The sequence below is a fragment of the Theropithecus gelada genome, chromosome X, assembly GCF_003255815.1.
Source record: "Theropithecus gelada isolate Dixy chromosome X, Tgel_1.0, whole genome shotgun sequence".
Taxonomy (NCBI): domain Eukaryota; kingdom Metazoa; phylum Chordata; class Mammalia; order Primates; family Cercopithecidae; genus Theropithecus; species Theropithecus gelada.
This window is the reverse complement of record NC_037689.1, coordinates 15,491,320-15,635,498: the sequence shown is the minus strand read 5'-3', so window position 1 is coordinate 15,635,498 and position 144,179 is coordinate 15,491,320. Positions and strand designations below refer to the sequence as shown.

At 40.9% G+C, this 144,179-nt stretch overlaps 2 protein-coding genes across 4 annotated transcripts in view; one reads left to right on the top strand and one right to left on the bottom strand.

The window, feature by feature from the left end:
- Positions 1-26,145: 26,145 nt before the first annotated feature.
- MAOA (monoamine oxidase A) lies at positions 26,146-111,339 on the top strand. 2 transcript variants are annotated; one of them, XM_025372114.1, is made up of 16 exons: positions 26,175-27,675; positions 28,978-29,085; positions 48,117-48,211; positions 56,853-56,990; positions 75,789-75,893; positions 76,631-76,722; positions 92,349-92,490; positions 95,476-95,625; positions 95,929-96,088; positions 96,937-97,033; positions 100,769-100,822; positions 105,211-105,268; positions 106,469-106,566; positions 108,332-108,443; positions 108,647-108,709; positions 108,908-111,339. In XM_025372114.1, exons 5-16 carry the CDS (start codon positions 75,882-75,884, stop codon positions 109,052-109,054), a joined length of 1,185 nt encoding a protein of 394 aa, XP_025227899.1. In that variant the 5' UTR covers positions 26,175-27,675; positions 28,978-29,085; positions 48,117-48,211; positions 56,853-56,990; positions 75,789-75,881; the 3' UTR covers positions 109,055-111,339. The 2 variants fall into 2 exon arrangements, with proteins under 2 accessions (XP_025227898.1, XP_025227899.1); XM_025372113.1 differs by lacking the exon at positions 28,978-29,085 and having other exon boundaries at positions 26,146-27,675.
- A 16,452-nt stretch (positions 111,340-127,791) lies between these two features.
- MAOB (monoamine oxidase B) overlaps positions 127,792-144,179 on the bottom strand; it is a 119,181-nt gene continuing 102,793 nt past the window's right edge. For both annotated transcript variants that reach the window (XM_025373048.1, XM_025373049.1), the window contains 7 exons: positions 143,543-143,639; positions 142,426-142,479; positions 140,768-140,825; positions 136,383-136,480; positions 130,501-130,612; positions 129,844-129,906; positions 127,792-128,795 (listed from right to left, as the gene is read on the bottom strand). In XM_025373048.1, the coding sequence (XP_025228833.1) occupies positions 128,643-128,795; positions 129,844-129,906; positions 130,501-130,612; positions 136,383-136,480; positions 140,768-140,825; positions 142,426-142,479; positions 143,543-143,639 (635 nt within the window). In that variant the 3' untranslated portion in view covers positions 127,792-128,642. The remainder of the gene's footprint in view (positions 128,796-129,843; positions 129,907-130,500; positions 130,613-136,382; positions 136,481-140,767; positions 140,826-142,425; positions 142,480-143,542; positions 143,640-144,179) is intronic.

The following is a 144,179-nucleotide window of genomic DNA, read 5'->3' as shown; positions in this document are numbered from 1 at the left end:
TAATGGTTTTCTTATTTTTCATACTTGAATGTTACTGCCTTATTCCTTCTCATTGGGATATAATTTCCCATAACATGTTAATAGAAAACTGGATTTTAGGGCAGTTAATGTTTGTTAGAACCATATTAGTTGTCCCAAACACAGATTATTCATATGCACTCCTTTACCAAAAAAATTAAAAATAAAAATAACAAAAAAGAGGGAAAGAAAAACTTTCCTCTTTAGGTTCAATTATAACAAATCCATTTCACCAAAGTGACACTCTTAATAACAGAATATGCAAGGATGTAGAAGAACTGGAATTCTCATAGATTGCTGGTGGGAATGTAAAATACTGCAATCGCTTTAAAAAACAGTGTGGCCATCTCTTAAAAAGTTAAAGTTAAACATATTTTTACAGTGTGATCTAGCCATTCTATTTCTAGGTATTTATTTAAGAGAAATGAAAGAGTAAGTCCATACAAAGACTTGTACATGAATGTTCATAGCAGCCTTTTTTTTTTTTTTTTTTTTTTTGAGACAGAGTCTTGCTCTGTCGTCCAGGCTGGAGTGCAATGGTGCGATCTCAGCTCACTGCAATCTCCACCTCCCAGGTTCAAGCGATTCTCCCGTCTCAGCTTCCCGAGTAGCTGGGATTACAAGCACTCGCCATCATGCCTGGCTAACTTTTGTATTTTTGTAGAGACCGGGTTTCACCTTATTGGCCAGACTGGTCTTGAACTCCTGACCTCAGGTAATCCACCCTCCTCGGCCTCCCGAAGTGCTAGGATTACAGGCGTGAGCCACTGCACCAGGCCAGGCAGCCCTATTTGTAATAACCAAAACGCAGAGTCGTTGAAACATCCATCAGGAAGTGAATGGATAAACACATTGTGGCATATCCACAATTGTCTAATATCCACAAATACCCAATATCAGCAATAAAAACAGAATGAACTGTTGATACACACAATGTGGATGCATTTCAAAATAATTATGCTCAGTGAAAGAAAACAGACAAAAAAGAAGATGCTGTGTTTGACCTCGTGTATACAAAATTCTAGAAAATGCAAACTAGAGTGACAGAAAGCAGATCAGTGGCTGCCTAGGAGATAGGTGTAAGGGAAAGGCAGGAAAGAGAGATGACAAAGGAGCTCGAAGAAATTTGTGGGGCTGGTGAATATGTTCATTTTCTTAAATATGGTGGTGGTTTCAGCCATGTATACAAATGCCAAAATGTGTCAAATTATACTCTTTAAATAGGTGCAGTTCATTATATATAAATTATACTTTATTAAAACCCTTAAAAAAAAAAATAGGCCAGGCAGGGTGGCTCACGCCTGTAATCCCAGCACTTTGGGAGGCCGAGGTGGGCAGATCACAAGGTCAGGAGTTCGAGACCAGGCTGACCAACATGGTGAAACCCAATCTCTACTAAAAACACAAAAATTAGCTGGGTGTGGTGGCGGGCACCTGTAATCCCAGCTACTCAGGAGGCTGAAGCGGAAGAATCGCTTGAACCCGGGAGGCGGAGGTTGCAGTGAGCCAAGATCCGACCATTGCACTCCAGCCTGGGTGACAGAGTAAGACTCCATCTCAAAAAAAAGAAGGAATAACATTCAGTAGAACCAAGGTTGTAAAAAATGTGGTATCTAAGTTTCTTTGAAAAGGGATATAAAATTTAAACATCCTATTTTTTTTTAAAGAATGGCTTGGGGGTTACATAAGGAGTAGGAGTAGAACTGGAAAAATCTTGTGGAAGGAACAATCACCAAGTGACTTTCTGTTCACTAAGACATCAACTATGTGATGTAGGGGCCAAGGCCTTTGGTTTCCTGGAGGCTTGAAAGTGATATGAGGCAGACTAATAGGAGAAAAGGCATACAAATTTAGTTAATGTGCATACACAGGAGCCTTCAGAATGAAGACACAAAGGTACAGGGGAAATGGTCCATTGTTATGCCTAGGTTCAACAAAGTATGGACAGCCGTGTAGAAATATAATTGGAAAAGAAGGGCGTTGTTCATGTTAATATACTGTATGGGGAGACACAGCAAGGTCTATCTTCTTGGCCTGTCTGAGCAACACTCCTTGTCTAGATTTTTCGTGGCCTCTCTGAGCAGCATTCCTTCGTTCTGAGTGTGGGGCAGGGCCGTCTCTGCAATGGGGGTCTTATGACTGACAGTCAAACAAGGTAGGTCAGATAATTTCTTTATGGCCGGTTTTTATACAGAAAGGCAGAGGGAGCGTTAGAGTAATAATTTTAGGTTTTTATGACAAGCTTTGTAGGGAAGGGGTTCTGGTTTCTATGATCCAGCTTGGGGAAGAGGGATTATAATTTCTATGGCTGCCCTTGAGGAGAATGGGACTGAGACAGGAGGGCAGGAGGTCAGAGAGAAACTTTTGCCCTCTTTCTGACGCCTTCATTTTAGGCATTGTTTTCTAGCCCGAACAGTAAAAATACCCCCAGAATAGATAGAAATATCTAGATTATTATATCAATAATTATGTAGATTAAAATACCAATGGCCAGACACGGTGGCTCATGTCTGTAATCCCAGCACTTTGGGAGGCCGAGGTGGGTGGATCACCTGAGGTCAGGAGTTCAAGACCAACCTGACCAACATGGTGAAACTCTGTCTCTACTAAAAATACAAAAATTAGCCAGGCATGGTGGTGCACGCCTGTAATCCCAGCTACTCGGGAGGCTGAGGCACAAGAATTGCTTGAACCCAGGAGGCAGAGGTTGCAGTGAGCCAAGACCACGCCATTGCACTCCAGCCTGGGCAACAAGAGCAAAACTCCATTTCAATAAATAAATAAATAAATACCAATGACAACGCTCAGAGATTAGGGGAGAGCAAAGTAAGATACTGAGCATATAAAATCCTGGTCCAAATATGATCCAAAGTTTTTCCACCCAAGAGAAAGGGATATAAAAATTTAAAAGCCCTTAGAATCCACAGAAGGTATTCTCCTGACAAATTGCAGCTTATTGCATAGGCCAGAAAAGGTGTTAGGAATGCATGTGAAAACACATATTATCCTGCAAATCTCTTTTTTAAATAAAACTCTACCCATGGACCATTTTTCCAAGCATCCATTAGTATTTAAAACATAAATCCAATTGAAAAATTTTACATTTCACTTAGGGACACACCGAGGGGGTTGGAGGGAGGGGGAGAACATAAAGGTTAGAGACCTGAGGATCTGCCATTCCTGATTTAATGTGCCAAGAAACAGATACCCTAAATGAGTTAGGATTGCTGGATCTGCCTTTCCTCAAAGCAACGGAATAATCCTATTGAATATATCTTCCCTCTGAGGCTGCTTTGGAACTGCTGTTTCATCCTAAATCTTCTCTGGATCCTCTTGACAAATGGCTTTGAGATGACATAATGAAAATGGACTTTGGGTCTTGTTTTTAATGACATTCATGCAAACAGAAAGATGGGTCCCATCTAAAATTCTGATGTGGATGCTGGCAAGTGTTGGAAGTAACAGAAGCACAAAACAGGCAAGAAGATGAGGAGAAATACGGAGAATACAAGAAGAGATGAAAGGAGGGAAGAAAGACCCAATATATGATTATTTGGAGTTAGGAAAGGAAATTGGATTGCATAGAATGGCAGACACTTGGAATAACTGGGAACCCACAACATTTACTGATGGATATAGCTTCATTAGGAGATAATGGTTAATTTAGTCTTAAAGAATGAATAGGGAACATCCAGGTAAAAATTTATATATAGAGAGAATGAAGCCCAAGATGCAGTACAAATAAAGGTGTGACATTATGTGCTGCTATTACTAGTGCATAGAATGTGTGTGTATTGAGGGTGGAGGGTGGGGCAGGTGAAGAAACGAGTAGAGGGTCAAAACCAGGAAACTGACATTGGCACAATACAATTAACTTGACTACAGATCTTACTCAGATTTACCAAGTAACAGTGTTTTAAAAATTGAAGTGTTGACATTTCAACAGTGACATGTATATTAGTCAGGTATCATTACTAATGGCTTACGTGGACCATCATTCAGAAATAACTTCAGTGATGCTGGTGAACATGTACTAACCTATATAAGTATATTTCCTGGTATGAGGCACAGATGGCCCCTGTCTTAGAGAAGTGTGCAGTCCAGCTGGGTAGCTGATGTAGGGGAGGAAAAACAATTTTCTCTTTATCCTTCATAGTTCTTAGTTGAGATGGATCCTTGTAACAAAAGATAAATTAATAAGAGAAAAACAAAGTTTAATAACATGTATGCCTCATGTATACATGAGATATATTCAGGGAGAATAAGTAAATCTCAAAAAGGTGGCTTTGAATTCAGGTTTAAAAACCATCATTCTCTAAAGCAAAGAAAAAAGAAGAAGACCAGTTATGGGGAGATAGCTAGGAAAAGGAAAAGCACGGTAAAGAAGGATAAGGTTTGTTACACAGATTTAATTTGATTCCTTCTCCATTGATAAGAGCCTTTATTGATTTAGAATCATTCCTCTCCTCCTGATACAAAGACGGAGACACCCTTATAAATGAATTATTTCCTTTATAGATGTAAATTTCCCTTACAAAAGGATAACCTCTACTGTATTTTCAGAGTTTCCCCTGTGTCTGCCATTTCTCAAAATAATCTTTATGCCAAAGAGCTATATTTTGGGGTGGCATATTCTGGTCTCCTACAGTCACATTTTGGGGTGATGTTGGGGTGGAGAGAACAATACCACAAAGTATAGTGCTTGGACATGCTGAACACTTTTAAATTAAAGGAAATTGGAAGGCCTCTGAAGCTGCCTCAAAACCAAGGACTTTCTAACCTTCTGTTGTTTTTTCCCAACAAGCAAAGGGAGAGAATCTTTCTGGAATTTCCTTATCTGACTAAGAAATCTTCTTTCCAAATAAAATGCAGTTGTCTTAAGACTCCCTCCCTAGGAATCTCATCAAATAACCAAGAAAAATTAACCAGCAGGGAAGAAAAAACACAAAAAGTTGTCACTATGCCCAGACAGATTTTCCATCTATTCTTCTAAGGACAACTCCAAGAGATTGCCTGGGGAATTTTATCTGCATAATAAAACAACCATTGTTCACAATGAAGTTCAGCCCCTCATCTTCCTGCTACCTCACCCAGAGCTCAGAGGAACTCTGTCATAGGTCATTGTTATTTGGGTTCATTCATTTCCCCTGAAAATCATTTATTACCCCTCACTGCTAGGTGGGGTGTCAGAGCCCTGGCATCAGAAAGTGGTCAATTCATAGGTTGGTAGGAAGAATTTACCAATGACAGTATAGGTTTGAAAAAGGGAAGTTTTACTAGAAAGAAAGAATGCTATACATGAGTGCAACGGGGCACCTCAGAAAGACAGGACTGAGTGTGCCATGGTGGATTTTTTTCCTCAGGGGTATTTATGGACCTTAAAGCAGGAGCTTAAGGGTAATTTGGAGTATATTAGCCACAAAGGTCGTGATGAACGATTACATTTGTAGACATTTTGGTGCCTTAATGTCAGCAATGGCTGCACAATGAGTTTCGGTGTGCATGCATTCCAGAGATGTATAGAAATTCTAGTTACTTAAAAATTTGGGGGAAAGAAACCTGGAACCAGCTGCCTGCTTTAGATAATAGGGAAGTCTAATTATTTCTGAATTCCTCAGATAAGCAGTTTTGTCTCTAGATGGTCTACTTGATGGTCACCAGGTGATCTTTGCTGTCCTCATTTTCTGCCTGAAAAATATCTTGGTCAAATCTTTGACCCTTTATATTCCCCCAAGCTCATGTCTAACTGCTGCCTATTAGGGTCTCAAGAAGAAAGGGAAAATGGCACAGTGAAGAGCAATGTCAAGTCTGGTTACCTCCTGCTGAAAGGGAGCATTGAGGGGATACATTGTTTTCCCCTTTCTTGCTCTCTGTCATGAAGGGAATGAAAGGTCATGAAAACTTGTTCGCAGGGAAGACTGGATTCCATCAAGAGTCCCCATGTAAATGGAAGGTGCTGTTGCAGGCCAGTATTGGGATTGCATAGTCATCTGTAGATGGAATCGTTGTAATCTGTAAGATATAAACTTAATGAGAATGTTTAAGAGGCAGGGACTAAATATTAAAACAAGAATGATAAGGATTAAAGGTCCAAAGAATGGGGGAAGCCAAGTGATTTATGGAAACCAATGAAAGGTTTTGGCCCAGTCTTGGTTACCTTGTGAAAGTGTGTGTAGCCATTTGGCTTGTTTGAAAATTTCTTGGACATTAATTTTCACTTCTCCAGACACATTAATGTAGATGCAACATATTTTGTTGATGACAGCACAGACTTCTCCTTGCTCGGCTTGGAAGTAATCTAGAACTCATCTATTCAAAAACCATTTCTGCTAGTGAGTTTAAAGACTTTTCTAGCACCGATAGACTTGCACTAGCTTTTGCCAAGGCTATTTCAAGGGAGGCAGTAAGTTCTCATAGTGTGATTTGATGGTAAGTAAAACCTCCCCAAGGGGCAAGAATTGCAATGGTTCCCACAACTCCAGTCACAATAAATCCTAGGGCCCTTTTTGTTCTTGAGTGGAATCATAGATTGGAAGTTATGTTCAAGACAGTAATTTGGGTGGGAGCTATTGTTCCCAGAGTGCAATCACCATAATGAAGAGAGAATTATCAAGATGGTATAGGGCCAAAGCCCTGAAAAGGGTTTAAATAATTCTTAGCAGTGCTGCAAAGCCATAAGAGCCCAGGACAGGCAGGAAATATAGTTTGAGGCTTTTTGGACTAAGAGGTCCTCCACTGCTGAGGCTTTTAAGTGGGTGCTGAGGGGCCATCCCTAGGATACTAGGTCTAATGTTTTTGAAAAATATGCCATAGGGTGCTTAGAGAGCCCCAGATTTTGGGCTAAGAATCTTAAACTTATTCCCCTTTGTTCATGTACATACAAAAAGAAAGGCTTAGTCAAATCTGGTAGGGCCAAGGTCGGGGCTGAGATTAAAGCTTGCTTTAAAGTGTTTAGAGCATGCTTCATATCATTAGTCCAGAATAGAGGTTGTTCCTCAATTCCCTTGAGGGCTCATATAAAGGTTTTGCTATTAATCCAAAGGAAGGAATCCATATTCTGGCAAAGCTATTGTTTAGTTTCTGGAGTTGTCACATTTAAAACGAGATCTTTTCAAGCACTAGAAAGGCTCTTTGTACCAGGGGTTAAAATAAGATCCCAAAATTGAACCCTTTGTGTGGATATTTGTACCTTAGAAGGAGACACTTTGTATCCACAGTTAGCAAGTTGCTTTAGTACTACTAGTGTATTTTGGTCTGAAACAGTATTGTTAGGAGTACAGATTAGTAGGTCATCCACATACTGGAGTAGACTGCTATCTGGGAAAAGCTGCAGAGTGTCCAGGTCTTTAGCGAGGCCCTGTCCAAAAAGGTGGGGGCTATCTCTGAATCCCTGGCACAGAATTGTCCAAGTTAACTGTTGAGTTATTTGAATATTTGGGTCTTGCCATTCAAAAATTGGCTATTTGAGTGTATAGGAAATGCAGAAAAAGACATCTTTAAGATCAAGTACAGTAAACCATGCTGTGGTGGAGGGAATCTGTCCAAAAAAGATAAAAGGGTTTGGGACAATAGGATGAATAGGAATAACAGCTTCATTAATAATTCTAAGACCCTCTACTAGTCGGTAGGAGCCATCTGGCTTCTTTACTGCTAGAATGGGAGTGTTGCAAGGCACATTTCATGGATGCAATAATCCATGGGTTAAAAATGTTGTTATTAGGTGCTTAACCGTTTTCGTGCTTCTGGTTTCAAGAAGTATTGGGGGTTTCTAGGGAACTTATTTAGGATTTTTAGGCTGAATGATGATGGGAGCAGCTGATATTGAATGGCCAGGAATGGAAGCATTCCAAACCTCAAATGGCACTTGTTTTAGCATGTGAAATTCTACAGACTCCAGTGGCTCTTTTAGTGACATGTGAGTTAATACAGGTAGAAGGTGGGGAGTCTTAGCTGTAAATTAGCTTATAATTTTGTGAATATGTCATGACCTGATAATGGAACAGGGCAGCTTGGCAGGACTAAACATGAGTCAGTAAAGGAATAACCTTCTGTTTTACAAGGAAGTGGCAATGTGAAACAGCCTCATTAGGGTTTTCCATCAATACCTGTGAGGAAAATGGAGGACTGGCACATTGGGCCATAATAAACGTTTAAAGCTGAATAAGTGGCCCGTGTATCTACAAGGAGCATTCTCTCTTGCTCAGCTATGATCAGATTTACTTGAGGCTTGTCCATAGAGATGGAAAACATAGGGGCCTGGATGGCCTCAAGGCCCCATCAGTCATCTAGAGGATGACTTTCAGAGGTTTGATCATAATCCAGGAATAGAGTGAGAGGTGCTTGTCCTTGCCCTTGCCCTTGCCCTAGTCCTCATACTGTAGGATCCCTTTGTTGGGTAGGTTGGCAAGGTTTTGGCTGTGACAGCCCAGAAGGAAGAGATGCCCCCTTTCTCATGAGGGAGAGAGGGGTACTCACTCTTCCAATGACCCTCTTGTTTGCAATAAGGACAGGGTCTAGGGGACAGCTTGTAACCCAGAGGTTTGGGACATTCTTTACTCCAGTGTCCCGGATTTCTACAGCAATGCCAGGCCTCCATTCTGTTAGTATTATAGGGACAAGTCTTGGGGTTATTAGCTAACGAAAAAGAATGTGCCAATGCTGTTGCCATGTATTTAGCTTGGCGACAGCATTTTTTTCTCCTCTAATGGAGCCTTTTTTATTTTTGGTGTTTCCTCCTGGTTATTAAAAGCCTTAAAGTCTGTATTTAATAAAGTAGAAAAGGGAGTTTGTGGGCCTTGCTCTAACTTTTGGAGTTTTAGTCTGATGTCTAGGGAAGCCTGACAAAATGGATTGGCACTCAGGGCTTTTGGAGTCTAAATTTGTATATTTACGCATGGCCTCCACCAGTCTAGCTTGGAAAAGGACAGGATTGTCAGATGGCTCCTGAGTGATTTCTTGTAATTTAGAAAAATTAACAGGTTGCATTACAGCCTTTCTCATTCCTTCCAACAAACAAGTTATCGTATAATCTCATCTGCCCCTATCTCTGTTTGGGCTGGTATCAGCAGCCTGATATTGCAAAGTGGGTTGTGTGCTGGGGACAGCTTCTGCACTAGCTCTATCATCGTTAGGATTACAAGCATGAGCCTCATTTGCCCAAGCTGGAGCTAAAGATCATATGTGTGATTTTTCTTCATGGAGACAGCAAGTAGTTAACATCACGAATATGTCTTGCCAGGTTAAATCAAAGACAATAGTTAAAGCCCCCAATTCTTGAATGCACTTAGAGGGATCCTGGCTAAATGAACCCAACTTGGATTGAATTTGCAAAAGATCAACATTGGAAAAGGAACGTAAACTTGAATTGTTCCCAAATCTTCATTTGCCACCTTGTGAGAGACAAAACTGTACTAGTGGTATATGTGACTGCTGTGTGAGTATGTGAGAGGGATAAAGTGTCTAGATATGGGAGGGCGTTGATTAGCAGATGGAGCAGATGCAGAGGATGTAGGTGAAGTGGGAGCAGGCTGAGGAGAGTGTGATAGGCAAAAGGAAGGATCATTTAAGACACAGAATCAGGGAGGGAGGAAGTTCCTTGGAAGCATATGCGACAATTTTTTTTGGGTTTTGGGATAAAGCCAAAAAGACCTGAACATTTGAGACCTCTGAATCCTTTCCAAGGTTCTGGCAAAATGAATCTGGTTGTAAAATAATAGTCCCATCCAGGGCTGGTTCAATTAAGAGGCCAATTTAAATTATTGGGATGCTTATATTGAACCCAAGCTGTATTACAAAAGAAAATGATACACTTCTTTTTGAGAGTGTGTGGGTCACAATGGGACCAATTTTTAAGTATGCAACCGAAGGGCAAGTGGAGTGGAATTGAAGAATGAATTGAACCCATGTTGGATTTTGATAAAGGACTACAAGATCCCTGGGGCATCCCTGAGGGATTTGGACCTCCCTTTATCTGTTGGCTTGCTCTATTCAAGGATGTTCCACCATGGATAGAGGGCCTGCCCTTGCCTGGATGACCAGTCCAAGAGTACCCTTGTTTGAGTGGTCATCTCAAACCCAATGTGAAGGAGAACTCACTCATAACTTGGGATGAGGTACTTGTGATGAAGGTGAATCCAAACTTGGGTCCACAACCGGTAGAGTGTGTCTGCGCAGAGTTGAGATTGCTGCTGCTCGTTTCCAAGTCACGGTTTACAGGGTGTTAAGTGAAAGTGGACTTGCCATCCTGACGGGCAGTACGGAATTCACTTTTTTGTCTTGGCCTTCCTGTAACACCAGGGAGTGCCCTCGGCCAGAAACCCTCAATTACCAAAGAATATTTAAGCTGATTCACTGGCAGTCAGAAAATGGAAAAAAATCCTTGGCCAGTCCCTCACCCCTAAAGGCAATAAAGACAGGTGTCCCTTCTCTAAGGCTTCAGAATCTCACCGAAGAGTGACCTCAGCCAAGGATCTTCAGTTCCCAAGAGTAAAGAACCAGACCATCAAAGGAAGCAGGGAGGAAAAAAAGAAAGGAGAAATCCCCAGTAAAGTCTCACTATGGGCGACCAAGATGCCGAACAAGGTATCAGAGCCCCAGCATCGGAAAGTGGTCAGCTCATGGGTTGGTAAGAAGAATTTACCAATGACAGCATAGGTTTGAAAAAGGAAAAGTTTGTTTGTTTGTTTGTTTGTTTTGAGACAGAGTCTCACTCTTTCTCCCAGGCTGGAGTGCAATAGCACAATCTTAGCTCATTGCAACCTCCACCTCCCGGGTTCAAGCAATTCTCCTGCCTCAGCCTCCCAAGCAGCTGGGATTACAGGCCCCTGCCATTATGTCCGGCTAACTTTTATATTTTTAGTAGAGATGGGGTTTCACCTTGTTCGTCAGGCTGGTCTTGAACTCCTGACCTCAGGTGATCCGACCACCTAGGCCTCCCAAAGTGCTGGGATTACAGGCGTGAGCCACCATGCCCACCTAGGAAAGTTTTATTAGAAAGAAAGAACACTGTAGAAGAGTGCAGTGGGGTGCCTCAGCAAGACAGGACTGAGAGCGCCATGGTGGACTTTTTCCTCAGGGATATTTATGGACCTTAAAGCAGGAGCTTAAGGGTACTTGGGAGCATATTAGCCACATAGGTCATGATAAATGATTACATTTGTAGATATTTTGGTGCCTTAATGTCAGCAATGCCTGTGATTTTTGTCGTTGACAGGTACTGCTAATATGACAGTTGTTTGTTACCTACATTCATAGTAAAAAATATATTAATTTCAGTTACGAGTTAGCGAAAATGAGTATGTAAGTTTTTTTTCCTTTTCAAGATCACAGATCCTCCTGAATTCTATTAGTTGACTTCAAGTTGAGAACTTCTGGTCTAAAAATCTGTGGTTTTATTGTATACCTCCAATACTGGATCTGCTAGTGTGTCCTGAGAAAACTCCCATTAAATAGCAAATTACATGCTCAGAGACAATTGCCAATCTTTACATATCCCTCACCTCTTCAAGTCATAGAGAACTGGTCAGGAGCAAATGCAGGGCCTGGCAACTCTGCCACTTGCATAGTATCTGTTTGTATCCTTTTATCCTTAAATCTGTCTTTTGTCCTGTCCCTGACGACCTTAGGGCATATTCTTTTTTTTTTTTTTTTGCAGTAATTATGATTTCAGCTTTTATTTCCCTCTAGGGAAAACCTTCTTAAAAAGTTTTATTTTAATGTATCACAGATGTAAACTGGAGGGATTTCCATAAACATAAGTGCTCTACACTTGTAGCAAGAGTTGTTAGCTCCGAATTTTTATTCCAAACAAACATGAAAACAATTGAAAATAATGAGATGCTAACTCATGCTCATATTTATCAATCTAAGTAGTGCTAAAGAACTTTCATCTCCATGCAAAGGACTTTGGTGACTGATGACAGCTGACTGATAACAGATGTCCCACTTTCTCTTTTTAAACATTCTTTCCCAGCTCAGCAAATTTAGAATGGTATATTCACCATGCATATACACTGTAATTACAGCTTCATTTTTGAATTTTTTTTTGAGATGTAGTCCTGTTCTGTCACCCAGGCTGGAGTGCAGTGGCATGATCTCGGCTCACTGCTACCTCCGCCTCCCAGGTTCAAGCAGTTCTCCTGCCTTAGCCTCCTGAGTAGCTGGGATTGCAGGTGTGTGACACCACACCCGACTAATTTTTTTTTTTTTTTGTATTTTTAGTAGACATGGGGTTTCACCATGTTGGCCAGGCTGATCTCGAACTCCTGACCTCAGGTGATCCACCCACCTGAACCTCCCAAAGTGCTGGGATTACAGGTATGAGCCACTGCGCCCAGCCCGTTTTTGAATTTTTTAAGGAACTCATTGAAAGCACAACATAGAAAGTGGACATAGATCCAGAGCCTTGCTTATCAGCTGCTGTAGTAGGTCATATTGACATGGTCGACCATCAGTCAGGATCCTAATAAGAAACACATGACAAACTCAGCTGAGATTTTTGTATAGAGTTTTAAAGATGGGAATATTCACAAAAGTATGAGCTGGGTTATGGAAACTGACAAGGGATATTGAAGCATCCAGGGACTAGTCATGATGGGAAGCCACTACTTGGCCTGACAGGATATGGGGAGGAAAAGGTGTTAGGGGATCCCAGCTGAGAGCTGGAGCTGTGGACAACAACAGGACAGAAGCTGTAGTTAGAAGGGGGCAACCATGGCCATGTCTCAGCTGTGGAAGATGGGGTGAGGAAAGATGGTGACAGTGATGAAATAAATACCATGACCTTTCTCTCCTGCCCTTTAGTCTCTTGTCAATCCCCACTCCAATGCCCCAACCCAACCAAAAGCTAAAAGGCAGGGGTGCCCAGGTGATGCATTCCATGGGGGTCAGAGCAGGACAGAGAAAGGTGGAAAATCAATGTGGAGGAGAGAGAAACAGAGAACAACCAGTACCTTCCCTCAGCACTTTTGAACAGTATTTTTACAAAAATAGGTTGAGGAAATTGAAGGCGGTAATCTTGTTTAAAATTCAAGTCCCTCTTAAGATGATGCTTTTAAGGAAGGTCTTGTCTGCCTAGCATTCCATATTGATCAAATTGTGTAGATAATTGTCTGTTTACCTTACCATTTTACTTTGCCTTCCTGGTCCCAGTCAGTGGGAATGCCTAGAGCTGCATCTCTTAAGTGAGTCTGATTTGAACTTAATTGATTATCTGCTGAAAGAAGGGCACTGCCTGTTTTTTTTTTAAATCATTCTTGTTCAAATTGTGTCTTGAAATATTGAAAGTTAAAAGAATGATTTAAAGAAGAGCCTGGACTTAAAATTGCCCTGAGCTGCATGATTCAGAGAATTCTCTGACTCTTGTCTATTTAGATGGAAGGAAGAGTAAACACGTTTATAAATGTCAGACATGGGCCCTGTAGGGGCTATTGATGCAGACAGCCAGAGCCAGCATTAAAAAAATTATCCAGAGGGCTTGATTCAATATCATTGCTGACCAGAAGTCTGGGAAAGAACTGAGGTTTATGTGCTTGAAAGCCCTGACTTACCCTTATCCTCTGTCCCTGCACATAAGAACTTCTTTAAAGGAGCAGCAGTTCTTGTGGTATGAGCATAGAAGCTTCATCTTCAACTATTGAGTAGCTGGAATGCTGTAACTTCCACCTCACCGCTATACATCCAATACCTTGCTCTGAGCTTAAATCACCTGTCACTTATTAAGGAATTGAACAACATACATTTATACTTCTTGAATCGGGGAGAGTCCTCTGAGGATTTAATTAGGTCCACATATATCATATCTCAGTGATACCATCACTAGTTATCACCATGATAATTGGTGAAGTCCCTTTCCATAATGGAATAGGTTATACTTCAAAGTATTATTCTGCTTGTTTTCAGTGTTCTCCCCTGCTCCCTCTTCTCTCTCACTGATATATTGTGGATCAATTTCACTCTTCCAGTCTACACTGAAGTTGAAATAAAGTTACATAGAAAATATAAAAGAAACTTTTAAATTTATGTGTCAAATGGAAATTCAAATGGCAGAGGAAGGACAGAAGGATGGGCGGAATGAACTTTCTGTCATGATAACCAAAGAGCCAAATAAAAGGGATTCCAGTAGGGACTGTTGTTGAGTGCAAATTCCCCTTCCTCCACCCATGCCAATTCACAGAATGTAGACAGCCCACCTTTCAATAATATTGGATATTTGTAAGTCTCCTCCACTCACACCCACCTCTGACCAAAAGGTGGAGATGGGAGGCACGAAAGGAGAACCTCAGCCCCTGGCAAGGTAGAACTGAATGGGGCCAATTGGGAGTATCCTCCTTGAGCAGGGCAACAGTAGACACACATTTACTGTTCTACATTCATTTACAGAACTATATCAGAAGGATTAAGTTCAGCTGCTTTTAACAGAAAACCCTAAATAATAGTGACTTAAACAAAAAAAGGTGTATCTGTCATATAAAAAATGTCTAGCAATGTACATGCTCCTTCTAATTATTCTGCCAGCCTGCTTCTATCTCTTTGTCTCAGGTGGCAATGCCTACATTCCAGATGGCAGAAAAGAGGAAGGAAAGAAGAGAGAACGATCCTTCCCTTTAAGAAAACTTTCTGGGAGTGTCACATGACATTTCCAATTATATCTGTTGACCAGAACTTAGTCACACTTAACTGGAAGGGAGGCCAGGAAATTGTGGTCTTTATTCTGAGCAGCAAAACTGTGGTTCTATTTCTAAGGAAGAAAGAGAAAACAGATACTGGAGGATAACTGTCTTTTCCACAAAGATAATCACAGTGATCTTTCATTTACAATGAAGTAGAAGATTGTGGGGAGAAAAACAGATGAAAGAACAGAAATAATGCACGCATTCTTGGTAGTTATGCTTTTTAAGAGTAGAAGTATACAAAGAAAATTGGTACCTCATAATGTGGCAACAGACAAATGAAAGGTAATTTTAACATATCTGTACTACATGCAATAGAAGATATAATAGAAGATATAATAGAAGGAGGACCAGAGGCTGGACATTTATTCAGGACTGGAGACTGGACAAAAATTCAGAATTCCTTGCTCAAAAAAGGCATGCTGGCAAGGTGTGGTGGCACACACCTATACTCCCAGCTACTCAGCAGGCTGAGGCAGGGGGATTGCTTGAGCACAGGAATTTGACGCCAGCCTGAGAAACACAGTGAGCCCCTTATCTCTTAAAAAAAAAAAAAAAAAAAATCCTAATGCTATACAAATAGGGCAACAATGGGATGACAAGGAACAGAGGACATGCATATTACATGTATCTCCTCAGCTCATATGCATACTCCACTGCCCAGTGAAGTCTCTTTGGGCTTCATTTAAAAAATGAAAGTTCAAAGGTAAAATCATTAAGAATTTCAAGAGAGAAACAGCAGGGCATTCAACCTAGGGCAAGACCCTTCTAAGAGAGGGTCCCTATATGCCCATGAAGCCAGCCCTGGGTGCTATAACAGGCATGGACATTCATTCATCACTCATATCCTTCAAGAAGGCTCCTGCACAGATGTGAGAAGTGTAGCTAGCTGACAGCCCCTAGCTGTGATTTTCTTCAGTATCTGCCTCAGCTTTAGTGTTAACTTCACAATATTCTTGGGGAAACACAAGGCAATGACTAAACGAAACAGTCTTCATAGGAAAACCTGCAGTGAATGACTAAGCAAGGCAGTGGTATGGGGCTAGACATTTACTCTAGTTGAGTAACTCCGGGCTTCTCTGAGAAGTATCTTTCACTGGGAACTCCCACTTGGCTGGCGGACACTTTCCAGATCTGCATCTGGATAGCCCTCTTCTGAAGTTTCCTTTCAGAAAGAGAGATAAAGTTTCTTTTTCGTTTGTATGAAGATGAATTTCTTTTGCCTTCACAATTGAATAACAACTTACCTTGGTGAAGGATTTTTGGCTCAAAATAACTTTTCCTCTGAACCGTTTCTCCCTAATGCTTAATATTGAGCAAATGTCAAGCCTGGAGAACAGTTAAAAGAATATTTTGACCAACACCAACATAGTCTTGACCTGGACTCACCAATGGTCATAGATATTACCACATTTTCATTATTTGTCTTTTTTTGTTTTTTTGAGTCGGAGCTTTGCTCAGGCTAGAGTGCAATGGCATGATCTCAGCTCACCGCAGCCTCCGCCTCCTGGGTTCAAGCAATTCTCCTACCTCAACCTCCTGAGCAGCTGGGATTACAGGCATGCACCACCATGCCCAGCTAATTTTTTGTATTTTTAGTAGAGATGGGTTTTCTCCATGTTGGTGAGGCTGGTCTCGAACTCCTGACGTCAGGTGATCCACCCACCTCGGACTCCCAAAGTGCTGGGATGATAAGTGTGAGCCACCGCGCCCGGCCTTGTGCTTTTTAATAAAGTATTTAAAAAATAAGTTAAAGCACTCATGACATTTCACCTCAAAGAACTTCAGCCTGCATCTTCTAGGAATAAGAACATTCTTGGCCGGATGCGGTGGCTCACACTTGTAATCCCAGTACTTTGGGAGGCCGAGGTGGGCAAATCATGAAGTCAGGAGTTTGAGACCAGCATGGCCAACATGGTGAAATCCCGTCTCTACTAAAAATACAAAAAATTAGCTGGGTGTGGTGGCGGGCGCCTGTAATTCCAGCTACTTGGGAGGCTGAGGCAGAAGAATCGCTTGAACCTGGGAGGTGAAGGTTGCAGTGAGCCAAGATCGCACCACTGCACTCCAGCCTGGGCGACAGTGGGAGACTGTCTCAAAAAAAAAAAAAAAAAAGAATGTTCTCTCCATAACTATAGTACTATTATCACATCTAGTAAAATTAACACTAATTAATAATATCATCTAATATGCAGTCCATATTTACATTTCCTCCATTGTCACAATGTCTATAGCTTTCTAGTTTTCCAAACCAGAATCCAGCCAAGTTTTACAAATAGTCTTTGGTCATGTCTCTTTATTCTCTTAATCTTGCACAGTCCCACTGCTTTTTAGTTTTTTTTCACAACATTAACTTTTATTGAAGGATCCAGGCCAGTTGTCTTATAAAACAGCCTGTATCTGAATTTGTCTGATTGGTCTCTCCTGATTGGATTCAAGTTAAGCATTTTTTGGTAAGAATACTGCATAAGTAAGGTTGTGAACATTTTTTCTTTTTTTTTTGAGATGGAGTTTCACTCTTGTTGCCCAGACTGGAGTGCAATTACATGATCTCAGCTCACTGCAACCTCTGTCTCCCGGGTTCAAGTGATTCTCCTGCCTCAACCTCCTGAGTAGCTGGGATTACAGGCAAGCGCCACTATGCCCAGCTAATGTTGTATTTTTAGTAGAGACGGGGTTTCTCCATGTTGGTCAGGCTGGTCTTGAACTCCTGACCTCAGGTGATCCACCCACCTCGGCCTCCCAAAGTGTTGGGATTACAGGAGTGAGCCACGATGCCCGGCTGGTTGTGAACTTAATACATCACATCAAAGGACATATTATATTAGATTATTGGTGATTGATGATCTTAAGTTTGATCATTTGACTTAGGTGGTAACTGCCAGATCTCTTACCTGTAAAGGATTTTTTTTCCTTTATAATTAGTAAAATAATCTGTGGGATGATACTTGGAGACCTTGTGAATGAACAATTTCCTAATGATCTTTCACTCCTGGGTTTTAGCATCTGCTGAGATGCTTGAATTGATTATTACAAGAGTTCAAAGTGGTCGTTTTTAATAATGCCTTCTACATTTACTACCTGATATTTTTCTGTAAAGAAAAACTTTCCTTTTTAACATCTTTCTCCTTATGTTTTATTAACTTATTTATTTTGGTATAACACAATGGGCTGATGGATTTTCTATTAATGTTTTATTATTGTCTTTTTTTTTTTTTTTTTTTGTGAGACAGAGATTTACTCTTGTTGCCCAGGCTGGAGTGCAATGGCACGATCTCGGCTCACTGCATCCTCCGCCTCCCAGGTTCAAGCGATTCTCCTGCCTCAGCCTTCTGAGTAGCTAGGATTACAGGCATGTGCCACCATGCCCGGCTAATTTTGTATTTTTAGTAGAGATGGGGTTTCACTGTGTTGCCCAGGCTGATCTTGAACTCCTGACCTCAAGTGATCCGCCCGCCTCGGCCTCCCAAAGTGCTCGGATTACAGGCATGAGCCACTGTGCCTGGCCTATTGTAATACTTTTTTCATGCTCAAATTGTTCCAACTTCAGGCAACATTACTTATAGCAAAAAAGTGCCTTCTGACTGGTAAATAGCATCTGGACTGATAGACTTCATAAATGAAATCTAAATACTTGATGCAAATACCATAATTTTGGCCTTCCTTTAGTGTGGTAACTGTTATAATTGGCTATGTCCCATGTGAGGGATCCTGGAAACTATGCCTGTGTAATTATTACAAAAGTTATTGGCTCCTATGGGGCATGAGGCTGCTAAATCAGGCTAAGTTCCACCATCGTCTGAAGTGAAACTTGTTCCTTTGTACCTAAACTACCACTTGGGAGACTAATGAGAATAGCCCCAGTATAGGTAGTCTGACTGCTCTTTGATTTGCTGTAAGAACACCCATGGAAGGCAAACACTCCATGCTGTCCTGCTGGCAAGCTGTGGTTTGTCGTGTATCCCTTTGAGCGGACTGATGCCAAATATAGTCCATGGTAGTTTTGTGAGTCTGAAGGTTTAGTTAAACCCATGAAGAATCCCTAATGGGAGTTGCACTATTTAAAAAAGAATACTCAGAGAAACTTCACTTCAATCCCTACCCCTTCCATCCCATTCTCATTCATTTCTCTGTATATGATTTATCCTTCTTAAGTATTTTTGAAAATATAAGTACTATATCCTTACACAAAGATACAAATATATATACACATAGACATATACAAAGGTATGCCATATATAAATTCTCTCATACCTTCATTTTACTACTTTTTTTTTTTTTTTTTGAGACAGAGTTTCGCTCTTGTTGCCCAGGCTGGAGTGCAATGGCGCGATCTCAGCTCACTGCAACCTCTGCCTCCTGGGTTTAAGTGATTCTCCTGCCTCAGCCTCCCTAGTAGCTGGGATTACAGGCATGCACCACCATGTCCGGCTAATTTTGTATTTTTAGTAGAGATGGGGTTTCTCCATGTTGGTCAGGCTGCTCTTGAACTCTCAACCTCAGGTGATCCACCCTCCTCGGCCTCCAATAGTGCTGGGATTACAGGCTGAGCCACCGCACCCGGCCTTCATTTTACTACTTGAAAATATATCCTGAAAATCACTCCATATTCCATAGCAGTTCATAAAGATCTTCTTTCTTTTCTTTTTTGTAATGACTGCATAGTGTTTCATTGTGTAGACTTATCAATGTTTATGCAAACAGTCCTCTATGGATGGGCATGTAAATTGTTTTGAATATTTTGCTAATCAAAATAATTCCACAATAGATAACCTTGAGCATGTTTTTTCACTGTTTGTGGAAGTGTATTATTAAGGTAAATTCCTAGGAGGATTGCTGGGTCAATGGGTAAATGCATAGGTAATTCTGTTAGATATTACCAAATTCCTTACTATCAGAGATTGTACCATTTGCACTTGAACCAGCAATGTATGAGAATGCCATATGTGTCTATAGACAGAGAATAGCATTTTTGGCCCGGGGCAGTGGTTCATGCCTGTAATCCCAGCACATGGAGAGGCCGAAGTAGAAGGGTCGCTCAAGACCAGGAGTTTGAGAACAGTCTGGGCAACAAAGTGAGACCCTTGTCTCCACAATAAATTTTTAAAATAGCCAGATGGGGGACGGGCGCGGTGGTTCATGCCTGTAATCCCAGCACTTTGGGAGGCTGAGACAGCAGATCATGAGGTCAGGACATCAAGACAATCCTGGTTAACATGGTGAAACCCCGTCTCTACTAAAAATACAAAAAATTAGCTGGCCTGGTGGTGGGTGCCTGTAGTCCCAGCTACTCGGGAGGCTGAGGCAGGAGAATGGCGTGAACCCAGGAGGTGGAGCTTGCGATGAGCCCAGATTATGCCACTGCACTCCAGCCTGGGCGACAGAGCGAGACTTCGTCTCAAAAAAAAAAAAAAAAAAAATTGCCTCATGGGGTGGTGTGTACCTTAGTCCCAGCTACTTGGGAGGCTGATACGAGAGGATCCCTTGAACCCAGGGGTTCGAGGTTACAGCGAGCTATGATCTGGCCATCGCACTCCAGCCTGGGTAACAGAGCAAGACACCATCTCAAAACAAAACAAAACAAAACAAAACAAAACAAAGAGCATTATCAAAAACAGTTAATGTTGTCCCCAGAAAATACATGCATTAGGTTTCTGCGAAACAGTGAGGAAAACATAAGGAGAAAATGCATTGAGATATACTTGGCATAAATGAAAATTGAGTTGGCTGAAATAAGAACTTAAAGTAAAAAGCAAAACAAAACAAAACCTAAAATGAAATGACAGTTAAAATCTGCATTAGAAGCAGTACAAATAGAATTAGAACTTCAGAAAATTAAATCAGTAATATGAAGGATAAATTTGATTAGCTCTCAGAATTCAGAGGAAAAGGACAAAGATGACAGCAATGATAAAGGACACAGAAAGGTGATCCAACAAGGTAACTATAGGTGTTTCTCAGGAAGAAACCAAATATTTAAAACAGATACAATAATCCAACTTGTAGTAGAGAAAAACTCCTTGCCTAGGAATGAACAAAAACCCCAAATTAAAAACCCACAGATTGAAAGGATTTATGATACTACACACACGCAAATAAACACACACAGACACACACACAGACTTTTATTATCCTCACAAAATTGTTTAATTTCGGGGACAAATGAAACAATTTCTCAAGAGTATTCTGTAAATGAAGACTTATTTTAAAAGATGTGAGGGCTGCCAAATAGAAATTTTTCAAACTGATGTCTAGGAAATATCATCACAATTAAATTAACCAGTCATTTCATTGATGGAATGATTTTGAAATTTATTTAAATATATAATAATATATTAATAAAAAGACTATGTAAGACTACTGCCAAGAATTTGTTAAAAAAAAAAAAAACTATTGGGAAGGGACGAATCTTTCTATCTGATAAAATCTAATAAGGCAACAATAAGTAAATCAATGTGGCATTGATGGTAATGTGGCAAGAATAAGCAGGTCAGTATAACATAAGAGACAGTTCAAAAGCATATCACTATTTATGTTACATGAGGTAAAACAAATCAGTGGAGAATGGAAGGATTTTTCGAAGACAATTCTCTTATGATTGGTTAGCTATTTGGGCGGGGGAGCAGATAATCCATTTAGGTCCTCACCTTATAGCACATAGCAAAATACCTACCAGTACATTAGGATTAAATAATTAAATTTTAAAATATCAGGCTGGGCACGGTGGCTCACGCCTGTATTCCTAGCACTTTGGGAAGCTGAGGTGGGCAGATCACTTGAGGTCAGGAGTTCGAGACCAGCCTGGCCAACATGGTAAAACCCCTTCTCTACTAAAAATACAAAAGTTATCTGCGTACGGTGGTGCTGGTCTGTAATCCCAGCTACTCAGGAGGCTGAGGCAGGAGAATCTCTTGAACCTGGGAGGCAGAAGTTGCAGTGAGCCGTGATCACACCACTGCACACCAGCCTGGGCAACAGAGCAAGACTCCATTTCAAAAAAAGAAAAAAAGAATTTAAAATATCAAACCATCAAAAAACTATTATAAAAGAAAACAGATTTTGTCTTTCAGATCTTTGAAAGACAAAGCCCTTCCAAGTTGAAAAGCAATGGAAGGCATCACTAAAGAATGGATATAACCACATAAATTTAAATGTTATACATATCTAAAATGTCATAAACAGCACTAAAATACAAATTGGAATAAACTATCTTTAGTGAAAATAGCAAGCAAGGGGTTACTATCTTTTATAAAGCACTTTCAGAAATCAACTACAGAAAGGCATGAAGTGATCATTCACAACAGAAGAGATGAAAATGGCTGTAATACATTTTTGAAAGATGTATTTCACCAGTAAGCAAATAAATGCTAATTTACATAGCAAAGCCATGCTGATTTTTCACCTTTCAAGTTAAGAAAGGTTCAAAGTTAACTTGTTTATTGTTGGAGTGGGTATAGTAAGAAGACAGCCATTCTTAGGCATTACTGATGAAGTATAAATTTGTATAATCTTTTGGGGAAGTAATTTGGTAACTTCAATCAAAGAACTTAAAAATGCTCCTACTTTCTTACCTCGTAATCCTGTTTTGGGATTCTATCTCAAGGAAATTGTAAAAACTACATACAAGGCCGGGCGCGGTGGCTCAAGCCTGTAATCCCAGCACTTTGGGAGGCCGAGACGGGCGGATCACGAGGTCAGGAGATCGAGACCATCCTGGCTAACACGGTGAAACCCCGTCTCTACTAAAAAATACAAAAAACTAGCCGGGCGCGGTGGCGGGCGCCTGCAGTCCCAGCTACTCGGGAGGCTGAGGCAGGAGAATGGCGTGAACCCGGGAGGCGGAGCTTGCAGTGAGCTGAGATCCGGCCACTGCACTCCAGCCTGGGCGACAAAGAGAGACCCCGCCTCAAAAAAAAAAAAAAAAAAAAAAAAAAAACTACATACAATATTTTATGCACAAAATGTTCATCTCCATATTAAGTATTATATTAAAAATTGTAAAGTACTAAACGCTTAATGCCAGAGGGTAATGATTAAGTAGACTACAGTAGCCAATTGAACATAAAGAGTGAATATATATATGGCATGAATATATAATGTAGTTTTTAAAAAATTAAAGTGTGAATATGTATTGAGTAATTCTTACATGTCTGGTACCACCCTAAATGTTTTAATGCATTTGCTCGTTTAACCCTCACTTCAGCCCTGCTAGATATCTTCATTTTGCTTCTCCAGGTGCCACTACCACACTTCACTTCTCTACTCTGTTCTGGCCCCTGAAGGCTGACCTGTGTCAACAAAGGGAAAAAAATCAAGTTTTTAAAGAATTACAGTTAATTTTATTCAGAAGTCTTACTGGAGGCTATAGACCAAGGCTTACAGCCTGGGAGCAGTTCTGTCAGACTGCTTGGGCACAGTATTTCAGCCCATTGCTTATAGACAAGCGTGGGAGTTCAGTACATGCAAAATTGCATCAAAGCTGCTTAGAAGTTACAATGAAGCAGAATCACATCTAGATTTGGGTGTAAGCGTACATCTGGCAACAGATTACGGAAGCATAATCACCAAACCCATCAGACGTTACGTTATGTGTAGGAAAAGGCAGGGACTAGGGGCATTTATCTTTTAAGGAATATAGTGACTCAGGCAAAAAACATGGGCCGTGTGCTCTAGCCTGTTGTGTCTTCAAAGCATCCTTCTGGTGAGCTGTACATCTTCACAGAGTCAGGAGCTTTGTGAAATTATGCTGGCAAGCAGAAATGAGCAAACTTGGCTTCTTGGCACTTGCTATTTTGTCTCACACCTGTATGGACTGCCTCAACAGTCTCTCTTGTTTTCCAGCTTCTGGTTGGGTTAGGTCTGTGCAGAGGACCAGCAGGAGACTGGAGGGAGGGAGATTAGGTATTTATTCTCCCAGCTTCCTCCCTGTAGGTTTCCTGTGGGCTGGCTGTCTCCCTGAACTAAAGGTCACACCTTGTGTCAAGCAGCCCTTTCCAAACAGCATTGTCACTAAATTTCTGATGACTTCTCTCTCCCCCTACCTGTTCAGAGTGATACCTTCTTGCTGTTGCCAAGCCAGGGTACTGCGTGATTCCTTGCGGCTTCTTTCCATCTTGCCCACATCTTTGAAAATAGTTAGTTGATGATATGCTCTTGAAATTACTTAATTTGAGTTTGCTGTTTCCTGCTGGAACCCTGACTGATTCAACAACTTATAGGATTCTACGATTCTTCGGTTGGGACAACAGGCAGAAAGAAGTCCAGTAATTTCCTAAGGTCACACAAGGGAGGAAATAATACTTATGGAATGTTTCACAGTTATTCCTTTATTTATTTAAAATGAACTTTTATTGTTTTCGTACAACACAAATAAAATGAAGAGAGAAAATACTCATATTTCTACTCATTGATTTCCATCCTTTATTTAATAAAACTTCCACATTTTCATCTCCAGCCAAACTCTTACTTTGAGTCTCAGGCTTTATGTTCAGTTGCCTACTCTAACATTCATCTGGATGTCTCAAAGGCACTTGAAACTCATCATGTCCAAAAACATGCTCATAGTCTTCCAAATCCTAGCTACAACCAAGTCCTGTTGATCTTATATGTAAATGTCTCTAAGATATCCACATGTCTCCAGCTCCACTGCCACCACTTACCTCAGTCTAAGACACTTTCACCTCATTCTTTAAAGAATTCCTAACTTTGGTCTACCTGTACCTATCTACTCTTGCCCGATTTTGCACATGGCAGGCAGAGAGACCTCTCCAAGTTGCAATCTAGGTATATTGCCACTTGCTTAAAGTCTTGCAGTGGCTTTTGTTGCTCTTAGGATAAAGGCCAAGATTGCTACCTTGGCCTCGGCGGCCTCAGCAGCCTTGTCTCCTATACTTCTCCCCTTGCCCACAGCTCCACAGAGTAACTTTTAGTTCCCTTAATGAACTATGCTTTTTTTTCTACTACAGGGCCTTTGCACACATTGTTTCTTCTTTCTAAAACATTTTTACACTCCCTCTCCCAAAGTTAATGTCCTGAGGGGTCAGGACTCAGGACACCCTAACACTTTCTTATTATCCCTGTGGATCTTTCTAATATAACGTTTGTCAGAGTCTGTATTTACACATCAGATAGACAGTTGTCTATGTCCTCTATTGGCTCATCCACTAGACTGTGTGTTCAATGATAATGGTCTCTGTCTTGTGTTGCCTGTGTATCCCAGTACTGTGCCCTGTGCCTAGCACATAGCGTGAAATCAAGTATTTGAATGAAAATAAATGAAAACAATGAGAATAAGGAGAAAGGTGGACAGAATCACATTAGAAAGAGCTGATTTCTTTATATCTAGTTTTTCTTCTCTCTATGCTCAAAGTCTACCAAGATAAAAATGATTTCAATTTAGTCATGTCTCAAGTCCTTTTCTAGGAAGTAAAAGTTATTAAAACAGGATGAAGAAAAGACTAAATCCATATTTCTTTACAGTTTATTCAACAAGATACAGAATGTTTGATACAGTTTGATACAGAATGGGGTGAGGGGCAACAGGAGAAATGTTTATAGGTGGGAGCAGACATCGTCTGCTTCCTCAAGTTCTCATCACTTTCTCTAAATTTATGTCACGATTTCACCTATTTGTGAGGGTTCCAGTAATGACAAATTCAGCTTTTGATGACAAATTCAGGATAAGAAAAAGTGGAAAATTAAGAAAGGGATAAAACTAGCAAACAGAAGGCTGGCTGAACAGTAAAATACATGCACTAAATAGCACTCTTTTCAGTAGGATGGGGAAACACATGTTTTTTATTTCATTTGTTTCTGCACCTTAGCCATCCCTTTGACCTTCGCTTTTAAAATGCAGTCCCACTTAATACATGATAGGTGAGTTATTTTTCTTGCGTACTTGCTTCGATTTGGGTTAAGCGCCTCAGCTTGAAAAACCCCATAGAGAACCAATAATTGCCTGGTCTCCCACAAGTGACGGTTCTCGCCCCGCCCCGCCCCGCCTCGCCTCGCCCCGCCCCGTCCCACCCTGCCCATCCCTGCCCATCCCTGCCCTGCCCCTCCCCGCTCCTTCCCGCTCCTCCCCTCCCCACTCCTCCCCGCCCCTCCCCTCCCCGCTCCTCCCTACCCCTCCCCTCCCCGCTCCTCCCCGCCCCGCCCTCAACCTAGTGCGGGCTGGAGGCTGCGCAGACCTCGACGGGCTATACATGACGTCACAAAGGGGCCAGACCAAGTGGGGCAGCACCCTGTGATCCTGCGATCCTGCCCGGCTCAGCCTCCTTCACATATCTGCTTCCTTAAGTTCACTCTTGCCCAGATAGCTTTCAGTTAAAACTAAAGAATGAAAGCACTAGGTTGAGACACTACGCGGCTACACCCACATCCACTCCTCCACTCTCGCCAAGCAACCGCGCCCCCCGCCTGCAGTGGCATCGCCCGGCCACGCCCAGTGGCCGGGCTTCCAGCGCGAGCAGGCAGGTAGGCCGGGAAGGCGGGGCCAGGCCGGCGTACAGCCACATCTCCCCGCCCCTGAGTGGGCCCGGCGCCCGGGGCTGGCCTCCAAGAGTGGGTACCGGGAACAGCCCGACTGGAGAAGGGCTGCGGGAAGCAGAACACCGCCCCCAGCGCCCAGCGCGCTCCAGAAACATGAGCACAAACGCCTCAGCCTCCTCCCCCGGCGGCACCGGCACCGGCACTGGCACCACTACCGGCACTGGCACCACTACCGGCACTGGCACAACTACCGGCACTGGCACCACTACCGGCACTGGCACCGGCACCGGGCGCGAGGCGGAGGGCCCGCCCGAAGCCGGGGGCACAACTTCCCAGGTCCCGAACCCGGCCTCCAACTTGGACGACACCTCGTACAACGCGTCCGAATGGAGCATCCGTTCTGAGTGGCGGTCGGTCTCGGATCCGCTAGCCAGTTCCCAGTGGAGCACGTCCTCAACGGCCGAGGCCGCCTCCTGGACCTCCAGCATACCCTCCCGAATCAGCACCCCCGGTCTTAGCGAAAGTATGGACTCCGACTCCAAGAGTGGCCTCCGGGATTTCAGCGCTTACAACCCGAGCAATCGGATCCCCGAGTCTACCACCCGCTCGAACTCCTCCGATGTGGCCTCCACAGCCTCCAACCAGGACACCGGCATTCCCTGGGTGTTAGTAACAGGACCTACCCCTCCCGTAAACTCCCCCTACGAGTCATTGCAAGGGTCTGTCTTCTCCTCAGGGTTCAGCCCCCTACAGGGTTCGGTAAAAGTACCCAACCTGCCCCCGGATTCCGTCCTGAGCTCAGTGCCCGGCTACACTTGGATGTTTGTACGGGGACCTCCTATACCCAATGACCTTTCGCAAGTGTCAATACAAGCACCTCCTACACCCAGTAACACCCCCCGAGTGTCAGTACAAGGGTCTGCCACATCCTCAGTGCCCAACTTCCCCTGGGGTTTGGTACCAGGACCACCTCTGCCGGATAACATCTCCCCAGTGTCGCCAGAAGCACCTCCTGCACCCCATGACATCCCCCAAGTGTCAAGGCAGGAGTCTACCCCCACCTCAGTGCCTCACACTCCGCAGGGTTCAATACAAGAACCTCCTGCACCCAGTAATCCTTTCCAACTGCCGACACAAGGACATTCTAAACCTAGTAACTCTCGCAGAGTGTCAGTACAAGAGTCCGCCCCGCTCTCAGTGCCCAGCTTCCCCCGGGTATCAGCTGAAAGATCAGCTCCGCCCCTGGGCGCTCCCGGAGTATCAGCAAAAGGGTTCGCCCCGCCCACAGTGGCCGGCTCCCCCCGGGTATCAAAAGAAGGATCGGCTCCGCCCCCGGGCTCCCCGGGGGAGTTGGTAGAAGGGTCCTTCCCACCCTTTGCCGTCCGCACTCCTGTGCCTCCGACCCAGGAGAGTGTCAGCCCAAGCATGGAGAATCAAGAGAAGGCGAGTATCGCGGGCCACATGTTCGACGTGGTCGTGATCGGAGGTGGCATTTCAGGTCAGTGTGGACCGTAGCGGTGGCCTGGGGGGTCATGGCCAGTCAGGGGTAGGGAACTTGCAGTAGCGCTTGTGGCGTTTGGGGGTCTCTCATGCATGCGAGAGTGTAGTGTAGCCATGGCTCGGCCCCATATCCTGCGAGGTGGGAGTGGGGGTTGTGCCAGTTTTGCTGGTGGTGTGACTGGGGGAGTCAGACACAATAATTTTACTACTACTACTATTAAATACTAATATTTAATTAGCTCTTGCTGTGCAGTTATATTTAGCACTTTACGTGGATTTTCTCAGTCCTCAACAGTCCTGTGTGGTGGGAACTAAATTCATCCCCGTTTTGCAAAACCAAGAAACTGAGGTCTGGGGAGTTTCAATAACTCTCTTGAGGTCGAATCACCTAGCTTGGAAGTGGCTGAACGATTTTCTCCCATTTAAGACCTGCAGTACTAATTCCTGAGGTGGCTGCTTTGCCTCACTGATTTCATATCCTTTGCCCTAAACAGAACATCAGGATACAGATTTCTGTAGTATTGAGGGAGCAGTAGTGTTATTCCAGCCCTGCTCTTCTCTGTTTTCCCTAGAAAATTTAGTGGGTGAAGAGGAAGGAGGTAGACTCCTTTAAGAAAAGGTAGGAAAAAAAAAAAAAGGGGGGAAGAGGGAGTGAGCTCTTAAACTATTCCTGTGTGTGTGTGTGTGTGTGTTTGTGTGTGTATATATATGAACTTTGTGTGTGTATATATATATATGAACTTGCAGGAAGGTGTAGGGCATTTATTATCCAAAGAGAATCCCTTTATGAAGCAGGGGCTGAGTGCCCTGTTGTATCCTCCTTCCTTCTTTCGCTAAGAGGTACCACCACCTGAATCTTGTCTTCATGAGCCAGTTGGTGGGCCAGGGTTCCCCTGGTCCAGGCTTGGATTTGTGGCTAACCAAGTGAGTGGTGCATGAGGCTTTTCAATATCTTCCTGGAAGCCTCATCATGATTGATATATTAATTGTCACCTATGTTGCCATCATTGGTAAAATGTTCGAAATTTAGGAATTTTGTTACCTTTCAGCCCTGGCTAGAATACCACACTGACCTATCCTGCCCCCACTAGGTGTTAATAATTTCTGAGTTATCCCTGCAGGGTCTGATTCAGAAAGAGAAAGATGATGGGAGTGAGTAAGTAGAGTGGCCCCACAGTAGCCATTTTTATATAAAAATCTTTCGAGGAGACGCTGAACATGCTTACAAATTAATGTTGGGTAGAGATAGCTTTTGACTTGGCCTGTTCAGGATAAACAGTCACCTCTTTATCCTGAACAGGCCAAGAGAAGAGATTGGCATGAACTGTTGCTTTGACAGTTCCAGCCAGTACCAGCAAAAACATACATGTATGTTGGAGCATCAGAGGAAAGCAGCTCCTGGTGGAGAGTAAGAAAAAGGAGTATTTCACCTTGTTTCTCTTTATGTATTTATATATTTGTTTATTCATTCAAAAAGCACTTGTTGAGTACCTGCAATGAAGTGGGCTGCTGTTTCCCAAAATCTGGTCCCACTAGGCAAGCCTCCTAGAAGCAATATGGTTGCAGATCACTGGAAAATAAATGTGATGGCAATGTGTTATATACATTGAGGAGGGGTTCTGGGTCCTCTCCCATCTCCATACCATGTGTATTCTGCAATTCAGAGTTCTTTCTGGGATTTTATTCTTAGTCTTTTTCTTGTTCAGTCTCCAGAATTCCTTAAGGAGCGTTGTTTTTGTATTTTTCCTCTGCCTGATTACCTGCTCTTCCTCCCTTTCTATACTTTATGCTCAATACTTGGTCATTAGCAGAGGTGAAATCACCATGTAGCTGATAAACTTTATGCTTTATGGCCTTATAACTGTAGGTCTCTTCGGTTCTCATTCTAAATAAATAACCAGTTTCATACTCAGTCCTGTATTTGCAATTTTGCTTTCTTATTTCTTAGAGAGGTTACCCAAGTTATATAAGTTGTAGGTCCCACAAAACCTGAATCTGTCCATGGTCACTCTTAATTATTAATTTATTTCCATTTAGGGCGTTTCTTACACAGTAGTTCACACCCCTATTCCAGAGGCCAGCTTCAGTGACACTGGAAAAAGCACTTGGCTTCCTCTAATGTCATCTCCATCAGTCAGATCTGAGTGATTTTAATACTCAGACTGACCAGAAACATTGCTTTCTATCTGTGGTACCTTCGCAGATGGTTCACAACTGAAATGAAAGTAGTTGCCAAATGTGGCTCATGTTAGATCCTGGACATCAACTGAGTGTTTCATGAGCCGGTGAGAAGCATCACTTCCCAAGCATTCTTGTGAATTCAGAAACATACCATTTTTATGTGTGCTTGGCAGTATCCCATGAATTACTTAATAGTCCCTGTGGCAGTTTTATATGCTTTTGGATGTTCTTTACAACTTTTGTTAGGACTTGCATGCTTTGATAGGTTACCCACACATTCATAATACATCACCAATCCATAGCATCAGCAGCAATAGTTATTTCTATTATATAACTCCTAGAAGAGTACATATTCTAAGTGACATTACTCAGAATTGATCCATATTAGCAACATTATTTTTTAATCTCTCTACACAGAGAATAACAGCATCTTGATGTATCTCCTTTTTTTGTCATTATAAAACATAAAATAGACTATGTTTTACAACCACAAACTCTTTTTATCTGCCTAACCACCAATTAAATAATTATATATAGTATGTTAATAGTTGAGAGGGGAAATAACCCTGCCAATTTGTTGGTCTAGTGATATCTTTAAAATGCTCTGGTCCTTAACCATTCGTCATCTATCACCATTTCCTTTTTGAAACTCCTTTCATGTTTTCTGCGATGCTATTGGATCCTGAATTTTTATCCCATATCGATTGCTGCTTTTCCATCGCTTTCATTGTGCTCATATTCTTGCAAGCATCTGGTTTTGAAAGGTTCCACTGTTCATCACTTTGGGGTTCTTAGGTACTCTCTCCCTCTCTTTCTCATTCTAGAACTTCAGCTGTCCCTTATCTGTAGAAAACTCTCAAATCTCTCATTTGAATCCTCTTCTTTCCCTGAACTGTCCCATAGTTTATCTGCTCCTGGGTATTTCACGATTGAACACTTCAGGTTCAACATGTACCATAGCTACTGTGCTAGCCAGTCCAACTTCTTTTCCTCAGTTCCTTGACTCTGTTCTTAGCACTACCATCCCTTCTATAATTTTTGACATAATCTTTTGTTTTATCGTCTGCACCCCTTTAGCAGATCCTTCTCACTCTTCTTTGGGGCTATCTCTCTTCTCCTTTCTCTATGATGACCTCCCTCCCCCCATCACCAGGACAGACTCTTTTTGAAAAAAATTTTTGTATAAATGTAAGGGATACACCTGCAATTTTGTTACATGGATAGATTGCGTAGTGGTGAAGTCTGGGCTTTTAGTATATTCATAATGTGAATAATGTACATTGTACCCATTAGGTAATTTCTCATCATCCACCTTCCTCCTGCCCCCACACCCTTCCAGTCACCAATGTCTGTTATTCCATACCTCTATGTCTGTGTGTGCACATTATATAGCTCCCACTTGTAAGTGAGAACATATGGTATTTGACTTTCTGAGTTGTTTCACTTAAGATAATGGCCTCCAGGTTCCATCAATGTTATTGAAAAAGCTCTTGACCCCTGAAGCTACCTGGTTATGACCCCATTCCCAGTGGCCACCCTTTACAATAATGTCTCTCCCTTTATGTCCATCCTGCATGCAGTGTTCTCCCAGACTTGATTTTTCTTAAACACTTCTTTCATCACCTTGCGCCTCTGCTCAGGGCCTTTAGTGCTGTCCTATCAGCAGTCTCTCAAACACCTCCCTACCCCGCCCCGCATCGTGACAAGTAGCATTTCCTACTATTTTCCAACATGGGTTTGAGCTTTAGTCTCACTGCCTCGTGTCCTCAGGCTACACTACCTTTATTTTGTCCCTTCATGCCTTTTCTGTTTTGATCTTAACATGGAAGTGCTTTTCTCTTACATTTATATTCTATCTATCCTTCAACACTTGGCTGAAGATCCTTTCCTTGATCACTCTGGCTCCCACTGATTTTTCTCTCCTCTTGTAGAGCTTGTAATCTGTACTTAACAAACAATTTACACTTGTTTTCTATCTCTTATTTCATGATTTGATTTTAAGGATAATGGCTCAGTCACTGAATTCAGGTGCTAGTTCTTACTCATGAGCTGCCACAGATATAATAAATGACAGAAAACTAGCGGTGGAAGATTTTAAAATGTGCCCTCAACTGAGAATTTCTGAAATGGCTCTCTTTAGTAGAGAAAAAAAGGAAACAAGAAAAAAGCCCACCTCCAGGGGACAATGTATACTTCCTTCATGAGTCCGTTTGGAATTTGAGTCTTTGGGTCAAAGGGGTTTTAAAAGGCAATCTAGTCTAATCACCTAAGATTTTAATCTTCTTGACAGCACCTCTCTGGTGATTAGGGCCAGATGGCTGTAGCTTTGAACGCATTTAAGGATAGGAAATGCTCGATCTCTCAAAGCAACTCATTACAGGTAGAGGTAGCTCTGGCTCCTGGTCTTGTTTAAGCATTTCAGGAGCCTCTACCCATATACTAAGCAGGGACCAGATCATGGGGAAAGAAAGAGGTATATAAAGATGAGTAAGTAGCATCCCTGTATATAAGGTACTTCTATCTTCTGGAAGAAGTAATCAACTGGGTGAATAATTGACATGAATACAGTGAGATAATAATTGATAGGAATATAGTGAGATAAATATCAATGCAGTGAGATAAATATTAATGTTATGAATATGAACAAAGTGCAGGAATCTTGAGAGATAAGTAGAATTTTAACAGGTAGAAATAAGAGGATGGAAAAAAAGACATACCATACAGGAGATACTAGAGGAATACAGATACAGTCATGAGAGTAAGCCAGACATGAGCAGTGCTTAATTTCCCAATGGCGAGAGTTCCAGGGAATGACAGTAGTTGTTTCCTATGCCTCTAGGGATGTGATCCTGGTAGCTATTGAGATGACCCCAGTGTGCCACGTCTGCCCATGATTTTTGTTCCTGTGTGAGCTGTGAATGGTTAGCGAGTGCACAGTGAAAATGCCTTAGTCATAACGCTGGATTGTCCTGGGTGAACACAGTGTTTCTTCATTTTTTTTTTTTTTTTTGTATGCAATTAAATTCCAAGTGTCATGTAGAAAGACCTCTTCATGTCCAAATAGTGTTTAAGCAATAGAATTCCTCTCTATTTTTGTCCATCAGCTGAGCTCTGCTAAAAGAATTGAGAACACTAGCTGCCCAGAATTCAGTGCTGTATAAAATCAGCAGGAATGAATTTTTCTTATCATCTGAGAGACAGAAAAGCCATTTCGCAAGAAAAATGACTAATGTTCAGCATTCCGATGACTGAGTCCACAACATACCACAATTTCCCTTTTTTCCCGTAAAAATTATTCTGCTGGGACCATTTTAGGCATTTTAACCCAGAACTTGGCAGCATGTACCGTGTGGTTTTGCAGTGATTAAGAAAAGCTTCCATATAAGAAATGCCACTTATTTTGGGTGCCTTAGTTATTTGAATACTCTGAGGTTCAATGTGGGCTGAGCATTAATTTTGTGCTGTTTAGGACACTTCTCTGCCCCTATTTTATATTTTATTTTTAGGATGTTTTTACTTCATAAACTTTTAAAATACTGAACAAAGAACACAAGAATTACATTTATTTGTGCTCTGATTTTTTTTTTTTTTTTTTGAAATCTTCATGGTTGAGGGAGCTTTTGGATTTATCTGGCATTTAATGGGAAATTTTAGCATTTAGTCAATACTAATTGATTTGAATTGTTACATAATCCTCAGCTATTGTGAAACATGTATTTAACAGTAGATCTAGGTATAGCATAATTGCATACATTACAGAGACCAGTAATGGAGAAAAAGAAACATGGAACACCATTATTGGTGAATATTGGGTCACAATCTTTGTGTAGTTGTGGCATAGAAATATTTTAACCTATGAAAAATCTTGCAGTATTTGCATTCAAGTGTACTCAGAAAGACTAAGGTTGTATTCTAGTTTTATATTACATATAGGGTGCCCAGCCCTGTGATTTAGAAAGTATAGACACCTGATAAATAGTTGTTAAGGAATATACTTGTATGTATGAGATGTATAGATTTCATAATGATAGGTGTTTTTTTTTATTTTAATTTTGTGTAATTAGAACTTCAAAAATTGAATCAAAACATTTTCTAAATGTTGTGAGCATTTGAGACAAATTGATTGTTGGGACTGTTTCTCCTCCTTTATCATGACAAATATTTTATATTTTTATCAGCAATTTGTATTTTCCTTCAAACAATCTATTTCTCGTTGTGTTGCCATCTATCATTGTGTATTAGGGAAATTGAAAGTCTTTGAACTGTGGTTTTGTCATCCAAGAAGTTGGATTAAGTTATATGTGATATATCTTCTGGTATGGATTTTTAGTAATTAGTCAATTTCATGAAGATCCGTCTCTTTAGTTTTCTTTCTTGGACCCTCCTCAACGTTTTTTTCTTCTATGCTTTATTCTGGGAAGAGTTTGCATTATCTCTCATACTGACATTCTTCACAAACTTAAATCAGGGCCTGGGGCTCTCCACAGGTGCTCATTCACACTTGCCCCATGGCTTCTCTGAGTCTTCTTGAAAAACCCTTTTCTAGTTGTTGCTAGGCCAAAGTAAACAAAGCACACTCATTCACAATATTTAATTGATTGATCAGATAAAAGTGTTAAGAGCATAAAAAACAGATGATAAACTTTAAGAGTCGAAGTAATTATATATTAACCATGTCCAAGGGTTATAGAATAGTGGCCTGTAAGAGCCCAAAGGGACTGAAACAGAGGCTCAGAGGGGTCAAGGGAATTACCAAATGCCACAAAATTCTTAGCTTTATAACTTGTCCTTGGATGCATAAAATACTGACTTCTAGGACAGTGCTCTTTCTGTACCTCACCTCACTGGACTTGCTTTGTCAGCTTATCCATAGATCTGCAGTAAACCTTACTATTGCTTTACTTTGAAGGTTGATGCTCTAAAGCATAGTGACTACTGCTTGACAGAAATTTATATACGATATCACAGGGAATGTTATTGCTTTCTGAACATTTAAATTTAAAAATATGGGGCACCCTATTAGGTAAAATTACTTTCATATGACAAATCTATTTCCTTTTCGGAAAGTCCATTCCTAGTGCATTTAGGATATGTAGAGATTGTTGGGATAGTTTAGATCAGTGATTCTTGACCTTTTGGACCAAATGTCTCTTGGAAAATCTGATGAAAGCTATTGGACCTTTTCACCAAAAAAAAAGCATATTTTTACACATAGATGTTTTTCTCCCCTGCACCAGGCCAGTGTTCTGGAAACCTCTTCTGTGTCACTGTCCTAGTAGTGTAATTATTTTTAGCTGATACTGAGGCTTCATGAAAGTGGTGAAAAATATTTCAGAGGATTCATTACATCATTAGACAGTTACTAGTAATGAAATTTTAAATAGACCATGATGAAGAGTCAAAACATTCAGGCTGGAAACGAAGGCACCTACATTTGCTATATTAGGTCCATGATAACTAGAGAAGTGAACTTGACATGTTTTGAAAAGAAAGAATTTGGGAGAAAACATTGGTGAAGGAAATGGAAGGCTGTGGTGATTAAGATGATTTCTTTTAGTAGTTTTCAAAGATTGTTTATTTAAAGTATCATTAGCCCATCGTCTATTCAGTGACTTGTGTGAGGAATAGACCCTATGTAACCTCTGTGTCACAGGGGTTACAGCAATGAGCCTGAAATGCTCTTCATACCTGAAATTGGTTCAGAGGTCCAATGTCAGCACAGAGAAGAGAGGAGTTAATTCCACCTGGAGAAAGTGACAAGGAAAGGACTCGACAGAAGTGTCATAGATTTTGGATAAATTCTGAAATGTAATGAAGATGACCTTTAAGGTGACCATTTCCAGATTAAATGAGTTAGCTTGGAGCTGTGGCCTAAGTTAAAGACCATTTTCTTGCTTGTATATGTCTGTTCATTCATTCAGTAAATATTTGTCAATTGTGCATCACTATATGCCTTGGGTAAAATTTGTGGGGTTTGCTCTCTGCTTTTCTGCTTTGGCATATTGCCTCAAAAATGAAATGCCTCTTCGAAAATCTGATGAAATCTGATTGCCTCAAAAATGAGGCAATATGAGTTGGTGTTTGACTATACTTTTTATTGTCCTTGGAGTGTTCAGTCCAAGAGTCCAAATGTGCAGTTATGTAAGAATTCTGTTGGCCAGAGACCACTTCACTGAATAATAATTAACTTAATATATCATGCAGTGTACTCTGTATAATTCCTAGGTGATGATGAATATCAAAGTTGAAGAAAGATGTCACTTTCAGGAATAAAGAGAAAGAACTAGGCAGGCATCAGAGTGTACACCATAGCTACACTAAAACCTTGCCCCAACACGCTCAGCTTGTGCTCTAGGCATTGTTCACCTAGGACCTTGCCTTTGGGAGTTTATTATGCTATTTGAATAATCAATCTTATAAGAGATTAAACAAGCTTTCCTAAAGTGTGTTTTCAGGTATACATTTTTTTAAAAAGCAGAGGGTGGATAAATGCTGAGTTAAATGGGTCTTTTTGCTGCAGGACTTCTCAGGACCATATGCCAGTGTGCACCAGGCATTTCCCAGAAGGAGAAACAGTATATGGTGTTCCAACTTCCATGAACATTGATTCTTCTCCCCAGAGCATCTTTCTTGAGGACTCATGTTCCATAAAACATTTAGGGAACTACAGCCCATCCTAGCGTGCAGAGTCCAAGGACAGCAATATGGAGTGTCCCTGGTGTATTTTAAGTTTCAATGAAAGAATGGGGCAAATAACAAATTAAGGGGTAATTGCATTCCCTAACTTGGGTGAGATCCTTTTATCTAAAGTGAAGATGAATGCTGAACAATAATCAAATAAATTAGGACTGTCTAGACAACCAGTCTTTTGAATTCAGGGCAAATTGAAGTTAATTGTTAGCTTTCATCTGTTTATTACTTGAGACAGTCCTACCTTTTTTAGTCTATCAAAGGGATTATAAGATTTGGCTTTTCCAAAAGCAGAGAATTATGTATCTGAAAGGAAGTACAAAATGCAGATGGGCGTAGGTATAGATCAGATAGATAGATAGATAGATAGATAGATAGATAGATAGATAGATAGATAGATAGATAGATAGATAGATAGGAATGGTTTTATGTATCAAGGGCAAGTTTGCGTGTACATTGATATTCTCTGTTGTCTTCTGCGAAAAAGCACAATGGTGGTTCAAAGATCAGAAAATGTGCTAGCAGTATTTAGAATCTGCTGACTTACTTAGGCATAAAGGTTAAAATGACATGGCACCCTATCCTTGTCAATGTTTCTTAATTGCTTGAAATAAATATAATCTAGGTAGCATTAGAAACTTCCCTGTTGCCCTCATCCACATAAGCATGATTTTGTTTTCTTAGTATATGGTTCTTCTATTCATTCCAACAAGCATTTGGGCACTGCAACATGCAGGCTCCATCCTAGGGATGCAAAGATTTATAACACATTTCTGGTTTTTCATAACACACGTTTAGCTCATTTATGCATCTCAAGATTAATGCATCTAAAACAAGACACTTAATATTTCCCCATAACTCTTCTTCGCCTGGCTGTTTCCAACCTAATAAATGGTACCACCATTTAACCAGTTGCTCAGGTTAAAAAGCTTGGATCCATTCTTGGTTCCTCTCTTTTTGTCATACACCACATCCATTCCAGCAGCAAATTCTATTGGCTGTAGCCTCAAAATATGTTCCTTATCTCACGGCTTCCCACAACAACTGCAACCACAGTTATCCCCACCCAAGCCATTGTGGTCTTTTGCCTTTGTCCAAGCCACCATGATCTCTTGGCCAGAGATATCTGCCTGTTTACTAGTCTCTGTACTTCCTTCCTCTTTTGCCCCACTACAGTCTGCTTTCCTCACAGAAACCAGGATGATCTTTTAATAAGTTAAAATAAGATGAATCACTCCCCTACTTATAAGCCTCCAGTAGCCCCTATCATACTTAGACCAAAACCTAGAGTCTTGCTATGGTCTACAAGACACTCTGTCACTTAGTCTCTTCTTACTTTTCCAGTCTCATCTTCTCCTCACTAATTTCCCTTTGGCTGTGCCAGCCTTATTGTTCTTTGAGCACATCAGCCTTTTTCCTATCTTCCCCAGCTACTTGCATGACTCACTTCCTTACTTCATTAAGATCTCTGCTTTAATGTCACCTCTCAGATGCATTCACTGATGACCCTGTGTAAAAGTGCACTCCCCACCTCCGTGGCTCACTCTCCCCTTACTCTGATTTGTTTATCTTCATAGCACTTAATATTTCCTTAATAGTTCATAATCACTTAATATTAATATTTATTCCTTTATTTGTTTTTTTCCCCATAAAAATGTAAGCTTCATGAGGACTTAGTTATATTCACCTGTATCACAGCACCTAGGATGATGCCCGGGACTCAGTAAGAGTGCAATATTGTTTTATGGGTGAATAGGTGAAGGAATGAATTTAGCTAGGTTTATGATACTTGTGAAAGGGTAAGTATATGTACTTGCAGAAATATTCCATTGTTATCCATGCCTTAGATGCTTCTCATGAAGACAGCCCACATTTCATATATCTGTAGGCTGTATTTGAAACATTTTAAGGGGAAAAATAATTTGAGGTAGAAAAAAATTCTTAATGTTTGTGTGTGCTAGTTTTCTCTTTGCAAACACAGTGATGCTCTGCAGGAAACATATATGTGCAGTACATTCAAGTGAGTGTATATTGAAAGATGACTCTTCATTCCACTTCAACCCCAAGCACTATACCCCAAAAGTAACTGCTATGATAGTTTATTGTGTATCCTTTCAGATATTTACTGTGCAAGTATGAAGTATATACATTTTTTGTTATTCTACAATGGGCCTATACTATATACAGGGAATCTCAACTTTGCTTATTTCACCTTATTTATTTCAAAGAACTTTCATTCATTTTAATAGCTGTATAGTATTTCAAAGAATGCCTCTACCACATCCTTGTATGTAGCTCTTGAAGCACATGGGTAAGTTTATGTAAGAGAGCTTACTAGGGTTGTAATTGCTGGATCAAAGGGAGGTCCATTCATAGGTTTTGATAGCTAATGACAACAAGGTTGAATCACTTTACCACCAACAGTGTAAGACAGAGTCTGTTTTTCTGCATCCATGTCAATACTATGTTTTAACTATTTTCATTCTTCAACCCAAGAAGCCAAAATGGTACTTTATTTTTATGTTTCTCCAGTTATGAGTGAGATTGAACACCTTTTCACTGAAAGGCATTTACATTTCTTCTGTAAAACTTTATGTTCACATTTTTTTTTCTTTTTACTTATTTTAAAAGCATGTCTGGTCATTTTGCTTATTGATTTGTGAGAACTTTTTATATTTTGAAGAAATGAATTCTTTGTTGAATGTTGCAAATATTTTCTTTTTATGGCGTCTGGGTTTTGTGTCTTGCACAGAAAGCATTCTTTATTCCAAGAATATTATTTTAGAAAAATCTGCCCTACTTTATTCTAGCTTTTTCAGGTTTTTATGTTATGCATTTAAATCTTTCTTCTGAGTTTATTCTGAGTAAAGAGTTAGAGAGAGATTCTGCTTTACTTTTTTAATTTCCCCAAATCAGATGTCTCAACACAATATATTGACTAAACCAGGATTTACCTACTGATTTGTATAATTTAGGCAATTTCTAGACCATATGCTCTTATTTCTCTGTCTCTCTGATCTTGTACCAGCACAACTCTTTTTACTGTAGCTTTGCCATACATTTTAATGAAAAGTTGAGCTAGTTATAATGCTTTTTCAGGAATTTCCTGGCAAGCTGGCCATGCTATTTTTCCATGTGATTTTTCACCTGGACAGGTCTAGAAATAAATATATAAAGAAAAAGTTACTAATATTTTAATTGAGATTTCATTACATTTGTAAATTTATTTGGAGGAATTAAGGTCTTTATAATACTGTTTCCTTTTATCCAAAAATAAAAACTATTTTTTTCTGTTGAAATCTTCTATTGTGTCTTTTGGTGATTTTGAAGGTATTTTTCAGGTAGATTTTTCAGAGCTCTTGTTGAGTTCATGTTGCTCTAAGAGGTGAGCTTATTTTTTTCCCATCATATTCTAATTCATTGTATACAGGGTAGATATTTATCTTTTAACATTAATTTTGGCTGGGCACAGTTGCTCACAGCTGTAATCCCAGCACTTTGGGAGACTGAGGCGGGCGGATCACGAGATCAGGAGTTCAAGACTAACCTGGGCAACATGGTGAAACCCCTTCTCTACTAAAAATACAAAGATTAGCTGGGCGTGGTGGTGTGCACCTGTAATCCCAGCTACTTGGGAGGCTAAGGCAGGAGAATTGCTTAAACCCAGGAGGCAGAGGTTGCAGTGAGCTGACATCGCATCACTGCACTCCAGCCTGGGTGAAAGAGCAAGAGTCCATCTTGGGGGAAAAAAAAAAAAAAAAAATTTTTAAACTAGACACCTTTTTCCTTGAATTTTCTTTTTGTTTTTCTTTCGTTCATTTATTCATTCCTTCTTATCAATTTTCCAGGCTAAGTTTCCACTATCCATCCACTATGATGATTTTCTCTCTTCTCTAACTTTTATACCTCACTTCACCTTTATCTAATGGCATTGATTAGTACTTGCCCAATAATGTTAAATAAAATTGGTAATGGTGGCATTTCTACCTTGTTTCTGATTTTAATGCTACTGTTGTTTCACCATTAAGCATAGTGTTCAAGCCAGTCATGCCAAAAGCTCTGGAAGCTCTCCTAAATCGCTCCAGGCAAGCTGGCTTAAGGACCTCCATGGCACCTTTTCTTTACCTTTATTGTAATCTGGAACACAATGAACTTGATAATGTGTTTATCTTACTGAACAATGTTGATGTGTTTATCTTACTGAACAATGTTGACAAATTCTGTGTACATCCTCAAAGAAGTAACTTTCCACAGATCGCCCTTTGGGAAGTGCTGATTTAGAGAAATACATGATCAACAATACCAACCATAGCATAAAGGAGTTTAAGGATTGAGACAAAACCATGAGGCTTAGAAAAAAGGAGGTCATCAGTGACCTTAAGGATAATGGTGATGATGATAGCTCATACCAGTGATACATTTGCCAGGCATCAGTCACTGGGCTGCGTAATTATACATGTTACTTTGTTTAATCTTCACATTACCCACCAAGGCAGAACAATTATTATCTCTGTTTTATAGCTGTGGCAACATGTTGAAGAAAGTTTCTTAAGATTGTCACACAGTAAATAACAAAATGTGATTGCAAATTTCACTCGCTCTATAGCAGGAGCTCGTCCACATAATACTAGGAGAATCAATCCAGAGCCTGCCCCAGGAGTGTTTTGTTTGGCCAATTCATTATGGGATTTTTGTTTTGTTTTGTTTTGAAACTGAATGCCTTCAGTAGGCATACATACCGTTGAATTTGTGAGTGTTTTTGAATTGCAATCTGAAGTTTTATAAACTCTATTCATTCATTAATAAATTATTTCAACAAATATTTCCTGAGTGTCCACTGCATACCAGGTACTATGCTAGGCTCTGGAGATACAACAATAAGCAAAAATGAGCAAAGACCCGATTTTCATGTGGACTTAATTAAATAATATACAAAAAATTGTGTGTGTGTGTGTGTGTGTGTATGCGTGTGTGTGTGTGTATGTATGTGGGTGGTAGCAAATGGAGACAGCTGATCATGTGTTGTAGAAAGAAATTCAGAAATCACATAGGAACTGAAAAGGGTGGCCTGAGTCAAATTGAGGAATTTCTTACTTTTCTGTGATAGAATAATGTGAATATTCTTGAAGAAATAAGGTAAAGCAAGTGACCCAGGGAGAGGTGGAGAAGGCAGGGCGAAATGTGGAAGCTAGGTTTCAAAGTGACAGTATGCCTGAGATTTATGCCCTGGGAAGCAAAGGGATTATTTCCTCAAAGGCTTCATTGCATACATGAACTCCCAAGGCATGCTATGTGGGTAAAATCATCTCCTATACCAGTTCTCTGGGGACAGCAGCCATTTTGGGTTGTTGGAAGCATTGCAGAATTGGTGGTAATACAGTTTCTATGGGCAGTTGCTTTAAGAACTTGGAGCTTGGTTTGAGGTTGCCATGGTAACACCACTGCTGGCTGCATACAACATCTCACCCAGGCTCTCTTGATCTAATAACCAGGACCCACATTGCCTTGAACTCTCTCAAACAAGGTGTGCTTTTAGCAGACTAACTTTTTTTTTTAAACCTCTCTGATAAATCCATTAACCTATTTTATTTTGGTTTCTGTAACTTGCAAATGACTGAGGAGAGAGAAATTAGGAGAGGAATTGTATTGTTTTAAACTCATCGTCCCTATTTAGAATACTTAATGCAAACTAATTAAAGATCTGCTTGTGCTATGATCTGCTATCTTCCTGTTTTCAAGTTTTTGCATTGTGAAATCTATCATATCTCCTTGTTCACACAATAAGGCCTTAACAAACTCTTTGTGAATATAGTTTCTCTGACCTCTCTACTCTCGCAGAAAACCACAGGATAGGCCGGGCGTGGTGGCTCACGCCTGTAACCCCCGCACTTTGGGAGGGCGAAGCGGGCCCATCACAAGGTCAGGAGATAGAGACCATCCTGGCTAACACGGTGAAACCCCGTCTCTACTAAAAATACAAAAAATTAGCCAGGCGTGGTGGTGGGCACCTGTAGTCCCAGCTCCTCAGGAGGCTGAGGCAGGCGAATGACGTGAACCTGGGAGGCGGAGCTTGCAGTGAGCCGAGATGGCGCCACTGCACTCCAGCCTGGGCGACCAGAGAGAGACTCCATCTCGAAAAAAGAAAAAAAGAAAACCACAGGATACTCAGGAGTCTTGGGCTCTTTTCTTCCTAATGAGCTCTGTTTGCCATGGTTTGGGAGAGGAAGAGCTCTGAGTATAGGGGATGGTAGATTTTGTTAGTGTTCACTTAGACCTCTTCTCTCAAAAACATGGGTGAGAGAATCACACATTTTTGACACTAGGATACTTGAGAGTTTGGTCCAATGGTCTTTTACCAAGGTGGCCCCACATCTCCTACATCCCAGTGAATATCATAAACACTTGCTGATTTAATGGACAATAATGTTAGTAGCCTGAAATCACACTAGTAGTTTGAAACCCATGATGAGGGTGCATATACACCATGGAAATCTAAATGCTGTGAAAATCTAAATGCTGTGAAACAGTCCCCGCTTCCCACTACTGGACTGGTTGTTAATCATTTACTGGCATACTTGTATCAAACCCTTCCCTTACGCGGGTGGAGAGTGGTGAGAAACAGGCTTCTTATCACTAGTTTCTATGTGGCCATTAAATGATGGAAAATGAAAGAAAGGGAGAGCTGTAATGCATAATGCTCTTCATTTTTGCTTAGTAATTTATATTACTTTGGAACAAGATGAAATAAAAGATTTAAGATGAGCTTTTTATCTTTTCATAATAAAATGTGAAAAAATATTTGATTACAAAAGCTATCTTTATAGTAGCCACATTTTATTTGGTGACTTGCTTTCAGACTTAAGAATCTTTTCTAACAATTTTATCCCATTTACAAAAAAATGCTCAATAAATATTTCGAAAGATTAGGTCAAAAGCCCTTAAACTAATCTGTAGGGTTGGCAATTAAGATATCATTTTTTTTTTCTGTAACTGATCATTGAATTTTGTAGTGCTGAGGGGAGAGTAGAATGCATAGTGAGTGACACACAAGTGCAAAAAAGAGTTGATTGTAATCTAAGACTTAGATTTTAAAGTAGGAATAATTTTTAGGTTTTGCCATTCAAATCAGCAGATAGCTACAGTTATTACATTACAAAAGATTTCTGAGCTCCAAGTATTTGCGTGTACTTTGACTTACTAAGCATTCAAAAATACTTTCCTAACAGCATCACACTTTTATTTTCATATTGTATATATTTTAACCTTTAAGTTATCATGGAAATTTCTTAACAAGGTCTTCTTCCCGGTAAACACGCAAACTGAAACATTAGCACTCTTTTATTCAGCATCTTAGAAGAAATATGCTTAATATAGTAGATTTTCCTAAATAACTTAAACCTTCACCCTTCAAATTCTAAGACCTTTTAGAAACCATTTCTCTGAAATCCTTTTTAAATATTTTAAACATATTTCTCATTTCTTAAACTAAAAGTTTAAACTCTCCTTGCTGTCATAGGGCTAATCGTTCTTCTGCCATGTAGAAACTACTTTCACCAGCTTTTAAATTTTATTTAGTTTTATCCTTAAATGCCAAACTGCAAAATGACCTTTGTCACTGGTGTGGTCATTGTATTCGCTCAGACAGTCCTGCTCCCCCCTCCCCTTTTAGTTTCCTGAGTAGTGTTTATTTATTATGGGCACTGAAACCCATGCATAAAACTTGTTTGGAGTTACATACTAGATTCGATTTTATTAAGACTCTAAGTGAGGGTGTGAGAAGTAAAATCCTTCGCTTTTCAGAAGACTTTGTTGTGGTCATATCAGGCACTTGGAATATGGAGATAATGAAATCTACTCCAAGGGATGGTTGTGAGAGGCAACAAGGAAAGGCATATGAAATGGATCTGTTTGGATGCCACCAAGTGGTCCCTTTATGCGCACGACTGCTACAGGCCCCACCACTGTTGTTCAACGTTCCCCACCGCTCCATCCCGTTAGGCAGTGTGGGGAGAGCCAGTTTCTCCTCCTTAGAAGAGGAGCTGCCAGAGCAATTCTAGTAGACCCTTGGGTATATTTACCTAACTGGTTTGTAGTTAGGTTGATTAAAGGGAATGGGAAGAAATAAAAATTTTGCATCTGAGTTTCTCTGTTTTTAAATATGGAGTATTACTTTGAGCCTAAAAATGTTCATCACTTTTGACTTAGTCATCTCCCTTCTGGAACTTAACCCTAAAGAAATAATCAGACATAAGGAGAAAGATTTATGCATAAACATATTTTTCATCTCACCTTCATCCTGTTTTTACATTAGTCAGCACAAGAAGCCTTTGACTGTGTTCCAGAAAACATATTGCACCAAGATTGGCAGACATTGGTTTGAGTTTATTTAACTGTCAGGGGATGGCTTTCTTTGTGAGCTGATTCCAAAAATTCATTACATACTTAAATGTTTGATGGGCATCAGCAATGTAAGAGTCGTGTACTTGAAGGGCTCAAAATTGCACACAAACATTAGTAGGTAGCAGTGCTGGATATTATGGTTTAGACTTAATATCTTTTAAGATATTTTAGATCTTGTAGACCCAAACTCATCCTTGATTTGGCTATGTGTATTCTATGCCATTCTATATATGAGTAAAATACTGGGTTCTGTGAGAGCAGGCATCAAGATAGAACTAGCTGTCTAAGAGATTTATTGTGGGAAAAGCCCGTGAAGGATAAAGGGGAAGGAGAGCGTGAGTAGGGAATAAAAAACAAATAGGGTAGTCCTGTATAATTTCCTACAATTTGGATTTTGTTCATTTCATCCCAGTAGTATTAACATATTCCTCTGTTCCCTAAGTATCAGATACAGAGGGCTGATCACATTAGAATTTAATTTGTTCCTTCCTTTTCTCCCCTCTCCTCCCCTCCCCTCCCTCCCCTCCCTCCCCTCCCTCCCCTCCTGTTCCCTCTCCTTCCCTTCATTCTTGCAAAACTACTTCATAGGTAATGGTGTGTGCTTCCATCAAGAGGCAGATAACATTTGTCTCATCTGTTTTTCTGTGTGTGTTAGCAACTTGATGATCATTATGCTAGATCCATTAATTCATTAGGGGTTGCAAAATGCTGACATTTGAATTATTTCTGTCTTCACTTACTAACTAGCATACTTTTATACAGAGAAACTTCCCCTCATTAGCTATTTGGTTGTTTTGAGGTTCAGCGCAAATAGGAAAGGTAGGATGAATGCTAGATTTTTTCTTTTGCTTATCATTTTTCAAAATGATAAGTTCGTTCCTTAGCATTTTCCAAAGGTGGAAAATGAGAGTTTTTGTGTTTGTTTAGTATTATTATGAACTCATGGATTTAAGCCATTGTAGTTGTTATCTTTATTTGACACTCAAATTATTTCATCTTTGGCCAGTAGGAGTTTATATAGGTAGGCTCCTGAGTGTTTTTGACATAATCCTAGTAGTCTCTGACAGCCTCCTTGCTTTCTGGTATGATTTAATGTTCAGGCTCATCTTGTACATTTCCTGCCTCAGATCTCACTAGGTCACAAGCCATAGTTCATTGTAGTGAGAATTGATTTTTTAGAAACAACACTCTAGATGTTGGGAGTGTTCATTGCTACTGGGTAGGTTACTTTTTCTAGACCTTTTCATTGTACAAAACTAAGGAATTTTTTTTTTAAAGATAGAGTATATCCAGAGATCATACTTATAATTTCAATTTATATCTAGGACTACAGGGTTACTGCTTTATCTCATCATTTTTACATCTGAGTTTATTTATCTCCATGCTAAAAAACCTGCTTCTCAACAACACAAGCCTGATTACTCACTTGTTTTATCACATACTACAAATGTGACAGCCTTGGGATCACAATGCTAATACTAGGACTAGCTAAATTATTATTGAAAAAAATGTGAAGTTCTTTTTATCTTTAGGATATATACCATTAGAAATGAACTATCAAATCACTGGGTTTTAAAATCAGTTAGAATAGTTTCTCTCCTCAACCACTTGTATACGTATTTAGGTATTATTTGTATCACTTTACTAATCTTGTCTCTGGTGCCATTCTTATTTCCCTTACCCTAATATAACTAGCATTTTCTCCCTGTATTATGTTTGTCTCTGTAACAATGAGAAGTTTATAAGAAGTATAATGAGAAGTATAAAGTTAACTAGGAACTAAGAATTTGAAGTACAAAAATGAATGTAGATTTAAAAATAAGTGTATGCACAATATATTTATTTACTCTGTGAGCTGAGAGGTCTTAGAAGCAATGACACCCCAGTAGCAATGAGCACACCTAGAACCCAGATCTTGGTTTCTAATACTGGTCTTCAGTAAAAGGGACCAAAGCTCATTGAAGAAATGCCTGATTCTAAGGCCATGGCAGAGAAAGATAAGATGAGTCTGGAGCATTGTGTAGTACTAGAAAGGAAGGAAATGCTCAAACACACACACACAATGATAGGGGCATGTCAAAGGGGCATAGGAGCCAAGTAAAAGAATTCCCAATAACCATAGCTGGAAGAATTTGAGCAACGAAATAAATGACATAGTGTTGGATTATAATCCAAAGTATAAAACGAATATCTGCGAGTCCATATTGATATGATAATAAGTAAATGATTGAAGAAGTCAGTAAGTGAGGAGAAGAGACACATCTCCAGTGCAGAATTCCAAATAATTTATATAGATACTCCACTCTCAAAAAGCTGGAACATACTTTCCACTCCTTAAGTGTGGCCTTTCTTTCAGAGTGTAGTATGTTAAGATAGGAAAAAGAATAACTATAGTGGAGAAACTTGACAAACACTACCTCAGCCAGGTGATCAGATCAAGGTCAACATCAGTGAGAAACCATGCTTGTAGCATGTACCCTTGATATAATGTTAATCTGCAACACTTTCTTAATTTTTCTGGTATTACTATGCTGGATTTAAAAAATATTTTATGTTTCCTGAAGGCTTTTAATTACAGGTGAAAACCTGTTCTCAGCTTTGTTTGAGCTAGTGAAAAAAGTATGAAGCATGGTTTCTACCTTATAGTAACTTAGAAACTAGTGAAGGAAACAAGATCTAGCAAGCATGTAATCAAAATGTAAATCATAGGACATGATTATACAGGATTTTTAAGTTGAGAAAAGCAAAGCATAGTTATACTGAGACCTGGTGTAGCTAGAGAAAGTTTTGAAGAAAATAGTCTCTCCTGTTAATACTATCAGGATTTCTGGACGAGGGAAATGATAGGGATTGATTTAGAGGCTCAGAAATTCTCTAAATATATGATTATCACCAGAAAACAAGATACATATATTTTAAAACCATTACATTTTGTTTCTGTTGACCAACTGAAATGCAAGATGACTAAATTAGTTATTTTTGAATCCCTTATGATAGATAATAAAATTGGTGGCTCGTTTAATCATAGTGTGGCCAGAATGTATTAGAAAGACAGCAAAATCACTGGATTGTATATGATACCCTGCATTTATTTGATGTATAGACCTGGTTAAATCTTGGATTTTAAGCATTTGAATGTTACGTTGCTCTCTTTTGTTTTTCCTTTAGGACTATCTGCTGCCAAACTCTTGACTGAATATGGCGTTAGTGTTTTGGTTTTAGAAGCTCGGGACAGGGTTGGAGGAAGAACATATACCGTGAGGGTAAGTGATTCTAATACTTACATGTAATATATCTCACTCAAACTACAAGTGGCACCACTGAAAATCACAGGGCTAGAGGAGATCTCAAGAGTTCATGCAGTTAAGCCATTTGTCCCCCATAGTCCTAAAGTACTCCCATCAAATAAGCGTGCATTCTCTTTAACAAGTACACACTAAAGACTGACAGCTTCTGGCTTTCAGTGGAGTGAATTCAACAAACATGAGCAAGTAACTTCAATACAGTGTCATAATTTCCATACTACAGACGTAAATGAAGTGTGTAGTATCTCAGATGGAGTAATAGTTTGGCTGTACTGGAAGTGACTATACACCCACAATACACACAGACACACACAGAGAGACACACCCAAACACACACATGCTTAGATTCCTTATTTATCCAGTGACACACAACTTAATAGAAATGTGGTGGCAAAAAAACAAAAAAACCAAAAACAAACAAAAAAAGAAATGTGGTGGCCGTAGTAAGCAGGAACAAATGTAGCATATTTTTGCATAACTTTTCCCTTGGCCCTTGTTCCCTAAGAAGTATGCTGCTGCCAGAGGTATTCCTGAGGTCGCGTCTGGCTAGATATAAGAAAGAAGCCCAGTTATTGCTACATCACTGCTTTTTTTATACTTGGGCTTACATCACCATTCTGGAAAAAATGCATGCTATTATTTACTACTATTAAGGGAATGGTTGCAGGTGGTTGACTCTGGGCGAAAGTACGTAGGGAGATAATGAAGACTGGGAAGGAAATAGGGGCAAAGATGGAAGTTTTTGCACATAAAAGTGGGGGAGAAAGGGAGAAGAGCCAGAGAGAAGTAGTAGAGGCAGAAGAGGAGGACCAGACTAGAGCAGCAATAGGTAGGTCAGCGGACGAAAGAGGAAGGGGTGCTCACCTGTCAACTGACACAGTATAAAGGCAAAACAAAACAAAAGAAAAAACCCCTCGCATTTGATAGTTAGAAGTTCATTAATTAATGAGCCCCTTTGCTAGAGTACACAAATAGAGTGTTAAAGACTGGAGATTGAGAGTAAAGACAAAACCAGACTGTTGAAGTGACTGGAAAGAGAGGAAGCATCTATCTAACTAGAAGATGCTTCAGTTAGACTAATAACAGAATGGCGTAAGCAATGCAAATATTTGATTACTTCACAGAAGTCTGGTGGTACATAGTCCAGGCTCTCGCTTTTTGCTCTTCTTTCTGCTCTCATATTCTTTTTTTTTTTTTTTTTTTTGAGACTGTTTTTCACTCTTGTTGCCCAGGCTGGAGTGCTGTGGTGCAATCTCGGCTCACTGCAAACTCCGCCTCCCAGGTTCAAGTGATTCTCCTGTCTCAGCCTCCAGAGTAGCTGGGATTACAGGCACCCCCCACCACGCCAGCCAATTTTGTATTTTTAGTAGACACAGGGTTTCACCATGTTGGCTAGGCTGGTTGCAAACTCCTGATCTCAGGCGATCCATCGGCCTTGAAGCCTCCCGAAGTGCTGGGATAACAGGCATGAGTCACCGCACCCAGCCCTGCTCTGATATTCTTTGCATGTAGGCTTATTGTATTGTGGTAACAAGATGGATGCTGAGATTCTAAGCATCAGCTTCTCACTCAAGCCTGAAAGGAGAGTGAAAGGGGGGCACCAGCCTTGTCTGCAACAAAGCTTTTCCTTCGCCAAAAGACCCCAGCAGACATTTGCTTTAGTCTCATTGGCTAGAGTTGGGTCACATGGCTACCCTCAGCTGTCAGGGATCCTGGGAAAGTAAGTATTTCACAATAGTAGGCTGCATAATAGAAGCAGGCATGCGAGAGGAAATATCAATGGATATTGGAATAGCCTACAGACAATATTTGAATTAGGATTTCATAGCAGCGATTTCAGCCACCTTGTGCCATGCTACCCTTCTGTCATTTGCTTCCTACCTTTTTGGATACAGGGATGTATCTAAGCCTATTTCTGCTTTGCTCAGCTCTAAGGGTGCTGTACAGCCTTGCTATGCAAAGTATCATCTGTGGGTCAGTAGCCCCAGAATCAACTGGGATTTTGATAGAAATGTGGAATCTCAGGCTGTGTCTCAGAACTGCTGAATCTGGATCTGCATTTTGACAGCATCTCCAGGGGACACTATAGAAGTGCTACTCTGTGGCATTTGTTTGCTTGCTTGCCTTAAATTAATGCCAATCCAGATTAAATTTTCTGAGTGCTCCCTTAGATGTAGTCCACTGGGAAGCTATTGGTCTGGGAGTGAGGAGATTGGGATTCTAGCCTCTGTACTGACTTGATATGATGTCTTGGATAAGTCCTATTAGCACTTTACATCTCAGTTTTCTCATCTGACTAATAAGATACAATCTAAATGTCCCTGGAGAAACTCCCTTCCATCTTCAAATTCTAATTGAAGGCAGCGTGTTATAGTGCAAACGAAGAGTTGCGTCTTCTGCCTGTATGCCTTTATTAGATATGATTATTCTGTCATTTTCTGAAAAATATTCCTTCATTTTGGAGATAGTTATTAGGTTGTCCCTTAGCCCTATTTTTCTTATCTCTAAAACCTTTTGGTTATTAAACAGGAGCATCAGTCATGTTATGGATTTTCAGTTAAGAACAAGTTTCTTTGTATAAGGGAAATGAGAATTCCAACATACTTGTCCCCATCTGTGTTATAGGCCCCAATTACTTTGCCATGCTGTGTCATTTATATATGTCAGCATCACTCAGGAACCATTCTTGTCTATTCAGCATGATATTACACCCCCCTTAGGAATGTGAGAAAGGAATCTCTGAAATGCTTGGTAATTAGGACTTAGCATTTATACTCCAAATGATGAGAAGGAGAAAAAGAGGGCTTTAAGAAACAGGTATGGAGGCTGGGCATGGTGGCTCACGCCTGTAATCCCAGCACTCTGGGAGGCCGAGGCGGGTGGATCACTTGAGCTTGGGAGTTTGAGATCAGCCTGGCCAACATGGTGAAACCCCATCTCTACTAAAAATACAAAAAGTAGCCAGGTGCAGTGGTGTACACCTGTAGTCACAGCTACTTGGGAGGCTGAGGTAGGAGAATCACTTGAGCCCAAAAGGCAGAGGTTACAGTGAGCCGAGATTGCACCATTGTACTCCAGTCTGGGTGACAGGAGTGGAAACCCTGACTCAAAAAATTAAAAAATTTAAAAAAGGAAACAGGCATGAAAATTGTATTTAATAAGAAACTGAAGCAAATATTTTTAAAAATGGCTTCTAATAACATAATCAATTAGGATAATTTTGGGAGGAGATGCCGTAAAAGCTACTGTGGATCTCTGAGTACCAGAATCTCAAATTTGGTATTACCTGGCAAGCTGTTCAGATGGGTCTTCATTAGTTCAAAACTTCCCCGTTTTTCCTAATGTGATTCATCCATGATGCATTAGGTCAAGTTAATAAAGTTGAAATGCCTGCAGGGCTGCCACAGGGTTGGTGTATTTGTTTGCCAATATTGTTGCATGTTTGTGACCTCTGCAAAGGCTGAGTAGTGAGATCTAAATCAAGACCCCAAAGACTGAGGTGCAACATAGTAGAATACATTGTTACTGCTTCTAGTGTCTTCATGCTGAACTTCAGGCACCTCATTTAGAATGTTTTTACTTTGTAAAGAAACATTCTGCAAAATGCCTCACTCTTTTTACTGCTTCATTTAGGATTATTTGCTTTAACTATAGTGTCAGCCTTCTAAAGACATCATGTTTGGAAACTCCCAGGAGTCCTCTTGCTGTCTTTGTTAAAGCCCAGAAATTTATTGGAGTACTGATTCCAGTTTTGTTCTTTCTATCTTAAAATGGATGTTGGAGATTAGAAAAGGTTTGAAGGACAGCACTGATGGTTACTAAAAGAGAGAATAAACATTATATGAGGACACCTTAAAGAAGTCACAGAAACACTTCATTTCTGGTATTACGGCAGAATGAAAACCCCAACTCCTCATTGAAATAAGTAACATGCTGAATACAATATGCTGTGCTCATCTGACATGGAAGTTAGAAATTTGTAGATCTCCTGGATGTTGCATACACACCTCAAACATAACACATCCAACACTAGACTTCTTCTGATCTTCCTCAAGGCCACTATTCCAGCCACCTTCTCCATGTTAGAGTATGGCAACTTTGAAAAAATTCGGAGTCATGCTCAACACTACCAGACCCTCATTTGTTTTGTCAGGAAATTCTGTTGGCCCTGCCTTCAAAACATACCCAGAATTCAATGCTTCCCACCACTTCCACTGCTATCCCCTGGTGGGAGCCACCATTATCCCTAGGCCAGATTACTGCAATAGGCTCCTGATTTCCCTGCTTTTACTCCTGCCCCCTACATTCTGTTCTTTCATAGTGCATCAGTGAGAGTGAGCCTTTCAAATGTAAGTCAGATTTTAGCATTTCCCTGCTCAAGACCTTCCAAAGGCCCCCCCACCCTTCTCACTGACAGTCAAAACCTATGTCCTTACAATGTCCTGGGAGGCTTTAAGTGACCTGCTCTGCCAATAACCTCTGTAACCTCATCTTCAACTTTTTTCCTTGCTCACATTGTTCTGGTCACTTTGGCCTCCTTGCTATTTCTTGAACATACCAGCAGGCTTCTCCGTTTTATTCTATTGTTGATGTTGCTTCATTTTCTTTAAAGTTTTGCCAGTATCTTTGTTCACTGTCCGTTCTTGAATCTCAGACCTTTTATTTGTAACCATTTTCATTCTACTTGAAACACACCCTTTCCTCCAATCTGGGTTCTAAACTCTGTACATTTGTCAGCTTGACAAAACATAGTTCTAACAGGTAACAAATTCTATTTAGAATTTCTCTTCCTCCTTTTTTTCCTCTCAGAATAGCAAAGATATTATTCCCCTATCTTCTGGCTTGTATTTTTATTGTTGAAGTCTAATTTATCGTTAAGTCTAATTGTTGATTTTTTTTTCAGAGTATGTACGATTTGCCTCTTTCGGTTTCTGAAAAAGAATTGCTTCTGAGAGCTCTTTTCTTTGGTATACTGCAGTTTCTCTGTGTCTGGATGAGAATTTATTTTTATTTATCATTCTTTGGACCTGTTGGGTTTCTTATCTTCCAACAATGCTGGTAAATCCTCAGCCACTATTTTTTATACTACTTAATATTTTGACACCATCTTCCATGTCTTAACTACCTCCTCAACATATTTTCCAATTCTTTATCTTCGAACTGCATTCTATATAATTTATTCAGATCTAGCAGTTTACTCACTCTTTAACTATGTCGAATATACTGTTTAATCCATTCACAGAGTTTTAAAAATTTTAATTAGTACATTTTTATCACTAGTAGTTATTTTTAAATCTACCCGATAATATTTTCAGTTTCTTTTCCCCTGCTCCTAGTTTTAATGGCTTATTTTATTTAAAATATATTACATAGTACTTTTAGATTCTGTGTATAATTCAACTATTACAAAGTCTTTCTGGATTATTTTTTCTGCTTATTTTCTTTTGGTGCCTTGTTTGCACGTATGTTTTGTAACTCTTGGCTGTGGGTTGCTAATTTTCCATGGAACTTTATCTGTGTGTAAATTATTTGAGACCTAGGGGAAAAGGATTTGAGTCTACTTCAACCACCTGCATTGACACTTTAAATTTTCTGCCCAAGGTTTTTCATATCATATGGGTAGCGTAAATTCAGATGGAAAACATAAATAAAGATAAGCTTATTTTTTTTTCCTTTTCTGTGTGACAATACTGAGACCTGCAAAATAATGGAAAATATAAAGTTGTGGATGCAGCTAAAGCAATACTTAGAAGATATATAGTCTAAATTCTTCCATTAGAAAAGAAAAAGGCTATATATAAATAAGCTAATCATGCAAAGAGTTAGAAAAGTAAGAGCAAAATAAATCCAAAGAAGGGGTAAAAAGGGCACATATCAATGATATAGAAAATAGACACCCAGGCCGGGCGCGGTGGCTCAAGCCTGTAATCCCAGCACTTTGGGAGGCCGAGACGGGTGGATCACGAGGTCAGGAGATCAAGACTATCCTGGCTAACACGGTGGAACCCTGTCTCTACTAAAAAGTACAAAAAACTAGCCAGGCGAGGTGGTGGGCGCCTGTAGTCCCAGCTACTCGGGAGGCTGAGGCTGGAGAATAGCGTGAACCCAGGAGGCGGAGCTTGCAGTGAGCTGAGACCCGGCCACTGCACTCCAGCCTGGGCGACAGAGCGAGACTCCGTCTCAAAAAAAAAAAAAAAAAGAGAATAGACACCCAACAAAGAGGATCCATAAAATAAAAGTTGATTATTTGAAGAGACCTATTAAAGATACACAAGAAGTGTCTGATAAGATTTTTCCAGAAAAAGAAACACCCCAAATAAATAAGAGATGAGAGCCAGATGTGGGGCTCACGCCTGTAATCCCAGCACTTTGGGAGGCTGAGGCAGGTGCTGAGCTCAGGAGCTCGAGATCAGCCTGAGCAACCCTAAGTCTACAGAAAATACAAAAATTAGCTGAGTGTGGTGGCACATGCCTGTGGTCCCAGCTACTCAGGAGGCTGAGGTGGGAGAATTTGTAGACCCCAGGAAAGTCGAGGCTGCAGTGAGCCATGATCATGCCATTGTACTCCAGCTTGGGTGATAGAGTAAGACCCTGTCTCAAAAAATAATAATAAAAAAAGATGAAAATGAAGATATAATTACTGATACAATAAAGAGTAATTAAATGAAAAGAAGATGCCATGAACATTAAACCAACAGTTTTGAAACATATATGAAATGTACATATTATGAGAAAAATATAATTCATCAAAGTTAACATTGATTTAGTCTGGAAATAGTAGTGCTTTAACCTAAAAATAAATTAAATGTGTAGTTTAAGATTTTCCCTAAAAAAAAATCACCAAGCCTAGATAGTTCTACAGGTATGTTCTACATAATGTTCAAAGAATAGATCACTTTATTTACATACAAACCTTTCTACAGAATAGAAAAAAGTATGATCACTAACTAAGGAGATTAGCAGTACCCTAATGCAAACAACAGACAAGGCAGTAGAAGAAAGGAGAATCATAGGCCAGTCTCAATATTGCTTACATAGATATAAAATTCTAAACAAAATGTTAGCGTAGATATAAACATAGATATAAAAATTCTTAACAAAATGTTAGCAAAGCATATCCTCCAATAGAAAGATAATATCGGGTTGGGTAGCTCCAGGAAGGAAATGTTGAATAATACTAGACAATTTTCTGGAAATAATAGATTAGGTAAATTATAACAAAATACAAAGAGACTAGACAAGTTGCACTGTATAGACACACACACACATGCACACACACATCTTTAAAGCATTAAAGAGCCAGCAAGCTAACAAGATAGGGAAGAATCACTGGGCCAACATCTGGAAAAGATTAACCTACTTTTCCGTGGGTGGCAGGGGGAGTTGCTAACCACTGAAGAAGCTCCCGAAGGCTGAGCAGTGCTTTGGATCTAGTGCAAAGCTAGGGTGACAGGTCAAGTCCAGAACCCCATGAAGTGTGTACTAATTTGTAGGGGTGTATTGGTCAACTCCTTGTGCTGTGGAGTTGGGCTGCATCTAAGGACCAAGGGTGAATGGCAAGAAAGCTAGGTCAAATGTGCATTTTGGCCCAGCCTCAAATCCTCTCAGGTACTGCAAATGGAATAAAGTTACCTAGTACTGTGAGGGTCCCAGGCTGTGGGCAGAAGCAAACATTTTAAATCCTCTCTGAGAAAGATACCATCTTCCTAGGATTGAAATGATTTCTGCATGTTTTCAAGTGCAATGGGTGGCATTCAATAAAAAATAATCAGGCAAACAAGGAAAAAAGGCATGACAACATGCTTGAGAACTGGTATACACAACAAAATAGACATAGACCCTTTAGTTATTAAAAAAAAAAAGCCATGGAGGGGTTGCAGCTCACCAATATTCAATTTATTGATTAAATCATTGGGACTTGCCAATTAATAAAAACAACTGAAAAACATGGAGAACTGTATTTATGAGGGAACCCAGAGCCTCCCATTCCTACTCTCTGGGAGTGAGGGTAGCTTGTGAGGGCCACTGAGGGTGACAGGGAGGAAGGCCAAGTAAACAATTTTAGTTTATGATAGAGGGTTTGCATGTTTGTAAATAATTTAGTGATATGTGAATCTTTTTATACCTTCTTGTATTCTTTTCCTATGATGCATTCTTTCCTGGAAGTGTTTTAAAATAGCATCTAGAACCATCAATGTGGACTGATTTAAGATTTCACCGGGTGGAAATTAGGGAATTAGGCTTTGGGTAGCTCCTCCAGTAATAACACCAGAGAGAAGCTCACATGATAATTTAAATGTTTTGTAAAGGATCTAAACTGGCAGAATATACTACAGTGTTCTTTATCTTTTATGCATTGTGTGCTGAGTTGACCTTACCAATAGCTTTGCCAAATAATGGTGCTTAGTGATGAGTGTTAGACAGGATTGTGCCCCAGTTCTTGAGTGGACGAGGAAAGACTGCCATTTTCAGTTGCTCTTTATAGGGGAGACATAAGGGACAATTAACTTTTAAAAAAATAAATGGGGTTTTTTTTTTACAAGACACATTTTTCCAAGTTTTAACTAAAGTCCTCTGACCAATTTTTCTCTTTTTGCAGAATGAGCATGTTAATTACGTAGATGTTGGTGGAGCTTACGTGGGACCAACCCAAAACAGAATCTTACGCTTGTCTAAGGAGCTGGGCATAGAGACTTACAAAGTGAATGTCTGTGAGCGTCTCGTTCAATATGTCAAGGTAAGGCTGACTTCACCCAAGTGACTGATAGGGAAACCTTTTATTTGAGAAAACATTTGGTTTGTTTTTAGTTATTTTTCTTTCAAAGCAATTGTAAAAGTAGGCTCTCGACTTTGAAGTAGTATTTGCCTTTCTTTTCTTGTTTTCTTTTTTCTTTTTCTTTCGAAAAAAATCGCTAAAGTCTTCTGGAATTACTGCAGGATATTATGACTCAGCTTGGCCTTCCTCCCTGTCACCCTCAGTGGCCCTCACAAGCTACCCTCACTCCCAGAGAGTAGGAATGGGAGGCTCTGGGTTCCCTCCTAATGCATTTGAAGGGCACTGGGGTGGGGGCGGCAGGTGCCTGCAACAGACATGTGCACGCACACGCACACACACACGCACGCACACGCATGCACACTCCCCTCCCCCAGCTGCAGGCAATCCCTGAGCGACCTAGGAAGCAACTCTAGAGCCCCAAGGAACACAAGAGTTTGAGGCCATTTCTTTAGCCTTTGAACTGGTTATTCATCCTCATTCTTACCTGGCATTATTTGGAATGCTTTATTTCCTCTGTACCTGGCCTTCACTCTTGGGAAGTCTAGCTTGTTTGTGCAGTTTCCTACTGTTTAAACAAGAGATTGTTTAAACTCTAGCCACTGATATCCACAGCTGTTGCCAGTGTTTTTCTTTCTCACTGAAGCCAAACATGGAGTGGCTGGAGTCTGGAAACATGCCTTGAGAAATCAAATTTCCCATCTGACATTGCAGCCTACTTCCTAGAGCTAGTGTCACTGAGGAAGGGGTTATTTACTCATTCTAATGTCAGGATTCCCACACCAATAACCACATCACTTCTCAACAAATACATCCCTTCCCCTACTCTACCTTGGGCAATAACTGTGGGTCTGAAGGCTACAGGGCTTTGGGTGTGTCCTGGGAGTTGAGGATACTTGTGACATATGTACACTGATACCCAATCAGAAGAGACCAGAAACCTTTGTAAACTCTGATAGCCACGTGGTTTCAGATGCTTGGGATAGTCTGGTGGTGACAGACGTGAAAAAGCAAATCAGTAGTCTTTTTATTCTTTTCTTTTCTTTTGACCTTTAAGCTCTGTTGGACTTGAAAATCAGTAGTCTTTAGAAAAACTGTGGGTTAAGAGGTCAAGGGAGGAATGAAGAAAGTATAATAAATTTCACAAAGTATTTAGGAACTCTGGTTACAACAGGCCGTGATCAAAAAGGAAAAACCCCTTTGCTTCCTCATTTTCTCTTTTCTGCACTGCACAGTGTTTCCATGGACTAGTAAGTAATAACAACAGTAAGAATCATAGCTGCTAACATTTATTAAGCACTTTTACCTGTATTCTCACATTTAATATCAGGAGAGAGACCAAACCTTTTGCACTCAACTACTAATTAAACAGTCACGTAAATTCACTCTCCACTCCAACTGGGAAGCAAATGAGTGTGATGATTATCTTGGAATCTGAGCAGATTCATGCTGGTAAGATTCAGAAGCTGAGAGGTTTTTAGTTTACCTGGAGGCTAACAATAAACAACAACTAAAAGCTTTTTATGCATGAACTCATTAAATCCTTACATCCACCCTGCTAGGCAGGCATTATCATCCCCATTTTAAGTATGAGAAACCAGAAGTTCAAAGAGGTTAAAGTGACTTGACAAGGCTATAAAACTCGTAACAGTCTACCTAACCCCTGAGTGCGTGCTCTTCATTATCCCAATATATGGCCTAGGAAATGAAACTGAGGACTCTGAATGGAGATGTGCTGGACCTCCAATGTTTGTTTGGCCACACACACATCTATAGTAAGGTATCTCACTGTCAATATCACCGAAGCCTGGCTCATATGACGAGGAGATGTAGTCATTGAAAGACCACTTTTTTTTCCTACTTTCTTACTCTTCTTCCGGTTTCATGTTCCTTTTATGTACATTTTAAAAACTGGGAAAAGCTGGAAATTTACAAGTATGTCCTCAAGCTAGGTACCTGCTAGTCTCCCAGCCATGCCCAGTCTAAAACTTGATATTGGGCTGGGTATGGTGGCTCACATCTGTAATCCCAGCCCTTTGGGAGGCCAAGGTGGGAGGATCGTCTGAGACCAGGAGTTCTAGACCAGCCTGGGCAACATAGTGAGACCTCTTCTCTATGAAAAATTAAGAATTAGCTGGGCATGGTGGTGCATGTCCTATAGTCCCAGCTACTTGGGAGGCTGAGGCAAGAGGATGGCTTGAGCCCAGGAGGTCGAGGTTACAGTGAGCCATGATCATGCCACTGCACTTCAGCCTGGGCAAACAGCGCAAGACCCTATCTCAAAAATAAAAATAAAAAGCACGATGCTAAGGTGATAGTTTGAAAGTGGCACCCACAGCCAGCTTTTGTAAGTAATTTAGCTCCTCGTTGTTCTTGATGGAGGCAAGGTGGGGTTAAAATGATAAAGTTCTATTTGAGAATTTTGACTTTGCCTGAAAGTGATCAACAGATCTTGACATGCTGTCCAATCTTCCCAACAGGACCTTACAAATTACTTATCTTAAGTGTCAGACTTTCTGATGTCTCTGAAATTTTCTGGGCTTTACTGGGAACCCTGCTTTCTAGAAATCCAGATGTAATTGTTCTGTACTTTGAGAAGGTCCTGCTGCAAGCTTTAATAGAGGGTGAACTAATGGAAAGACTTAAGGAGTTGATGTATGCCACATTAGGTGCCTAAGTAAGGAAAGAGAAATATTAAGAGTAGCATCCAGGGTCCCTTTTTTGATATTGTTGCTGCTGCTGGGCCCGCTGTAAGGTTGGATCCACACTACCCTGATAGTCCTGTTCCTAAGGAAAAAACAACCTCAGCTTTCTGGAGGGGAGAATTGCTCAACTTCTACCATATTTTTCTTTCACAAAAATACAAATATGGCTGCGCTGCTGCTTAACCTACTGGACAAAGGCATCTTGCCATGGCATTGGACTTGGTAGCCCGAGGCTGTTTTCAAGAATGTAAGGCAGAAAATAAAATAAAAACAAAAAAAGAGGCTGGGCGCAGTGGCTCACGCCTGTAATCCCAGCACTTTGGGGGGCCAAGGCAGGTGGATCACGAGGTCAGGAAATTGAGACCATCCTGGCTAACACGGTGAAACCCTGTCTCCACTAAAAATACAAAAAATTAGCCGGGCGTGGTGGCGGGCACCTGTAGTCCCAGCTATCAGCTACTTGGGAGGCTGAGGCAGGAGAATGGTGTGAACCCGGGAGGCAGAGGTTGCAGTGAGCCGAGATCACGCCACTGCACTCCAGCCTGGGTGACAGAGGGAGACTCCGTCTCAAGAAAAAACAAACAAACAAACAAGAATGCAAGGCATTGTCAACCTCTGGATCTTTGCCATTGCATGGCCATGCACATCAACACAATGGTAATATTAGACCATAATTATTGCATATGCAGCATGTGGCAGGTATGTGCTAAAACACATACCGTGCCTATGCTTTGGACAACAAATGGCACCTTTAAATCACAGCCACTGTGGTTGATCCCTCAAGGTCAGTACCACTCCCATAGTAATAATAATGACTACCCTCCCTACTGAGCTCCTAGTATGTTCCAGGCCCTGTGCCATTATCTTACTTAACCCTCCATTATCTTACTTAACCCTCACATGGATCCTAAGTTAGGGGTTATTTTGCCATTTCAGAGAAAGAGTCTGAAGTTCAGAGGCCCAGTAACCTGCCTAAGAGAGTAAGGGAATTCAGATTAAGGTCTTTTGACTTTATGCTATCTCTTGCTAGTCCAGATTCTACTGTCAGGGACTGTGGACTCCAGGAAGCTGCCTTACAGTTTGTGCTTGTCCTGGCTCTTTTTGGCAGCTCTCTTCTGATGGTCATCCTGTGTCCTTCATTGTGTCCCCATATGCAGTGCTGGTGACCATTTTGCTCAATCTTTTGGCCCAGAAGCCTGAAAGAGCAGTGTTAACTACCTGCTATGGTACAATCACTGTGCCTTGGTTATTGTTTGATGGATGCAGTAACTGGAAAATAGCCATTTAACTGTCAGAAAATAAATGTTGAAGCTCTATTTTGAATTTTAGTACTTATTTACAAATAGCTACCCATTTCAGATGGTAAGCATCATTCTTTTCATTGAACACTTAATCTCATCCAATGAAAAGATGAAAAATAGAAATACATATCGTTAAACCATCCTCTCACATACTTTAACCTTTCAGAGAACACATATTTTCACCCAAGGTAGACAGCAATGTTAAGGCAAAAAAGTAGTGGGTTGGTTAAAGTTTAGTTTATTTGATCTGAATGAATGCCTTTTTGCTAGTGTTTTCCAATACATCATATCATTTCTGGAATGAGAAGTACTCGTTATAGTAGATGTTTTTATGATGATCAGGAAACTATATTAGGGAAAAGCAGGAAGATATTTAGTTCAATATTCCAGATAAGATGGTTAATAAATTGTATACTAAAAGTAACTCTACTTATTTTAAAATATCTTTTTTTTTTTTTTTTTTTTTTGAGACGGAGTCTCGCTCTGTCACCCAGGCTGGAGTGCAGTGGCCGAATCTCAGCTCACTGCAAGCTCCGCCTCCCAGGTTTACGCCATTCTCCTGCCTCAGCCTCCCGAGTAGCTGGGACTACAGGCGCCCGCCACCTCGCCCGGCTAGTTTTTTTTTTTTGTATATTTTTAGTAGAGACGGGGTTTCACCGGGTTAGCCAGGATGGTCTCGATCTCCTGACTTCGTGATCCGCCCGTCTCAGCCTCCCAAAGTGCTGGGATTACAGGCTTGAGCCACCGCGCCCGGCCTAAAATATCTTAACTCTCACTGTTTTTCTCTACTTCTAGAGGAAAAGTGGGTGTTTCCCCAATGTGATAGTGTATTGGGTTAATAATGCAAATTGTCTTTGTGACACTTTCTGCATTGCTTTGTGACAACTTCAGCTTTCATAATCTAATACAGTCAATATTCGTTTCTGTAAATAACACTGAAATGAAGAGGAGGATTGCCATTGTCTACATAAACCAATCAATAATCTTTGTGGCCCAGATTGCTACAGCTCTTAAATTTTCCCAGTGCGAAACTTTGAAGAATGTTTAAATTGTTTAAACACTGTCGACAGTCTGTAACACATCTAGTGTCAGCTTATTCTAGGAAGGTTTTTACTATTCACCAAGGAACTACTCTTTACCTTTGTTAGATTGTGTTTACAGTGCAAGTTTTGACAAGACAGTGTGCAGTTCCAAGCCTGAGCCTCTCAGATGAATACTGAGGATACACCTTAGTGGTGTTTCCTCTACCTGATCCCTTCTCTTTCTGAGACTATGCCTATCTACACATTCATAGAGGATTCACATTGATATGCTAAATTCACTCATTGCTTAATATTTATATTTATGTATTTGAGAGAAATATGTGTTTACAGAGGAAAATCTACTCTGTACCAGATATTGTTCCAGGCTGCAGATAGAGTGGTGAACAAATGATCAAAATTTCTGCGTCATGGTCCTTCTAATCTAAAGAGAGAAGACAAGTAAATAAGAACAGTAAATAAATATTAGCTAACATTTTTGCCTGTATCCTTCATGGATCTTGTGAATAGAATCCCTCTTCTAATTCTGGTTTAGTAGATCCTGATTCTTATATAATAGGTTCCTGACTGGTTTCTACAGTGAGCAGCTTTTATGAATTTTGTGAGTTTGACATGGTTTTATTGGGGAGATTATATCTGATCTGTGAAATTAATATAAATTAATCTTATCGTTGTGAACCTTAAAGGTAGATTCTTAAATGGCATCAGCTAGATGTTTTTACACTTGATCTTAGCCAAAAAGCCAAGAAGCAATAGCTAGATATGTTTAAAACATTCTGTTTATCAGTTGGGCGCAGTGGCTCATGCCTGTAATCCCAGCACTTTGAGAGGCTGAGGCAGGAGGATTGCTTGAGCCCAGGATTTTGAGACTAGCCTGGGCAACATAGTGAGGCCCCCATTGCTACAAAATTTTTTTTAAATATAATTTTAAAAATAAATAAAATAAAACATTCTCTTTATCAGTTCTTCTCTTCTGCATGGCATAGGGGAAGCAGCTGGATCTGAATGCCAAGTGGATTGATTCATTACTTGCATTAGTAAATAAGATGCTCCATCAGCATGAGTGTGTTTCATTGAGTTGTGGAGATGTTTTGTTAAATTTTGCAGTGCTATGTGTTGCAGAAATAATGAAAATGTTGGATTCTACTTTTTTTTTTTTTTTTTTTTCCGTGAGTTTCCCACACATCATAACGCAGATAGGGTGAGGGGTATAGAGAGGGAGAACCCAGCCAGAAATGGAGCAAGGCATTTTGCAGAGGCTACGTCAAAGGAGAAATTGACAATTACATGCCTTCTCACGTTCTTCCTGCTTTTCACATCCTCTCTAAATAAAAGTAGAGACTATAAATATATACCACCCATTTGTTTTTAGAGAATGGTGTGATAAAGATTTATTTAAAACACCATAGACTTTGCTGACAGTAACAGCTCAGCAAGCATTTGTTTTTCTTTTTTTATTAGTTCTATTCTTCCCACAGCCCTTTACTCCAGGTTTCTATGCCAACGACTGAAATCAAAGGCTTTTCACAATGTGTATGTTCTGGAATACTAAGTAAATTTTGTTGTTGCTAAGAGGAAAACTTGGTTTTAGCCAGCAGGCCATACAGAAAGCTGAGTTTGTCTTAATGCTTACCAGATATAACCCCTCACTTCTAATAGAGTTTGACCCATGGCTTATAGTCGAATTTCTTTTGGACAAGGGACATTTCATTTGAAGTTTCTTTTAGCACCTTGTCCGTACCAACTCACAGAAGACGTTTCTTTTGTCTTCAAAGAAGGATACATTTTCACTTTCAATTCCTCTCAGAAGGAAACTCAGGAAGCAGAAAGTGTTAAGTTCTTGTAGGGACGTTACTTGTTGTATATTTGCCTCCTTTCTTTTAAACACCTGAATTCATCCCTCCTGATTCCATGCTATTAATATTGCCTTCCATCTGTAATGTACCTATACATGTTTTACCTCACTTGAGCTTCCCAATGGTCCTAGGAGTAAACAGCATTATTTTTCCCAACTCAGAGAGCGTAGGAGCCAAAGTGTAGCTTTCCAGCTCTGAGCCCAGTGTTCTGTGGGTTACATCACTTTGTTTTTTATTCCAAAGTTAACTTGTGAACCCTTCTAATAAACTGCTCCAAGATATGACAAAAATCACTTTATCCCAAAAGGCTCTGGAGTTGTAAGATGCCACTGTGGAAACAGGGACTCCTGTGGATATAGGTGTGGTCGTTCATGGGAGCTGTATGTGACACAGTTCACATTTCGCAGTTCACAGTTCACAGTGGTTGTACATGGGAGCTGTATGTGGCACAGTGGCTTCTTCTCTTCTCTTGCACCCTGAGCGGTAGTCTGAGAGGTCCTCTGGCCTTCAGTGAGCACCTGGCAGCTAAACAGCCCCCGGAGTGTCCCAGTTAGGCTCAGCAGGCTGAAGACCACAGATGGATTCTATTATTTTATTAAAATACTAAGTCTGGAGGTCTAAGGCATGGTTTGAAATTGCTGGCTATATATTCTTTTTGTTAAATGATCCATGTAAACTTATTATTCAAAGTATGGCCCAAGTATTGGCCAGTATTTTATGTTATGCCATTATATCCTGCCTGATTAGGATTTGAAGTGGTTCTTGACAAGTATTACTAATTTGGATAAGTCAGGGTAGAAGATAGAAAAAACAAAACAAACAAACAAACAAACAAACAAATACCAGTTAGGTAAGGACAAGCAAGCGGTGACAGGCCTGTGCTCATGGTAAGAAATTATGTTTTGATGATAGAAATGAGGTAATATAGGAGGGATTGCTTTCTTATCTCAATTACAATTCTGAGTAGGTTTTAAAAGCAGAGAGGCTAAAAATGTTTACATATTTTCAGTTTGATCTATCCGGTATCCAGTATAAGGATATATGAAGACAGCTGGCAAAAAATTAGTTTTTAGTAACTTTCATTCTTTTTTCCCCCCTCACTTTGAAAAGACTTCATTTGCTGCCTGTGAGTTCCCAGAGAGCTTAATGGCAGAATCCCTCTTAAAGCTCTGCACTGTTTGGACAGCTAGGTCAGCATTAGTCATCTCCTCTCAGAGGCTCCCTCTTCCTATAAACTCTCAGGGTTACATCTCAGATTTGGTTTCAAAAATATAAAGTTCCTACTCAGCGACAACCCAGTATATAGCAAAATAAGTTAATTATTAGATTTTTTCTTCCACTCATTTTGTTTTCTTTTAAAAAAAATGGTAAAGTACACTAACATAAAATTTATCATCTTCACCATTTTTAGGTGTACAGTTAATTCAGTAGCATTAAGTACATCCACATTGTTGTGCCACTGTCACCGCCCATCCATCCAACAGAACCCCTCTCGTCTTCCTTCCATTCATTTCTAATAGGGACTAATTCACTACAGGAATTGATTTCTAACCATTCATTGAGAAGTAACCTAGCATCACCCCCCAACTAGCAGCATAGAAAGGGAGTTAAGTCAGACACAAAGGATTTCTCTCACACTCAGGCTGAGGGACTTTGTGATCACACATAATCATGTAGGGCCTCAGCATTTGGGTTAATGGCCAAAAGAACTTTGTGAATGGAATTAAACATCATATGAGCAGCTTCCTCAAGAGAAATTGCTCTAGTCTGCATGATAACTGAACTCCTGGAGGTTCTGACCTTTCAGGTTAGAATGTAGTTGTCTCTCGGAGGTTAAAATCTCCTCCTTCCTCCTCGCTTTCTACTTCCTTCCTATTTCTTCTCAGCAACCCCTGTCCTCACCCCAGTGGCATGCACATTACTCCAGTCAAAAGACTCAATCATTGATCTTTAATTTTCAAACTTTTGCAAAGTAGCCTTCTAACAGTTGAAATCTTAAACAGCCTCTAACGTCCAATGAATCCCATATCTAGTCCGTTCTGGGCACTTCCTGAAGAAGGGAAATTCAGTTGTCCCATGATCACATGTTGAACCAGCTAGAAAACCTTTTCTGTCATTGCCTCATCCTGCCACCTAATAGGATCGATGCTGCCATGTAGCCCTCTGTATCATGTGCAGACTCAAACCTTTTTCATTTCTATGTCAAATTCAGTGAACAGATACCTTTTGAAAACCTACTGGGCCACAGAGTTTTAATAAGTGGCAGTTACTCCTACTTTAGAGATAAGAGAAAGTTATAATAATGAGAGTGGTTCAAGGTCCTACAGAGTGAGAAAGAAAGAGGGACAGACATAAAAGCCTAGTTAATTACTAACCTTTGCAAACACAGAGCTTCAAACCGAAAAGAGGCAAATGATGATAATAATGTCAATACCTGATATTTGACAGTCCAGTACTATTTTCATAGCACTTCATTTTAGTTTTTGCTTTGTGTTTGGGTTTTATGCAACCAGAAGAAGAAAATACTTGATGGAATCACAGAAAGCTTGAGTGTTAATTATAGTTCAGTGTAGTGAATGCTTTGATCCTGAAGGCTGTGAAACTGAGTCGTTTTCATTTAGAAGACTTCTCATGTCAGGTTTTTCAAACGAAGAGAATGATTAGTAAACTATTCAATTACCTTTCATTCCCATAGCTCTTCTGTAATTCGTAAGACTCAAATGATACACACTGAACCTCAGGCTGAGATTTAGTTTTATGTATTTGCCAAAGTAACACAGTAGCCTAGTTTCCATAGCCATATCTAAATGTCTCTGGAAAAAAAAAAAAAAAAAATCAAGCTTCAGAGACAATGGGAGGAAATCACTGTGGCTCACACTTGCGGACCAGCAGTGGGTGACAAAAGTGGATCCTGGGACACAGACATGGGTGCAGTCACTAATCGACATCATTATTTGAACATCCACCAGTGGAGTAGCCCTGAGTATCTGTGACTTTTCCCAATCTGTAAATTAAAAAAAAAAAATACTATTCTGATGTTTAAATGCTGGGAAGTTGGTGCTAAGAGCATAATGGCTCTTAGTTCATCTACCCTTTCATTCCATGCCATCACCTTATCTCTGCCATCATGGTTATAAAGCCATCACTGAAGTAACTTCATCCAGTAGTAGGGGGCAAGGCCACATCTTCCCAGACACTGTGATACACAAGGTGAATGCACTCACTTAACAGCTTAGCTGACAAGAAGCTCTGCTTTGCCCTTGGCCCTCTCTACCTGCTCTGATGTACTTTCTCACTGCACTGTCTTGTTAGGAGGAGGACGGGCTGAGGGCAGAAACTCCGCGTGAAGCCCATGATGCACTTGCAATTTTAGCTAGATGTACAAGCAGTTTCCTTCCTTTCTCCTATTTGATTCGGTGTTGTGGAATTATGTGCCCTTTTGTCCAGAAGGGATACAAATGAAATTGTATTCCCATGTGTAACATTTGGAAAATAAACATTCTGGTTATCACAGCTTCTCTTTCATTGCATATTTTCCTGTGTTATGTCATGCTTCTGCCAGTGCAAGCCAGAATGTGAAGTATGCCTAGGGGAATATTTCTCAAGTTTTTTCTAAGCAACATTAATCTTAAAAATACTTTGCAAAAACAAGGCATTTGGTGGTCAGATAAATTTTGGAAGTGCTCCGTATTCTATCCCTGTCTTTGATAGTCAAGGTGCCCGTTAACAAATTAGGAGTCCTAGGAAGCCTGGCAATAAAAAAGACTATTGAACACAAACCAGGATTTCCCAGACTTACGACCATGGAAACTATTTTCATATAACACCTGTAAAGATCAGAGTAAGAGATGCTAACGCAGGAGGTGTTTTTAGAGATTTAGGTTCACAAATTATCAAAACTACTCAGGAATAAATAGAAAATTGAATAGACCTATAATAAGAAAAGAGATTGAATTAGTAATTTAAAATATCCCACAGAAACAAACCCAGACACAAATGGCTTTACTGGTAAATTTTACCAAAAGTTTAAAGAAGAATTAATACCAATTCTTTATAAATTCTTCTAGAAAAGTACAGGAGGAGGAAAGATTTCTCAGTTCATCCTGTGAGGTCAGTATTATCCTGAATAACAAAACCAAAGACATCACAAGAAAACTACAAACCAATATCCCTATATAGAGATGCAAAAATCTTCAAGAAAATACTAGCAAACTGAATCTAGCAATATATTAAAAGGTTTATACACCATGACTAAGTAGGATTTATTCCAGGAATGCAAGGTTAGTTTAACATACAAAAAATCCAATAATGTAATGCACCACCATATTAATAGGATGAAGGACCAATAGCACATGATCATCTCAACAGACAGAGCAGAAACATTTGACAAAATTTAACGCCCTTTTATGATAAAACCACTAGAAAAACTAAGAATGGAGGAGAACTTCCTTAACCTAATAAAGGGCTTCTACAAAAAACCCACAGCTACCATAATACTCAATGGTAAAAGATTGAAAGCTTTCCTTCTCAAATCAGGAGCAAGACAAAGATGTTTACTCTGGCCCCTTGTATTTAACATTGTACTAGAGATTTTAGCCAGGGCACTTAGGCAAGAAATCCAAAAAAAAAAAAAAAAAAAAAAAAAAAGAAGAAAAATTGTATTTGCAGATGATATGATCTTGTATATAGAAAATCCTGATACTGACTAAAACAACTCATGAAACTGTTAAACAAGTTCATCAAGGTTGCAGGATACAAGATCAATATTCAAAAATAAATTTTATTTCTATACAGTAGCAAGGAACAGTCTGAAATGAAATTAAGAAAACAACTTCAGAAAATAACTTCACTGAAAATAGCATCAAAAAACAATAAAATACTTAGGAATAAATTTAACCAAAGAAGTGTAAGACTTACATACCTAAAACTACAAAATATCATTGAAATAAATTAAAGATGTAAATAAATGGAGGCATCCTGTGTTCATGGGCTTAATATGGTTAGGGTGATGATATTTCCCAAATTGAACTATGTTTTTAACACAATCTCTTTCAAAATCCTAGCTGACTGTTTTTGCAGAAATTGGGAGACTGATCCTAGAATGTATATGTAAATGCAAGAGACCCATAATAGCCAAAGCAGTTTTAAAAGAGAAGAACAAATTTGAAGGACCCACACTTCCTGATTTCAAAAATTACTATGAAGCTAGTGTGTTAAAACAATGCATACTTGTATAAAAACAATGTGTACTTGTATAAGGATAAACATATTGGTAAATGGAGTAGAACTGTGATTTCAGAAATAAACCCTTACATTTATGGCCAATTGATTTTTGTCAAGGGTAGCAAGGCAACTCAGTGCAAAAAGTAAAGTAAGTTATTTCAACAAATGGTATTGGACAACTGGATATCCACATGCAAAATAATGAAGTTGGACCTCTTCTCACACTATACACAAACATTAACTCATTTTAGACCTAACTACAAGAGCTAAAACTGTAAAACTCCTAGAAGAAAAAATAATAAATCTCTGTGAGTTAGGCAGTGATTTATTTGATGATACTGAAAGCACAAGCAACAGAAGAAAAAATAGATAAATTGGTCTTCATCAAAAAAAGTTTTTGAAGTGTTGTCATTTGTATACCATCAAGAAACTGAAAAGACAATCCATAAAATGGGAGAAAATATTTGCAAATCATATATCTGACAAAAGGACTTGTATTCAGAATACATAAAGAACTCTAACAACTCAATAATAAAAAGACAACCCAATTCAAAAATGGACAAAGGACTTGAATAGATACTTTGCCAAAAAAAGATATGCAGATGATCAATAAGCATCTGAAAAGATATTAGGGAAATGCAAGTCAAAACCACAATGAGATATCACTTCACACCCAACAGGATGGCTGTAATAAAAAAGGCAGATGTTAGTAGGAGTTGTGCAGGATGGGGCGACATTGGAACCCTCATCCATTGCTGCTAGAAGTGTAAAATGGTGCAGCCACTTTGGAAAATAGTTTGGCAGTTCTTCAAAATGCAGTGTGAGAGAAACAAGAGTGACTACTATTAATTAAGGGCTTCTTCCTGGGGTGAAGAAGATGTTCTAAAATGAGATGTGGTGATGGTTGCGTGCTCTGTGAATATACCAAAGACCATTGAATTGTACACTATAAATGGATGAATTATAGGATATGTGAATGATATGTTAATAAAGCTGTTAACTAGCCTTTTGTCCTCACAGTGTGATATTTTCATCTTTTTTCACACTTCCCGTTTCTCCTGAGTTAATGGCATCTGTGAAAGAGGAAAACTATTTTTTTTAAAAAACTCTGTCATTATCTTTAATTACAAAAAAGCTGCCAGAAGAACTCATTATTGTTTCTATCTTAACTGTTTTGTTTGTAATTTCTGTATATAACTAGAATCCCTTGGAAAAGATGACATAAATTTCTTTTAGAACCCTTCACTGTTGGGGCCAGGCACAGTGGCTCATGCCTATAATCCCAGTACTTTGGGAGGCCAAGACAGGAGGATCACTTGAGCCCAGGAGTGCAAGACCAGCCTGAGCAATAAAGTGAGGCCCCATCTCTACAAGAAAAAATAAACAAATAAAAATACAAAAATTAGCCATGCATAGTGGCACACACCTATAGTCCCAGCTTATTTGGGAGGCTGAGGCTGGAAGATCACTTAAATCTGAGAGTTTGAGGCTGCAGTGAGCTGTGATCACAACGCTACACTCCAGCCTGGGTGACAGAGAAAGATCCTGTCTAAAAACATAAATAAAACCCGTCATTGTTGATGATATATCATCATTTATATCTGAGTGTAATGGTTCTCTTTTTCCAGAGATGGGACTGCACAACTCAGGCGCCCATTGCATTGGTAGCTGTACAAGTCTTGAGACAGAGGCTGAGAATATGAAATATCAGGTCCTAAACAAACACATAGGAATGTGCTGCCAGCCCTTGAAATGATGTGAGAGGTTATAGATAATTTGGTATTCGTAAACATGGAGCAGAGGCATGAAAAATGTAAACCATAAGACTGTGCCAATATAATAACAAATGTGAGGGTGGATAAGTTCCCCAGGGAAATGGGAAAGGGGTGGGCAGAAGGAAAGGAAAAGGCTAAGGATCAGACTCTGGGGGATTCAGTGGATCATAGAAGGAGGGGTCTTGGGGTAGTAGGCTGAGACTTGGGACAACTAGCACTATCTGATGGGGTGGTATCAAATTCAGCCAAGTGCTAATGGGATGGATACATCCCTTCATATCTAGCTAAAAGTGGCTCATTGGTGACCATAGAGAAAAGGGCACCCATGGACTTTTGAGGATACAAGTCAGATTTTAGAAAACAGAAGGATGTGAAGGCAATGGGGGCATCATTTGAGTGGGACTGTTAAAAGAATGCAAAGAGGATGACAAATGAAAAGGATAGATGTCTCCATGTAGGTTATGAAGACTTTTTGTAGATAGCGTGAAGCTATGTATGTTTGAAGAGAGCTTGGATACCTACATTTGGAAAGAGGAAGATAAGGCTTTTGTTAACTATTAATACAACACAAAACTGCCGTCCTATTTAATGGATCTCTTCTTGGAGATTTTAAAATTTAAAGCATTGTTATAAACTATAGAAAATAAATCATCAAAAGATTCATCTTACAGGCTTTGTCACAAAACAATGGGACTAGAAGGGTCTCAAGGTATTCATATAAGCTGGACAGGCATATTTCTAAATTAATCTGGAAGATAACTCTTTATCTTGAAGATGATTAAAGAAGGCTATTTGGCAGCTTCCCCAGTGACCTATGATACTCTAATAACGCTCACTTCCTGTTGCTTAACTCAAATATAAAAGTACAGAGAGATGAAACTCTCCAATGTGCCAATCAGGAAATGCTATTTTGCTTACTATAAACTTAACTTATCTTATAGAACCAACAATAAAGAATTATGTGGGAGCCATAAACTGCTATCTCCTGGCAATAGTCTTCTGTTATTATGAACATTAGTAGATTGAAGATGTAGTTTCTCAAAGGGACTTAAGTGTTTGGGGGCACGGTTCCAGGGACATTGCGTTCTGTTTGACATAAACAGTTTCTGCTGTATCAAAGACACTGCCCTTTAGAGATTAATGGCCACTTTGGAAAACTAGTAAGCTTTCAGAGTGTAGGTACAAAATGAACTTGACCATTACACTCGATTTTTTTTTCCTTTTATGTTTAAAGAGCAGTAATCATTTGGAAGTATTCCCAGAGCCCCTGCTTCACCCTCTTAGGTCACGAAGGCATTCCTTACTGAGAAGTGGCTTAATATTGAGAAACTGCTGACACCTTGGTGAGAAAACTATAGAATCACATTCTGGAGACTGAGAGGGTCCACACTGTCAGGCAGTTCTCACTCAGCCAAGAGATATCTTCCAGGCACCCGTACTGCACTACTTTAGAGATTCTCACATGCAAAAGTGTTCCCCACACAAGTGCAGTTATTTTTAGCAGGTTTGGGTTTTCTGTGAAATGAGAACAGAGAAGCCAGAAACTGATAGGGGTGAAACTAATTGATGAAATCCTTTATCAACAGCAAAGAAGTTTATGTTATGGGCCTTTATGGTCTTGGGTTTTTTTTTATTTTTTTTTCCTAAGACAGAGTCTCGCACTGTCACCTAGGCTGGAATGCAGTGGCATGATATCGGCTCACTGCAGCCTCCGCCTCCAGGGTTCAAGCAATTCTCCTGCCTCAGCCTCCCGAGTAGCTGAGATTAGAGGTGTCCACCACCACACCCGGCTGATTTTCTTTCTTTTTTTTTTGTATTTTTAGTAGAGATGAGTTTTTTTTGTTTGTTTGTTTGTTTGTTTGTTTGAGATGGAGTCGTGCTCTGTTGCTCAGGCTGGAGTGCAGTGGCATGATCTCGGCTCACTGCAACCTCTGCCTCCCGGGTTCAAGTGATTCTCCTGCCCCAGCCTCCCAAGTAGTTGGGGTTACAGGCACCCGTCACCACACCTGGCTAATTTTCGTATTTTTTTTTAAGTAGAGACAGGGTTTTGCCATGTTGGTCAGGCTGGTCTCGAACTCCTGACCTCAGGTGATCTGCCTGTCTCGGTCTCTCAAAGTGCTGGGATTACAGGTGTAAGCCACCACCTCTTCTTGTAAAATATTCCGTGGTTCCCATTTCTAAAATGATTGCCAGGCCAGATTTTCCTCTTTCCTTGAACTCTTTTCTTCTCCTGCCACCTCTGTTTATCAAGGCTCAGATCAAGGGGTCTTTGGACCTTGTGTGAAATCATACTCAAGTTGGCATCTTTCTGTGAAGAACTTCATTAGGAATGTGGGACACATTTTGTTGAGTTATATTTATAATACTTTTCTTTATGTTCCCAGACTATTGAGAATATTTATTTATTTATTTATTTGTTTGTTTTTAAGACAGAGTCTTGGTCTGTCGCCCAGGCTGGAGTGCAGTGGCGCAATCTCGGCTCACTGCAACCTCCGCCTCCTGGGTTTAAGCAGTTCTCCTGCCGCAGCCTCCCGGGCAATATTTATGTTTTTTAATAACATTTTTTCCCAAAGCAAAGATCAGTTTTGCATTAGACTATTCCTTGACTATACATGCATTTTACAGAGGAAAATGTAGATTTTTCCAGATTTCAGTTAAGGGAGGAATTATAACAAGGACCAGCTGCTCTGAGGCTGCCCCTGAGCTATTACTTACCCTCAGTCCCTCTCTTCTCCATAGCTATTTTTGTTTTCTATGTAAAATACCTTTGCCCATTTCTCTCAGGATATGTATTAGCATTTTCCAAAGTTGTTTATGTTCCCTCAGTGGTTGTCTTCCACCCCTGAAGCGTCTTAAGTCTCCATTTTTACTCCTTAGAAACAGAAAATGTACACGTGGAAGATTTCTAAGTTTCACATTTCAAAGTTCTCTTTCTTTTGGGAAAGAGAAAGTTGAGAAGTTTAAAAATGCCTTTAGAACAAACCTATCTCCACATTCCATCAACTGTACAGGAGGCAGGAAAGTATGTTTTATGAGCAAAGGCTTTGGGAGCAGGAAATTTCCATTCTATGATATACTAGCTACTGCTGCTGGACTTTAGTTTCCTTATTTATAAAATGGAAATATCAATAGTTTTTGCCTTCACAGGATTGGAGTGAGCATTGCGTGAGATAATGCATATAAAGGGCTTTAGCCAGTGTCAGGCATGGAGAAGGATCTCAATAAATGTTAGTGATGATGGTGGTGATGATGATAAAGGATTGGGAGTCTCAAAAAGTTGTATTGCAGTGTTACAACGTAACATTTTCAGATAAGAAACGAGATCACATATTCTGCCAAGGTTATTTGAATTTGCTATGTGGAAGGGAAAATTACTTCCCTGTCACTTAATGGCCGCCATATATTCTTACTCAGGAGGTGTGCATACACGTGCTTGTGATGTCTTGTGTCCTTGCCCTGATGGTCAGGAGTTTTGTTTTAGCCCTTTAAAAAATCCAATACAGCTCTCAATATTCTGCAGTGCATGCAGTAGACTTTCTACAAGTAAATTATTTAATTAAAAAATCAAATTATCATGCAAATTATACTGGTAGAAAAGATGTGGCCTTATGAATATTTACAAGACATTTATTTTTAAAGTAAAAGAAATTAAATGAGCAAATAAGGCTGTATAAACTACCTATTTCTGGTCTATTTCCTAGGGACTCACCTCACCCTTGCTTTTCTTAGCACTTTGGCTGTTACACAATGAAATGAAGTTAATGGTTTCTAATAATGAAGGAGCCATCTTCATGTTAGAGGTCTTGGTACCAAGCAATAGAAACCAATTCAGGCTAACAAGAGGGAATGTACTGAAAGGAAATGAGAAGACCTACAGAACTGATGTGAGGCTGGAGGACCACACTTGAGAATGAGCAAAGAGCATGAGAGCTCTGGCAAGTTAGGGGCAGGAACCGTAGCCATGGTCTTTGTAGCAGGAAGCATCTGCTCAGCACTTGGCCACGGGGAAAGAAAACCCACAGTCTACTCTCTTCTCTACGTGGGTGACCCACTCCATGGCCAGAGTCCTCTGAGAGGGTGTGACTGGCCAAACTCAGATAACAGGCTCACAGCCAGGCTATACCAGGAGCTTGGGTGTAGAGATTTAAAAAAAAAAATCTAACTTATAATTTTCTGTAATGGGAGCTGGTACCTGGGACCATCCTTCCTACACAGCTATACAGAAAAGAAGAGTGGCAATTTCCCAGAAAGAAACCAGGATACCACCAGGAAAGGGGAATGGATGCTTGGCAGCCCACAGTGGCAAGTGCCTGATATTCCACACTGCTTATAATCTGATTCTTTAATCAGGCATAGCGTGTAGTCTAGCCGGTCTTTATTAAGCCTTTGTAGACCTTAAACAACAGTATGAGATATTCCGCTTTGCTATTCTTGTCCTATATGTGGTCTAAAGACGGTCCTCCACGTCATCATCCTGCTCTCGTCTCAGTGGGAACAGCTTTCTCAAGAGATTAGATGGGAATTCAGGAGTTGAGAATATTGTAGCACCAGCATTAGATACTAGGATGTGCTACCTTTATTTAGGTATAATTTCCAAATAAATAGAAATAAATGTAAAGCTATTATTTACTGTAAATTAAAACCAGCCAACACAGCAGCATGGAGATTCTGCACATTTTATTAAATTGGGGCCTGTACAGGTATAATGTATTCAGTTCCCGTCAAAGGGAATGTTTCTGACACAGTAGAGGGTCTGGTTACTTTGAAAGTCTTAGGTTGGTTGCTTTTTTGTTGTTTTAGAATACCATTCAAATTTAAGGTATTACTCTTTTTGATTGATTCTGTTTGCTTTTATGTTCTAGGGGAAAACATATCCATTTCGGGGCGCCTTTCCACCAGTATGGAATCCCATTGCATATTTGGATTACAACAATCTGTGGCGGACAATAGATAACATGGGGAAGGAGGTAAAATGTGTGTTCAGTTTGCACATGACCCATTACTGAAATAACAATGGCAACCGTTTAATATCCTTCCATGGTGCAGGGAACATTGCTCCGGACACCAATGCATATCATTTCCAATGTACCCAAACTGCAAAGTTGGCTGTATTTCCACTTGACAAATGGGAAAAATGAGTGCCCAGAGATTATGTAATTTACCCAAGACCTCATAGCAGGGAACCAGCATACCAACCCACTCTCTTATACAAATGCCTGTGTGCCTTCAACTCTATGCTACTGAGCATTTATATGACATTTTTGCCAAGTATCTCTACTTACAGTTGTCTGTCTGTCTGTAATGCCATTTTAGATAGTAAAGGAGGGAAGGACTTGCCACCCCAAAGCTTTTTAACTTAGTCTTAGGCTCTGTAATATCAATCTCTCAAACTTGAATTTGGGACATAAAGTAGGTATTAGCTTTCAATAATAATGATGATATTGTCATCATTATAATAATTACATATAAATTTGTGCATAGACATATATAATATTGTCACTATTATTATTGTTTTGGCAATGGCATTAGGACATAGAATCCAAGGAACTCTACCGCACTCCCTGTCTCTATATAGAATTCCATGCCAATCATACATTTCAACACAGAGACCAAGAGACCCATTTTCAGAGGTTTTCATGAGGCCCTTCCTGTGAAGAGGTGGCAGTTACCATCAAACCTGAGTGGGGACTTCCTTTCTCTACAGATTCCAGCTGATGCACCCTGGGAGGCTAAAAATGCTGCTGAATGGGACAAAATGACCATGAAAGAGCTCATTGACAAAATCTGCTGGACAAAGTAAGTAGACTTTACCATTCAAAATTTACTTTTTATCTTCCCTTCTTGTCTTTTATATCTTGCCTTGAACTTGCAGTGCTTTTCTTAACAACTTACAGAAAAAAAGTTAAGAGGAAACCTAGTAATCTTTCAGTCAGTAGCAATGTTGAGGGCACCTCAAAGTAGGTTAGAACAGAAAATGAATCTAAAAATTAACAAAAGTAGGTGAATGAAGTAGAATTTCTTTTAATGAAAGCGTTGTGTGATCTGCAATAAAATCAATAATTGTGTTTTCATATCCTGGAAAGGTTGCCTACAAAAGCAATTTGAAAAGATATTTTTAAAAAATGTGATGCATTTACACCATGGAATACTATGCAGCCATAAAAAAGGATGAAATTATGTCCTTTTCCGGGACATGGATGAAGCTGGAAGCCATCATTCTCAGAAAACTAACACAGGAACAGAAAACCAAACACCACATGTTCTTACTCATAAGTGTGGGAACTGAACATTAAGAAGACATGGATGCGGGGAGGGGAACAACACACACTGAAGCCTGTCAGGGGGTGGGAGGAGGGAGAGCATCAGGATAAATAGCTAATGCATGTGGGTCTTAATACCTAGGTGATGGGTTGACAGGTGCAGCAAACCACCATGGCACACGTTTACCTATCTAATAAACCTGCACATGTACCCCGGAACTTAAAATAAAATAAAATGATAATCCCATATAGATGTAGAATACTAGGAAATGAGAGGAAAGCTAGTCTGTAATAATAAAAATGTTTTCAATTAGACCATGTATTATTAGTTTATGTGGGGCCTACTATGTGAAGGCACTATACCAGGCACTGAGGAATGGGGGCGAACTTCTTAGGAATAGCCCCTACCCTCATGGAGTTTATGTTCTTCTAGCAAGCAAGACTGACCTTGAACACAATTACATAATGCTAGGAGAGTTCCTGTAACAGGGAGAACCTTACATGGTCTGAGGGTAAAGGAAGCATTCTTTGATGAAGCAAGCTTTAACCTGAAACTAAGGAGTTAGTGCATCAACTAAGAAAGAGCCGCAGGGGCAGAGGGGAGTCAGAAAAGGTGAACAGTGTAGGGCAATGGTATCTTCCAGGAATGACACACAGGGACAGGAGAGAGAAAGGAAGAGTGGATGAAGTTGGGGGGATAGTATCTACCAGGAATAAGCCATGGGGCAGGAGAGAGACAGGAAGGGTGGATGGTGTGGTGGAAATGGTACCTTCCAGGAGTGACCCATAGGGTTGATAGTAGTGAGGCAGATGGTATGATCTAAGAATGACACACAGTGTCAAAGGGAGAGAGGGAAGGTTGGACAGTGGTGGTGGGAGGAGGGAATGATAGCTTCCAAAAACTACCCACAAAAGCAAGAAGGGATAAAGGGATAATGGAGCAAGATGGGTGGTGTTTTAGGAATGACCCACAGAAACAAGGGGAGATGGGGACAGGAAGGGTGGATGGCATTGGGGGATTTTATCTTCTGGGAATGAGCCACAGGGATTAGGGGGAGATAGGAAGGAGTGATGGGATAGGGATAGGAAGATAGTATCTTCCAGGTATGATCCACAGGTTCAGAGGGGAGACAAGTATAGTGGATGGTGTTTGCCATGAATGAGCCACCAGGATAGTGGGGGAGACAAAAAAGGTTGATGGTGTGGTGGGATGGTATCTTTTATGAATGACCACAAGGGGCAAAAGGAAGACAGGAAAGGTGGAGGTTGCGGGGATATCATCCACCAACAACCCAGAGGTGTAATGAGGAGACAGGAAGTATAGATGGTATTACCAGGGTATGTCTTCCAGAAATGAGCCACAAAGGCAGGGATGAGATAGGAAGAGTGAATGGTGTGGCCTGGTTGCATCTTCCAGGAATGCCCCCACAGTGTTAGGGAGTGGGGAACAAGGATGGATCCCTGTGGGGGTATGGTATCTTCTAGGAATGGCCCACAGGGTCAAGGGGAAACAGGCAACATTAGATAGTGTGTGTGTGTGTGTGTGTGTGTGTGTGTGTGTGTGTGTATGTGTGTATGTGTGGTGGGGAAGAATGAAATTTTCCAGCTATTTCTCTGTCTCTGGGGAGAGAAATGGAAGGTTGGTTTGTGTGGATGGAGATGGTATCTTCTAGGAATTACCCAAAAGGTCAAAGGGGAAAACAGAAGGGTGGATGTCTTAGGGGAAGGGGAGTTTTCCAGCAATGACCCGGAAGGATGGTGGGGAGACAGGAAACATAGATGGTGAGGCAAGATGATATATTCCAGAAATGACCCGTAGGGCAAGGGGTAGATACAAAGGTAGATGGGGTGAGGGAGATCATCTCTTCCAGTTATGACCTACAAGGATAGAGGGAACATAGGTAGTGTAGATCATTTGGCAAAATGGAATTTTCCAGGAATGGTCCACAGGGCAGAGGGTACATAAGACGTTTTGGTGGTGTGGCAGGATGGTATCTTCCAGGAATGAGCCACACTGGCAGTGGTTGAGGGGAGAAAGGAAGGGTGGATGGTGAGGGGTCATAGTTTCTTCCAAGAATGACTCATAGGATTGTACAGGAATGACCCAGAGGTGTAGCACAGGGAGAGGAAACATGACCGGTGTCGCAGGATATACCTTCCGGGAATGGTCCACAGGAGCTAGGGGATGCAGGGAAGGTGGGCTTGTTCAAAGGCATGGTTCTTCCTGGAGTAACCCAAAGGGTCAGGGGTGAGTCAGGAAGGGTGTATATTGGGCCGTGGATAACTTCCAGCAATGACCAAAAGAGGTGGGAGGAGACAGGAAGTGTGGAAGGTGACCAGGATGGTATTTCCAGGAGTGACCCTCAAGAGTTGGGAGAGACAAGTAGGATAGATGATTTGGTGAAGTGTTATCTTCCAGGAATGAACCAAAGGGGCAGAAGAAAACATGGTACATTGTGTTTAGAGAGATGGAATCTTCCAGGAATGAGCTACCCTGGTGGTGTTTGGGGGGAACAAGGAAAGTGTAGGCATAGTATCTTCCAGGATGACCCACAAGGCCAAGGGGGAGAAAGGACAGGGTGGATAGTGTGTTTGTAGGGGGAGGGCATGTTACTTTTCAGGGATGTGACACAGGCACTGTGGGAACATAGAGAAGGTTAGATGTTTTGTGGAGGAGGTGGTTTAGAAATGACCCAGAGGGTTTAGAAAGGTGTAGCAAGATGGTATCTTCCAGGAATGAGCCACGTGGTTGGTGGTGGGGGAAGATGGGTGGTATAGAGAGATGGTATCTTCCAGGAATGACCCACAGGGGAAAGGGGGTGACCTGAAGGGTAAAGGTTGTGGAGGGGGATATCTTCCAGTAATCACCCAAAAGGGTAGAGGGAGATAGGAAGTAAAGATAGTGAGGCAGGATGCTATTTTCTAAGAATGGTCTTCAGGATGTGTGGGGTTAAGTAAACAGGAAAGGTGGATGGTGTAGGGAGATGGTATCTTCCAGGAATGAGCCACCGAGGTAGGGGTGAGACAGGTAGGTAGATAGTTTCATGGAATGGTATTTTCCAGGAATGAGCCACAGGGCAGGGGGTAGATATAAAGGATGCATGGTATGGAGGAGATGGTATCTTCCAGGAATGAACTACAAGATTGAGGAAGGAGGGGAATGATGGATGAGCTAGGTGGATGGGATCTGCCAAGATGGCCCACAGGGCCAAAAGAAAGACAAGACAGAGTGGATAATGTAAGGGGGATAGTATCTTCCAGGAATATGACACAGGCAATGCAGGGAGGCAGGAAAGGGTAGCTGTTTTGGTGAGGGAGTGGTATCATCCCTAAATGACCCAGAGCGGTAGAGGGGAGACAGGATAGTTGAATGGCAGGATGGTATCTTCCAGGAATGAGCCACGGTGACAGTGGTGGAAGTGGGAGACACTAAGGGTGTATGTGGATGGTATCTTACACAAATGACCCACAGAAGTCAGGGAAATACGTTTAGGCAAATGGTATCTCCTAGGAATGTGCCAAAAGGGTAGTGGTGGGGGGAGATGGGAACGGTGGATATTGGGGGTGATACCATGCAGGAATGAGCCAGAGGGGGTAGTGGGGAGTCAGGAATCATGAATGGTGTGGCAGGATATATTTTCAAGGAATGACCCACATGGGCTAAGGGGACACAGGGAATTTTGGCCTGACTGGGGACATGGTATCTTCCTGGAGTGACTCAAAGGGTTGGGAGGTGATAAGAAAGGTGGATGTTGTGGGGAATACATTCCAACAATGACACAGAAGGATGGGGGGAGACACCAAGTGGGGAAGGTGAGGCAGGATGATATTTTCCAGGTATGACCCACAAGGTTGGGAGAGTAAGAAAGATGAGTGATGGTGGGGGAAATGGTATCTTCCGGGATAACCCTTAGGGGTAAGGGTAAACAGGACAGGGTGGATAGTGTTGAGGGGGTTATATCTTTCAGGAATGTGACTTAGTCTCTGGAGGGAAACAGGGAAGGGTAGTTGTTTTGTGAGGGAGTGATACCAAAATGACCCAGAGGAATAGTAGGGAAATAGGACAGTTGCATGGCGTGTCAGGATGGTATCTTCCAGAAATGAGCCACACTGGCAGTGGTGGAAAGAGACAAGAAAGGTGGATGTTATCATTCAAGATGATATCATTCAAGAATGATCCAGAGGAATAGGGGAGAGACAGGAAGCCCGACTGGTGTGGCAGGGTATGTCTTCTGGGAATGAGCCACCGTGTGGGAGAAGTCAGTCAGCGTAGATGGTTTGGTGGAATGAAATCTTCCAGGAATGACCCACAGGGTCATGGGGGAAAATGGAAGGGTAGACGTTGTGGATGGAGATATCTTCCAGCAATGACCTAGAGGGATGGGGGAGACAGGAAATGATGATGGTGTGGCAGGGTGGTATCCTCCAGGATTGAGCCACACTGGTGGGGTTGTGGGGGGCATGGTATCTTCCAGGAATGACCCACTGGGATCAGGGGAAGACCGATAGGGTAGATGGTTTGGCGGAATGTTATTTTTACAGGAATGACCCACAGGGCAGAAGATAGATAGGAAGGATGGATACAGTAGAAGAAACGGTGTATTCCAGTAATGAACTATAGAATTCGGGGAGGGGGGGATTGATGGATGAGGTAGGGAGATGGTATCTTCCAGGATGACCCACAGAGCCAAGGGGGTGACAAGGCAGACTGGGTAATATAAGGGGTATAGTATCTTTCAAGAGTATGAACCGAGCACTGCAAGGAGGCAGGGAAGGGTAGACGTTTTAGGAAGAAGGTGATATCATCACAAAATAACCAAGAGGATAGCAGGAAAGTAGAATGGTTAAATGGTTTGGCAGGATGGTATCGTCCAGAAATGAGCCAAAATGACAGTGGTGGGGGTGGCAGAAGGTATGGGTGGATGGTATCTTCCAAGAATGATTCAAAGAGGCAGGGAGAGACAGGGTACATTTTGTTTAGAGAGATGGTGTCTTCCAGGAATGAGACACCTGGGTAGTGGCAGGGGAAAACAGGAAGGGCGGAAGTGTGGGGGGATGATATCGTCCTGGAATGAGCCAGAGGATTAGTGTTGGGGGGGTTATATCAGGAATGTGACAAAGGCTCTTCGGGGACACAGGGAAGCCTAGATGTTTTAGGGAGGGTGTGGTATCATCCCGAAATGATCAGAGGGGTAGTGGGGAGATACAGTGGTTGCATGGTGTGGCAGGATGGTATCTTCCAGGAATGAGCCACACTGTGGGTGGTGGGGGAGACCATCAGGGGGATGTTGGCTGGCACGGTATCATTGTGGAATGACCCAGAGGGACAGGGCAGAGAGAGGAAGCATGAATGGTGTGGCAGGATATATTTTCCAGGAATGAATCACAGGGGCAGTAGGGAAACATGAAGAGTGGATGGTGAGGTGGGATGGTACCGCCCAGGAATGGTCCACAGGAGCTAGGGGATGGAGAGAACATTGGCTTGTTGGCAGCCATTGTTTTTTGTGTAGTGACCCAAAGAGTTGGGAGTGGTGGGGGAGATAACTTCCATCCACGACCCAGAGGAGAGGGAGGAGACAGGAAGTGTGGAAGATGACCACGATGGTATCTTCCAGGGATGACCCAAAGGGGCAGAGGGACACAGGGTGGATTGTGTTTTGAGAGATGGTGTCTTTCAGGAATGAGCCACCCTGGTGGTGCCTGGGGGGAACACAGGAAGAGATATGTGGAGATGGCATCCTCCTGGATGACCCAAAGGGGAAAGGGGGAGACAAGGCAAGGTGGAAGTGTTGGGGGGTTGTGATAGTATCTTTCAGGAATGTGGTATAGTCACTGTGGGGAAACAGGGAAGGGTAGATGTGGTTATGTCGTCTCAAAATGACCCAGAGGGGTACGGGAAAATAGGAAGGTTGGATGGTGTCACAAGATGGTATCTTTCAGGAATGAGCCACACTTGCAGTAGTGGGGGTGGAGACAGGATGGAAGGTGAATGTGGATGGTATCTTCCTGGAGTGACCCACAGGGGCAGTAGGTAACAGTGGATTGGGTTTAGAGAGATGGTATCTTCCAGCAATCTGCCACAAGGGTGGTTAGAGGTCCGGGGGATGTTGGAAGGGTGGATGGTGTGGCAGGATGGTATCTTCCAGGAATGAGCCCTGGCAGGTGGGTGTTTTGGGGGGATTGTATCTTCCAGGAATGGACCACAGGGGTAGATGGGAGACAGGTAGGGTATGGCAGAATGATATTTTCCAGGCATGACCTACAGGGCAGGGGATAGAGAAGAAGGATGGATGTTGCATTGGAGATGGTATCTTCCAGGAATGAACTATGGAATTGGGGAAGTGGGGGAATGATGGATGAGGTAGGAGAATGGGATCTTCCAGGATGGCCCGGAGATCCCACAGGGAGTCAAGGCAGGGTAAATAATGTAAGAGGGGATAGTATCAGGAATATGACACAGGCACTATAGGGTGACAGGGAAGGGTAGACATTTTGGGGAGGAGGTGGTATCATCCTGAAATGACCCAGAGGGGTAGTGGGGAAACAGAAAGGTTGGATTGTGTGGCAGGATGGTATCTTGCAGGAATGAACCACACTGGTGGTGCTTCAGGGGAACACAGGATGGGGGATGGTATCTAACAGAATGACTGACAGGGAAGAGTGGATAGTTTTGTGTGGGGTATAGTATCTTTCAGGAATGTGACATAGGCACTGCGGGAAGACGGAATGGTAGATGTCTTAGGGAGGGGGTGGTATCATCCAGATGTGACTCAGGAGTAGGGGGAAATAGAAAGGTTGGATGATGTGGCAATATGGTATCTTCCAGGAATGAACCACACAGGTGGTGACTGGGGGAGGCAGGAAAGGGGTGGTGTTGGGAGATGGTGTCTTCCAGGAATGACCCGCAAGAGAATTGGGAGACAGGGTGGATTGGCTTTGGAGACAGCCACAGGTGCAGTGGCTGGGGAGACAAGAAGGGCAGATGGTGTGGAAGGATGGTATCTTCCAGAAACAACCCACAGGGATATGGGGAGACAGGAGTTTAGAGAGATGGTACCTTCCAGGAATGAGCCACATGGGGAGTGGTAGGGAGAGACAGGAAGGATGGATGTTCTGGGGGGTGGTATTTGGGAATGACATAGCTGGGAATGGGGGAGACAGGAAGACAGGAATGCTGTAGCAAGATACATCTTCCAGGAATGAGCCACCAGGGCTTGAGGGGAGACATTATGATTGGATAGTGTTGGTACACGGTATAGTCAAGGAATTAGCCATAGGTTTAGAGGGGAGACAGCAAGAGTAGATGGTGTGGAGGCCGTCTAATGGCCGACAGGTGCAAGGGGGAGATAGGAGAGACTAGATAGTGCTGGGGGAATTATATCTTCCGAGATTGTGACACAGGCTCTGGAAGAGACAGTGAAGGTTGAATCTGGTTGTGGGGTGGGGGAGTGGGGAGGTAATGATATCCCCAAATCAGCCATAGTATTAGGGTGGCAATAGGAAGATTGGATGGTGTAGGCAGATGGTATCTACTAGGAATGACTGTCAGAGTCAGTGGGGACATACGAAAATAGAAAATGTGTTTCCGGAGATACTGTCTTCTAGGAATGAGACACAACTGCTGAGAGGAGGCAGGGAAGGGTGTACGTTTTGGGGGCAATAGTACCGTCCAGAAATGAACCAGAGGAGTAGCAGCAAGACAGGAAGAGTCAATGGTGTGTGGCAGGATGCTACCTTCCAGAAATGACCCACAGGTATGTGGGGAGACAGGAAAGGTTGGATGATGTGGGGAGAATGGTATCTTTCAAAAATGACTCAAAGTTCACAGGGGAGTGGGGAGACAGCGATGGGTAGATGATGTACATTGATGGAATCTTCTAGGCATAGAGGACAGAAACAAGCATTTGTGAAGGCCTTGAAGTGAGGATATTGGCATGTTTGAGCAACTGAGTGGACAGTGTAGCTGGACCATAGTGATGACAAGAGCAAGTGGTATAAGGGGAGTTTGGAGGACTGGTCTAGAGGCTGATAGTGCAGGATCTATTGGCCACATTCAAGATTTGTCCTTTCTCCATTGAAGGTCATTGAAGGGTTTTGAGCAGAGGGTTTTTTGAGTTTGGCACTTTTAAAAGACCTCATTGGCTATAGTGTGGAGGATACAAGAGGGGATGCAGGATGACCAAGTAAGAGCCACCACTGCTATAGCCTGGACATATTGGTAGCCTGGACCAGGGCTGTGGCAATGAAGATGGAGAGTAGAGGATGGGTGTTGAAACAAGCATATTGACGCTTAGAGAGAACCTGGATTAGCATACTTGGAGCTAACTCATAATTTCTTTTTTTTTTTTATTATACTTTAAGTTCTGGGGTGCATGTGCACAACGTGCAGGTTTGTTACATAGGTATGCATGTGCCATGTTGGTTTGATACACCCATCAACTCATTATTTACATTAGGCATTTCTCCTAATGCTATCCCTCCCCGAGCCCCCAATCCCCTGACAGGCCCTGGTGTGTGATGTTCCCCTCCCTGTGTCCATGTGTTCTTATTGTTCAACTTCCACTTATGAGTGAGAACATGTGGTGTTTGGTTTTGTCTTCTTGTGTTACTTTGCTGAGAATGATGGTTTCCAGTTTCATCCATGTCCCTGCAAAGGACATGAACTCATCCTTTTTTATGGCTGCATAGTATTCCATGGTGTATATGTGCCACATTTTCTTTATCCAGTCTATCATTGATGGGCATTTGGGTTGGTTCCAAGACTTTGCTATTGTGAACAGTGCTGCAATAAACATATGTATGCATGTGTCTTTATAGTAGAATGATTTATAATTCTTTGGGTATATACCCAGTAATGGGATTGCTGGGTCAAATGGTATTTCTAGTTCTAGATCCTTGAGGAATCACCATACTGTCTTCCATAATGGTTGAACTAATTGACACTCCCACCAACATTGTAAAAGCATTCCTATTTCTCCACATCCTCTCCAGCATCTGTTGTTTCATGACTTTTTAGTGATTGCCATTCTAACTGGCATGAGATGGTATCTCACTGTAGTTTTGATTTGCATTTCTCTAAGGACCAGTGATGATGAAAATTTTTTCATAAGTCTTTTTGGCTGCATAAATGTCTTCTTTTGAGAAGTGTCTGTTCATATCCTTTGCCCATTTTTTGATGGGGTAGTTTCTTTCTTGTAAATTTGTTTAGGTTCTTTGTAGATTCTGGATATTAGCCCTTTGTCGGATGGGTAGATTACAAAAATTTTCTCCCATTCTGTAGGTTTCCAGTTAACTCTGATGATAGTTTATTTTGCTGTGCCAGAGCTCTTTAGTTTAATTAGATTCCATTTGTCTGTTTTGGCTTTTGTTGCTGTTGCTTTTGGTGTTTTAGTTATGAAGTCTTTGTCCATCCCTGTGTTCTGAATGGTATTGCCTAGGTTTTCTTCTACAGTTTTTATGGTTTTAGGTTACACATTTAAATCTTTAATCCATCTTGAGTTAATTTTTGTATAAAGTGTAAGGAAGGGATCCAATTTCACCTTTCTGCATATGGCTAGCCAGTTTTCCCAGCACTATTTATTAAATAGGGAATCCTTTCCCTATTGCTTGTTTTTGTCAGGTTTGTCAAAGATCAGATGGTTGTAGATGTGTGGTGTTATTTCTGAGGCCTCTGTTCTGTTCCATTGGTCTATATATCTGTTTTGGTACCAGTACCATGCTGTTTTGGTTACTGTAGCCTTGTAGTGTAGTTTGAAGTCAGGTAACATGATGCCTCCAGCTTTGTTCTTTTTGCTTAGGATTGTCTTGGCTATGCGGGCTCTTTTTTTGGTTCCATATGAAGTTTAAAGTAGTTTTTTCCAATTCTGTGAAGAAAGTCAGTCGTAGGTTGATGGGGATAGCACTGAATGTATGAATTACTTTGGGCAGTATGGCCATTTTCATGATATTGATTCTTCCTATCCATGAGCATGGAATGTTCTTCCATTTGTTTGTGTCCTCTTTTATTTCGTTGAACAGTGGTTTGTAGTTCTCCTTGAAGAGGTCCTTCACATCCCTTGTAAATTGGATTCCTAGGTATTTTATTCTCTTTGTAGCAATTGTGAATGGGAGTTCACTCATGATTTGGTTCTCTGTTATTGGTGTATAGGAATGCTTGTGATTTTTGCACATTGATTTTGTATCCTGAGACTTTGCTGAAGTTGCTTATCAGCTTAAGGAGATTTTGGGCTAAGACGATGGGGCTTTCTAAATATACAGTCATGTCATCTGCAAACAGACAATTTGACTTCCTCTTTTCCTAGTTGAATACCCTTTATTTCTTTCTCTTGTATGATTGCCCTGGCCAGAACTTCCAATACTATGTTGAATAGGAGTGGTGAGAGAGGGCATCCTTGTCTTGTGCCAGTTTTCAAAGGGAATGCTTCCAGTTTTTGCTCATTCAGTATGATATTGGCTGTGGGTTTGTCATAAATAGCTCTTATTATTTTGAGATATGTTCCATCAATACCTAGTTTATTCAGAGTTTTTAGCATGAAGGGCTGTTGAATTTTGTCCAAGGCCTTTTCTGTATCTATTGAGATAATCTTGTGGTTTTTGTCATTGGTTCTGTTTATGTGACGGATTACATTTATTGATTTGTGTATGTTGAACCAGCCTTGCATCCCAGGGAGGAAGCCAACTTGATCTAGGTGGATATGCTTTTTGATGTGCTGCAGGATTTGGTTTGCTAGTATTTTATTGAGGATTTTCGCATTGATGTTCATCAGGGATATTGGCCTGAAATTTTCTTTTTTTGTTGTGTCTCTGCCAGGTTTTGGTATCAGGATGATGCTGGCCTCATAAAATGAGTTAGGGAGGATCCCCTCTTTTTCTATTGATTGGAATAGTTTCAGAAGGAATGGTAGCAGCCCCTCTTTGTACCTCTGGTAGAATTCAGCTGTGAATCTGTCTGGTCCTGGACTTTTTTTGGTTGGTAGGCTATTAATTACTGTCTCAATTTCAGAACCTGTTATTGGTGTATTCAGAGATTCGACTTCTTCCTGATTTAGTCTTGGGAGGGTGTATGTGTCTAGGAATTTATCCATTTCTTCTAGATTTTCTAGTTTATTTTCATAGAGGTGTTTATAGCATTCTCTGTTGGTAGTTTGTATTTCTGTGGGGTCAGTGGTGATATCCCCTTTATCATTTTTTATTGCGTCTATTTGATTCTTCTCTCTTTCTTTATTAGTCTTGCTAGCGGTCTATCTATTTTGTTGATCTTTTCAAAAAACCAACTCTTGGATTCATTGATTTTTTTAAAGGGTTTTTTTTTTTTTTTTTTTTTTTTAATCTCTATCTTCTTCAGTTCTGCTGTGATCTTAGTTATTTCTTGTCTTCTGCTAGCTTTTGAATTTGTTTGCTCTTGCTTCCCTAGTTCTTTTAATTGTGATATTAGGGTGTCGATTTTAGATCTTTCCAGCTTTCTCTTTTGGGCATTTAGTGCTATAAATTTTCCTCCATACACTGCTTTAAATGTGTCCCAGAGATTCTGGTGCATTGTGTCTTTGTTCTCATTCGTTTCAAAGAACAACTTTATTTCTGTCTTCATTTCGTTAATTCTCAGTAGTCATTCAGGAGCAGGTTGTTCAGTTTCCGTGTAGTTGTGCAGTTTTGAGTGAGTTTCTTCATCCTGAGTTCTAATTTGATTGTACTGTGGTCTGAGAGACAGTTTGTTGTGATTTCTGTTCTTTTACATTTGCTGAGGAGTTCTAATTATGTGGTCATTTTAGAATAAGTGTGATGTGGTGCTGAGAAGAATGTATACTCTGTTGATTTGGGGTGGAGAGTTCTGTAGATGTCTGTTAGGTCCACTTGGTCCAGAGCTGAGTTCAAGTCCTGAATATCCTTGTTAATTTTTGTCTCGTTGATCTAATATTGACAGTGGAGTATTAAAGTCTCCCACTGTTATTGTGTGGGAGTGTAAGTCTCTTTGTAGGTCTCTAAGAACTTTCTTTATGAACGTGGGTGCTCCTGTATTGGGTGCATGTATATTTAGGATAGTTAGCTCTTCTTGTTGCATTGATCCCTTTACAATTATGTAATGCCCTTCTTTGTCTCTTTTGACCTTTGTTGGTTTAAAGTCTGTTTTATCAGAGACTAAGACTGCAACCCCTGCTTTTTTTCTTGCTTTCCATCTGGTTGGTAAATGTTCCTCCATCCCTTTATTTTGAACCTATGTGTGTCTTTGCATGCGAGATGGGTCTCCTGAATACAGCACACCGATGGGTCTTGACTCTTTAGCCAGTTTGCGAGTCTGTGTCTTTCTTTTTTTTTTATTTTTTATTTATTTTTTTTTTGAGACGGAGTCTCGCGCTGTGTCACCCAGGCTGGAGTGCAGTGGCGTGATCTCGGCTCACTGCAAGCTCCGCCTCCCAGGTTCACGCCATTCTCCTGCCTCAGCCTCCGAGTAGCTGGGACTACAGGCGCCCGCCACCACGCCCGGCTAGTTTTTTGTATTTTTAGTAGAGACGGGGTTTCACCATGTTAGCCAGGATGGTCTTGATCTCCTGACCTCGTGATCCACCCGCCTCGGCCTCCCAAAGTGCTGGGATTACAGGCTTGAGCCACCGCGCCCGGCCTAGTCTGTGTCTTTCAATTGGGGCATTTAACCCATTTACATTTCAGGTTGATATTGTTATGTGTGAATTTGATCCTATCATTCTGATGCTAACTGGTTATTTTGCCCGCTAGTTGATGTAGTTTCTTCATAGTGTCAATGGTGTTTACAATTTGGCATGTTTTTGCAGTGGCTGGTACCAGTTGTTCCTTTCCATAATTAGTGCTTCCTTCAGGAGCTCTGGCAAGGCAGGCCTGGTGGTAACAAAATCTCTCAGCATTTGCTTGTCTGTAAAGGATTTTATTTCTCCTTCAGTCATGAAACTTAGTTTGGCTGGATATGAAATTCTGGGTTGAAAATTCTTTTCTTTAAATGTTGAATATTGGCCCCCAGTCTCTTCTGGCTTGTAGGGTTTCTGCTGGGAGATCTGCTGTTAGTCTGATGGGCTTCCCTTTGTGGGTAACCTGACCTTTCTGTCTGGCTGCACTTAACATTTTTTCCTTCATTTCAACCTTGATGAATCTGATGATTATATGTGTTGGGGTTCCTCTTTTTGAGGAATATCTTTGTGGTGTTCTATGTATTTCCTGAATTTGAATGTTGGCCTGCCTTGCTAGGTTAGGGAAGTTCTCCTGGATAATATCCTGAAGAATGTTTTCCAACTTGGTTCCATTCTCCCCATCAATTTCAGGTATACCAGTCAAACATAAATTTGGTCTTTTCACATAGTCCCATATTTCTTGGAGGCTTTGTTCGTTTCTTTTCACTCTTTTTTCTCTAATCTTGTCTTCTTGCTTTATTTCATTAAGTTGATCTTCAATTACTGACATCCTTTCTTCTGCTTGATCAGTTCAGCTATTGAAACTTGTGTCTGCTTCACGAAGTTCTCGTGGTGCGTTTTTCAGCTCCATCAGGTCATTTATGTTCTTCCCTACACTGGTTATTCTAGTTAGCAATTCATCTAACCTGTTTTCAAGCCTCTTAGCTTCCTTGCATTGGGTTAGAACCTGCTCCTTTAGCTCGGAGGAGTTTGTTATCACCCACCTTCTGAAGCCTACTTCTGTCAATTCGTCAAACTCATTCTCCGTCCAGTTTTGTTCCCTTGCTGGTGAGGAGTTGTGATCCTTTGCAAGAGAAGAGGCGTTTTGGTTTTTGGAATTTTTTATCCTTTCTCCACTGGTTTCTCCCCACCTTTGTGGTTTTATCTACCTTTGGTCTTTGATGTTGGTGACCTACAGATGGGGTTTCCGTATGGATGTCCTTTTTGTTGATGTTGATGCTATTCCTTTCTGCTTGTTAGTTTTCCTTCTAACAGGCCCCTCAGCTGCAAGTCTGTTGGAGTTTGCTGGAGGTCCACTCCAGACCCTGTTTGTTGGGGTTTCACCAGCAGAGGCTGCAGAACAGCAACTATTGCTGCCTGATCCTTCCTCTGGAAGGATCAAGGGGGCACCCACCAGATGCCAGCCAGAGCTCTCCTGTATGAGGTGTCTGTCATCCCCTGCTGGGAGGTGTCTCCTAGTCAGGATACACAGGGGTCAGGGACCTACTTGAGGAGGCAGTCTGTCCATTATCAGAGCTCAAACGCTGTGCCGGGAGAACCACTGCTCTCTTCAGAGCTGTCAGGCAGGGACATTTAAGTCTGCTGAAGCTGCACCCACAGCTGCCCCTTCCCCCTGGTGCTCTGTCCCAGGGAGATGGGGATTTTATCTATAAGTCCCTGACTGGGGCTGCTGCCTCTTGTTCAGAGATGCCCTGCCCACAGAGGTGGAATCTAGAGTGGCAGTAGACCTTGCTGAACTGTGGTGGGGTCTATCCAGTTCAAACTTCCCCTTGGCTTTGTTTACACTGTCAACATAAAACTGCCTACTCAAGCCTCAGCAATGGCGGACGCCCCTCCCCACACCAAGCTTCAGCATCCCAGGTTGATCTCAGGCTGCTGCAATAGCAGCGAGGATTTCAAGCCAATGGATATTAGCTTGCTGGGCTCCGTGGGTGTGGGACCCACTGAGCCAGGCACCGGAGGGAATCTCCAAGTCTACCGGTTGCGAAGACTGTAGGAAAAGCACAGTATCTGCGCAGGAGTGTACCGTTCTTCCTGGTACTGTCTCTCAGGGCTTCCCTTGGCTAGGAAAGGGAAATCCCCGACCCCTTGCACTTCCCGGGTGAGGTGACGCCCCTCCCTGCTTCAGCTCGCCCTCCGTGGGCTGCACCCACTGCCCAACAAGTCCCAATGAGATGAACCAGGTACCTCAGTTGGAAACACAGAAATCACCCACCTTCTGCGTGAATCTCACTGGGAGCTGCAAACCAGAGCTGTTTCTATTCGGCCATCTTGCTGGACCCTCCGCTCATTTTCAACTCATAATTTCTTAAGCAGGAGAAAACATTAGTTTCTCTAAGAGTTAAAGAATGCATTCCTTCAGAAATTGAATCCTTGAGGGTGTTTTTTTTTTTTTCAATTGCAGTAGAAAAACTTTCTGAACACACTAAATAGTGTTGTAAAAACATTACGTTATCTGACTCCTATACATATTGATATCTGACTTCCACTTTTGTTCTGTAAACAGGACTGCTAGGCAGTTTGCTACTCTTTTTGTGAATATCAATGTGACCTCTGAGCCTCACGAAGTGTCTGCCTTATGGTTCTTGTGGTATGTGAAGCAGTGTGGGGGCACCACTCGGATATTCTCTGTCACCAATGGCGGCCAGGTATGGTGTGTATGTGTCTGTTCTGAAACAAGAGCTTCATCTGTGATTTTGCTTTCTCCCAGGGCAGTGTCTTTAATAATTGCTTCAGTATTTTGAAACATGAATAATTAGCAGCGTGAAATTATCTCAAAAAATTTTCTGAAAAAAAAAATTTCTCATTTCCTTTTGTCACTCCTGAAAAGGAGTTCACAGATAAAGAATGTTTCATTTTGAATTAATTAGGTTTTGAGAATTAAGTTGCTTCCTTTTGGTGGCAGGTAAAATTAGGCTGTTTATGTAGGAGAAGCTAAATTCCTAAAATAATTTCCAAAATTCTAGAAATTGTACAATTATTGTACTTAAAATCATCTCTGTTCCAGATACCAGGTTTCTGTCCCATCTGTTTATCAGATTTATTCTTTTATGTTAACTGTTACAGAATGGAAGTGACTGTTCTTCCTTCTAATTCACACAAGTGATTATGGCCACTCTTGCAATAGTAAATTCTGCCTTTTGGATTCTTAGTTTTTGCTACCCACTTGAATTTGCCCAGTTTCCATATCATTTCCTTTATTAATAAGTAGACTTATTTGGTTCATTGGCTGGACACATGGCGAAGCCAGAATCCTAATTCCCCAGACTCTGAGATTCTCTGCTTCAACCCTTTCTGTTATCCAAAGAGAATGGGTATCTCTGTTCTATAAATGTTGTGCTTGGATGGTATGAGGTTTAATTAGTAGCAGTTTACTTCTAACTTAGGTTCTCTGAGTTCCCGAATTCTGAGTGCACAGTACAAGGTATAGAGTCTTTCTCTACCAAATGAATTATTCCTCTCCTGAGGAGGTCACCGGAAATCCCCAAGTTCTTGTGACACCAAGAGTCATTGCCCATTTGACCCTTAGCTTTGACAAACGCAGGACAGTTGCATTTTTTAAGTGTCTTTACTTACAGGCAGAAATGCCAGATTACTCCTTTTAGCCAGTATTTTACTTTCTGAGGTATTTTGATTCATATTTGATATTTGTGTCCTTCATTCAGAGGAGCCAGGATACTTCTAGCCAAATTCTACATGACCTTTTGGAAAATATGGTTCAGATGATTAATCTCAAACCATGATCACAATATTTTTCTAAAGAACTTAGGCTTATCCTGTAATTTAATTCAACAAATACTAGACCTGGAGGGGTGGACAGTGAACAAGACAGAAACAGTTCATGGTCTTTCCACCGCATTAAAACTCAAAATAACTCTTAGAAAACAGACCAGATTGGTCCGGGTTTCTTGAAGAAAGACGAATCATGAATTTAGGTCTGAACCACTATGGGAATTTTTTTCCTTTTTTTAAATTAATTTTTGAGACAGAGTCTCACTTTGTTGCCTAGGCTGGTCTCCAACTCCTGGGCTGAAGCAGTCCTTCCGCCTCAGCCTCTCAAAGTGCTAGGATCACAGGCATGAGCCACCATGCCTAGCCAGGAATATTTTTTATGAAGAACTTTGGTATTGTCATTAAAACAGTAGCCAGTTACAAAAGTGCAAAAATCACTGCATGGCTGCTTATGCAGTTTTCTGGAGGAGCATGATTGAGGAATCTGTTAAGTGGTGGGCTGTGCACTTCTAACCATTTAAAGAATCTTCTGGCCAGGCGCAGTGGCTTACACTTGTAATCCCAGCACTTTGGGAGGCCAAGGCGGCTGGATCACCTGAGGTCAGGAGTTCGAGACCAGCCTGGCTAACATGATGAAACCCCATTTCTGCTAAAAATACAAAAAATTAGCCAGGCGTCGTGGCACGCGCCTGTAATCCCAGCTACTCGGGAGGCTGAGGCAAGAGAATCACTTGAACCCAGGAGACGGAGGTTGCAGTGAACCGAGATCGTGCCATTGCACTCAGCTTGGGCAACAAGAGTGAAACTCCATCTCAAGAAAAAAAAAAAAAAAAAAAAAAGAATTTTCTATAATAGGCTAAAAATATCCTTCTGGTTCTTACCAAAAGCATTGTGTTAAGGAGTTACCTTCTTAGATTAAGCTGGAAACATTTCCATGGTGATCATAGCAGAAGGCAGGGGGTAGAGCACTTCTGGTCTTATAAGGGCCGCTCAAGAGAACTATTTAACAATATCTAAAGGAACAAGCAGATGCTTAGCCTTCACCCTCTGCCTCCACCTTGAAACTTACAGATAGTTTTGCAAAAAGTTACTCAAGATCTGATATTCCGATTCTTTTTATTTTTAAGATGGAGTCTAGTTCTGTCACTCATGCTGGAGTGCAGTGGCGCAATCTTGGCTCACTGCAACCTCCGCCTCCTGGGTTCAAGTGGTTCTTCTCCCTCAGCCTCCCGAATAGCTGGGATTACAGGCATGTGCCACCACGCCTGGCTAGTTTTTGTATTTTTAGTAGAGATGGGATTTCACCATGTTAGCCAGACTGGTCTTGAACTCCTGACCCCAGATGAGCCACTGCACCTGGCCCTTCTTCCCATTCTTAGAACATCATTTGGTGGTGACTAGTAGGACATGACTATCCCTAAAAGCACCCTGTAACTTTGTCTATAATATGGCACCATCTGCATCCTTACCTGCCTGGATAACCTCAGCCCAGAACTACAGGAATCAAAGGAAATTAGAAACCTCATCCTCTGGAGTAAGCACAGTGCCCGCCCCTTCCCAGGGCTCCCTCCACACCCTGCACTCTTGGGCATTTGAAGCCCACAAACTCGCTGATATTCCCACTTGTTCAGGGCAGCATTGGCATAGTGGAACATTTCTTCTGGTTCTGTGATTTTTATAAACTTTAATGGCTTTTCTTTGCTGGAAGCTGTGCAGGGAATGATCATTGAATTGTCTTGGCCAACTCTGCCTGTGTCCTAATGAATTCTTCTGACAGTTAAGTGTGCAGATATTGGAGGTGTGGCCTGTGACTTTCTGGAGGTTTTCTAATCAGTAGCCAATAGGATTTTCCTTCCTTGGGCTTTCATAATGTTTCCTGTCCTACCTACCTCCCCCTGTAGGAACGGAAGTTTGTAGGTGGATCTGGTCAAGTGAGCGAACGGATAATGGACCTGCTCGGGGACAAAGTGAAGCTGAACCAACCTGTCACTCATGTTGACCAGTCAAGTGACAACATCATCATAGAGACATTGAACCATGAACATTATGAGGTAACTCGGTTGAGTCAAAAGGAGCATATAGTAAATAGGCCTTGTGTCTTTTGCAGCTTCTAACCAGATACAATTCAAGCAGTAGCATAATTAATGCTGACATGTTTCCGCCTCAGTCTTCCAAATTACCAGCCTTGGTTGACCGACCTTGATCTGTTTTGTTGCCTTACAGTTGCCTCATTGTCTCATTTTGTATGTTTTTACTGCTCAATGTTGTTTAGAAGTGATAAAGATGATTTTTCATGCCTGCTACAAAGACTGCAGCTCACATTTGAGGTAATATTTTGCTTGTGTGTGTCTTAGTGCAAATACGTAATTAATGCGATCCCTCCGACCTTGACGGCCAAGATTCACTTCAGACCAGAGCTTCCAGCAGAGAGAAACCAGTTAATTCAGCGTCTTCCAATGGGAGCTGTCATTAAGTGCATGATGTATTACAAGGAGGCCTTCTGGAAGAAGAAGGGTAGGCTGCTATTATTCATGTTTAAACTATTATATGAAGAAATCACACTGTTTTAGGATTATTGAACAGAAGGTATTGAACAGAAACAAAGTATTTTCAAATTGGTAGAAAAAGGGTTAGAAATCTTGGTCTGTCAATTTCCTCGTATCCTTGGCCACACATAATGACCCCAAGAGCACTTGTTAGCAATGAGAGGGAAGAAGGAGATCACATCAGTCATAAGGCCACCATTGCCCTGGCTCCTGGCATCTGTCCTGCTTCTTACTTTTTATGAGCAGAGTGAGGTCAGCAGGCACCATGGAAAGAGCACTGCATTGAAGTTACACATTCCAGGACTTCGCTTGCTTGCTAGCATCAGACTGTAGGTGTAAAGTGGTGACAGTAATACCTACCACTAAGGTGTTGTGAGAATTAAATGAGGTGGGATCTTGGACTTAGAAAGCATCCCAGATGTGGTGGCTATTGTTGATAAGCATTCTGGTTATACTCATCAGATTCCCTCCTGCCACTTCTTCCCTGGATTGGGTCGTTCCCTCCAGCGCAGCCCTTCTCTTTCCTCATGTATGCTAGGAGCCAGGGTCATCTGACCATTTTTGTCATGCATTGGTTGGTCATAAGCCCTTTAGGTAAAGGTGATGGAGATGGGTCATTTTCTGTCTGTGGGTGAATAGACATCTTTATATATTCAGTGTGTGTATTTAACAAGGCATAGCATCTAGGATTGGGGCCAAGACCAAGAGTTTAAGATTTGCCTTCCTCTTAAAAAATAGTTTATATATATTTATGTGTGTATGGGTGTCTCTGATGAGCTTGGTCTCGATCTCCCATTGATTTTTCTCCTGGTTAAGATTACTGTGGCTGCATGATCATTGAAGATGAAGATGCTCCAATTTCAATAACCTTGGATGACACCAAGCCGGATGGATCACTGCCTGCCATCATGGGGTAAGTTAGAGCTGGCTGTTCTACATTTTCCAAATTGTGTTGATGTATTGGTGTGGATGCTGTCAAAGTATATTGCTTTGGAATTAAGCTCAAGCAATGATGAATAATGCTATCAAAATATGTAATGTATTAAAATACTGCAGTAATGTTTTGTGTGTAGCACAAGAATACTGGGAAACTTTACTAAAATTGACACCATTTTGAACTTGTACCCATGTATGTCTTTCTCTCACACAAAGCTTACATGTTGAGGACAGAGTGAAAAAAAGCAGCTAGACAGGCAGTATGGTAGCCACCCCTGCCTACAGGCAGAATGTCCACAGCCATTCTGAAATGAGAACTAACCACTTTATTCTATCAAAAAATTCTAAATGGAGGGGTTCTCGATTTTATCCTTTTCTCCATTCCAGATATCTGCTACATAGCAAATGTTAGTTGTCACCCTAAGATATAAGATAGCTGACCAATTAGGAGGCACAGTTCAGAGTTGAGCCAGGCCTTGATTGGATGGCATGGCAGTTTTTCTGGTGGGTCACTCTAGTTATCCTTCACCAGTGGTGCTTCACTTAACCTCCGAAGTGTGCAGATGTTCCAGGATCTGGTTCTGTGTAGGGAAAATGAGAGCTCTTCCCTTCTCTTCCCATTCCGGCACACAGCTGCCCTACTCGATGGGGGTTAGGGGGTCCCGAGAAGGAAGTGGGGTCTCCACAAAGGAATTGCTAAGGAGTTCCACAGCCTCCCTGTTGCCTGCCTTTTGGCCTCCTCAAAAACTATGCAAATAAAAGGCGATCTGTTCTGCCACTCCGTAACAAAAGAACATAGCTTCAGTAGCAATCAAGTGACTTTTTCTCCCCTTTACCCCTGGGAAATGCATACCTCTTGCTCAAAGGGAAAGGTGAACTCATGCACATCATGTCATTGAAGGAAAATTACAAAGGCAAAAGGAGCAGACCCACATCCCAGGGAACTTAGAAAGCAGGTTGTGCTGCTGGGTTACTAATGAGACGTTTTATAACCACCTCTCTCACTGTAACATATAAGAACACCAGCCTCCCTGAGAAAGGCAGGTGCTTACAACATAATGACCGTTGGAATAACACATCCTCTTCATCTCTAACCCCAATGGGCAGAAAAGGATATAGGTTGTTTGGGTAGTTTGACATCATCTTCTATATGCCAGAGAAAAGCAGGAGGTTCAGGTACAGGTTTCAGGAGAATGTCAGTGAAGACCAATCCAACTGTGAATGGAAGAGCATTGATGTTTTTCTTGCCCTAGGAGTTAGATATAGTGATGTCTTCTGCCATTTTGGGCTTTCTTTCTTTCTTTTTTTTTTTTTTTGAAAGTAGAACTCAATATTTTGATGATTTTACTTAAGATAAATAGTATAAAAGGAAAATGTTAAACAGTTGTGTTCTGTGGACAGCGGGGCTAAAACAAATATAAAATAATAATAATTGGTTATAGAGAACCAAGTATAGAAGATGAGAGTTTCCTTGGAAACTGAGGAATAGCAAAATAATCTGTTTCTTGGCGATGTGGTGTTAAAAATTAAAGCTACCATTTATTGAGCGCTGGTTGTGGGTGCAAGTTTTTATGTGTACAATGCTTTTGGGCTTTCTTCAGCATTATTATTAACTAGGTTATTCAGGGCTCAAATAACTGACCTGCTGTTAATGGAGTTATTTAGGCAATTCTTAGAAAGTGATATTCTAATTTCTTTCATCTTGACACTTGCCTCCACCCTGCTCTTTGCTCATGGCCACAGCCACGAAAACCTTGAAGATAGGGGTGGTAATTGCCCAGCACTGTGTTTCTAATAACCTTTTGGAAACTAGAAAGGACGTTGTACTTTAGAACTGTGAAACATTTCCAACACAAAGCCAGCATGTTTAATTTCCTCAATAAAACACCAAAGTAAGTTAAAGCTTATTTATCCGTAGTTGGGATTAGATCAAAGAGATTATTTCATTCATGACTTGAGATTTGGCAGAAATAACCAACACTAACTGCCCTTTGGGAAGGGAACTGTAAAAAGTATACAAGACGAGTTGACTAAAAATGTTTTCAGATAAATCATTTAATCTTTTATCAGATATTGATGATTAAAAAATACTATATACATCTAAACATACTGATTCTTACATAAACCCAAAATCTAACTAAAATGATCAATAACAAGCTGTAACTTAAGGTGTTAAATCATGCAAAATTATGACTATATTCCATAAAGTTCAATAGTTCAGATTTCCTAAATAGTCCACAGCTTTCTCTGAAATGCTATTCTCTGCATTAACATACGTTTTTGCTTCTCAGAGTGATCTCAAATAACAGCCCTAAAGGAACTGCCAATCCAATTTGAGGAACACTTTAATTTGGGGGTAGGGAGAGGAGGAAATATCTGTTTTTTGCACTGATCTATCTGTCCTTTTGGTCTTGAATAAAAGAAATACACATTTAAAAACTTTTTAATGGAAAAATAATTTCATTGTCCTTTAGATCATTTGGATTTTTTAAAGCTTTCTTTGTTTTTTTTTGTTTTTTTTTTTTTATTGAGACAGAGTCTCACTCTGCCGCCCAGGCTGGAGTGCAGTGGTGCGATCTCCGCTCATTGCAAGCTCTGCCTTCCGGGTTCACACCATGCTCCTGTCTCAGTCTCCCAAGTAGCCGGGACTACAGGCACCCACCACCACGCCCCACTAATTTTTTGTATTTTTAGTAGAGACGGGGTTTCACTGTGTTTGCCACGATGGTCTCGATCTCCTGACCTCGTGATCCACCCGTCTCGGCCTCCCAAAGTGCTGGGATTACCGGCGTGAGCCACAGCGCCCAGCCGAACGCTTTCTAATAATAGTGTAACTAAGGACTTCATGTCACAATTCAATTCTTTTAAATATACATGCAGTTAGTAATATCAGTATAATAAATAGAATCTATTTGATTAAAGGGGAGCAGGCAGGTTATAACTGAGTTTTATTGAGTTACTTTATTTGGGGACTATATCAGGTCAGTTTCCAGGGAAACTGACACAGAGCTGGAGATTTGGGTGCTGGAGGTTTATTGGGAAGTGCTCTGGGGATGACTACCTATGGCGGAAGGATTAAGCAGAACTTGAGCTCCAGTGTTGTCCCAACAAAGGCCTCCCCCATTCCCTTGGAAGTTCTGGAGCTGGGTGGCCCTTCAGAGTTGTCTTCAACTGCATCTAGGTCAGGACAACTCTGGGGAGGGGTGGGACCTTGAGCAAGGCATTCTCTGCTGTCCCGTCCAATTACTGGGGAAGATTTCAGCTGTGAGCTAAGAGTGATGATTGCCTTGTCCCAAAGGGAGGCCTGGGGGGCCCACCGTGGCCTCCACTACAGACACATGTTTATATTTGTTTTTCCAGCTTTGATAACGTATTTGGCAGAAGGCAACAGTCATTACCAGAATGATCATTTGGCACAACATTAATTCATTCAACATTTGATTTCCTACTGTATGCCAAAAACCATGTTAAACTTTAGAAGTAAAATATTGAATAGGAGATCACTGGTCATGTAGGGAATCACAGCCTAGCAGGGGTTTTGGACACACAGGCAGACTAAAGACAACATGGCATTTGCCCTAGTAGAGGAGGAGAGTCTGAGAGAGTTCATTTAATGCTGAATAGCTACAGGTTAAGAATACTTCAAAAAGAAAGGGCAGCTCTTAAGATAAACAGCTGTAACCTGATCATTCAATGTAACCTCTCTCTCCAGCTTCATTCTTGCCCGGAAAGCTGATCGACTTGCTAAACTACATAAGGAAATAAGGTAAGAGATTTATAACTGAAAAATAGATGAAAAAGTTAGCTTTGTATTGTGTTTTTGCACTGACACTAGTAGAATAACATGAGGAAAAACACAATACTTCACAAATATTCTCAAAATTCCAACAAACCAACCTTTTGTATTTTGCTATAGCCCTCGACCTAGCCCTTGCCCATGTGCATATATTAATTTTACATGTTTGTGTTTATTTTACAATGGTTAAGAGGTAGGATTTCCCTGTGAGATGGATGGAGAAAATAATAGAAAATATTAGCTGTGAAAAAAGCTGTAAAAACCGAATCCCAATCCCCTTTCAAGGCCATAATCCTTTTCTAAGATCCTCTGACATGGACTTTCTAAAAAGTGTATTTAACTTGTAGCAACTTGTGTACATGAAAGTATTCACTACTGATTATCTGGGACACAGTTCTGATGTTCCCTTATCTGAAAGTTTCCTAATATAAAATTTATTTTAGGACAGTGGCTTTTTGTTTTGTTTCTTTCTCCCTTTCTCTTTCTGTCATGGTATATTTGTTTTGTTTTGTTTTGGAATCCTTTGTTCAATTAAAATCTTACCTGGAGAGGTTAGCCTTTTAACATCAGAGTTATTTGGCTGTTGGAGGGATGCCTCTGGGTAGCCCTAAAACCTCTGCTAGCTTTTAAAGAGGTCCAATACATACACAAAAATACAGACTTTTCTCTGAATGTAATTAAAAAAATTAAACAGCTAACCCATTAGCAGCCCTTGCTTTGGGAGTTACTCTGATGACTTTAGAAGTGGGGGAAAGGCTGCAGAATGAGTTCCTACATGTGCACACGGATTTGTTTATTTGAACAACCGTGAGATTCAACAATCTCATGGTTTGCATGTAAGCTTTACAGGGAAGAAACTCCCAGCTTCAATCCCTGTCAGGTTCTTCTCTGTTCACTGTAAGTGGTAAATGGTTGAATCTCAACAACCATGAGATTGTGGAATCTCATGGTTGTTAAAAATTAACTCTACTCACTCAGTAGAGGAGGGATTTGGGGTCCAGTGATAGGGCATGATTTGTTCAAGGCTCCATAGCTAGTGTCTTAGTGCATTTGTGATACTGTAACAAATGCTTGAAACTGGGCAATTTATAAAGAATAGAAACTTATTTCTCACAGTTCTAGAGGCTGGGAAGTCCAAGATTATGATGCCAACAGATTCAATTCAGTATTTGGTGAGAGCCTGTTCCATAGGTAGCACTTTCTCACATGGCAGAAAAGGCAGAAGGAGGAAGGACAAAAAGGGATGAAGGTGGTGTCCTCACTTGGAGGAAGGCAGAAGGGCAGAAAGGGCCTAGCTAGTTCCCTCCAGCCCACTTATAACGGCACTAATCTATTCATAAGGGCAGAATCTTCCTGATTTCATCATTTCCCCAAAGACCCCACCTCATAATACCATCATCTTGGAGGTTAAGTTCCAACATTTAAATTTTGGAGGGACACATACATTCAAATCATCGCAGCTAGCTTGTGACAAAGTCTGGAGTAGCATATAATGCATACTTTTTCATTACACCACACTAAGCTGACATTTTCTTTTGGATTTCCTGCTTTCCCTCCTTATTAATAGTAAAATAAATACCAGCCTGTAGGTAGACATTTGGTTATGATTCCACACAGTGGCTGAACTTCTCAAAAGTTCTTGTAAGGCAAAACCCTTACTGCATATGTCATTGACAAAAACAGTGGTTCCCAGATCTGACTGCATCAAAATATCCCAAAGGATGTTTGGAAAATATGTTTTTATAAGACTTATATATTGTGATTGAGTAGATTTGAGGTGGGGCCTGCCTATTTGTATATTTCAACAAGGCTTTCAGGTGATTATGACAAGCAACCAGATTTAGAAACCAGTGAATAAGTTCAACAAGATGATTTGCACAGTGGCCTCTTTTGGCCATCACTTAGGTTCTGTTATTTTTAGAACCAAATTAATCAATCAGTGCATTGTTTTAACATCCTTGCCTTAGATATCTTTTCCAAAAATTTTTAATTTTAAAGGGAAGAAGGGAAAAGGAAAGATAATTTCCTGTGTTTGTATGAACTCATCCTTGGCTCTTCTAATAATATGAAATACAGTAAATAATGACTTATAACTATTATAATTGTTTTTAACATTCATGAATGAAAACTAACTACAGTGGAGGTTGATTGGATTTCAGGTTTCACTCTGCTTTAATAAAAATTTTATTACACATCCAGAAAGTAAGTTAAGCAGGCCTGGCGCAGTGGCTCACACCTATGATCCCAACACTTTGGGAGGCTGAGGCAGGCAGATTGCTTGAGTGTAGAAGTTGAAGACCAGCCTGGGCAACATAGAGAAACCCTGTCTCCACAAAAAATAGAAAAATTAGCCGGGCATGGTGATATGTATCTGTAGTCCCAGCAATTTGGGAGGCTGAGGCGAGAGGATCACCTGAGTCCAGGGAGGTTGAGGCTGCAGTGAGCCATAACCGTGCCACTGCATTCCAATTTGAGTGACAGAGTGAGACCCTATCTCAGAAATAATAGTAATAAGTTAAGTACTGTTGAGCTTTTTTAGAATGATCATTGCCGATACTTTCATTTTCTAATTAACTCAAAATGTCTGAATTATTGCTTGTAACACCCTTGTGAAGTAGATGTTAGAATTAGTCATCTCTTCATAGACTATGCAAAGAGGGTACCATAGTAGGCTGAGGATGGATTTTGACTGAACAAATATTTCCTGAGTACCTGCTATGGGCAGATTACTCAGAAGCGTAGAGCCTTACCCTGCTATTAATTAGCTGAGCAAAATCAAACAAATCTCTGCAGTTCCCTGAGCCTCGGTTTCCTCATCTCTGAAATAAGGGGCTTGAATCAGGCTGAGAGAGACAGACAGGCAGACAGTAGTCTTGAGACTTCTTCCCATTATTCCTTTCCTTTATGACTTTTTATGTATAATGTGAGCAGCTCTTTGAAGGAAGCCAGACTTTCTCTGACTGTCCTGAAATTTAACTATCCACCTAAATATCGATCTAATGTTGCATGACATCATCTCAGGAGTGGCATTTGACTCTCCCTTAAAACCTTCCATGGAAAATGGTGACAATAAGCAAAGTTTATAATCCGCCTCCTCCTCCTGACTTTATACCTATGAGGTGAATGTTCTGGAAGTTATATAAATGGTATAAGTGTGAGGATTTAGATAAATTTATAAGGTTACACTTTATCCCACATTATTCAGAGAAATGGGGGGCATGTCTTTAAAATATTTTCTAATGTAATTGGCAACATAAAATTGTATATTTCTAAATCTCGATTTCTTTATTACCAGGAAGCTTGAGCTCCCCCCGCCCTGCATAATTTTGTCTCTTCAGCTTTTAATACTTGTCTTATAGATTTGACTCAAACCTTTTGCCACATTTTTAAGCAAATATTTTTCCAGTTGCTTGTTATCCCTTAACAAATATTTTAGAGCATTTTCAAATGTTTAAACTATATTAAAACTATAAAAGGTAAATAGGAAAAGTATATAACTGGATCAGTGTGAACCTATGCAAACAAATCCAGAAATAAAACCATTAATTTCTAAAACAGGTGATTTTAGTAAATTAGACCTTTTAAAAAAATTCACCATGAGTAGTTGTGAGTTAAAATGTATTTCATTTCAAAAAGAGTTTATATAAGTACAACCACTAATTTTTTCAGACATGAAAATACCATGTTCTGGGCTAGTCATTTAGATAATGAATTATGAGAATAACGAAAGGCTGTGTTTGAGGTAACATTAGCATATTGTGCCCATCCCTCAGATACACTTTGAAATACTGTGGTCCACAGATCCTTCTATCAAGTGACAAATTCCTAGACTGAAATGACTGTAGATACTTTCTGTATAGCATATCTTATGTTATGCTTAAAAGATTAAATGAGCTTTATATGTTTGTAGGTAATTAAAACACAAGTATAGGATAGTTGAAAGACACCATCACTTATACTATAGACTTGTAAAAGGGATCATTTTAGAATTCTACGTATTCCAGAAAAGTTATATAGAATCAGTTCCTAAGACTGGCTAAACTTAATTGAATCCATTTTTCCCATTTTTATCTCAAGCAGATATCATATTAGGTAGCGAAAGAGGCAAAAATGTAAAAAAGAAAAGAATAATTCCATTGGATCCTCAAATTAAATGACTATTGAGGCATCGAAAGTTAATTTGAGCGCAGGGATTCATGGAACTGCTCATTTGTGCAGTTACAGAAGGCCATGGATTTTAATTTTTCTGTAATAAATCTGGTTGATACCAAGAGCTCTAGAACTCACTGGATTTATTCTATACCCATTAGTTACTCCTTCCCTAATTTTTTTTTTTTTTTTTTGGCTCTGTTTTATAGGAAGAAGAAGATCTGTGAGCTCTATGCCAAAGTGTTGGGATCCCAAGAAGCTTTACATGTAAGAAACTCCCAGCTTTAATCCCTAGCAGGTTCTTCTCTGTTCATTATAAGTAGTAAAGCAAAGTAGATTCTGATTTTCTGACAGTCTTATGAAGAGCGTATAAAGCGATATGCTTAACTTGGAGGATAAACTTCAGCAGTCACAAAAGGTTATTAAAAGCTGGTGTCAGGTGCATGTAATTTCTGACGCAGCAACTCCTTTGGGCTGTTTAAATGTTCACTAGATAACTGGCAGCCAATTGTAATGAGAGCCTAGAGCCGCAGGGATTATGTCAAGAATGGGTGAGATGGGTTCCCAGAACAGTCGTGTCCTCAGTCAGTGTCACTTACCTGCTGCACAATTAAATTCCAGATATGTCATCATTTGTTGGCGAAGGCAAAGTAGTATGGTACTTGACAAGATGGACTGAATCTAGAGTCTCTTCCCAGGTCAAAGTCATACTAATTTATTTTTCCATGTGTGAACTCAATTCACAACTCATTTAGGAATATCAGTGCTTTCAATCCACCACTGAAAGCAATTAGGAGAATGAAATTACGTCTTTTTGGAAAAAATACCAATAGCTGGGGGCTCTTTCAGGGGTTTGCCTCTAAACTGTTCAAATAATACACTTTGTGAATGTGCCAGGGAAATTAGAGAAGGTTCTCTCATGTCCCCTAGGAAACATTTTTCATCTGAATTGCCCCTTTTGAGTGGAATTCCCATCATTCATGTTTCCAGCTTAGAGAAGGCGTTGGGAAAAAAGTCTTTCTTAGACATTTGTTTGTCTTCTGCCTCCTTCTTCCCACCAGCAATAATGCCTGGTAGATGGGGAAGTAAAGTCTGTTATTAGAGACTCCAGAGATTTGAGCAGACCTTTCCACAAGCTGAATTGTTGATGGGGTTTCCTATAGACTTAGCTCCAAAGACTTCAGAATCTGCATGGATGGATGGATACCCCTCTCTCCCAGATGCTGGAATACTTCCATGTCTTCCCTAATCAAGAAAATGGGAAGAGCAAAGGATACATGTTTTGCCACATGGTCCGTCACAAAAGGCCATTACTTGGTACTCTCATGTTTCCCCTTAAGTGAGTTGGAAAAACAGGATCTTCTTTATTTTCTTAATGTAAACTTTTTGTTAAAGCAACGATATTGTTGACTTGCAGCATTTCAGCTTTGTTTTCTCTTTTGCATTTTCTTCCCCACTGAACTGCAGCCAGTACACTACGAAGAGAAGAACTGGTGTGAGGAGCAGTACTCTGGGGGCTGCTACACGGCGTACTTCCCTCCTGGGATCATGACTCAGTATGGAAGGTATTACACAAGCACTACGCCAATTAATCCAAGACCTGTGCCAAATTTAAAAGGAAAAGCAGAGTTCAGTGGGAATTCTAGAAATAGTTGTCAAAATCCCCATTTCTTATGTCCCAGATAATACTTGTATATTTCTGGATGTCCATAGAAAAATAAGGATGTCATTACATAGAACAATAGCTGTCAGCATATAGAACAACAGCAGAACAGTGGGGAGGATTTCAGATGTGAACAGTGCTTGTGAGAATGAAGCAAGCTGCAGTGTCCTCCAAGGGGCCTTCGTGAGCTCAACTTGACATTTTAGTCTCACATGACTGCCTTAGGCTCCTTGGCGCCAGTCAACACAGAACAACATTGGACGTTGTTTATCCAACACGTCTGTCTTGCCAACAGAGCATCTGCAGACAGTTCTCTTCAGGGGAAGAGTCCTCACTGTATACAGTTGAGGTGTGAGGAAATGACATCCACGTGGGGTGGGGAAGTCCACCTTGACCTAGAAGCCCCTTGCCCCATGGAAGCCATTATCTCTATGCTTCATAGGCATAGTGTCCAGTAACTTGCTCAGTTATAAGACTTGCTCAGTTACAAGAGACACCACACTCAGGGAAGCCCAAAGTGATAGCCTCCTACCAGGTATTTACAATTCATTTAGAGTCCTCCCAGCCTGGATGCAGTTTACTAATGTGGGGGCGGGAGGGGAGGCACTTTTAGCATAAGTGGTGCTGCCTCCATAGATGGCATTACACCTTCATCTGGTTTCCAGAGAGACAGAGCTAGAATGTTAATACAAGGTCACATTTGTCCACCGAAAAGGAAGAAGTATTTATTAACCTTTTTGTTACAGGAGGTTTTGGTCTGTTTTTTTTTTTTTTTTTTCTTCTTAAGTGATTCAAATCGCCTTTGTTTAACAATAGCAGGATCGATGAACTGGATTAGTTCTGGCATCAAAGTAGAAGTCTTAGAAGACAAGACTAAGATAAGGAATAGATGAAGCCCAGGGTTCTGGAATTGGAAAAAGGAGTGCCAGCGGGTTGAGATGAAGGCCATCAGGGTGGGGGGCAAGACATGCAGCTTGGGAGAGTTCATGAAACTAGCTGTGGACATGGCAGGAGTCAAAGCCAAGAAAGTTGGAGGGGATAGCTGTCCATTCAGTCCAGCCCTTCTTTGTAAGAGGAGACCCATTTCCTTGCCCTCAGCCAGTCCCTAGAGAAGCTCAGAGAAGCTAACTGTACAGAGGTTGTTTTCTTAAAGAGACACACCCATATAATGTCTCAGGTCTCTCCTTTGCCAGAAATGACAGTTAACGTCCCTGTCTTCCCACTTGCCACTGTCGTTCCTCCTGACACACTGGGAGTGCCTGCAAAGCTCGATCTGTGGCTGTTCTCAAGAAGAGTGTACCCTCCCCCGAGAAAGACAGGAGAGGGAGAAGAATGGACTGCCAACAGGAAAACATAGCAAAGAAATCTGATTTGGGGATTGAATACATGTTCTTATATTCCAGCTCTGGCTGGCTTGGCAAAGGTCAACATCCCCTTTAATGATTGATGATCTGATGGCCTGATTCTCCCTGGCTTGAAAGTTCAGATCCTCTATGCAGACCCAGAAAACAAAAAGTGACCCTTCACCTTGGGCTAAGTCATACGGGTGTTTTTTTAAACAGTCCGAATTTCTGTGCCTTCTGCAGACTAAATGAGGGCAGTGCTTGGCTCGTTTACCCTGCCCACCTTCCCAAGTAACTCTGTGTAACCTCTTGTTTCCCTTGAAGGGTGATCCGTCAACCCGTGGGCAGGATTTTCTTTGCGGGTACAGAGACTGCCACAAAGTGGAGCGGCTACATGGAAGGGGCAGTTGAGGCTGGAGAACGAGCAGCTAGGGAGGTAAGCAGGAAAGCCCAGGCTCTCTCCCTCCTGAGTCACGGCAACGTTTTTGGCATCTGGTCTTGCTAGTTCTGGACACTGATAGAATCTGTATGTCCATTTCTCTGCCCCTCACTCATGGGGCTCATCTGTGGCTAGCAGGGCCTTGAATCTGTAGAAACTATCCAGCCTCTTTTCATAATACCATGGTCACTTTCTTTCAGGTCTTAAATGGTCTCGGGAAGGTGAACGAGAAAGACATCTGGGTAGAAGAACCTGAATCAAAGGTCAGTTTGGTGGCTCTGGGCACTCTCTCTCCTTAAACCCATCATGGAACATAAAACTCACATCTCCCTTCTTCTAGCCTCTGATTTAATTATAGATGCAACTATCCCAGGGGTCTCCATGCATGGACCTTGCAGATGTGTTTTGTTCCTCCATGTCAGCATGAGTTTTTTGCTCATGATCTGTGTTCCTTCATCTAGGACGTTCCAGCGGTAGAAATCACTCGCACCTTCTGGGAGAGGAACCTGCCTTCTGTGTCTGGCCTGCTGAAGATCATTGGATTTTCCACATCAGTAACTGCCCTGGGATTCGTGGTGTACAAATACAAGCTCCTGCCACGGTCTTGAAGTTTTATTCCTATGCTCTCTACTCATTGATTTTCAATATCACCAAAGGAAAATATTGACAAATTTAAAGGCTGTGTCACTGGGCCATTTTTAAGTGTACTGGATTTAACTACCTTTGGCTTAGTTCCAATCATTGCTAAAGTAAAAACAATTCAACGAATCGCCTAATTAATTTCAGTAAGATCAAGCTCCATCTTCTTTGTCTGTGTAAACCAACTCATGTGAATTGATAGAATAAAGCCTTGTGATCACTTTCTGAGATTCAAAAAGTTAAAGGTGATGTGCTCATCAGAAACAATTTCTGTGTCTTATTTTTATTCCCGTCAATGCAAAATACCTGATGATTTCAGAAACAAAGTATTTGACTTTCTCTCTGTGGAGGTGGAGTAGGTGAAGGCCCAGCCTGTGACTGTCCTTTTTCTTCCCTTAGGCAATGGTGAAGTGTCATTACAGAGCCTAGAGGCTCCCAGCCTCCTGGAGGAAGCAGCCTCCACTTTGGATCAGGAAATAGTAAAGCAAAGCAGTGTTGGGGGTAAGCGGCATGCAGACCCTCAGACCAGAATGGGGACATCTTGTAAGCTGCTGCCTCAGGAATCTCCTGACCACTTCTAATTCCTCTGACTTTTCTAGACATCTAGTCTCAGTGCTAGCTTATTTGTATTTTTCCTCTTTCACTTCTTATGGAGGAGAGTGTTTAACTGAGTTAGAATGTTGAGACTGACTTGCTGTGACTTGTGTGCAGCTTTCCAGTTGAGCAGAGGAAAATAGTGGCAGGACTGTCCCCTGGGAGGGCTCCCCGCTTAGCTCTGTGTGGGACCAACTGCAATTGGCATCTTCTCTTCCCCCTGGAAGGCAGCTAGACACCGACGGATCCTTGTCAGTTGTAACATTCTATTTCAACTTCGGGAAAGCAGCAGTTTTCTTTTTTTTTCCCTATGACCACAGAATTAGACATACCTCTCAACTTACATATGTCTTCAACATGGTTACCTCTGCATAAATATTAGCATAGCATGCCAATTTCTCTTGAGTACTGAAATACACATGAGAAATTTGACTTTTATTTGTTGAGACTATCAAACAGAAAAGAAATTAGGGCTCTAATTTTCTTAAAGCAAGCTCGCTTTAAGGAAGCAAAATTGAGTCATTTTATATATGAAGACTAAGTTCTCTATCTTAGGAGTAATGTCGGCCAAGAAGGGTGCCCACTTCTTGTTTTCCCATTTTAAAAATTCAGATTTTAAAAGCCCTTTCCAAAGATTTCAGCCGTAAAATGCTTCTTTTTAAAAATGTATCAACATATTTTTATTTAAGGGGAATTAACAATTGCCAGGGGAAGCCAGCCAACCCAGTTTATTATATCATTAACCTTATAAATTCAAACCTAAGTTGCTGGACCCCGGTGTGAGGGCATACATCTTCCAAAGTTCTGCCTATCCTAAGAGCTGGATTTTTCTGCTGCTCTTTGTCTTGCAGTTTAGCTAATTTAGGAGTTTTGAGAATGTATTGGATATGCTCCAGTACATACGGAGTTGCCGCATATTATATCAAACTGCTTTGAGAAAGCTCGTCCTTAATCTATTGCAGTTGTTTCTATTAACTTACTGATTAACTCAGTCCTGACACACCTTTTGGGAAATGCTGACTTAAACTCCTTAACTGGCAACAGTTGGAACAGTAATCAGTTTGTTAACATATTTAAAGTCTTGAATATGGAAGAACTCATAAGTATGTGATTTACCCTTTTCAATTTTTTGGAAAACCATTTAATTTATTCTAATTAGATTAACCCTGTTAATCTACGGATTGGATATCAAAATGAATGCCAGTCCAGATGTGCCTAGACACGAAATTGGAGCTGAGGACTCTCACCATATGCGAGTTCATCCAGTATGAAGATACCATAAGCCTTTTCTCTGAACCAGAGAAATGAAAGTCAGTTTAAGAGGCTGATACATCTTGGCCCTGTTAAGGCATCCACTTCACAGCCGTGAAGGCTGAGTCAGCCCCACTCCATAGGTAGGCCAAGAATTAGATTTTAAACTTTCATCTGTCTGTCCCAGTTAACTGTTAAATAAGGCCTTATCCTCCACTGAAGAGTATGGATTGAAGGACTGTGAACTATGTTTAGTCTGATTGTGAAATTGGTGCCTAATGTTCCATGTCTGAAGTTTGCCCCAGTGCTACATGTTGGAGTAGACCTATGTGTGTGCTTTGCCATTGAAGTAAGATTTTGCCTGTATGGTACTGTTTTGTTTGTTAATAAAGTGCACTGCCACCCCCGATACAGACTCGACTCCTGTATTGAGTTGATAGCTCTATGCAGAAAGTTCAATGGCTTCTTATAGCAAGAGGTCACAATGAGGCATTGTCCATGGAGGATAGGCTTAGGAAATCGTTTGATATCGACTGCAAATTCTCAAAGTTGAGTTTGACTCTCATGTGTTATTGAGGTTTTCTGGGAACTGATTAAATGCTCAAACACTGTAGCCTGCCTGACTGGGCCACAGATGTGGATTCTGGTCCAAGTTTTCTCACCTAATTAGCTTATGATACCTTGAGCAAGTCACTTTGGTTCTCTCGGTCTCCACATCTGGAAAAGGTTGGGTTGCATTAGATGGCTTCTAAGCATTCTTTTCATGGCAGCATAATGTGGTCTATGCATTTTGTTGCCAGGGCTGTATTTTTGCCTATTGGTATGCCAGGGGCAAAAAATTCAGTCTTTCTGTACCCTGCTTTACTCCTTGTCCTAGATTGGGTTCCCTGGAAACAGGCTCTAAGATACAGAGTCAGGGCAAAAAGTTTATTGGAGACAATCCTCAGAAAATACACCTAAGAGGGTGAGGAAGGCAGGACTGGGCAGGAGAGTCGACCTACAATGCAGTTGCAACTACAGGTTCTAAGGAGGAGCTAGGAAGACCCTTCAGAAGTGTCCCTCATTGAGACAAGGAGGTCTGGACTCTGTGACCCTTCATCAGCCTCCCTCTGAGAGAAGGTGTTACCTGGGGTAAGGCAGGTTCAAGGACGATTTCTAGTGAGGAACTGTAGCTGGGAACTTCAGCCAGCCTGTATTCCCTGCAGATCCAGGGCGGAGTACTGCATTATCTACTTTACTCCCATAGAAAATACAGAGTTGCCTTGTCATGTAAAAGACATCGTGAACTTGAACTTTGGTTTTATAGATAGAAGGGAGCTCTCTCTGTGAACCTATCCCTGTTAGGTAAAGGAACTTCTTTTAGTGGGTTGTATTTCTGCACTATTCTTTACATGGAAGAAAGAAAAATCAGAATTGGAAGGAACCCTGGAAATGATTCCATCTCTGTCTCAATGGGGGAGCCCCACCTACAGAAAACTAACAGAAAGATCAAAGGGAAAAAATAAGCATTTCTAAATAGGAGTCCTAAATCCACTGTCTTCAGGAGTTGGGCAGCTAAAAACGAACGGCAGCAGACATAAGACATTTGGGAATACTGAGGACCGGCTGACCTAGGAAGTATGTGCCCTTCTAAAGAGCATTTATATTCAAATTCCTTGAAAAGATTGCTGACCAATTAAAACACATTTGGGGTGGGTGCGGTGGCTCACACCTGTAATCCCAGCACTTTGGAGGCCGAGGCAGGTGGATCACTTGAGGTCAGGAGTTCAAGACTAGCCTGACCAACATGGTGAAATCCCATCTCTACTAAAAATACAAAAATTAGCCCAGCATGGTGGTGTACACCTGTAATCCCAGCTACTCGGGAGGCTGAGGCAGGAGAATCGCTTGAATCCGGGAGGCAGGGGTTGCAGTGAGCCGAGATCGCGCCATTGCACTCCAGCCTGGATGACAAGAGTGAAACTCCGTCTCAAAAAATAAAATAAAATAAAATAAAAAATAAAATACATTTGAAGGCTTGGTTCACATGTCCAAGTTGTCTTCAAGTCCTTGATAAAGAAGTGCAAGGTTTGGTTTTGCATCACTTAAAAGATGCATTTTGCATCACTTAAAAGTTCCTTTTGGATGTCTTTGATTTTCTGAGAAATAAGCACAAAGACCAGCAACCATTTTGTAAAACTACCCGGAGTGAGTAAGAGAGGCCTGGGTTGGAAGGGCAAAAAGAAAAAAAAAGACAGAAAAAAAGTCTTCTTAGACCAGAAATCTCCCTTAAGAAATTACCCTTCCCCAGCCCAGCATACCATGGCAATGTTTATCTCCTGCTATGTGAATGTCACGATTGACGAGAGCAGTGTCAGACTTTATTGGAAAAACCACATATTTGCAGTGAGATAGAAATCACCGCTCTTCTGTTAACATTTATTCTGTGCTATGATATAATTTCAGCAAACAGGACATCAACATTGAGTGTATTAATTTTTTCAAACTATACTCCTTGCTTTACACCGAGGTGGTGGTAAACATGCAAGGCATGCCCCTTAGCCTAAGGAAGCTGACTGAGACATTAGAGGAAGAGGATGAAAACAAAGGAAGGTACTAGGTAATACTAACAGTTCTCTTTCCTCTATCACAGCCCAGGGCTTGGCTCTCTTCCTTGATCAAGGCAATTCTTTTCAGAGTTTGAAGGCAAAAGCAGGTCTCAAAGTGGCAGTTGATGTGAACTGGTTGTCTCAGCCTGGGGCCAAGTTTCTGAAAAGTAGATTTGGAAGCCTCATGTGAAAAAGCTGGCTTGAGGAAACTTGCCACTCATTCAAGGTGGGCTGTGGGCCCTTCAAGTAAGACCTCCCCTTAATGCAGGTGTGATCCATCAAAGGCTACTATTTATTTACACTCCAAACAGTAACACCTCAGTGGGAACCAGGTTTTCCTATTAATGGGCCTCATATATTTTCCACAAACCACTGAGGTCCATGGGTGAAACAGAGTGGAGGAAAGAGGTATGGGTGTGTGCTGGGGGATGGGGAGGTAGGGATAGAGAAAAGGGACGAAGACTGGCAGGGATGAGGTTCTCAAAGGTCCACAGAGCAGTACAGTAATGAGAATCTTGATGGATTGATACAGGACACCCCTGCACCTTGTGTCATTTACTTTTTACATGCCCCTAGATAACTACTGTGACTTGAAGTACCTGTCTTATAGAATTGATGGGAAGAGGGAGGTAATGCAGGTAAGGGCTTAACACAGCAAGCACTCAGTAGGCATCAGCTCTTCTCCATCGACCTTTTAGAATAGCAGAAAGGAAGTACTGCTTAAGTTTTGTGAGCAGTTATTGCCTTGAATTTCTTACCATCATTCAACACATACTTACTGAGCACCTACACCTACTATGTGGTAGGTGGGCACCATGCTGTGATTCAGCAGTGTACAAGACACAGCTCACCTCATGGAGCACACAGTTGATTGTAGATACTGTGGAACACATTAATTGTGGCTCTGGTCAGTGCTATTACAGAAAAGCCTGAAACGCTAGGAATGTAGGGGAAGCACGATTTAAGAGGAAGTTACTGGAATCCTCAGGCCTCCATAAGCATCACCGTGTGGCAAGAGAGTAAGGACACCACATAGTGAGACAGGAAGTGAAAAACAGAAATGGCATGACTAAATGGTAAAGAAAACCACATCTGCAACTAATAAGTGCTGACTGTTAAGTCCTATTTGTCCCATTGACCATAGTTCACCCCATCAGTCTTTTACTGTTCCCCTGTCTGCCCAGCCCTTCTCTGCACTTGGAGCTCTTTAACAACTATGATTGACTATCGCCCAGCCCCTGTGCTAGGGGGCTGCGCCAATTTGTTTTAAAAGAGTGCCATCTTCTGGCCAAATAGTGTTGTTTCCTTCTAGTGGAAATCCGAAAGTATTCAAGACAGCTTCGCCCTTGGGGAAACTAAGAAGCGTCACCTCCACCCAGAATTTCCTCCAAAACATTTGCCTGCACTCTCTTACTTTGTTTTCAGTTGTGACACGGATCAATATTGATATCTAATATTTGCAGCCTTTCCTCTGCCCTAATCTCTCAGGAAGGTTTTTTGTTAGAACTTCTTGGTTTTTCCGCCTCTGTTGTGTGCATCTGGGTAATGGGTGAAGGGAAAATTGGCGGGAGATGAGACAGGTGGAATCGCTTTCACCTTAGAAAGGGCAGGGAAGTAATCTGGGGAAAGCAGGAGAAGGGAGCTGGGGAAAGCAGAAGGGAGCTGGGGAGAAGACAGTTTCAGAAAGGCAACTTGGGGCTGTGGAGGAGTGCCGCTGGAGAGAAGAAGGGGTTTTCTGTTTTTATTTGATTTTACTTTAAGTTCTGGGATACATGTGCAGAACATGCAGGTTTGTTACATAGGTATACATGTGCCATGGTTGTTTGCTGCACCTATCAACCCATCATCTAGGTTTTAAGCCCCACATGCATTAGGTATTTGTCCTAATGCTCTCCGTCCTCTTGCCCCCACAGGCCCTGGTGTGTGATGTTCCCCTCCCTGTGTCCATGTGTTCTCATTGTTCAACTCCCACTTAGGGGTGAGAACATGCAGTGTTTGGTTTTCTGTTCCTGTGTTAGTTTGCTGAGAATGATGGGAGAAGAAGGGGTTTTCAAAAGCTGTTTTGACAACCTAAGGAGATAGGAAGGAAGGAAGGAAGGAAGGAAGGAAGGAAGGAAGGAAGGAAGGAAGGAAGGAAGGAAGGAAGGAAGGAAGGAAGGAAGGAAGGAAGGAAGGAAGGAAGGAAAGAAGGAGGGAGGGAGGGAGGGATGAAGCTTCCTAAGTTTGGCTAGGAGTTGTGTGGTATAGTAAATATTTACATTACTTTTAAGCTTTGGGCGTCAAAATTGTGTTTCTTTTAGGCACTGTGTAGACCTCTAAGTCTGGGACTTAGAGGTCCCCAGAGCACCCTAGGTTATCTGGGGCTGTACAAATTCAGAAAATATACACCTAATAGTGGCTGGCATCTGGAATGGTACATAAGTGTCCTGTGGGTTCAGTATATGGGATTTCAGTGGAACTAAACCTTGGCAACTCTGTCTTCAGCAAGATCAACATCTAAGCTGATAAACTGTGTACCCTATGCCAGACATACACTAAATATGTAATACATCTTGCAGTGAATTAGATTTACGTTAAGAAAATGAGCAAAGGAGGTCTGTTTGCCTGGTGTCGTGTATCCATCTGGCTACCGTAGACTATTCTGTCACATCAACTAGCAAACATGGAAGATGCAGGTATGAGGCCCCTAGATGGGTCCAACGAGGCAGCTGGTATTAGATGGGCCTTATATTTAGACCATGTAGAACTGGTCGGAGGATACATCTGAAAGGTAAGTCCGCTGAGAGATGGGGTCAGTTCAGACAGCCCAAAGGGAGTGAGGGCAAGTCAGCTTCTCTCTCGAGCAGCCTGACCACCTTTGCTATATCAGCCATTTTAATTTTGTTTTCTGTATTAATGTCCTATTGCCCCTGTAACAAATTGGCACAAGCTTAGTAGCTTAAAACAAGCTTATTATTTTACAGTTCTGGAAGTCAAAAGTTCAAAATGAGTCTTATAGGGCTAAAATCGAGGTGTTAGCAGGAATGGTTCCTTCTGGATGCTCCAAGGAAGAACTCATTCCTTGCCTCTTTCTGCTTCTAAAGGCTGCTGGCATTCCTTGGCTTGTGGCTGCATCACTCCAATCTCCTATTTCCATGGATGCACCATCTGCTTCTCACTTTGAGCCTCCTATCTCCCTCTTAAGAGAACCCTTGTGAGTACATTGGGCCCACGAAGGTTCTCTCCCTATTTTATAATCCTTACTCACATCTGCAACGTCCCTTTGCCATGTAAGGTAACATATTCATTGGCCCCAGGATTAGGATGTGGACGTCTTTGGCCAGGTTATGATCTAGCCTACCACACGGGCCTCAATATTTTTGAAAACCAAGAGTTAAATGTCACAATTGGTCTTTCCTCAAATCCCTGCTGTTCCAGGTACCTGAATTTGGAACAGCAACTATAACTTTTAATGATTTAAAACCACATGGACTCTGCCCTGCTTCCACCAATACCTATCCTCTTCCCTATCACACACACACCCCAATATAGCTTCTATCCAGCTTTGTCTTCTACATACAAAAAGACTTGCATCTGGGATCCTGAGAAGCAAATGTATTTGTCTTACATAAGCACAAAACTAGATTCCAACTTTGTACCTTTAATAAACGACAGAAGAGAAATTTCTATTCTCTAAACCAATAACTGAATTTCTTTCAGACTCTGCACACAACTGAATACTGGACTTTCACATGAACCTGCTCAGACATCCCTTTAGGTGGCCAAGCCCCAAAGAAAGAGTGTCCTACCAGGCACTTGCCAATCATTGACTTCCCAAAAGATCATCAGAAAACATGTCAATCAAGAAAAGCTAAGTTTATCAGACACACTGCATAAGGGAGAACATCTCGCATTGACAGTCTTACTAGTGTCTCAAAGTGGAAAAATTGGGAAAGGGTTCACAGGGTTTTCAATTTGGGGGTTGTTTTTAAGGCAGATCTTGCAAGGCAAAAAACTGGTTGGAATTGGAAAAGTTTATGATAGAGTAGTTGTGGATTGGGAGGCAAAGTAAAGTGGTGTCTTAAAGCGAGTCTTGATGAGCAAGCTGTTAGTCTTGATAAATAATCTATTTTTGTTACTTCAAAGCTTTGTATTCCAGGAGCAAGTATTTCCTGGGACAAGTAGCCAAGTTATTTTGACTGGTTCAGTATTGTTTAGCTCAGGGACAGGAAAGTCTGTTGGTTTCAGCTTCCTACATTTAACACACAATTAGGAATACTTATTATTCCTAAAGGCACGTTCTGATTTCTTAGCCCTAAGAACTGTCTTTAGAAACAGATACTTTGTTAAGCCACCCTCTTTTGTAGGAAAGGGGAAATGTTAAAAGCTCAGGTTTCTGAAGCCAGCTAGGCCTGGGTTTGAATCTTGGTATTGAACATGCATTTTCTTATCTGTTAAATGGAGCTAGCTGTTCAGTTGTTCTGAGCATTCAATAGGATCACATAAGTGAAGTTGTTACAGTACTACCAATAAATGATAGCTTTAAAAAAATAAAGGATCCATTTGTGGTCTACTATGATTTCTATTTCAAAAATACATCTCTAATTACTTTTCTCCACTAGTAACTTCTCTCTGGTTAGCCATCTCTTGCTAAAATGCCCTGGTTTTCCTTTCACTACACCACCCGAGCAGCCCAAGTAGATCTTTTAAAACTGCAAATCTGATCCTGTCAGTTCAGACGCAAGCCCCTTCAATAGCTGCTCAATACACTTTGGATATGACGCACTGTGGCTCCCAAGGCCTTGCATGCTCTTTTTTCTGCCTGTTTCCCTGCCCTCGCCTCGAGTCACTCCACTCTCCCTCAGAACCTTCCAGCCATCTAGTTCTCATAAATCCTCAGATATATCCAGTTATTTTCTGTCTTGGTTCCCTCTCTCTGGAAGGTTCTTTTCTCCATTCTTTAGTTGGCTAAATCCTTTAGGTTATTTCCCAAAGGATGAAATAGCACTTCCTCAGAGATGCATTTCCTGAGAACCTCTCCCTGACAATTAATTCTCCATTATAATCTCTTATTACTGCTTTAAAAAAAGTATTTTCCATAAGTGATTCGGGTTCAGGTGGTATTTGGTTACATGAGTAAGTTCTTTAGTGGAGATTTGTGAGATCCTGAGGCACCCATCACTCAAGCAGTATACACTGCACAGTATTTGTTGTCTTTTATCCCTTGCCCCCATCCCACTCTTTCCCCAAGTCGCCAAAGTCCATTGTATCGTTCTTATGCCTTGTGTCCTCATAGCTTAGCTCTCGCATATCAGTGAGAACATATGATGTTTGGTTTTCCATTCCTGAGTTACTTCACAAAAGAAGATATACGAATGGCCAACAAACATATGAAAGAATGCTCTTATCACTGCTTTTGTTTTCCCTCCATGAAGATTCAAAATTATGTATTTTTTGAAATGCTTCTTTAATGTCTCCCCAAATGATAGACCCCACCACAAATGGGTGGTATCTATGTAGAGGCCATCAGTTCTCCAGCCAGAGGAACAGGAACTTGGGTGGCCACAGCCCCTAAGCTACTAGCTTCCATGCATTCAATAACTGTATCCATTTACCCAGTGTGCCAAAACAAATGCAATCAATTTTTTTTTCTGTGTAATGTGATGTGAAAAAGGCAAGCACTGTCTTATGCCAGTATTTTTGGTATAGATAGAGAGATAAGCAAGCAGGGATCAAGGATCCAGGTTTTACTATGAGACATCACTTGCATGAGAAAAAGTAAAACCCACTGTCATTTCCCAGGACCACAATTTCATATGGTGCCCAGTATCATTACGGTAATGACATACCTTCAAACATATCCATCCACAAATTCAAGTTTTCTGCTCTTTAATTATTTCACTTCCATTGTAACATGCCCTCAAAAGAATGAATTTAAATGAGCCAATTAGTAACCAAAGGTCAGTCTGGAGGAAATAATTGACAGAACCAGTCCTCAGATCTCACCAGGGCTCCTTCGATTTAAATTGGAATCCAAGAGAGAAGCATTTATTCATTATTTATTTCATCCGTTCATTTATGACAAGTCTGGCCTCTAGGGGAAGCTGGGTATCTGGCTGAAATGCAAAATTAACAAATTAAAATTAACAAGCACAGAAAAGAGAAAAAAAATATCCAGTCTCGCTCCAGCTTACTCCAAGGGCTAGGACTGACACTGGGTGTACCCAGGAAGAGTGCCCTTGGCTTCTCAGAGTTGGGCTAACCTTCTCCCCACTCCCACACATGAATCTGTGGTAAAAATTTCCGCTTAGGTAAAGAGAGAAAGCAGTATTGGTATAATATAAGGGTCGTTTGGCATCAGGTGGGTGCTTTTGAGCACTCAGCAGATCACATCCTTCATGGATCGGCATCCAGGGAAATGAGGGCTCTGCACAGCAGTCCCTCTGAGACAGGGAGAAGGGGGCCCATGCATGACACAATGCCCTCTCCTGGGACAGACTCAATATGGTGGGGTGGCCAGGGTGAGCAAAGGGAAAAGACAGCCTTAGTGGTCAGGAAACAGAGGAGAAGATGGGCTTGCCACACAAGGACTTAGCTATCCTCAGTCTGGGTTTCAGGCAAACCGGTCCAGGGTGTCTTGGTGGGGATGGGTTGGCAGAGGATAATAACAGGAAATCTAGGAAAGACACACTTTTAGGCTCAGACAGGAGAACCCTACACATAAGGAGCAGAGGATAAGGAATTGCTAATGGCTACTGGGCATGGAGCCTTGGTTGTGTACCCTGAGGCAGACTCATCTCTGAGAGAGGATGGGATCTGAGATACAGTCCGAGGCCTGTGGTCTACACTGGGCACCTTAACTACCCTGTTTTCATCACAGATCCCTTTGGGGCAGGGATATGACTGGCACCCAGGTGCTGCCAATGTCTTGCTCCCTGGTTGAATATGACTTTTTGCACGCCTACTGAATACTGGGCCCTTGAATCCACCTGGATTAGCCTCTGCAGAGCCTCGATTGAATAATCTGCCAGCAACACTAGGACCCTGCTGCTCTTCCCTGCCTGCCTATCTGGCTCACCCTACTAAGCTGGGCATATGGCATTTTTGGCACTGCCAGCCTGGATGGGTTGGGGTGGAGAAAGAGCCTCACTGGACCCAGGTGACTCTCCTCTCATTGGCTTCTCAAAGAAGGAAATTCTGGAGCTGAGTGGCTAAAGACGAAATGTAGAAATTCTCCAGGCTGACGACAGGGTAGGACACCTAAGGCAGAGGGAGTAGCACTTCCCACAGGTACAAGCCCCAGGGGAAGTTTCTTGGGCCACAGTCAGCTGGGTGGACCAAAGGCCTATAGAAATTATCAGAGCCTTCCCCACTTTCCTATCTTTGTTCTAGTTTTTTCGCCCATCCACTTTTTCATAGAGCCGTTTCAAATAGGGAACCCAACCTTCTGAGGTCAAGCTATGAAAAGTGTCATTTTAGCACGCCTGCTGACCCCTGGGAAGTACTGGACATATTTGGAGTCCTCTTCTTACCATCAGCAGGATCTTGAAAAAGGAGACAGTCACCCACTGAAAGCTCTCCAGGGGAAATCACGGAGAAACACGAGGAAGAGCTGACATTAAGGAGGCCAACAGAAAGAAGAGTTCAGAGGGTGATGGGGAAGGAAGAATCATTGAGTCTTCCAACATCGTGAAGTCACCTTGTGCTGGTGTTGCCCAGAATTTCATCTTTGGAGTAGACTTTTTCCCTGAGTTGAGCTTTTCCCTGAGTTGACCACAATTTGATAAAGCTTATTAACACTAAAGTGAGACGTGCCAGGAATCCATTTGGTGGGCCAAAGGTGCATTTTGATAGACCCCAGTCTAAGAGGATTTCTGAAGTGACATTTCAGACAGTGGGATAAAATGAAACAAAAACATTTTCAGGTCTTGGTCAATGGGTCTTTACTGGAGTCCTTCAGATTCCCTACCTAGATAGCAGTCGGCCTTCCCTGTGCCCACCTGCTCATCCACTTACTGCTCACACACCATCTCCTTTTGTTTTGTTTTGTTAACTTGGTATTTAAATGTGTTGCTGGATGTTGTCTCAAATTCTCTGGGAAGTAGCAGACAATAAGCAAATACATAAATACAGTAGCAGATTGTTTAACCAGGTGTCCAAACCCCAGAAATATATAACAGAAATGTTTTTTAAAAATTTTAAAACAATTATTACTCACTTTTTTACATCAGCTTACTATAATCGCTGAAAAGTTGCAATAGTGGAGATTATAATGAATGATTACAGTGAAATCACTGCGATCTGAGTACATAATTTGTCAGAGCTCTTAGATATATATATATATATATATCTGTTGGGGATCACAGCTGTTTATAATTGAGTCAATAGATATTGAACGTTTCACATTTAATGGTTGGGTGTCTCAGGGCTCATCTTCAACTATTGCTCTGTTTACACTCAATCCCACAGCTTCCCAAATTATATCACCAGCCCCAACCTCTCCCTGGAACTCTAATGTACATAGCCAAAAGCTTACTCAACACCTCCACTCGGATCTTCATGGATCTCCATGGATCTGTATCTGCATTACTCTAGACCAAGCCACCAGAGTCTCTGGCTTGGACAACTAACTTTCCAGGCCTCCTAGATAGTCTACTGCTTTCACTCTTACCACACAGAAGCCTACTTTCCACATCACTAAGTGTCTCACAGGGTGGATTTTCCCTATAATGGGAGTGGAATCAGGATAAAATAAGACGATGTACAGCATTTTGTAATTAATATTTAATAAAAGTAACTGTTGTTATAATAATATAATTAATAATAAGCATTATTGTTATCCAAAGACAATCTTATAAGAAGCTCTTAAAATTGTGTCAAGTGAGGTGGATCTTTTAGGATGTTCTGTACTGTAACAGAAAGCCTGTATTCAAAATGGTTGAATTTATTTCTCATATGACCAGACTTGCTAAAATTGGATAGGCTGGGAGAAGGGTGTATCAGGGCTGATGTCTGATTTCTTTGTAACGTTTTTGGCCTTAACCTTCTCTGTGTATGGACCTCATCCTTGGCCTGAAAATTAGATGGCTGCAGCAATTATAAATGTCACATCCAGATACTTGTAACATCTCAAGGAAGATAGAATGCGTCTGTTTTCTCACGTGTCTGTTTTTAAGAGCGAGGAACCCTTTTCCACAAACTCTACACATTCCCCTAGAGTCCAGAACATTTTAGATTATTCTATTTGGTTGCAAGATTTACTCCATTATTGAAATGAGGTGTGGGTAAGAAAACTACCATTGCTTTCGTATAAGACCTGTCCTTCTTAGTTTGAGGCCAAGGCTAAGAAGGAAGTAAAGTGATCCTAACATATTGGCCAGGAGACAAGATCCTAAAGGGTATGCAATGACAGAGGACTAGTAACAGGGGACAAGCAGACTTAACGTTTGAAAGGAAGCGGGTGGGAAGGCACGTGACTTTTTCCAGAGAAAAGATGTCTCTGTTAGGTATACTCTGTTTCCACAGCAAAACTAGGGGCAGTCAGGAAGTAGAGGAGATCAGCTCCACTGTGGTTCATTCAAATCTCTTGATGTCCCAGAGCATTGGCCATTACTATGGAGATGCCACCATAGGTCACATGGCGCAGCAGCCACTCAGATTTGGGCTTCATTCTCCCATTCCCTGTGACTTAACCTGCTCTCTCCTTGTATCAACGTTGTCTTCACCACTGTCATAGAAAGGCTTTTAGCCAGGTCAACTTATGGAGCACTGGACACCTATAGAGTGCTTTGACTCAGGAATCAATCCTAGTCCAATCAGTTGTGGCCAGTTAGTAGGGTCAAAAAACCAGGTGACATTTCTGCAAAGATTCATTTCTGACCACCTTTTAAAAAGGGAACACAGGCATGGCAAACATTCAATGTTTCCTAGACATCTTTCTGGCATGAGACCTTACCGAGAGATGGGATTTATCCCAGCTGTAACGCCTTAAAGATCCCAAATTGAGATGTTCTCTTTATAACTAAAATATCCATGAGACTGTCACGTAAACAGGTTGTTTTTCTAAGATTCAACATGTCTCTCCCTTGGACAAAGAAAAAAATTTAAAGAAAAAATAAATAAATGAAATACCGTGCTTCTTTCGATAAAATTCTTTTAAGTTGTATATTGGTTCCTATACATCACACCTCTTAGGCACCACTGTATCCTCTCAGCCCATCTTTTTACTCTAGCCATTGACACGGCAACCAGATGTGCAAGCTGACATCAGCACCTTCCCCAGTGGCTATTCCAATTCATGGGCAAACCTGGAAGTTCAAGGGAGTTAACATTCCAGGGAACACTTTAACTATTCTAGGGTACATTGTGCAAGACTCCTCAAAGGGTCCTCAGAAGGACTGAGTCCCTGTATCCCACAGCAGTGACCAGCTCAATAATACACCCTTGGATTGGTTCTCCCACCTTCCTTGTTTCACAGTTCTACTCCCTGGGATCACTTTCCAGAGTGAATGGTCTCCATAAAAGCACTTCTTTGAGGCTCTACTTGTGGGGGTTACCCAGTTCAAGACAACCATGCCTTCCAATCAAGATAGTCTTTCTTTAATCAAGTAGTTCTTGTGATCCAGGAAACATGTATCACTCTTTAACTTGTTAAATTGATGCTTAACTTTTAATTTAATTAAATTAAACTTTTTTTGAGATGGAGTCTTGCTCTGTTGCCCAGATTGGAGTGTGGTGGCACGATCTCAGCTAACTGCGACCTCCACCTCCCAAGTAATTCTCTTGCCTCAACTTCCCAAGTAGCTGGGACTAATGGCATACACCACCACACCTGGCTAATTTTTGTATTTTTAGCAGAGACGGGGTTTCATCATGTTGCCCAGGCTGGTCTTGAACTCCTGACCTCAAGTGGTCTGCTTACCTCGGCCTCCCAAAGTGCTAGGATTACAGGAGTGAGCCACCACACCCGGCCCAGATGCTTAACTTTTAGGGAGCAACACTGTTTGCTTTTATTCTAAGTATGTTATTAGCATATTTCTTTTTACTCCAATATAGCTCGGTAAGTGAAAGAGAATGGAGGCTGAGCAGCAGTCTCGTGAAAAAAGCTCAATGCCAGATCTCCAAGCTTTACTGCATCTTTGAACCAGTAATTCTTAGCGCTTGGTTATGACCTCACAGAGAAGGTCTGTGAAGACACTCACCACCTACCAGCCTGCTATATTCAATTCTTCATGTGTTTAGTTAGGTACAAGGGGTCTTTCCAAAGTCCCCCGTCATTTTGTTATACACTCACGGTTGAAAAGCATAGCTTTAGATCCATCAGTCTACCCAAGAAGGAAACTGTATCCAACCAGTTAGTGCTATCTCAACTGAAATATAGTAAAGAAGACAATTGACGCTTCAAAATGAGTATGACAAAAAATTTAAGTTGGCTTTCTACAAAACAGCATAGGAGCATTCTGTTTGCTGAGTAAGTATAACAGGATTGTCAATTCAGAATTAAAATAAAAATTACAAGAATCCATTCATCTATTATTTTTTAGACATTAGGATGGCTTAGGCACCACAGGAGATACGGAGGATGAAAAGATGAATAGAAAACCATCTCTGCTTTCAAGAATAGATGATAATAATACCAGTGTATTGAATGGGATGTAAATAAATCACGTTATTTTTTGTCTTCCACTGTTCATTTAGACCTGCTCAGTGAGAGAAGTTTCTCCATTTCTTGTATTTGAAAACCCTGGCAGGTCTATGACTCTATCATCAATTGCTCTTAAATAAGAGACAATCCTATGACTTCCTAGAGTCACAAACCACAGTCTCAATTCAGTAATTTGGATGTCCAATACTGTGGAATAATCAAGTCTCTGAACTTGATTTAGAGCTCAGTCTTCTCCCCTCTTCCAGTTAAGACCAGCTTCAGGGACAGCTGTGCAGTCTTGCAGGGGGCATGTGGTAAGCTTTTCCTTTCCTTCTGTACTCCTTCCTTGCTTAGCTTAAACCATGGCTTCTGGGACTTTATGGGTTGGGTGTGGAAAGAAATGAGGGAAAGTGGTTTACTGAACACTCCTACTTGACTGGTCTTCTTATAAGATAGTTTTATATGATCCAAGCCTGGCTGTTATGAGAACTAACTCTTTCTTGTGAGGACACTTTTGGGTGTTTTTTTTTTTTCAGAGACTCTCCCTCTGGCTGTAACCTTGACTGCCACAAAACAGGCAGTGCCTCTCCTTTGGGTAGACAATTTTAATCCCTGCTTAGCATATATTTTCCGGCTGTTGCTGTGGCAGCCCCTAACTCTCTGGTCAAAACTATCTCGAGCAGAATTGAGGGCTTTGATTCTTCAGAGGTGTGTCAAGCTCTCAAAGGGGTTTTCTTGATGTTCCTCTTGCTAGACTTGGAGTGAGAAGGCAGCGTCCCCATCCCTCCCTTTTGTGCTGTGTTGGACCCAGAGAATGGCAGCGCTCTCTAAAGAGATCTCTTTACAAATCTGCCCCTTCGAAAACCCTCTCCACTACTTTTATATTCTCAGAACTGATGAGGGGTTACAACAGAAAAAAAACCTTTTTTTTAATATCTTTCCTTTGAAGTTTTCTATTTTTGTCTATCTCAGGACTCACCTTGGTAACTGATATTTAACGTAACTTGGCACCTCAGTCAAATCATGTAACTTAACAAGATGACACAATTGCAATATCATGTGGTCAGCACAGAACAAGAGGTCAATGTATGTGACATTGGGAAAGCAAAGAAAAGGGGCACCTCACTCAGCTGGAGAATGAGTGATCCAGGACATTTTTGGAGAAGGCGATTCCTTTTTTTTTTTTTTTTGACAGTCTCACTCTGTCACCCAGGCTGGAGTGTGATCTCAGTTCACTGCAACCCCCGCCTCCCAGGTTCAATTTCCTGCCTCAGCCTCCCCAGTAGCTGGGACTACAGGCACATACCACCATGCCTGGTTAATTTTTGCATTTTTTATAGAGATGGGATTTCACCATGTTGCCTAGGCTGGTCTCCCGAGCTCAAGCGATCTGCCTGCCTCAGCCTCCCAAAGTGCTAGGATTACAGGTGTGAGCCACTGTGGCCAGCCCTTGACTCTTTCTTAGCAGATGCATTAGAGCTAACAATGTGATCAACTTTTAGGGAGAGTTTTTTGGAGAAGATGCTGAAGACACCCCATGCCATGTACATTTTTAGAGAGATTTAAAAACATGGTTACAAAGAAAATCTTGGTGGGTTCTTTAATTTTCCCATTTAGTCTCTGCTATGGATCGAATGTATCCCCCAAACTTCATGTGTTGGAACTTTGATACCCAGTGCAATGGTTTTGTTGAGACCTAATGAAAGATGTTTGGGTCATGAAGGCACCACTTTCATAAATGGGTTAATACTCTTATTGTGGCAGTGGGTTTGTTATCACAGGAGTGGATTCCTTATAAAAGGATGAGTTTAGCCCTCTCTTGCTCTCTCTCACCCATGTGATGCCTTCTGCCACACAGCAAAAAGGCCCTCGCAAGATGCCAGTTCCTTGAACTTGGACTTCCCAGCCTTCACAATCATGAGTCAATAAATTTCTGTTCGCTATAAATTACTGAGTCTGTGACATTTTGTTATAGCAACACAAAATAGAGTAAGACAGTCCCTAAATTTCCCATAAATTCATACATGTTAATGCCACTGTAAAATCAGAAACTGCATACTATTATTAATTAATCTTGGGAGATTTCTTCAATTTCACTTATGCTGAGAATAAGCTTCATTTTTTAAACGAGAGTATAAGAATGACCATTTATGGATTTAAAAGACATCCCGATGAAAGCTGACGGTGGGAGTCGAGAGGTATGAGTGCTTTGAGATGATGATATCATTTAAAAAATAGTCCAAATAAAATTTAATGGACTGTGAAACTGCAGTTTCAAATTAATGAGTGTACCTAGTAAAAAGCTTTGCACCAAGAAGGAATATTAAATGTCAACTGAAATTTTATAATTAGCTTAATAGTTTAAGCATCTTGCTTATTAATATGTCATTTATTTTGACAGGTATTTTTTGGGGTAGTGAAGGCAAGGAACTGTGTCTTTTAGCATTCTTACCATATCATTATAAATCATTTTCAACATGCTCACACATATGCCACCATGATAGATCATGCAATCAGAATGCATGCGGCATCCAGGCTTCAAGGAAATTTTGACTAACTGCTTTAAAGTCACAATTATTTACCTAATACTGGATCTTGATTTGATCTGTTCAAAGCTTGAAAGTCATTATCCAAAAGAAAAGACAGCAGATATGGTCAATCAACTTTTATTTTTAATTACCCAAATGTGTACTGTTCTTTGTATGAAGATACAATGGAGGATACAAAAGGAAGAAGAGATAAAATTTCTACCATCCAAAAAGCTAAAATCAGCTGGAGACACTGCACAAAACAGTAAGACTTAAGGCTATATACTGAGTAGCATTTGAGTAGTGTAAGACAACTTAGCACAAAGTAAATCCACACAAGGGGACACCATCAGTGACAATAACAGGGAGTGAAGGAGGATAATTGGGGAATACATCCAGGGAGGTGGGAAAGGCGTTGGATTTGTGTTCTAGTCCCCGAGATACCAGTGGCTTATTGCAGCTCTTAGGTAATTAAGTTCCACCTCTGTCGGCTTCAGTTTGCTCAACTCTAAAACAGGTGAGGACTAAATGGTCTTTAATGTCTTTCAGCTGTAACAATACAGTATTCTAAGGACAAATGCAAAGAACTTGGGAAGGTGAGGCTATTACAGGTAAGAGGAAGAACAAGCACAAAATCACAGTGATAGGAAAAAACTCATTGCTTGTGCATGGGCAAGGTGTGTTGTGGGGCAGCAAGGACCTTGAACAAGCCTATTTAACTATTCTAAAGATTCTGAGGGCAATAAACTTGGAAACTGTTGAAACAGAACGCTAAGCCAGGTGAGGGACACTAAGCAGTGGCCACAATGGACAAAGAGATACCATGTATTTTACAGTCAGAGTTGGACTTATCTTCACGCTCCCTGCCTCACTCCACATTATTTGTCTTCATAGAACTTTACTGCAACTCTTTCCCCAAACCCATACTCCAAATACAGTAAGAAGAGAGTGTGATTGCAGACACCTTCTCTCTTTAGACTCTCATGAGTAGCCCCCTTTTGTGGGCCAGGAAGCCAAGAGCCGTTGCTGAAAAAATGGTGGTCAATCCAATCAGCCTGAGCAGGCCTGGTACGGAGGGCAAATATCTCTCCAAGAAGGTCGTGGTGATGGGCAGAGCAGGGACGTCCTGGGTTCAGAAAACATTGGATATTAGTACAGGGCTTGTGCACTTTATTCCAGAAAGTCTGTACTTCCTCCAGCTCTCTGAACGTGACCCATTCTTGCCAACCTCTAGACCATTAAACACGATGTTCCCTCTGCTTATACTGTTTACTCTGTCTTCCTCACTGGACCCTTCACTTCCTCAGGGGGGCTTTCTTTCCTGAGCCCCCAGCCTAGGATGACGTTTTCCTTTTGCATTTTTTTCTCAGCATGTCTTCTTCACTATTCTGTACTTTTTGGTTATCATCTGCATTCTCCACCAGATGTTGAGCTCCACAAAAATGCTGCTGTGTCTTTGCCACAATGGCTGATGCAGAACACGTGTGCCATAAACACTTGTTAGTAAATGAATCAGTGGTCCTCACAGCCCACAATCCCATCCCTGGCAGAAGCACCAAGAGAATGACTTTGGAGTGGCAGGCCTATTCTCTTTGACTTCACACTTAAAAGGATAGAGCAATAATTCTGACTTTTGTGACCTTGTCCTCTAAAGCGTGTTTTCACTCTAACCTCTATGCATCCCTCCTTCCAGCCAGGAAAACTTCCTAGGATTTTTTTACAAAAATTATGAGTATATTAAAAACAAAATTTTAATATAAATATTCTCCATTTCATTCCCTCTGTTTGTCCCTGGACAGGAGATGCTAACACACTTTCCTTTCTTTTCCTACCTCTTGTTGAGAATCACCAGGCTAGATCTTTATTCGACTGGCATTTATTGAGTTATTATTTTTAGAAGTCTCTGAGAAATGTCTCCCTCCTCATCAAAAAATATTTTTTCCTAATAATCTGTAATGAATGTGGCAGCTACAAATTTATCAAAGTTCATCTAAATCTCTCACCTCTGCCCTAACCCATGATACTTATTTAAATATTCATGTTGAGATAAATTAGGTAAATCACTTAGTTGACTCACTTAGGAAAAGGTATGTGAATATATACAAGTGTGCTTTTCTTGCAAATGATGGGTTTTGGAGAAAAGATATCTAATTTCATGAAATAAAACAGCCTACCACAGACTCTGGTTCTGACTGCCAGACTTCATCCTCTGGAATCTTCCCCATGGCATGCAGGATCTGAAACAAAAGAACACATTGGCAAATAGCAAAAGTGACACCATCTTTCTTCTAATCTGCTCCCTAAATAAAGGACTAAGTAACTGTCTCTTGAGATATCCATCAAAAACACCAAGGTAAAGGCCAGAACACTCCACTCAACCTTTAAGTGGCACCAAAAGGTCTTTCTCCTGTGGTATAAGAGGTTCCAATCATTAGGCTTACCATACATTTTAATAGTTGTGAACACACCTCAGACAGGGATGAGATCAGAGGAACTGTCAGAAAATGTTTCCTGTGAAATGAATTGAATTTTGAGTCCTAATAGAAGCATGTTTGGTTCTAGAATATCAGACCTAGGTTATATTTCAAGTATAGTCAGGTTGATCATTTGTCCCATGGGTTCTTTTTACCTTGGGTGACACATTAGGTATTTTCATTATTACTTCGGGCTAAGGTATTCACTTCACCCGAGACAATAGTTAAAATGGTACTTTATGGGTCTTAATATGAGGGTTACTTGAGAGTTGGTCTCCAGGCTCTCAGATATCTTTGACCCACATGTCCGGACCATGAGTTGCCTCCTTCCCCATAATCTGTGACCCCGGACTCTACCTCTCGGGCCGCTCTCTCCCCGGCCTCTACAGCCCCCTCCATGTAGCCGCTCCAGTGTGTGGCAGTCTCGGTGCCTGCAAAGTAAATCCTGTCCACTGGCTGGCGTAGAACCCTTGGAATAAAAGCAAAGAGGCAAAAGTGGTCAGTCTCAGAGAGTCAGAGAAAAGTTTTCCCATAAAGACCAACGCTGGTCAGCTTCCTCAGATTCTAAACAATCAAGAAGGACATTGGCAATTTTGGAATAACGTTTATGTGGTTCCTCCAGCTCTTGCATGATCCTTGTCACAAACAAAATGGAATAAAAGCCAAAGTTCATTCCTGCACCAAGAGTTGCAGGTGAAGGAGCTGACATTAATGGATGTAAATTATGTATCTGCTTCACCAACATGAAGTGAGGGACTGTATAAGCCCAGTCACATGGCTCCCTTTATGGCTCACTGGCTCTGTGGTTATTCCACTAGTGAACTTGGCAAATCACTTCCTCTCACTGTGCTCTGGCTTCCTTGCCTCTTAAAGCAAATGGTCCACTGATTTCTAAGACCCTTTCCATCAGTAAAATTTAACAAATCTGAGAGTCTGACTATGGCTCCATGACTACTATTCCTTGAACACTTGCCTGTACTGGTGAGGTCGGTACTATTATTATCCCCATTTTGCAGATGAGAATATAGAGGTGGACTGTGGTGGACATTGTGATGAACCACGCAGGCCCCCTTCAAGAATGAAAGACTTATTCCCAGCTGCTGGGAGTGCTGCCAGAAGAGGGCCTACTGATGTCAGCCCTCTTTGGAGATTGCATCTGCTAAAAAATACTATGTCACCTAGGTCATGCCTCCTTCCAGTAGCAGTTGCATCCAGTGACTGATCACCATAGGCTGTAAATACCTGATTCCCAAGCTCCAACTTGAGACCACCCACTCTGAAGGGCCATTCTAGTTCTGGAACTCCCTCTGGGGTCAGCTGAGGCCTTCTCTGGAACTGCATTGCAGCCCAAGTTCTCCCTATGCCCACTCCTGCTTCCTTCTCCCTTCCACAGCTGCCAATCCTAAGGGCATGCCTTAATATATATATCCTGTCTGCTAACCGTTGTTTCAGGGTCTGCTTTCTGGAACCTAACCAGCAACAAAGACAAAGTAATTTGCTCTCGGTCACAGCTAGCAAGTAGCAGAGTTGATATTTGAACACAGGCAATCTGACTCTGGAACCTACAGTCTTAACCACTTAGTTACACTTCCTCTCTCTACTGCATTACTTCTTCAATCTTTTAAATAACTCTGTGACATAGCTACTATTATCAATTAAAATTATCATTATCTAATTTTACACATGAGGAAACTGAGGCTTGGAGAAATGTTCAGTGATAATGCCAAGAGCCACACTCCTAGAAAATAGCAAAGCCAGGATTTGAACCATGTCTACCAAATGTCAAAGTCTCTGTTTTCATTTTATATTCTTTGCCTGGTGTATCATCACCCTATAATATTTAATAGCTAGTAGAGTGCCCACATGCTATATGAGGGACTGAAATGTCATAGCACATGGCCTGTAAGAGGGGCATTTCATTGTTGCTCTGACAAAAATACCATAAGGAAAGCACCATCAACACGCCATTATTCATTCTGTCTCAAGATTCTCTTATATCTGATAAGCGATGTCAAGAGCTAACACCCATGCTCCATCTTAGTCAACACTGTACACCACTGGGCCTTTTATTAGAAAACCAAACGAGCTGGCTTGCATTGGTGGGTTTTCTTTCACCTGCTCTGATTGCAGTCATCAAAAAGAGGAGAAGAAAATACAAGGAGAGATATTATATAGAATACAGATGGTCTCCGACTTATAAGTTTTAACTTTATGATGGTGTTAAAGCAATACACATTCAGTAGAAATCATACTTCAAGTACCCATATAACCATTCTGTCTGTCACTTTCAATACCGTATTTAAAACTTGACATGAGATATCCAACCCTCTATTATAAAATACGCTTTCTGTTAGATTATTTTGCCCAACCGTAGGCTAATATAAGTGTTCTGAGCACATTTAAGGTAGCTAAGCTAAACTATGATATTTGGTAGGTTAGGTGTATTAAGTGCATTTTCCACTTAAAATATTTTCAATTTGTGGTGCGTTTATTGGGATATAACCACATCATATTTTGAGGAACATCTGTATTAGTATATTGATGACAACACATGAAATAAATCTGTAATTATAGAAAGTCTAAGGGTACTCAGGAAGGAACCCTTCCTGCAAGAGAAGGTGGATTGACTTTCCCCATGTTGATTAAACAATGTCATTTTTCACTACATGTTTACTTTTTTTCCAATGAAGAAAACTAACCCCAGTTGGAGACCTCTGGGAGGCCTGGCTAGACCCTAAGAATGAAATATTAGAAGAAAGAACAAAGGCTTAGAGAACTAATCATACTATCAATCAGAAAATGTAAAAACCAAGAATTAATTTTAAACAAAGAGATAGTTTCCCTCCACTTGTCATTTGGAAATTATGTTCCTTTAGGGGAAAAAAATGTCCAACAACCAGGTAAGAAAAACACCTGCCCCTTCTTTTGCAGGTGCGTGAACAGACAGTATATATTTACAAAAGATTATAGGACATCACAAAGTAGAACTCCACACATATTTCTTGTGACTTATGAGTTTTACTGCATAATCACGACAATCATTTTTTCACTCTATCCAGAAGAAAAATTTCTTGAGAAATGTACATTTAGTTCTTTACCAAGTTGTACTGTTAATTCTGTCTTCTCTCTTCCTTTAGAACATGTACTGTGAACTTCCAGGGCTCTGAATATAAAACTTATTGCAATATCTTAAATGCCATGGCCCTGAAGAGTCAAGAGAAGTTGTCTGGGCAGGTAGTCTCTGTTCAAGCTGGGAGTTATGTTAAGCTAAATTGTGCCTTAGAGTCTACCCTACAAATTGAAGGTAGTTATAGGAAGCCTTACATATATCCCTGGGAAGGAATAAAGATAAAAGAAGGCATTACTGTATCACCCCCAGTGCCAGATACGATGGGATTTATCTTGCTTCTCTCACGTGGTCAGGATCAGGCCAGTTCAGGTAAGTGTCCTCTTTGCTCCCCAAACCAAAAGGTATTTTCCTGACACTCTTTATGAAATTGAGCATAAAACTCACCACTCTGTGGTCATAAATCTAATCATATCACACTTCTGATTTAAAACAAAGCCAAAAACAAAAGTAATGCAGTGACAGCTGTTCTCTGTTGAAATATCAAGTTTTGTATTCCTGAATGTGTCATATAGAGCAAAGGGTCCTTCCTCCCCCTTTAGTCTGATTCTCCATTCTGTCCTTAATATCACCCATAGCCCATCTGATATAATTTTGACATTTGTTCCCACCCAAATCTCATGTAGAATTGTAATTCCCAGTGCTTGAGGTGGGGCCTGGTGGGAGGTGTTTGGATCATGGGGGCGGATCCCTCATGGCTTGGTGTCTTCTTCATGATAGTGAGTTCTCACAAGATCTGGTCTCATAAGAGTGTATGGCACCTCTCCCCACCACACTTGCTTGTTCCTGCTTTCACCGTGTAACTTGCCTGTTCTCACTTTGCCTTCTGCCGTGATTGTGAGCTCCCTGAGGCTTCACCAGAAACTGAGCAGATGCCAGCACCATGCTTGTATAGCCTGCAGAACTGTGAGCCAATTAAACCTTTTTTCTTTATAAGTTCCCCAGACTCAGGTCTTTATTTTAAGCAATGCAAGAATGGGCTAATACACCATCCATGCAAAGTTCTTCCCCAGACCTTCCAGAAACCTGTAGGATCCTAGCATTTTCCTCATACCATTCCATCTGCATAGACTGCATCCCCAATAGCCTTTCTCTGCCTCCTACAACCCTCAGGTGGTATGTGCATTATGAAGCCTTCTCAGATTTCTCTAAGTAAGGCTAGCCTGTGCCTCAGTGTTTCCCAGTGGTATCTCTATGCCCCTGTATTACAGCATTTACCTCAGTGTTAACATTCTGAGTGGTGATACAGTAGTGCCCTCTTTTATCCTTATTCCCTCCCAGGGACATATGTCAGTACTGTAGAGTCAATTTTTGATGTCATGTCCTCTCCCCATCCCCACCCTAGCCTTCAACACTGTCAGCTCCTTCTCAGCAGGGAGGGTGTTCTTGGTATTGAAGTTTTCAGCACAGTGCTTGGCAAATAGTTGGCACTTAGCCAATAAACGCAGACTGAAACAAATACCATTGACATATTCTACACTCAGTGATACGGTTTGGCTCTGTGTCCCCACCCAAATCTCATATTGTAGCTCCCATAATTCCCACGTGTTGTGGAAGGGACCCGTTGGGGGATGAGTGAATCATGGGCGCGGGTCTTTCCTGTGCTGTTCTCATGATAATGAACGGATCTCACAAGATCTGATGGTTTTAAAAATGGGAGTTTCTTTGCACAAGCTCTCTCCTTGCCTGCTGCCTTCGACGTAAGATGTGACTTGCTCCTCCTTGCCTTTCGCCATGATTGTGAAGCTTCCCCAGCCGTGTGGAACTGTAAGTCCAATAAACCTCTTTCTTTTGTAAATTGCCTATCTCAGGTATGTCTTTATCGGCAGCGTGAAAACGGACTAATACAGTCAACATATCTAAAAATTAACTTAAAGACCCAGCAGCTTATCAGGTGCTGCCCTTTGGCCCCAGAATGTTCTCTTGGATAATATTTTGCCATCTTCAAGCAGGTAAAGAAAGTGCCAACCAAAGTTATTATGTATCTTCTGATAAGCAGGTTTTAATCCTTATTTGACCAGTTTTCATGGACAGATTGATTAGCCATTTCCTCTGTTTGCCACATACTTTCAACAGTCTTTGACTCACTAGTTTACATTTCTCATTCTGTTTAGATTAAGCTTTTGGCATTAAATTATTGCTTGGTTTAGTAATACTATGATTGTCATAAAAATCACTGCTATATTATTAGTTCATTTATTGTCATCAAATAAATTGAACAACATACTTGTATGTATAATACTGTGAATGCTAAAAGCCATTGAACTGTGCACCATTTTGAATACGTGAATTGTATGATATGTGAATTATGTCTCAATAAGGATGTTAAAAAATAACTCACACTTCCCAGCATCTAAGGACTAGGATAAAAAAATAAAAATTCATACTTTCTTGAGCATACTGATTATTGCTCACTGTACATCATTTTGTCCTTTCCCATTCACTTGCTAAGAAAGTGAGGTTCAGAAAGGAGAAGTGACCTGTTTGGCATGACAAAGTTGGTTATTGGTAGAATCAGAGCTGGGACCAAAGTCTCTTCATGCCCAGTCTAGAACTCATTTTGTTTTTATAATTTTGTCCCCATGTTGGCAGTTGTACAGTGGCATTTGAGGAAGTTTTACTGAGTCCTAACTCAGTATAAGGACACTTCTTCTGAGACTGTGGGTGAACCCTTGGACTTCCTAAAATGCTACTCTTTTTTGATTTTTAATTTTTATAGGTACACAGTAGGTGTATATATTTATGGGTTACATGATGTGTTTTGATACAGGCACGCAATGTATAATAATCACATCATGAAGAATGGGGTAAAATGCTATTATCATGCTGAAACCTTCTATGGTTATATTGATTGGAATTGCCCTTCCAGAAAAATTAAAATTGAAAAGTAGCACCATGGTGTATGTATAATTATAATGATTTCATTCATAAGATACATGATTTCATTCATAAGATACACAATTTCATTCATAAGATACAAAGGAAATTGGGGGATTTTTTTTTTTTTTTTTGTATTTATGAGAAACAAGGGAGAAGAGCTACCTGAACCTATTTAGGGTTTGGATTCAGGTGCAGGGGATTTCAGTCACAGCTTAGCACGCTTTTACTCTACCTTCCATATTGAGTCAGGATCCCAGGGGGAAAGTAAGTTGTGTAGCAGCCCCCGGAGTACTGCTCCTCACACCAGTTCTTTTCTTCATAATGCACTGGCTGCAAGACAGAGCGACAAAAACTTGAAGGAGACACAGAGAAAGCTATCTAACCTGGAATAAATCGAACAGTTTAGTAGGCTTTGTATTGTCAAACCAATGTATTTCGGAAATAGAGTTGCATTATCCTGATGTTTTAAAAGATATGTCTTTGGGTAGGTAAATGTCATAGGTAATAAGCTTCTAAGAAATTCAGATTTTAGAATGTTTTTTTTCATTTAGTTTCTTCATATCTTAAGTATTGTTCATAAATTGCAATAGTCTAATTCCATTTTTACTTTGGTCTTACCTATTAAAAAGTTTTAGTGCCTGATGGTTTCAAGAAAATTTTTTGAAAGGATTTATGCTTACTGGAGTGGCTGGATAGGAAAAAAGGGCAGAAAAATATGTCTGTTGAAGAAAAAGGATTATCAGGTTCATGTTTTGGTGGAGGTGAGCTTTCTTGAGGGAAGCTGAACAGACAAACTTACGTTTTTGTGGCAGGCAAGCACTTCTGTTGATGGTGGTATTTGTAAACGACCATTGGTCTGAAAAACTTGTTTTTGCCATGAACAGGCAAAACTGGCCAAGACTTTGTAAAGTTCAAATGCTTTTTTAAAGTAACCAAACAGAAGCTTTATCATTAAGCATTACTTCAAAAAGATAAAATCAACGTAGCAAGTTTTAAGAAAACAATTTTTTTAAATTAATTAATTAATTATTATTATTATACTTTAAGTTCTAGGGTACATGTGCATAACGTGCAGGTTTGTTACATATGTATACTTGTGCCATGTTGCTGTGCTGCACCCATCAACTTGTCAGCATCCATCAACTTGTCATTTACATCAGGTATAACTCCCAATGCAATCCCTCCCCCCTCCCCATATAGGCCCCGGTGTGTGATGTCCCCCTTCCCGAGTCCAGGTGATCTCATTGTTCAGTTCCCACCTATGAGTGAGAACATGCGGTGTTTGGTTTTCTGTTCTTGTGATAGTTTGCTAAGAATGATGGTTTCCAGCTGCATCCATGTCCCTACAAAGGACACAAACTCATCCTTTTTTATGGCTGCATAGTATTCCATGGTGTATATGTGCCACATTTTCTTAATCCAGTCTGTCACTGATGGACATTTGGGTTGATTCCAAGTCTTTGCTATTGTGAATAGTGCCGCAATAAACATACGTGTGCATGTGTCTTTATAACAGCATGATTTTCAATGCCATCCCCATCAAGCTACCAATGGGTTTCTTCACAGAATTGGAAAAAACTGCTTTAAAGTTCATATGGAACCAAAAAAGAGCCCGCATCTCCAAGACAATCCTAAGTCAAAAGAACAAAGCTGGAGGCATCACGCTACCTGACTTCAAACTATACTACAAGGCTACAGTAACCAAAACAGCATGGTACTGGTACCAAAACAGAGATATAGACCAATGGAACAGAACAGAGTCCTCAGAAATAATACCACACATCTACAGCCATCTGATCTTTGACAAACCTGAGAGAAACAAGAAATGGGGAAAGGATTCCCTATTTAATAAATGGTGCTGGGAAAATTGGCTAGCCATAAGTAGAAAGCTGAAACTGGATCCTTTCCTTACTCCTTATACGAAAATTAATTCAAGATGGATTAGAGACTTAAATGTTAGACCTAATACCATAAAAACCCTAGAGGAAAACCTAGGTAGTACCATTCAGGACATAGGCATGGGCAAAGACTTCATGTCTGAAACACCAAAAGCAACGGCAGCAAAAGCCAAAATTGACAAATGGGATCTAATTAAACGAAAGAGCTTCTGCACAGCAAAAGAAACTACCATCAGAGTGAACAGGCAACCTACAGAATGGGAGAAATTTTTTTTTTTTTTTTTTTTTTTTGAGACGGAGTCTTGCTCTGTCACCCAGGCTGAAGTGCAATGGCCGGATCTCAGCTCACTGCAAGCTCCGCCTCCCGGGTTTACGCCATTCTCCTGCCTCAGCCTCCCGAGTAGCTGGGACTACAGGCGCCCGCTACCTCACCCGGCTAGTTTTTTGTATTTTTTAGTAGAGACAGGGTTTCACTGTGTTAGCCAGGATGGTCTGGATCTCCTGACCTCGTGATCCGCCCGCCTCAGCCTCCCAAAGTGCTGGGATTACAGGCTTGAGCCACTGCGCCCGGCCAACAATGTTTGTTTTAAAGAGAGATTTTGAAAAATATTTTGTTTAAAATAATTGCAATCACACAGCTGACTTCGGACAGTCATTTGTAAAGCATCCTATTTACAAAGCATGATTATGAGGTTCCGCCTGATGGGTTAAGTGGCTCCAGGTCTTCTGTGGTATCACCATGCTACACCCCGTAGCACCTGACGGCTACATCCACCTCCTAAGCAAGCTTCCCTGGCTGTCTGCAACCAATGAGAAGAAAGGGTGGACTTTATCTTTCACTGTGTCTTGTTCCCAGGAATTTCTTCCTTCCACAAAATAGACACCAAAGCAAAAATAAAACAAGCGGCCCTCTCCATGCCAAGAGCAAACAAGAACAGGACCAACTTATTTTTATCATCAGGAATTAATCATCCACACCCTTATTAGGAAAAGGGACTTTCTCAAATGAAAAATGATCAGCCTTTTTCAAAATATGAGGACAAACGCTTTCCTCTCCAACTGAAGTTCCCCAAACTCCCATCTCACGAGTTGTTGGAGGAACTTCAATTAACAAACTGCTCTAGCCTGGGAGTGTCTCAGAATGCAACTTCAAAAAGCTTGAATATCTACCAGGGTGAAATCTCTTGAATGGCTTTTTTTTTTTTTTTTTTTTAATCAACTCCACACTCTTTATTCTCCAAATCTCTACCACTGAATGGCATTTTTAAACAGAAAACTAATAATTTTTAACAGATGTTAAGTGCTTTTTCTGGTGAGTATATACTGTATTTTTTGTTTTGATACTTTACTCAATATCCTTGAGCCTGGAGGCTATGCCTATATTTAAACTTGCTAAATGGTATATGAAAGCAAAAAAACAAAACAACAACAACAACAAAAAAGCAAAGCATATTCCTCATTCATATTGTTTCCCTAATTGTTCTAGTTTATTTGCTGAGAAACAATTCCAAGAAACATCAAGAGCATGTGTTTCGCCTGTATCAAGTACAGAAGATCTGCAACGGTGGGGCAAGGAGGGAGGGAGAGAATTTTGCTTTAAAATAGTGAACAAAAATGACAAATTTGAAAGACACAGCAACTTGACCAGGAGGAAGCAAGTCACTCCAAAGCTAAGCAAAGTAAGTGTTAGAGTAATAGGGCTAAGTCATGTAGCTGCTCAACTAGATTATGGTATATACTTACAGAGATTTGGATTTAAGAGGCTTAACAAGTTAAACATTCTCAGCCTCCTCATTAGACTTTTTTCATGCATTAACTGCTCATTTGTACATTGGTCTCTATTGTCTTCAAATGCTTCACAGATAACTGGATTTAATAATCACTTTCAAAAGGTGGCATAGTCTATGTCAAAATATTAAAAACTTAACAGTCTGATGAATGTCATGAGAATGCCAATTCATCATTTTAAATATTGATGAGGGAGGTGATTATGGGTAATTGTTATGAGTACTTTGGGCCCTCTGACTGTCACCAAATGCCCCCTACCCTGCCCCCATCCCACCTTTAACCACCTTAGAATTCTACTTGATTCATTTGAAGATCACCATTTTTTCAGGCTACTTCCAAAGGTGTCTAGAAAACTCAACTGGCAGACAGACAGCCAGCCTGTCTTCTTTACATCTCTCATGTTCAAGGGTAAAACAAGGCAGAAAAGGGGCCATGCAGGAGTAGGGGCAGGTAATCTTATTTTTTAACTGTGGGGGATGGGGTAGGTATAGGTTTATGTACAGGAGTGAGACTCTGCCCTTTTTACAAGATCACCAAAGAGGGGAAAAAGCCCTTTTCATCCTCATCCTGGCTGCCGGGATCTAGGATCTTCCTATGGGTAGTAGAAGCTCCCCTCTTTTACCCTCCTAACAGAACTGGAAGCAGAGTGACCCAATGCCCTCTTCCAAGAAGAAACTCTGACTTCAGGGACAATGTAGCACCACCTAAACCATAGCATGTTGCAAGGTCCCTGACCCGCCACCAGCACAGCCAGGACCCACACTCTCTGGAACCACTTGTAAATTGACCAGTCCTGTGTAGATGCCTCTCCAAATATATTGGGAAAAACATGAACTTCAGGACCCCAACTTGCATCAACCTATCCCTGCTAGCCCCTTGGGGACAAAGAAAGATCTCTCACCCTTAGTATAGGGTTGGGAAGCAGCCTTACCTCCAGAGCTTCTGGGGAACCCAGAACCTTGGCATAGAGTTCACAAAGTTTCTTCAACCTGTGAACGAGAAGAGGCAAAAGTGAAAATAAAGGCAAGAAGGGAAGGAAAGAAAAAGTGGGAAAGAGGCATTTATCCCCTTATAAAAAAGACTCCACGAGCCATTGATTCCACGCCAACATTTCATTTTAATTTTTCAAAACAAGGCATTTTGTTCCATTTCAGATGTCTTAAATCTTTGAGGTCACAAATACTAATCACACAGGATTGCTGGTAAGTCTTCAAGAAAGTAAAGTGATGCATTGCCTGAATTACGGTATTATTTTATTATTTTAAATCCAGGAGCCCTTTTGTTTATGAACAAAATGTTTATGAAACAAATGTTTATGAAAATGACTAAGTTCTTCTCCTTCCCTCTCTTCCTTCTCTCTCTTTCTGTCTTTTTCTTTGTTTTTATACAAATGAAGTAACTTGCTGCAAGCAGAGGAATGGCTAGAAACAGCTAAGAAATAAGTACAGAAGTAGAACCAAATATATAAGGAAATTTAGAATTCATAAAGGTGGACATTTTAAGCCCACAGGGAAAAGACATTTTTCAATGAAATGGCACTGGGACAAACAGCTGCCCATGAAAGAAATAAAGTTGGATGCTTACATTATTTTCTTACACCAAAGTATATTTCAGAAGGATCAAAGATTTATATATAACAGGTAAAACCATAAAACGAATGGAAGAATGGGTGATTTCTAAAAAAATTATCTTGGAATGAGAAAGTCTTTTCTATGCATGATAGATACTCAGAAACTATGGTTTTAAAATGGATAAATTTAACTACATAAAAAGATAAAATTTTATTATAGTATAAAATGAATAAGCCATAAACGGGATCAAAAGGCAAAGTGCGAAAAGATTTGTTCCAGGCATTGGAAACCCAGCAGTGAGCCAATCAGACAAAACATCCTACCTTCATGATCTTATATTCTAGTGGGGATATTTCTAGGGAAGAGGACCAGGCAGACGGCTACAGCCCTGGCCATGTGCAGAGGTAACACTGGTCATGGAGGAGAACCCTGATGGAATCGGAAAGCATGCATCATAATATAATTCAGGAGCTCTTTCCTGGTAAATACGTTATTAGCAGTGGTGTGGGAATAAATAATTGGCAGTGGTGAACACTAATTGCAAGAAGAAAGTGCCACCTCCAGAGAAATTAGTCCCTTTGTATCTATAGTCCGTAATTGTTATGCATCATTCATGTACTATGTACAGCAGACTTCCCCACAACACAGTAATTTTTCTACCTGGTTTATCTCTTTCACAAGCAAATTTTCAGTCCCTGGGTTATATCCATTTTCATATTCTCCATAGCCCCTAGCATAGTGTCTTATGTACAATAAACTCAATAAATATTAATTTGAAAACTTTGGTTCTTAAGTTATCAGCACTATGTCTTTTACAACAAGACCCTTATAATTAACATAGCAAACAAGTAGCATTGGCAATACACATATAATTAGGCAGTCTGTAAGTTAAAAAGTTAAGTAAAAATGAAAGGCAGGCAACTAGGTAGAAAAGAAGGAAAGAAGGAGAAAAGGGAGGGAGGGACAGAGTCGGGGGAAAGGAAGGAAGAAATGAAAGAAGCAGCACTTCTTTTGTTACCTTTCCTCTTTGGTGAGACGTGCCAGTTTTCTAGCTTTGTGGGCTAGGATAAATCTAAAACATATAAACAAGAAAAAGGGGAGAAATTAATGGTTGCTTTCATCCTAGCCTCATTTTTGTAGCTACACATGTGCCCAGTTTACACAGTTAAAAGTCTACCAAAAGAAACAAACTATATACTAACTTATCTTACGTTCAAAGTTTTTGATTTACATGTCAAATTTCTGACACTGAAGAGCACTTTCTAACTTCAAGGAGTCAAGTGACTAGAAGTAGATGACTGGCCATGATTTTTGCCTTGGATAACACTATGGCTGACCTACTTCCCCTCACCCAGCTGGTGGTCAATAAGAATAATCCTTGAGCCTCAAATGCCCACTTAAGGCTATGTCTGAGCCTTTCAATTTCATCCAGTCCTTGCTCTTTGGTTTTGTCTCCACCGTGGTGTCTCCCTAGCACCCAATCTTCTAGATTCCATCTCAATTTCTAGCTCCATGATTGCCTTCAACTTACAATTGGCTTTGATCTCCCTGTTCTGACTGTTGGCTCTCTCTGAGATAAACTCATACATGTCCCAGGGCCCATCTTAATTTTGGATACTCCAGGTCACCACCTCTCTGGGCCAGAACATCCTGGTCTTCCCTTCCCATGTGCTGGTCTTCCCTGGAAAGCTGAAGACTAGGCTGGTCTTGGCTCTTCTCTACTGAGACTCAGAAATCTCAGCATCCCACTTAAGTAACATGGATGCCCACACAGCCTCCATAAGAAGTCTTTTAGTAAAACACCCCAAGTCAGGTCTTTTTATCATGCCTTCAACAAAAGATGGGTCACCAAAATGTTTCTACTCCCAACACTAAATACTAATAGAAAATTAACACAATAATTTAAAAATGTTATTGGTATTCTGCTTCCTACCTAGATATTTATTCATTGGAAGACATTATTTAGAAAAGAACCAGTAATAATTTTTATACTGCCGAATTTGAAAAATAGTGCCACTGGGTAAAAAAAAAAAAAAAAAAAAATCACTTAACAAAGTTTGGGGCACATTTGTTAATAGTATGTGATTACCTTGTCAACACTGAATAGCAACCACAACACCATAAATGTGCCTTACCCCATTATGGCGGCATAGTTGCCTTCAGGTTTGGTATCATCCAATGTGTAGGCAACTGGAGCTTCCTCTCCATCAATAATCATGGTTCCACAGTAATCTTAGAGAACAGCAAAATGGAAGAGCATATTCATCACTCTATCAAACTATCCATTGCAGATATAATGAAGTGCATGTTTTTAAACTTGAGAAGCCCAAAGGCCAAATATAGCATGTCATACTCCAAACATATGAAGGCAAACCAAACTGATGTCAAAGGAGGGCTAAGTAGCCAGCATTTTTGGAAAAAAATCAAACCATAAGCTCTTTTCTGCGAAGAATAAAGCATATGATATTAGGAATTCATCTAGGTCACCATTTAATGAAAACTGGTTTTCCTTGCAGTTAATACTTGGGCTTCCTGTTTTCTCTTTCATAAGAAATCAGAATAAATCCAAAGATGTATAAAGGAAATACCAGTTCATTACTGTAAAAAAGAAGAGACTGAACACTGACATTTTATGAGAAGTCACTTATTCTAAGTAGTTCTTTATTATCTGAAGGCAGTGTTTAGAGGAAAATTTATAGCACTAAATGCCCACAAGAGAAAACAGGGAAGATCTAAAATTGACACTCTAACATCACAATTAAAAGAACTATA

Bases quoted from the DNA above. Each gene is read 5' to 3' on its own strand.
- MAOA (XM_025372113.1), top strand. From the start codon at position 26,331: ATGAGCACAAACGCCTCAGCCTCCTCCCCCGGCGGCACCGGCACCGGC. The intron at 95,626-95,928 runs GTAACTCGGTTG...TGTGTGTCTTAG, and splicing joins TGAACCATGAACATTATGAG to TGCAAATACGTAATTAATGC. The intron at 106,567-108,331 runs GTATTACACAAG...TTTCCCTTGAAG, and splicing joins ATCATGACTCAGTATGGAAG to GGTGATCCGTCAACCCGTGG.